The sequence below is a fragment of the Ascaphus truei genome, unplaced genomic scaffold (assembly GCF_040206685.1).
Source record: "Ascaphus truei isolate aAscTru1 unplaced genomic scaffold, aAscTru1.hap1 HAP1_SCAFFOLD_749, whole genome shotgun sequence".
Taxonomy (NCBI): Eukaryota; Metazoa; Chordata; class Amphibia; order Anura; family Ascaphidae; genus Ascaphus; species Ascaphus truei.
In genome coordinates this window covers 1-133,369 of record NW_027457084.1, presented here as the reverse complement: position 1 = coordinate 133,369, position 133,369 = coordinate 1, and the positions used below count along the sequence as shown (strand labels likewise).

The 133,369-nt window shown below is 46.7% G+C and overlaps 3 protein-coding genes and 19 non-coding genes across 27 annotated transcripts; 2 read left to right on the top strand and 20 right to left on the bottom strand.

Moving 5' to 3' along the window:
* Positions 1-3,104: 3,104 nt before the first annotated feature.
* Positions 3,105-5,860, bottom strand: TIGD5 (tigger transposable element derived 5). Its single transcript, XM_075584799.1, has one exon. It carries the CDS (start codon positions 5,236-5,238, stop codon positions 3,562-3,564), a length of 1,677 nt encoding a protein of 558 aa, XP_075440914.1. The 5' UTR covers positions 5,239-5,860; the 3' UTR covers positions 3,105-3,561.
* Positions 5,861-6,202: 342 nt separating this feature from the next.
* Positions 6,203-35,376, top strand: EEF1D (eukaryotic translation elongation factor 1 delta). Of its 5 annotated transcripts, XM_075584798.1 has the most exons (10): positions 12,473-12,556; positions 14,781-15,184; positions 15,245-16,030; positions 17,711-17,840; positions 20,380-20,451; positions 25,391-25,484; positions 26,157-26,251; positions 26,684-26,899; positions 27,277-27,471; positions 35,293-35,376. In XM_075584798.1, the coding sequence occupies exons 1-10, from the start codon at positions 12,488-12,490 to the stop codon at positions 35,329-35,331; spliced, it is 2,100 nt and encodes a 699-aa protein (XP_075440913.1). In that variant the 5' UTR covers positions 12,473-12,487; the 3' UTR covers positions 35,332-35,376. The 5 variants fall into 5 exon arrangements, with proteins under 5 accessions (XP_075440912.1, XP_075440913.1, XP_075440908.1 ...); XM_075584793.1 differs by lacking the exon at positions 12,473-12,556 and adding an exon at positions 24,565-24,642 and having other exon boundaries at positions 15,081-16,030; XM_075584794.1 differs by lacking the exons at positions 12,473-12,556; positions 20,380-20,451 and adding an exon at positions 24,565-24,642 and having other exon boundaries at positions 15,081-16,030.
* Positions 35,377-54,331: 18,955 nt separating this feature from the next.
* NAPRT (nicotinate phosphoribosyltransferase) lies at positions 54,332-99,909 on the top strand. 2 transcript variants are annotated; one of them, XM_075584791.1, is made up of 13 exons: positions 54,333-54,571; positions 69,289-69,416; positions 71,650-71,732; positions 72,062-72,192; positions 75,222-75,337; positions 75,548-75,744; positions 76,767-76,907; positions 77,558-77,642; positions 87,573-87,653; positions 89,594-89,696; positions 92,509-92,666; positions 93,120-93,233; positions 98,441-99,909. In XM_075584791.1, the coding sequence occupies exons 1-13, from the start codon at positions 54,379-54,381 to the stop codon at positions 98,504-98,506; spliced, it is 1,596 nt and encodes a 531-aa protein (XP_075440906.1). In that variant the 5' UTR covers positions 54,333-54,378; the 3' UTR covers positions 98,507-99,909. The 2 variants fall into 2 exon arrangements, with proteins under 2 accessions (XP_075440907.1, XP_075440906.1); XM_075584792.1 differs by lacking the exon at positions 87,573-87,653 and having other exon boundaries at positions 54,332-54,571.
* Positions 99,910-102,366: 2,457 nt separating this feature from the next.
* LOC142486132 (5S ribosomal RNA) lies at positions 102,367-102,485 on the bottom strand. Its single transcript, XR_012798811.1, has one exon. It is a non-coding gene; the product is annotated as a 5S ribosomal RNA (ribosomal RNA).
* A 1,707-nt stretch (positions 102,486-104,192) lies between these two features.
* LOC142486142 (5S ribosomal RNA) lies at positions 104,193-104,311 on the bottom strand. Its single transcript, XR_012798821.1, has one exon. It is a non-coding gene; the product is annotated as a 5S ribosomal RNA (ribosomal RNA).
* Positions 104,312-105,723: 1,412 nt separating this feature from the next.
* LOC142486131 (5S ribosomal RNA) lies at positions 105,724-105,842 on the bottom strand. Its single transcript, XR_012798810.1, has one exon. It is a non-coding gene; the product is annotated as a 5S ribosomal RNA (ribosomal RNA).
* A 1,455-nt stretch (positions 105,843-107,297) lies between these two features.
* LOC142486130 (5S ribosomal RNA) lies at positions 107,298-107,416 on the bottom strand. The gene has a single exon (XR_012798809.1). It is a non-coding gene; the product is annotated as a 5S ribosomal RNA (ribosomal RNA).
* Positions 107,417-109,153: 1,737 nt separating this feature from the next.
* On the bottom strand, positions 109,154-109,272 carry LOC142486128 (5S ribosomal RNA). Its single transcript, XR_012798808.1, has one exon. It is a non-coding gene; the product is annotated as a 5S ribosomal RNA (ribosomal RNA).
* A 1,722-nt stretch (positions 109,273-110,994) lies between these two features.
* On the bottom strand, positions 110,995-111,113 carry LOC142486141 (5S ribosomal RNA). Its single transcript, XR_012798820.1, has one exon. It is a non-coding gene; the product is annotated as a 5S ribosomal RNA (ribosomal RNA).
* Positions 111,114-112,555: 1,442 nt separating this feature from the next.
* Positions 112,556-112,674, bottom strand: LOC142486127 (5S ribosomal RNA). The gene has a single exon (XR_012798807.1). It is a non-coding gene; the product is annotated as a 5S ribosomal RNA (ribosomal RNA).
* Positions 112,675-114,381: 1,707 nt separating this feature from the next.
* Positions 114,382-114,500, bottom strand: LOC142486140 (5S ribosomal RNA). The gene has a single exon (XR_012798819.1). It is a non-coding gene; the product is annotated as a 5S ribosomal RNA (ribosomal RNA).
* Positions 114,501-115,942: 1,442 nt separating this feature from the next.
* Positions 115,943-116,061, bottom strand: LOC142486145 (5S ribosomal RNA). The gene has a single exon (XR_012798824.1). It is a non-coding gene; the product is annotated as a 5S ribosomal RNA (ribosomal RNA).
* Positions 116,062-117,753: 1,692 nt separating this feature from the next.
* On the bottom strand, positions 117,754-117,872 carry LOC142486139 (5S ribosomal RNA). Its single transcript, XR_012798818.1, has one exon. It is a non-coding gene; the product is annotated as a 5S ribosomal RNA (ribosomal RNA).
* A 1,442-nt stretch (positions 117,873-119,314) lies between these two features.
* LOC142486144 (5S ribosomal RNA) lies at positions 119,315-119,433 on the bottom strand. The gene has a single exon (XR_012798823.1). It is a non-coding gene; the product is annotated as a 5S ribosomal RNA (ribosomal RNA).
* Positions 119,434-121,125: 1,692 nt separating this feature from the next.
* LOC142486137 (5S ribosomal RNA) lies at positions 121,126-121,244 on the bottom strand. The gene has a single exon (XR_012798816.1). It is a non-coding gene; the product is annotated as a 5S ribosomal RNA (ribosomal RNA).
* A 1,442-nt stretch (positions 121,245-122,686) lies between these two features.
* On the bottom strand, positions 122,687-122,805 carry LOC142486143 (5S ribosomal RNA). Its single transcript, XR_012798822.1, has one exon. It is a non-coding gene; the product is annotated as a 5S ribosomal RNA (ribosomal RNA).
* Positions 122,806-124,512: 1,707 nt separating this feature from the next.
* LOC142486136 (5S ribosomal RNA) lies at positions 124,513-124,631 on the bottom strand. The gene has a single exon (XR_012798815.1). It is a non-coding gene; the product is annotated as a 5S ribosomal RNA (ribosomal RNA).
* Positions 124,632-126,073: 1,442 nt separating this feature from the next.
* LOC142486138 (5S ribosomal RNA) lies at positions 126,074-126,192 on the bottom strand. The gene has a single exon (XR_012798817.1). It is a non-coding gene; the product is annotated as a 5S ribosomal RNA (ribosomal RNA).
* Positions 126,193-127,884: 1,692 nt separating this feature from the next.
* On the bottom strand, positions 127,885-128,003 carry LOC142486135 (5S ribosomal RNA). The gene has a single exon (XR_012798814.1). It is a non-coding gene; the product is annotated as a 5S ribosomal RNA (ribosomal RNA).
* Positions 128,004-129,445: 1,442 nt separating this feature from the next.
* On the bottom strand, positions 129,446-129,564 carry LOC142486134 (5S ribosomal RNA). The gene has a single exon (XR_012798813.1). It is a non-coding gene; the product is annotated as a 5S ribosomal RNA (ribosomal RNA).
* A 1,442-nt stretch (positions 129,565-131,006) lies between these two features.
* LOC142486126 (5S ribosomal RNA) lies at positions 131,007-131,125 on the bottom strand. The gene has a single exon (XR_012798806.1). It is a non-coding gene; the product is annotated as a 5S ribosomal RNA (ribosomal RNA).
* A 1,707-nt stretch (positions 131,126-132,832) lies between these two features.
* LOC142486133 (5S ribosomal RNA) lies at positions 132,833-132,951 on the bottom strand. Its single transcript, XR_012798812.1, has one exon. It is a non-coding gene; the product is annotated as a 5S ribosomal RNA (ribosomal RNA).
* Between the last annotated feature and the right edge of the window lie 418 nt (positions 132,952-133,369).

Here is a 133,369-nt window from a genome sequence, read left to right as displayed (position 1 = left end):
GGGACCCACCCTGCACCCCGAGATTCTTACTGAAGAAGGTGCCACAGGCAGAGCATGGAGGTTGTGCTCCCCCGCATCTCAAGGGATTTAAACTTCGCAGCATCCTATTGGCCTATGTGACGTGATAGATTTAAACCTCCATTTTGTTTCCCCTCGAGTCAGTACTGGCATCTTCAACGGTAAGTACTTTGGGAAACAGGGGGGGTGACCGGAGCTGAAGTGAATGCAGTTCAGCTAAAGAACCCCATTAGAGAATAAATAAAACTAGTAAAAGGGAACCGACTGCCCCTTTACTTTCTATTAAAAAGGCCCAAAGCCTTTTCACATGGCAGCTGTTTATTCTCACGTGCTCACAGACAGCACAGAGCTGCTATCCATACACACTTCAAAGAGACTATCCTGAGCTTATCCAGTGATGTGAAAATGTGAGGGGTCCTAACAAATGTGATCGCTTCAATTTTCACAATTCAGTGAACATGTGAAAAACAAGGTGTAAACATACAGGGTAACCTGCACCTATAGGTAGAATTATAATGTTTCCCCGACCCCTATACATAGTGCATGGACAAAGCCGGGTCCCCCACCAGATACACACACACACACACACACACACACACACACACACACACACACACACACACACACACACACACACACACACACACACACACACACACACACACACACACACACACACACACACACACACACACACACACACACGTCTTTAGAAGTAATGGGGGTGGGGGGAGTCTCCCAGCTACAAAGCAACTAAACCACGAGAGGATGTAAACTCTCATTGAATAAATACCAGTAGGATATTTTGCCTTTGCGGTACCACTTTCACCCCGGTTTTGCAGCTGAGAGACATTGCTAGAGAGCTTCCCCCCGTAGTGTTATCTCGGAGTTAGCACGGTTTGCTGGTCGGTAGCAGAGATGTGAGAAACCTCTGCACCGGTTTGCACATTTTCGTTGCATGAACAAAATTTCCCCTCAAGGAACTTTGTCCCAGATTTACAAACGGTGCAAAGCTTTAGCACGCCTTTTGTAGCACTGGCAGTAGAGGCGGGCTAAAACTTTGCACCCTCCGTGGATCTGGGCCATTTTTCACACCACCAGTTCTTTACACTGGTAGAGGAGCCCGTGAAGGTGGCGGATGTTGGTAGAAGCATAAATTTGAACAAAAACGTAAAGTACAGTTTTTTTTTGTTTGTTTTTTACAACCTTCAAAAGAAAGTTTTAGGCTGTTTTTTTCACCGTTGCGTGAATTCCCCTGTAGTAAAAATTCACCCAAAAAAAACATTAGTGAAGCATACTCAGACTTCTCACCACTCCGGCAACAGCACTCTGATTGAGAGAAACAGGACAGGAACCGAAGCTGGGGCCGCTGCACAGCGCCAAAACAACGGCGATGACTCTACCAGCGTTAGAAACGGAAACACAGTGGCCCCATCGGTGCCAAAATGGCCAGCAATGCTTAGTATCGCTGGTCACCCCAGCACTGCAGTGGCTAAGGCTGCTCTTATAGTGCCGGCAACGCAACATCGCGTCAAAACAAATGCATTGAATCCGCCGCATGCGCTTATAGTAGTCTCTGTAGTCAGTAGAATTTGATTTTTACCGCGACAGTCTCACCATGTGACAGGCTATAACCAATCAGATAGCTTCTGATGCAGGGAGAGGGGGGGTGTGAGGTCACGGAGAGGGGGGGAGGTCAGGGAGAGGGGGGGGATGTGTGTGAGTGCAGAGAGAGGGGGGGATGTGTGTGAGTGCAGAGAGAGGGGGGGATGTGTGTGAGTGCAGAGAGAGTGGGGGGATGTGTGTGAGTGCAGAGAGGGGGGGGGGTGTGTGTGAGTGCCGAGAGAGGGGGGGGTGTGAGTGCAGAGAGAGGGGGGGGGGATGTGTGTGAGTGCCGAGAGAGGGGGGGGGTGTGAGTGCAGAGAGGGGGGGGGGGATGTGTGTGAATGCAGAGAGAGCGGGGGTATGTGTGTGAGTGCATAGAGAGGGGGGTGTGTGTGAGTGCAGAGAGAGGGGAGGTGTGTGTGAGTGCAGAAAGAGGGGGGATGTGTGTGTGTGAGTGCAGAAAGAGGGGGGATGTGTGTGTGTGTGTGTGTGTGTGTGTGTGTGTGTGTGTGTGCAGAAAGAGGGGGGATGTGTGTGTGTGTGTGTGTGTGTGCAGAAAGAGGGGGGATGTGTGTGTGTGAGTGCAGAAAGAGGGGGGGTGTGAGTGCAGAAAGAGGGTGTGTGTGTGTGTGTGAATGCAGGGAGAGGGGTGTGTCAGTGCAGGGAGAAGGGGATGTGTGTGTGAGTGCAGGGAGAGGGGGGTGTGTGAGTGCAGGGAGAGGGAGGTGTGTACAGGGAGAGGGGTGTGTGTGCAGGGAGAGGGGGGGGTGTGCAGGGAGAGGGAGGTGTGTGAGTGCAGGGAGAGGGTGTGTGTGCAGGGAGAGGGGGGTGTGTGCAGGGAGAGGGAGGTGTGTGAGTGCAGGGAGAGGGGGTTTGTGCAGGGAGAGGGGGTGTGAGTGCAGGGAGAGGGGGTGTGAGTGCAGGGAGAGGGGGTGTGAGTGCAGGGAGAGGGGTGTGTGAGAGCAGGGAGAGGGGGGGATGTGTGTGTGTGATTGTGTGTCTGTCAAGTGAAACACACTATATTAACAACTTTAAAATAGTAAATTATCCCGTTATTTAAAGTAAAAGTTAATTCAGCATACAAACAGAAATTACAACTCTCCGTTTCTGCCTTCCCCCTTGCTCTCGTCTCCACCCCTCTGCCTTCCCCCTTGCTTTTGTCTCCGCCCCTCTGCCTTCCCCCTTGCTCTCGTCTCCGCCCCTCTGCCTTCCCCCTTGCTCTCGTCTCCGCCCCTCTGCCTTCCCCCTTGCTCTCGTCTCCGCCCCTCTGCCTTCCCCCTTGCTCTCGTCTCCGCCCCTCTGCCTTCCCCCTTGCTCTCGTCTCCGCCCCTCTGCCTTCCCCCTTGCTCTCGTCTCCGCCCCTCTGCCTTCCCCCTTGCTCTCGTCTCCGCCCCTCTGCTTTCCCCCTTGCTCTCGTCTCCGCCCCTCTGCCTTCCCCCTTGCTCTCGTCTCCGCCCCTCTGCCTTCCCCCTTGCTCTCGTCTCCGCCCCCCTGCCTTCCCCCTTGCTCTTGTCTCCGCCCCTCTGCCTGCCTCTTGCCCGACGTCACTCCCCTTGTAGCCAGTGACGTCTCCAAAACTCAAATGACAACTTTCGCAACGGCTATGGAGACGGGTGATGTCATCCGTAGCCGGCACTATAAGCGCAGCCTAAGACATCTTCAAACATTGCCTGTTTAACAAAAAACTCCAGCTTGCAGCAGCCGATGGTTTGACCCACTGCATCCTTTCAGTTTCCGGCAACCAAAAAGTTGACTTTGCTTGAATGTTTTTACTCCCTCGCATGATCCATCTAAGTGCAACTGCAGCAGCATGGAGCGAAAAATGTATATGCTACTCCAGTCTAGTGCAGAATATACTGTGTCGTGACACTACCTATGCATGTGCTTGCAAATATATAATGCCAACTTCTCAGTGTAATTCCCTGGTAGCTCAGTCTGCTATTGCTTAGAGCTGGTTTCTAACTGTGCTTGTTTCAGTCGCTGAGCAGTGGTTATCAAAGAACGCAGTTGCACTATTTTTAATGGGCCGACCTCTTGCGGGTCTTGGGTCTCCAGCCAGCGTAAGGCTGTCTCCAGCCCTTGGACAGCCTCTGACGCAGACGGGATGGGGTCTGTGTTCCTCTCGTCTTCACTGGCCTCTTCTTCATCTTCTGGGCTGTCCCCGGGGACAATGAAAGTGGTGATGGAGTCTGCAGTTACATCGTCCCCTGAGGATTCCTCCATCACAGGGATGGAGTCATCCAAGTGCACCCACTCTGCAACATCCTCAGGGGCCATGCGCTTGTAGGCCAGGGCTGCGAGGTTGGTCAAGTCCAAGAAGACCTTGCTGTACTCCTCCCCGTCCATCTCCGCACTGCCGCTGGTCTCAAATGCGGCCCTGAGCCCAAAAAGCCAACACTTCTCAATGCTCCCGGCCTGTATCATGTTCCATGACTGGCCGGCAAGGTAGATCATGTCTTTGAGCATGAAGGACCTCACAAAGTCAGATGGGGAGCTGTCGCAGGACACCACTAGCTTCAGAAGCTCTCGTTTGTAAAGCTGCTTGAAGGAGGAGATTACCCCTTGGTCCATAGAAGGAATCTTGTTCCTGGTGTTTTTGGAAAGAAACAGTACTCTGATGTTGCCATCAGGGGTCTGTAGCTCCTCTTCCGGTGGTTTTGCAGGACATTGGTTGACCAACAGAACGGCCTTTTGTTGAAGATAGCACCTCCTCAGGTAACGCTTGACTCCCGGTACAAACTCCTCAAAAAACCACTCCCTCAGCAGCTCCGGTGTCATCCATGCGTTCTTGTAATACCTGTACGCTGCTGGGAACTTGTCCTGGTTGTGGTGGCGAAGGCTGGGCGGATCCTGCAATTTCCCAACCACCAGTGGCTTCAGCTTGTGGCTACCGGTGAGGTTGGCAGCCAACAGAATGGTGACCCGGTCCTTCACTTTCTTGTAGCCATTGGGCTGCTTGGCCAGCTTCATTTCGTTAGTCTGGTCTGGCAGCAGCTTCCAGTACAGTCCAGTAACATTGGCATTGTATATCTGCTCATCCCCGTAACCGCCGTCACTGGCCAGGGGTTTTGGCTGCTCCGGGTACATGATAACAGGGTCGATCTCCACTGGCCTCACCTCTGATTCACCATATATCCGCTGGCTGGATATGCCATGTCTCTTCTGCCAACGCCAGAACCAGCCGTGGCTCGCCTTGAAAGTGCACTCCACCCCGTAAATCTGCTTGGCGAACACCTCAGCCTGCGCCTGGATAATGGGTCCGGACAACGGGATGCCTTGTTGACGCAGGGTAATAAACCATGTATACACGGCCCTGTCTATCTCCTCTTCATTGGCCAGTCGCATCTTCTTCCGCTGTGTGCCCACATCACCGCCCAGCTGGTCAAGGAACCATCTTAGTTTCTGCTCGTCCTTAAGCCAGCCCCGCAGCGTCCCCCCCGGCACCCCAAAGTCCCTAGACACGCTGGCCTGCCTCTCCCCGTTCTTCACCCTCTCGATGGCTTCCAGCTTGTCCTTTATGGAGTACGCCTTGCGGAACGCCATCTTCACCATAGCGGGCGTGCACTCTGCGTCCCCCAGCGTCGTCGCCAGCACCTGCTCGCCCTGGCACGCCATGGCGCGCCAGGGCACACGGGTCACCAGCCTTTACAGAGTCCCCGTTGTCACGCGGTAGGTCGGACGTTTTCAGCATCCACCGGCCAGGTGTGCAAACCGGGTCAGCGAACGGGTTCAACGGAGTCTGTAAAAAAGGTGCCAGCTGGGCACCTCTTCCCGGCGTCACCCCCAGGGCTGTGTGTCTGTCTTGCACCAGCACCCAGCTCACCTTGGTGATGAAGGAAGCAGTTCGAGGTGGGCACCAGTGTCTTGGTAACACCCCTGTGCCTGGGGCAGGATACTGCCCGATGCCAGCCACTGCAATGCCACCCCAGGCAGGCCCCCCGGGCGTTGCAGCGCTATCACCGGGCGCTCTTTGCGGCTTATACCGCGGGGTGAAGGGGGGGGAGTGCCCGGCTCTCCAGCTGTGTTTATATTGTTCTGTGTCTCCCTTTTGTTTCCTGTCTTGAGTATAGGAACTCCCCCCCCCCTCTCCCCGCACCCAACTCCGAGCTGCCCAGGCAGGGAGGGGCCCGAGCAGCCAGCCCCGCGCCTGCGCACAACCGACAACCCTCCGACCGCGGTTGCCTGCACATGCGCACAACCGACAAACCCTCCGACCGAGGCTGCCCGCGCCTGCGCCCTACGCACCCGGCGTTGTAGGCGCCGTCGTGCGCATGCGCACGCATTCCCCCGCCGCCTCACTACCTTACTGCGCATGCGCCATGTTCCTCCCTCGCAGACACACCGTACTAGCGCTGTGGAACAAACCACTTTTTTTGTAAGGGGGTGACAGCGATTTAAAAAAAAGCACAAAAATCCCCCCCCCCCCCGAGACATTTTTAACGGAAGAGATATATTTACTAACGTTATATTGACACGGGAAGGGTGTTCGCCGTTTTGAAAGGCAAGCGCTACAGCGGCCGTACCCCCCTTCCCTTATTCCACAGTTGGTCCGCCCCGTACCTCGCGCCGCCTCTTGAGGTCCCGACACGTGGCTCCGCCTTCCCCTTCTCTCCCTCACGCGGCACTGATAGCAGCAGCACCTCCAGCCTCTCCGCGCGCGCCGCCTGCACGAGCCCCCTCCCGCCAACCTCTCCGCACGCGCCGCCTGCACGAGCCCCCTCAACCGCCGTACTGCGTGAGTACCGGGAGTCAGGGAGCGGGAGCAGGGCCTTTCATACCTGGCTGCAGGGTGTGCTGACCGGGAGGGGGAGTCCTGGCTGCAGGGTGTGCTGACCGGGAGAGAGGGGGGGTCCTGGCTGCAGGGTGTGCTGACCGGGAGGAGAGAGGGGGGGGGGTCCTGGCTCCAGGGTGTGCTGACCGGGAGAGAGGGGGGGTCCTGGCTGCAGGGTGTGCTGACCGGGAGGGGGGAGGAGAGAGGGGGAGTCCTGGCTGCAGGGTGTGCTCACCGGGAGGAGAGAGGGGGAGTCCTGGCTGCAGGGTGTGCTGACCAGGAGAGAGGGGGGGTCTTGGCTGCAGGGTGTGCTGACCGGGAGGGGGGAGCACTGCGCCGCAGGGGAAGGGGCGGGAAGGCCCTCTAGGACATGGCGGGGAGGGATAACCCTGCTCTCGGTTGGATGTGCAGCTTGGTGGTGAGGCGTTGTCTCTTCACTGGCCTCCGCCGTGTGAACGTGGTGGGCCCAGACGCTCGCAGCGCCAACTGCCGTGTGTGTGTGTCACTGCGTGTGTGTGTGTGTGTGTGTGTGTGTGTGTGTGTGTGTGTTACTGCGTGTGTGTGTGTGTGTGTTACTGCGTGTGTGTGTGTGTTACTGCGTGTGTGTGTGTGTGTGTGTCACTGCGTGTGTGTGTGTGTCACTGCGTGTGTGTGTGTGTCACTGCGTGTGTGTGTGTGTCACTGCGTGTGTGTGTGTGTCACTGCGTGTGTGTGTGTGTCACTGCGTGTGTGTGTGTGTGTCACTGCGTGTGTGTGTGTGTGTCACTGCCGTGTGTGTGTGTGTGTCACTGCCGTGTGTGTGTGTGTGTGTCACTGCCGTGTGTGTGTGTGTGTGTCACTGCCGTGTGTGTGTGTCACTGCCGTGTGTGTGTGTCACTGCCGTGTGTGTGGAGCCTGCTGTGCAAAGGGCAGGGGTTAATGAGGGTCTCCTAAGGGGGAAGGAGCCCCGGCCCCGTGTATGGCCCGCCCTTTATTCCTGAGACAGGTCTAGCAGTGCCACACTGGCCCGCCTCGCAATCAAAGGGTTAAGGGGTAGTGGTAACTCCCACCATCTCCTGATGTCCTTATTTATTTATCAAATGTTTTACCTGGAAGTAATACATTGAGTTACCTCTCGTTTTCACGTATTTCCTGGGCACAGAGATAGGCCTCGTCGAGGTGCACTGGTGCTCCAGCGCTGCGCCCTGCTCGGCCGGGCGATTCCTGGCCGGCTAGGTGCGCGCCTGTCTGGGGGCGCGGCCTCTACATCACGGAGCTGGTTCGACCTCATCGGTGCGAACCGCTCACGTAACGTGCTTGCCGGTAAATGCAAATTTACTTCTCCGCAAGCGGATGAGCGCCGAGTAGGCGCGCCCGCCCACAGGACACTCACATTGTTGCAACGTGTCCAATGTGTGCGCCCGCTCAGTGCCACCCTGGACGAGCCCTAAGACTGCGCTTATAGTGCCGGTGACGTCACGCTGCGGTTGCTGGAAAAATCAAATTGACTTGACTTCCAGCGATCGCTACCACGCCGTCACTTATACTATAAGCGCACGTGTCGCCGGCACTAAGCGCAGCCTTATGATGACAGATGCATGGTTGCAAATACATATTTTCAATAAGTGAACAGGGTTATACATTATATATAAAGGTATTACATTAGGTAAACAGGGTTATACATTAAATATGAAGACATTGCAGTTAAACATAAAATGAGTTGTAGGCGTGTGTAACAGTTACCTGCCCCAGGAGGTTTAGCTTCTGTCTGGAAGCCCCCAGCAGCCTGCTATTGGGGTACCCGGCTTTAAAGTGCATAGTAATGTGCTGCTCTGGCAGTGGAGGGGTTAATGCAGACTGCACAACTCTCCAAATCCTTTCCTTCATGTAATTAAGTGCTGGGTGACCCTATCCTACACGTGCTGAGAATTTGGGGTTTCAATGTCATTTCTTTTCTGCAATCACGATGGTTTGGGTTGGTTTTGCGAAGTGTCATTTGCTCATCGTATTTAAATCAGTCTGTTAAATGCGTTTACGTTCGTTTTACTTCCCTGGTGATCTTCCAAATGGAACTGTTCCTAATATTCTTCCAACTTGTTCAATGAGTTTTCATAACAAATCATTACATTGGTTACGATTTGTGTGCTGTCACTGTACAGGACTCTGCAGGTGTGACAATGTCTGCGCTCCCTACTTGTGTCGCTGCTGAGAATCCCCAGGACTTTACTAGCATGCTAAACTAGTGCGGATAAGCTTGTGGCCTCCGGACTTGCATATATTCCCCCAGACGCCTGCCATTAAATTTCAATCTGCGTAAAATAAGTTTTAGGGAGGCATGTTTGCACTAGTTTTTGGAAGTGTATTCATGTTCTGTAATATATTGTGATCATAAAAAAGAGGTTAAATTGCTGTTTTTATTACAGTATCAACCATGGGAGTCTTTAATGCTTTAGGGACAGCTAGTGACATACAGTTTAGAAGGTGGCTCCTTTGGGGGATCATTCTGCCCTGTGTTCTCGCCCCTTCCTCTTAATCTGTTTCGTGCCCCAATATCTAATGTTCAGAGACGGCGCAGGGAAGTGACTGTTTAAATAAAAATAAGGCATTTTAATTTTTTATTTAACGTGTGGTTTTAAATTAGATACTTTCTCTCAACTATCTTGATAAATGTTATACATCTCTGACTTTCATTTAGACCAGGGCTGCTCCATTCCAGTCCTCAATGCCCCCCCAACAAGTCAGGTTTTCATGATATCCTAGCTTCAGCACAACTGGTGCCTCGGAGCCACCAGTGCTGAAGCAGGGACTGATAAAGCCACCTGTGCTGAAAACATGACCTGTTGGGGGAGGGGGGTGGGGGGTGTTTGAGCACCCCTGCCTTAGACTGTTGTTGTGGAAGATGTTTAACCTAGCTCGGACTTTCTTGCTCCATTTCGATACTGCGGCTCTGTTTACTCATTTAGTGGCTGATCTAAAAGGGAAGCTGTTTGCAATCAGAAGCGCTCCATTACCGAACACTGTCATTTAGCTGCGTATAGGCTTTTAATGAGTCAGGAAAAAAGGCTCGACACTGACAGATTTCTCCATGGTGTTTTTTTGTTTTTTTAACATAATTTTATTATTTTTCACACATAAAAATAGGAGCGGGAGGGATACAAAAATAGAGGGGGGGAGAAACGACCATTTTGTATCCAATTTCTTATAAAGTCACATTACATATCATACAACATTTGGTAAACACCATATTTTACATTACATTCAGCCCTCCTATATCCTCCGAGAGGGCACCTCTATCCAGCATCCCAGGGCTCCCAAACTCTATCATACTTCCTAGAATTCTCCATGTTTTATTTACCTTCATGGCATGTTAAATTAGAAGGCTCCCTAGTAATGATGACCATGCTAAATTGGGAAGTTTCCTGATGAAATAAGCAACGTCCATCTTTACAGCATATTACGTAATGGAAGGTTGAAACATTGATGACCTTACCTGCGCTTATAGTGCTGGCTAGAGCGACGCGACGTCGCGTCAAAACAAATGCATTGCCTCTGTCGCGTGCGCTTATAGTAAGTGCGACGTAGCGACTGCTTGATCGCTGGAAGTCACATCAATTTGATTTTTTGTTGCCGGCACTATAAGCGTAGCATAATGCAGTTATTTAGAATTTATGCCGTGGTTTTGTATAGTTCGGTAGGCTCTTGCATAAGTATCAATGTAATACTGGACATTGCTTTCGGCTGCTTAAACAATCTACTGTAGATGACTTTTAAAGGTTTAACATCTTCTCTGCCATTGTGTATCACAGTGCAAAACAGTGTATGACTGGTCCCACTGACGGCTGGCTTGTTTTGTGTTTAACCCCTTCATTGCCAGCGGGGCCCTGGATTAACCGACGTATTACGCTTTTGATGTGTGGTTTGATTGTATACTTTCTCATTCAGCGCTGCTTGGGCCTTCACAAAGCTAATATTCTTAGTTAGGGGGGGTTGTACCACTGTTTTTATTAGTGTTTATCTTGCTGTATGTATTCTGAATATTGCTATCTGCCATCTGTCCTAACCTGCCTTTTCTCTTTAATGCTGACGTAGGAATTAAATACTCCAGTAGTGCATAGTGAGTATGCCCTTACAGTACATCCTAGTAATATTTCTGTCCACAACCATAAAGTCTGCATGAATGCATCTTTAGCTATTTTGCATGTCTGCTTCTAATTTTCTGCGTTGTCATTGGTTAATGTAGAACGGTGTAATAATTCTGTGCCCATGTTTCCTAATCTAATCCGAGGGTGACCCAGGCCTGACCTTGTGTGGGGGGTGTGAAAATCTGCTGACTATTTTATAATTGAATATTGTCAGCAACAATATGCTTGAGAATGCACTGGTGGAATCTATTGCAGAAAGGAAACTAATTACATTTGGTGCTGTTAAATGCCAGGGGGGGGGGGGGAAAGCACTGGCGAGTTACGTATGCAGCCGAAAATAGATGTCGATTACTTGGTACAAATAACTATGTCCCGTGGCATCACTTCAATTTCAGGCCACTGGGGCATATTTGCTTGACAAGACACCGTGCTTTTTAAGCTCTATAATTCTCATTTTGAGAACCTATTGTAGAGTTGAAGAATATTACCATGTTTTCTGTTGTCGGATACCTTGCCCTGAAAATTTCACCTGAATGGGAAAAGTAGAGATAATGGCCACAGAACATAATAATAATTATAATTCATAATAACATGAATGTCACTGGAGATCAGGCCTGTCACCCTCATCCTTCCATCCTTGTTTTTGTATGTCAAGAAATCAAATCCGTTTGCTGGACATGAACTCAGTGAAAGGATAAGTTAGGGCAGGCTGTGAGGATCTGTAGTTTTTTAGCAGGATGTTCTGGTGCTGCTGTTACTACCATTGGTATAACAGATTTGCTGAATATTGGATGTAAAGGGAGGAAATGAAAAACTCAACAGTTGGAATTTTGTTTTATTAAAAAGGTGAATAGGAACATTGGAAAACCCTTTGAACTAAAGAGTTTACAATGTAAGTGAAATGTTACGTATACGACAATGAGACAGGTTTGTAGTAGTATACTGTATGGTTTGTTTTTTTGTTTTTAGCTTAGAGCAAACATGTCTCTGTATTAAAGCAGCAAAACGTGTAACAAGAACGTTACCTTAGTAATGTAAGGATACATTGTCGCTGCTGAGTTACACTGACAAGCAGCCTTTGTTAGGCAAACAATCAGGATTTTTACAAATTTATAACGGCCCCAAACGACTGCCAGCTTAAGTTACATATACAAATAAGAGAGAGAAGGGGGTGGGGGTGTGTAGTATTGCTGCTTTAAAGCTGCAGTTCAGTGAATATCCTGCATGTGTGTTTTTTTTAATAAATCAGTTCTGTAGTAAGAAACAATACTTTTAGCATTTTCTGTTTTTAAAAAAACAAATTTGAGAGACCAATTTTCTTGTATTCTATGTTAACAGCCATTTGTTAAGGCACTGCCCCTTCATGTCCTGTCACAAGCCCTGGCACACCCCTTTGTCAGCCCTACCCTCCCTCTAGCACATGTCAGTGCAGGAGTGCTTATGAATATTCATGAGCTTCCACTGAGTGACAGAAGCAGAAGAAAAACATATGCCATCTCTAATTATGTCACCAAATTTCGCCTATCAATACATGGAAAACGAATTGACCTGCAGCTATACAGTTCTTTAGGTAATTAGAGATTGCCCACATGAAACTATTGAAGTAAAAAAATAAATTAAAAAAAAAAAGACTGAACTGCAGCTTTAAATACGTGTTCTTCATTTGTATTTTTTATTTGGGTGCTTTTTTCATACGCTTGTGCGCCATTCATTGCATGCACCCGAGTCACATCTTTAGACATTTATACCATGTGGTTAGATATGTCAAAAGGAAAAGCTTAAAATGGAAACTTTTTACTTTCTGCACTATATCCTACATATTCAGCGTAAGAAACTTGTCCAGTTGGGGTACCGGAGGTAAAAATCATATTTACTTTTTTTTTTAAAGACCTAAAAACTTATCAAAATTTGACTCGTTTAATCTGCCCTAGTTTTGTATTTTAATTTTATGGAGGATGTCAAGATCTTGAAAATGAAGAGATTCCACTTACCCCTTCATTTTGAGGGGACTGGTATATTCATTGTGCAACCCCTAACAAAGGTATTCATGTGTAATATGCATGTTTTCTAATGTCAATAATACAGTATAAAGCTCACAATAAGGTTCCCATTCTTAAAGCAGCACCCCCACTCCCAAATAAAGTATTTTCTTACCTTCTATAAACAAGGGGGTCCTAGGGCACTGAACCGTTACACTTAAACGTTTTGGGGACACTCTAATTACAAGATAGTAATATATATTGGCCAGTACTCCCAAGGAAAGAACATAACTGCGGGGTCACCCAATCAGAAGCAGCAATGTCCGCTTTCGATATCGCAGCTTTCTTTTGGTGGCCGCATGTGAGGTTGACCCCAGTGGCCATATTGGTTTTCCCAGAGAAGGATTCCCTTAAGGAATTTCACACACTGAATATGGAACCGGTGTGTCCCTGTAGCTTGGAGTATCCTGGTTCAGCGCTGGGGAACCCCTTGTTTCCAATGTGTGTATATATTATATGTATAGAGCAAGTCTATGCTTTAATTACTTGGCTGCCTGGGGATCCTGTAACCTGGCGTCTGGGCGGATTGCTTCAGTGCATTGCAGGCCCCTTTGGCAGTGGAGGGGTTAAACTATTATGCTCGCAGTTGCTTTCATGATTAATGTTAACCACCTTTTTATGCGATTTATTACATTGATTTGCACTTTGCTGCAGAGATCTGGAAACCTTATTTGCTGAAATCTTAACTTTTTCCCTACTAGAGCGTACAGCATTGCGCTGCAGTGCATTTGCTGAGACCTCTGGCATGGATGGGGTTAAAATGTTTACCTGAGAAGGCACCTGGATACAAAATGTTAAAGTATATATTGTAAATCAACACGGAGAAGATTGGCATTCAGTAACGTCCCACTATGTTTCTCACAGTATAACCTAAAGGTAATGGGAGTGTTTCTGTGCAGGAGCTGCAGCACTCCTTACATTTAGGGCTCTCCTGCTTTCTCTAATCGCATTGCTCGAACCTTAAACTCAGTGACCGCTACCGCCTGGGTTCTTTCCCATTTAATTACAGCACGAGAAATCGAAACTGCACAAACTTTAATATTAAAATAAAACCTTAGATTTAAAAAGGTCGGAAGTTATCCGGTGAAAAGTTTTTTAAATGCCTCGCCTCTTTCGCATGTCTACATTTGCAAACAAAATATAGCATCTCTTTAAATGTCTATGACCCCGAGACATTGGTGTTTGGCAACATAAATGTAAGATTTTAACCGTTCTGTGGTTTTGACTTCTGGTGGTTAACTCTGCAAGTGGGACAGCCGGTAACCAGTCCTGCACACAAACACATGAACGTCACGTCATTAGGAAGGAAGAACTTCTAAAGGGGAACTCCAGCCTTGCACGGTCCACATCTTATTCCTAAACAAGCTAGTATAGTGTGCTACCTTAGGATGTCATAATTAAAATCACTGCTACGTGTTTCTTGTGTATAACCAATGCCCTGCATGTCTCTGGGTATGTTGGATTTAATCGTATCTGCTACTTATGTTGATCTAATTGACTAATGACATCAAAATTAATTTGCCAACACAGCAATGTACCTGTGGCTTTGAGGACTGAAGAGTCGTCACCAAAAGACCTGATTGTTAAACCTTGAAAGCATTTGTGTACGAATTACAGGTTTTTCTTTTAAAACCTGTCAATCAGGTAAATTTTACTTTTTAAATGTGCTAGTGTCGTTACTTGACTTGACTTTCATCCCGAGACACCGCCCCTGTAAATTGCCAGCAGAAAGGTCTGACGAGAGACATGGGACTGAAGTTGATTGAAAGTGAAGAAAAAAACTGATTAAAATTGTCAGTTATTTGATTTTAAGGTAAAACGTTTTGAAATGGTTTACCATATCTAAAGGTGAAGCGAGCAGATTCCCCATGCTTTCCTTGGCCAGTCAGAAAAATAATACAAATTATGAAGCAGAAATGCAGAATAAGTGCTGCAATAAATGCAGAAGATAATTAGATGTAAACGTGAAATAAAAGGAGTTTACATACAGTGTGTTCCCATTACCTTTACGTTCACTAAGAGCATTCATTGTGGTTGTAAAAGACATGATTTAAATGCAATATGTAGCTTTTTTAAATTAAATCTAATGATTTATTCCCGGTAATTCTCATGAATTGGCCAAGACTGTCTTCTTGGGTAAAAATCCTCTTGCCTTAACTGATACTGTAATAACTGTTACAGCTTTGTTTTTCTTTTTGTGTTTAATTCTGCTGCCATCCTGTGAAGATGAGGACTAGGAAGCACCAGAGCCCAGTGGAGCCTACCTGGGTGGACAAACACACGTATGAGGCAGAGGGGCTCAATTATGAGGCACAGGCTGGGTTGGCCACAACTGCTGGAGGTTGTAAAGCGCAGGAAGCTGCAAACGGTGGGAACCAGTACAATGCTGGTGATAATTCTCTGAATGTCGACCAAAAGAAAATAAATGGTAAAAAGCAGAAGAGGCGGAGACGGTCACCTAAAACCAAAGGTCTGCTGCCAGAGGAGGACTGTGCACTGGCCGGGCTGCTGGCCGATAAGGTGTGGTTTGAGAAGTATGTGTATGACGATGCTGAATGCGCATACTATACAAAGCTGGCCACTGACCAGGCCAAGGCACTGGAGGCCAAACCTTTCGCTAATATGGAGAAGTTGAAGACGCAAGAAGTTTTTGTGGACTCCAGAAATGCTATGACAGGCCCAGCAATCAGAAACTGCTGCCATGGCAGTATGGTAGCTTGCCACCATGTAGATAACGGAATTTGGGTCAATAAATTAAACTTTGATGATGCTGAAGGCCAGTTTGTGATACGATTTGTGTCGCCACTTGCTTCACATTCTCTTGCACTTCCTCTTGTGCCACATAGAAGTGGAGCCACCAACTCCATGCAGAGAACACCCGATGAGGGGTATGGAAGTGCCACACCTACTCCAGCTACTCCAGCTGCTCACGATCTGGTGGCATTAGTTGGTGGGGGAGCTGCTCTGGCATCTGTTGTGTCAAGTTCAGCAGACCCGACGGTGAATGGAAAGCCTCACTTGGCAGGTCTGCAAGATCTGGTAGCAGAGGTGTGGCTAGAGAAACCCTTATACGACCAGGCAGAAAGATCCTTCTATGAGAACATTGCCATCAGTCAGTCTGCTGTAAAGACTGAGCCGCAGCAGCACTGGAACTATCAATGTGGGAAAAAGGGCAAGCGAGACAAGTGGAATCGCAAGTCTGTAGTAAAGCGGCCTCCTGCCAAAAAGAGAGAACTTCCCAGTATCCCCGAGGAAGCTGGCGGGCTGTTTTATTGCCCCGTGTATTTCCTTCATGGCGATAGCGAGAGTGCATGGCTTGATAAACCTACATATGATAAAGCAGAGACAAGATACTATGAAGCTCAAGCCACAACTATACAGCAGAACATTAAAACAGAGAATGATTTTAAGTTGTCAGTTACCCGGCTCCCCAGGCCAACAAAGTACAAGCATCATGCCAAGCCACGCCACCCTAAGTAGGGATTATATCTTTGGGAATACCAGCACTGGGTTAGCGGGAGAAGTCATTCTATTCACTCCAAGACATGTGGGTGTGTGTGGGTGGGAAATGAATTTTGTAAGCAGTCATGATTCGCAGAGTAGAATAGTTTGCGCGGTATCTTTTTATAGTGAACTTATTGCTTTATTACAACCAGTGTTTAACGAGCAAATTAACCTTTTCATGTATAAATGAAGTGGTGGTAGCAGTAGCTCGACTATGAATCTTTTGGCGTGATATTTTTCTTTGTGTAGCTGAATAGAGTTCAGGCACCTAACCACAGTTTGATGTACATTGACACCTTTATATAAACATCACCTCTTCCAAGTATGCCCTGGGTACCACTTCAATTAAGTAAAATTGCCCACAAATGTGCTATTCCGTAATCAATGTGTTCATTATCGTATGCACAGTTGTTACGAACTACTTGTGTATGATGAGGGGTTCCAAACTAATGAGTAACCTAAACTGGTCTTCCAACGAGCAAATTGCCCACCATTCATTAGATGTAGCCCGTGAAATCCTCTTAACGCAGTTCAATTTTACAGAAATCAAATCCATCCTTTGTTCCTAATTGCAGTTTCTTTTACAGTTAAGAACTCCATTGCTCACTACTTGTTCGGTTCTTGATAGAAACGCATAGCACTGGAGTTGGTATCTTTACAACTAGCACAGTGCGTCTTTGACTTAAAGCAGAGCTACTACTTCATGCAATTGTAAAATTGTCGTTCTGAGAAGTCTGTGCCAACAACGTGTTGACGTTTAGGAGTTCAAACTGCTTTAAAAAAAAATTTGTTTTAAAAGACTTTGTGAAAATTAATTGGATTAACTCAGTTTATAAAGTTGCTACATTTCAGCACTGGTTTGTTGGTTTAAACTGATTCCAGCAATTCTGCTTTACCTTCCGACCGCATGGCGGTTCTGTAATTACTCCCGGAAGGTCAGTGACTTGAACAGAATCAAGAGTAATGAACATGTAACATACAAACACGCACACATATTGACTAAAATTACTGGTTTGTGGCAGGGTGTCATTTCCGTGCAATAGGGAAACTTTTACAGGATTGAAGGGGATTCCCAAGGGGACAAACAGTCAAGGGTTAAAATGGTGCCAAGGTAATGTAGGGACTGTATAAAGACTGCTAATCTGTGTGAAATGGCTAAAGTGTAGCAGTCACCAAGTGATGGTGCCCACACCTCTGACAGACCATTCATACCAAGGTTAAGATTCACTTTTCTATCATTGAAATCCATGCAACTTTTACACTTTCTCTTTTTTTTTTTTATATATATATAATAATTAGAGATACTTTTTTTTTTTTTTTTTTTTTTTTTAAACTTTAATTTACTCTAAGCTGTCATTCAGGTTACATCCTAACCTGGAATCTAGAGATTTAAGTTGGTCACAAAGGCATTTCTGCCTAACCATTAATATATTGGGTTCACCTACTGAATTGACCGTAAGTCCCTGCAGTTAGAGGGTTATTTACTGAAGCCTCGTAGTATTTACAGCTTACGGCCCCTGACACAGTAAGTTTGAATGGCAGAGGGTCCTGCATTACAATGTGTTACTGGCCCTGAGGGGCTGAATAGACGGGTTCCACTAAAATGGCCGCTTCTGTTCAGTCATGACCTAACTGGTATTTTGTGTTTTTAGAAAAATGGCTGCTACCTTGATGGGCTCAGATAACATCTGGTTTGACAAATTCAAGTATGACGACGCGGAGAGGCAGTATTATGAACAGCTGAACATGTCCTCCACCCCAGCCGCACAGAACCAGCAACAGGTAAACCTCATCAAGCAGGGAGCTTTAAATTGTGGAAGCTATTAACCCCTCTGCCAGAGCTTCATGTAATGCGTTGAAAGCATCAGTGACTGCGACGGGTTTAACTAGACGGCGAAAAGATGGGGCAAGCGCATCCAGATTTGATTAAGACCAAATATTTCATTCGGCAATAGCGTCCAACTCTCACCATATCAAAATGTAACAGTAGCTCCAATGTACGATGGGGAAAGTGGTATAAAAATGATGATCCCCGCTGGCCGGCAAACAGGTTACCTACCGTCTGCGTCCACGTGAAAGCTGCTCCATTACGCTTCTCTTCAGGTTGTTGACGTCACCCCGTTATGAGACTTGAGCCAGGGCTGCACTGCAGAACGCGCATGCGCACAGAGTGAGAACGAGGCCCAGATGAGGAGACTCCCTGGCATTGTGTTCAGTGATCGGGCAGCGGTGATTAACCCTTTTATACCACATTCCACCTCGTACTTTGTAGATGCTAATGGTTACATTTTGCTATGGGAGAATTGTGCGCCATTATTGATTTTAATGTTTTCACTAAAATCTGTTGCACTTGTCCCCTCTTCTCTTTTGTGGGGATCCTTTGGAGGGATCTGGAACAGCTGAGCGACCCAGGCTCTAAGGCTAGGTCCCCAGTGGCCACGACGGCGTGTGCACTGCACACAAGGCACAGGCCTCTATGGGGCAGGCCCCAGTCGGCGCGCACAAGCCGCAATGCGCGACCGCCTTGGCCAAAAGACAAGATTTGACGCGGTGCCGATCATTGGCCACAGCGGCGGTACGTCCAATGAGGTCGAACCAGCCGCGTGACATCATGGCTGCGCCTGCCTCCCCCGGTCGGATCTCAAGCACTACTCTGAAAGCACCTCGAAAGTGGTGCACGCTCCGGCACGTGCTGCTGTGACCACTGGGGCAGTAGCCTTGGGATCATCTAGAAACTAGTGTACGGACTATTAATTTAAGGACCAATTAAATACTTATTTTATACCCAACAAAAATGTACGTCTAAATTCCCAGTGTGGGGTCTGAGTTTTGAGCACAGTTCTTTTTTGTGGGTTTAACTAGATCTGTGGACTTTTTTGTAATTCTACTGCTAAGATCTTTCTGCAGAGAGTTCAAAATGTGTCTAAACATTATAATCATTGCCAGCCTGTTCTCTTTACATTTCCATAAGATTACAAATGTAATGTTATCTTTACATTGCCTTGTTTGCCTATTCCTGTCCTCTTGCCTAAACCTGTAATTTTTACTAGTAAAGTTTTCCTGCAAATATGCACCCAGTTAATCCCCCGGGCTGAGTCTCTGCGGTGTCTGCTTATTCTGCATTTCTTTTATCTGGCTGCATCACTATAACGGCAGAACTGGTCCTTTGCTAATGCTTTGTATGTGTGCTCTGGGGAGCCCTCTAGTGCCGTAGCCGGTAAAAACACCGCGTTGGTGCGCATAAAGCTAGACCTGTATTTACAGCAAGATTGTCTGGTAAAAGGAAAGGAGCGTGAATCTGAAAGTATTGTTTTCTAAAGTTTCACTTGTCCGATTCAATTCCTTTCTAAAAAAAAAATTGTACTAATGGTAAAGGCTAGGCATGAAGCCCTTTTCCATTGTCCCAGATGGTTAAAGATGCTGTTCCACTTTTAAAAACACATTTGCATTTGTGTCCAGTCCCATGTAATTCTGCCGTCTCAAACAAACGCAGAATGCAGGAGCAGCGGCTGTGCAAAAACTTGGAGTTTCTTAATAGATGCTGCATACAGTATGCATCTCTAGCTGCTCTACCACTAATTCCCTGACCAGACTGCTTGAAATAGAACAAACACACATACCCTGGCGCATGAAATGGTATTTAGAGAACAGTGGTTCTTATTTATGACACCATTTCATGTGCTAGGGTATATGTTTCTTCTATTTCAATGTGTTTAATGCTACCTAAGCAGCAGAAATCACTCTAAATACACTGTGATCAAGTTTTACCTCTACCACTGTAGACCTATTCAGTTAGTGCCTTTTATTTCTATTCCACCTGACCAGACTGCTGTTTGCCCCATAAAAAGGGCAGTGAATGCTCAAATTATCAGTTTCTTAGAATTAAAAAAAAAAAAAGAAATGCAGAATTAAAAACAGGGCCAAATTGCATTGACTGCGTGTACCAAATCTCAGTACTGCTCTGCAAGCCTCTTCTGCCATATGTATTGCTTAAACTATATTTATCTCACTCATGCACGTCACATGTAGGAAGCTACTGGAGAATTTCAGACGGGGGGGGAGGGGGAGAGAGAAGGAACATCAATTCTTTATTTGGGACCATGACCCTGCACCTCCATCTTTGCTTCCCCAGATGGTGCGGGTCTTTCCAGGTTAAGATTACAGTTTGTAACTGGCAGCCTCACTGTACATTCTTAGATCTGTGGAAGTGACTCCCATCTCCCAGCGAGGTGTAGACCCGCTACATTTAAAGCAGATTCCTCCTTATTTCTTTCCTGGTAACGTGTAAATCTGTGTGTGGTTCTTTGTGCACCGCCTGCAGGAGGACGGAGCGAGCACAATCCTCCGAGACATTGCCAGAGCCAGGGAGAATATCCAGAAATCGCTGGCCGGAGTGAGTACCCGAGCGCTCTCACCAGCAGGTCCAGCTACCAAAATCCTTACCTGTCTATCACCCAGATCTGACACTGATTCCGTGTGGTGTGTGTGTGCGCGTGCGCTTTAGTGACGGGCAAGGCTTAATTGTGAGCAATGCTGGAGAAATGCATGATGGGGAAATATAAAATGTGTATTAACACCTCCTGCAGAGACCTGCTATTGCTATAATTTCTGCATTTGTAAATCTTAAACACATGTTGTGGGAACAAAGCTATTGACTGACCAGGATATATTCCTATTGGTCATTTTTAGAGAATTTCGCTTTCAGGTTCCATCAAACACAAGTTTGCGAGGCACATTCGCTCAGGCTCGGCTACTTCTGCGCAGTGAAGCACCTCAATGCAAAATAAACGCATACAGTCTAAAGGTGTTTTCTGCTGGAAGAATCTAGTGTATGTAATAAACATAGAGATGTGTATATACTACACCATTCATTCTTGGCCACAGTGAGAATGCTTTCATATTTTTAAAGCAGGCTACACTGTTTCTAAATGTTAGGTTTCTCGGACTAAAAATGTGTACCTGTTCTATAGGAGCTATACAAAAGTATACGATGTACCGTCCTATGTATTTTATTCTCTGTAGCTGGCCCTTTTTAATTTGGCGTAGCTGTAGAAGGCTGAAGTGCATGATCACTGTTCAAACAACTCCTACACCACCTCCTTGTGTTCTTTACTGTAATGCCTACATTACTCCTTGGGGATGACATTACATGCAAAGCCGTGCACACCTTTAACCACACATGGTGCAGAAGACGGACCTCTTCCTTCAAATGAAAGTACTGCTATTAACATTATAAGCGGTTGCCTCGTGTGCTGCAGAATTGCACCTTCCCTGTCACACAATCCGGACCCTTAAACGTACAAACTAATCTCTCGTAGAGGCTCCGTGGCGCGGGTCCTGCCTGCTTTCCACGGCTTCAACTACTAACCCAAAAGCTACTTAGTTTTTGTTGTGTTTTTTTTTTTGGATGCCTTTTTAAAATGTGATGGGCTTGTGGCTGTGTGCTTACATGAATGATTTGTCTTGCGTTGATGCCATTGCCTCTGCTTGTGGGATACGTTGTTACATGGATCCGTGTGTTTGTCTGCACTGTGCTCCCATCCCATGCCTTTTTCTAAATGCTTCAGATTTTCTCTCCTCCCTGTCACCACTCGGCCAAACCTGAAATCTGCTTCTTAGGTGACTTGCAAGCTGTGGTTTAAGTAGGTGAATTTGATATTTAGGTCTCAGCCAATGTGTTGCCCCCTCTGGCATTCATAATGAAACCACCAACCTGCAAGTCTTCTAGTAACCGCGTTCATTATTGACCCATGTGTCCCACCACCTGTTGCCAATTAAAGGTGCTCTTCCTCCTAGGTCCAAAATGAGCCAATGACTGTGATATATACAGAAGTAAATCCGGGGTCACCCCCACCCCACTGCAACCTGACATGTGGAAGGGATTCCCTCCAGTTGCTTCCCTTTGTGCGATATCACTGTTTGAGCCTGCCCCATCCATCGTCTCCTGCTTATTGGTCTAACTGTTCATTGGCAGCGAGCATTTAGATGGCCCTTTCAAAATATTTTTCCCTAAGCATTATTTGCTTAAAGAGTACTACTTTATCTTTTGTGGGGTTTCCAGGGGTGAATTACTTAAAATATCCATTTGCGGCTAAAAGTAAGTGAGTATCGGCGTGCAGGCCCCCAGCAGTGGGGCCAAACTGCAGGGCGAAGCACAGTATACAAAAATAATTCGGCATTCGAGAGGCTTGGGGGTGTGGATTCCTTGAAACTACCACGTTTGATGCCGTTTGTTGGTGGAACATGCCGCCATTACTGTACATTGTTTCAGGCCGCCTTGAGTCACCTAATTGACATGACGCCTGGAATAGCATAGTTCACAAATAAGTGTTAACGCATATAAATTGGCATCAGATGGCTGCCATTGTGGAGTGGTAAGAGATCACACCACACGTTTATTCCATAGGATAGTCACCGGATTTATTGGAAAGCCCTATGGCAGAAATTTGTTTAACCCCTTTGCTACAAATGCAATGTTATCTTTTTGAATGTGAACCCCTTTGATGCCTGAAAACCCTACAAATAAAACACAAACCATGAAGTTCATGTGTCCAAATATTAAACCCTTTTTAGCCCAAGTTACATAGTTACACAGTAGATGAGGTTGAAAAAAGACATAGGTCCATCAAGTTCAACCTATGCTAAATTTAGACAACAGATACTTTATCCTATATCTATACTTATTGATCCAGAGGAAAGCAAACAAAAAAACCCATTAAGGGTAAAAATTAATTCCTTCCTGACTCCAAGAATTGTTAATCAGATTACTCCCTGGATCAACATCCTTCTCATGTATACTTATTTGGTATATCCCTGTATACCTTTCCCATCTAAAAAGATGTCCAACCTTTTTTTGAACAAATCTATTGTATCTGCCATCACAGTCTCCATGGGTAATGAATTCCACATTTTAACTGCCCTTACTGTAAAGAACCCTTTCCTTTGTTGCTGGTGAAATTTCCTTTCCTCCAACCTTAAGGGATGCCCCCGAGTCCTTTGTACTGCCCGTGGGATGAATAGTTCTTTTGAAAGCTCCTTGTATTGTCCCTGAATATATTTGTATATAGTTATCATATCCCCTCTTAGACGCCTCTTTTCTAATCATGGGTTGTCATGGGTCATGCGTTGTCTGGTCATGGGTTGAGCATGGCTCGCTGGCCACTTGTGCTATTAGGGGGTTAATAGCGTATGTTTTAGTCTGTATTTTTAGCACATTCTAGGTTGGCTAATCTTATCTTGCCTAGTCGGTGATAACAGTTGGCAATATTTTTTGGCAGTACCCCAATCTCTCATCCCTGTATAACCCTGTCTGCTTGCATAAGAAAACCCTATGTGTATGGGAATACAAACCCCAGATTTAATAAGTTAATTGCCCGTCTGTTTCCCTGTCAAGCTGCAGTGGTCGGGAACTTCAGTCGGCCTACATATCTGTACTGTCGCTCGCTATAAGAGACAGACACAATCGGTCCTGTAAACACGCAAATAAATTCTCTTGGCTGCCGGAGGGTTTAGGATTTTTTCTTTCTATGGACCTTAGTGTTTAGAGCTTAGTGTTTGTTTAGACACTTGATTCTTCAGTGTCTGAATGGGACTTATTTTGTGTACTTTTATAGGGGTGGGGTTACCCCTGATTCCTTCCAAAAATGAAACGTCAAACAAATTGTTTTCATAGTGACAGCAAAAATTGCTTGCATGTGTTTGCCAAGAGAAACACCTGTATCCTTTATATCATTTAAGTACATTTTACATATCATAGGCACATCTCCAATCCCTCTTGGGAGGCCAAGCTGTGAGTTTTGGGGCTAACCATAAGGTTATTGTAATCAGTTTAAATTAATGAGCTGAGAAAAAGTGCCCATATGGAATTTAAAATACATTTATTCATATGCTAGAAGCCACCCATTCTTTAAATTAGCTTATTCTTTATTAGAGAATACCATTGTGTATATATACATACTACATATACACCCCACACACACCTCTCCCACCACACCCCCTCCATACACACACCAACCCACACACACCCACCCCCCCACACACACACACACGTCTTCCATAAGAAAGAATAATATATTTTAAAGACTATATGAATAAATGTATGTAAAATAAATGTTTGATACCACATGGTAAAGTTGGGTCTCTTACCGGTCAGGGTTTGATTTGTTGGTGTGGAAGACCTTTGATCTAAATACATATTGCAGCTTGTTTGGCTGTAATCGTGTTTGTAATAGATTATTTTATTCATGTTTCTTCAGCTGTGAAACACTAAAGCAGTGGTTTCAAGCCTTCTCCTGTAGGGGCTATTGGATCAGCGCAGGGCATGTTCTAGTTGTATTGTGAGCGTTGCTGAGTGCCCATTTACATGTTCTGTCCCCCTGCATGCTGTCTTGCTTTTGCTTGTACATTCTCTTCCCCGTCATGTCTTCCTCTGCATGTGTAATGTGCCTGCCCTGTGCCACCATGCTGAACTTCCATTAAACAAATACACATTTCTCCCCCTTTCTAGCTCAGGACAGTCCTGCATAGCCCTAAAGACGCTCAGCCTGGCCACCCCCAGAGCCAATCAGGGCCTTGTACTTGTACTGTAAGTTCATTCTAAAAACACATGCATATGTGTAGAATTGAATATGCGAAACTGCAAGTTGCTGATCCAAACAGCTTTGTGGTCCCTGATGCACAAGGTGGTAATGTGACTTGTGGATACTCACAAGATATGGACAATAAGATTTGAACTGGCTTCACCCATTTCAGAGACTGTGCTGTTAACGCCAAACCACGCTTTCTCCTGATAGGCAAGGAAACTGCAAAAGCATTCTGTCAACTATTATGCTGTTGGCCCTCAATAGCCCTTACTTTCCGCCTAAATGAGCAAATAAGTTTATTGTGAGTTATTTTCTGCTTCAAGTTCTTGAGATTCCAACTTCTGTCGCTTTACAATTGGAATCCTTAGGCTGTTCTTCACAGGCCCTGCAAACGGCAGATAAGTTGGGCTTCTCACTTTGTATCACCAGTAAGTCTGACCTCTGCTGTTTCACATACCATGCAACACAGAAATGCCTCTACTGCTCACCTCTCGCTGCTGCTAAGTGACTGGTCTCCCAGTGACCTAAGAAATAGGCTGCTTGCTCTTGCAATGACTGGGAAGAGAAAGCTAGCGCCTCTGTTCCCTTCGCTTGCTGGTTCTCTGGCTTATCTGCTACTTCTCTTGTTTTCCCTTTCCAGTGGGTGAGTGGAGCAGCTCCCAGCCCTTATTTTGTTAACTGGTACAGGGTGCGTGGTCTGCCTTTCTCCATCCTGCTTTTAAATCTCGCCATCTCCTTGACTTTTTACAGAGCGCGGCTGCTGCACCAGGTAACAGCGGAGAAAGTGACGAGCTCGTGTCTCGGGTCGCCAACTTAGAACTAGAGAACCAGACCCTCAATAATGGTACGTGAGCCGCAGGACCCATTGGAGCCATTCAGTGCTGGTACCGCTCGCTCCAGAGGTTTTGTTTTTTACCCTTATGCAATGCATGGCAAACCCTTTCAGTAGAGAAGAGGGGGTAGGCATCTAGTCCCACTGCTAGCACATTGGTCTCTGACTGGGGGCTCTTATTCATAGGACACCTCGTCCAATACTTGTAAGATGCATTTTAATATAGTTTTCTAATTGCAGGGAAAGTTCTATAATTAAAAATAGTGCTGCTTTCATTAGGGCCTAGTTAAGGGACCATAGCTAAATGAGGTAACGGTGCTGCTGTGACTACAAGGTTGCAGGGATTTGGGCTGAATTGTTCACCACTTCTATGAAAAGTTGCAATAAGTTCCCACTGAATGATTACCGTTTCCGTTTTAGAAACATGGTGAAGGAGGTGTTCATCAGAAGAATAAAAAAGGGAAATGTGTACATATTATTTTAACCATTGAAGTACAATTGAACTAAAAGGATATTACCGTTAGGCGGCACATTAGGGCACCACAAGCTCAGTGTTTTTCTTACTCCATTAGATTCTAATCTGACCATTTCTAGACATGGCGAAGTCTTTCTCTGCCTCTTAATCTGTCAGGCCTGCTCCTTCCCATTGCTTGTGCTGATCTGTTCTCCCCGTCTCTTTTCTAGTTGTGAAAGACCTTCAACTGGCCATCTCCAAGCTGGAGAGCCGACTAACCACAGTGGAGAAGTCTGCTACCTCAGCCCATGCACCCACCCCCAAGGTAGAGTCACTATTACACCTCTATCTCTCACTTGTCATCTGATGTCCTCAATCCTGCAGTAAGCAGCATCTTTACTGCCAGGCCAGATATGCAAAGCTTTATCTAGTGTCTTTATTGGGTAACCCTCCTCTAACTGTGACTGCAATGTCAGTTGTCATTTCAGGTGTGTAGCAACAAATTGCTGTATGTAATATGTTCATTTTGTGGGGAGGGTGGGGTACCAGTCTCATTGTGTTTTAGACCCATCTGGCAGCAAAGGGGTTGAAATGGCAACGGAGTGAAATTAAGGGGGCTTGGCGGTGAGGTCTCCCTACATCTACATTTTTAAATGTTTAGTCAGTTAACCAAAATTTGTTAATCTTCAAAAAAAAATCCTAATTGTGACTCCCTTATTTTTTGTCTGAACTGTTAATGACTCTCTCCCCTGTTTAGTCTGCCGCCCCTGTACCGAAAGTACAAGTCACCCCGGCCGCTGCTGCCCCTGATGAGGACGATGATGACGACATTGACTTGTTTGGCAGCGACGAGGAGGAGGAAGACTGTGAGGCCGCAAAGATAAGAGAGGAGAGAGTGCGTCAGTATGCAGAGAAGAAGTCCACGAAGCCGGGACTCATAGCCAAGTCCTCCATCCTGCTGGATGTGAAACCGGTAAGAGGAGACAGCTCAGCGACGGTTACCAGGCTCAGAATTACAGGTGTCAGTCTGTGAGACGGTAACAGGGATGCATCCCCCCCCCATCATAAAGTATTTTGGGAAACTGATTCAAAGCACCCGGTAAAAGGAAGAATCTCATGGTGTTTTTTTTGTTGCGCTAATGTATTTCATTTACCAGCCATCATTCCCACTACTGTGAGGAAAGCACCACGTTGTGTAGAAATGAATGCAGCCAGTGTGCAGCGTAACAAGGTGTAATGATACCTGATTGCGTGTCTCAGGAGCCATTCGACATTATAACTTGAACGGTGTTGAAAGCATTAACGTTTTGTAGTCCAACTGCTCGTATCAACATGTTCTGGTCTGCACAGTGGGACGACGAGACTGACATGGCGAAGCTGGAGGAGTGCGTGAGGACTGTTCAGATGGACGGCCTGCTGTGGGGCTCCTCCAAACTGCTACCCGTCGGTTACGGCATCAAGAAGCTGCAGATCCAGTGTGTGGTGGAGGATGACAAGGTTGGCACGGACATGCTGGAGGAGGAGATCACAAAATTTGAAGACTATGTAAGTGACTCTTGAATCTAAACGCTGAGCCTCCTGTGTCCAATGTGTGGTTACACCGATTTTTATATTTGAAGTCCTTTCCTTGTGTTGCGCTGACCATGTATGCAGCGATGTACATAGAACTTTACAGGCACAAAGTCCTTGCCTAGTAGAAATTAGAAAGGAAAGAAAAAAGCGGAGCACTGCCAGGGAATGAGAAAAAGGCTGGGGCAAAAATTGAAATAAAGATTATTTATTGGGCATAATGGCCAAAAAAACAAACACACAAGGTAATAAAAAACTCTGACGCGTTTCCCGCCGTGGAGGCGCTTTATCAAAGAGTACTGAGGTTCTCACAGTATCAGGATATATAGCAGTCTCTAAAGTGTACGCCCTAATCTTAAACCAATGAATCAGAAGATGGTCTAACTGATTATGCAAACAGCTGTGATTTTAAGCTGTTATAAAGATCTTATAGTATAAGATGTTAACATGACGCTAATCATTATATGAGACTGTGAGAACCCAAATGGTAACAACAAATAACAATGAATATAAAAACAAAAACAAGAGAAGAGAAAGACTAATAGTGAACATTATAGCAACAATGTATCAAGTGTATTATTATAATGAAAAAAATATATGTGCATAAAAATAAAAATAAATATAAATATGAAAATAATATATATATATAATCAAATAGTGCATTAACGCTATATGAACACTAATAAGATGTGATAATATAAGTGAATATTCAAACAACAATATAAACCATGTGTATACCTAATGTATAGACATAGGGATATATAAAATAAGTGCTTTATGAAATAAATTTTTCTAAAACGTTAAATCTATACATAATAAAATGTGGGAACATTGATGAATTAAATTAGTAAATAGAATTAGTCAAATCTTCAGATGTGAAATAAATAGATTAATACAGATAAATTAAAAAAATAGTGATAAAAAACACTAATAACAAAGTAGTGCATATATAGTATAATATAGTCACCTATATGTAGCTATGAGATGAATGATGAATACATGTATAAATTTGGATATATAGTAAGTATATTAATAAAATATATATAACCAATATAAATATCCACTCTATAGGTAACTTGTCTTATGAAATGAATAATATATCATACACTTAATACATATCAAACAGTGAGGACATATGTATGGATATATACAAATCAACAGTCTATTATATATAAATGACATAAAAGACATATTTGGATAAAGAGCATAGCGAGCAGAAATAGTACGTATTTGGGTATAAACAACAGATTTACAAAAAACGGTTTATAAAAAATGCTTCAATAGTAGAAATTACAATCTAATTTTGATGCCTGGTGCGCTGGGAGACACTGCCCAAGGTCACAGGGAGAGAACACTGGGATTGAACACCGCTGCTTCAGTCTGTATTATTGTTTTCAGTCTCTGCCTTTTACTCTGAGTCGTTCCTTCATCCCCAATACTTTTATATTAAAAATGGATTTGGTGTCTAAAACGTGTACATTTGTTGTAGGATGTGATACCCGTTTGGTGTGCAGAACTTTCCAAAGCTCGCAGGTTTCTGCAAGTGTTTGTGTATTCATGGTAACTGCATGCGAGAGCTCTGTCTGAACGTTCACTTTGTGTAGGTTCTCGGGGTTTTTTTACACACAATTGTGCTTTCTCCGGTTAATGAATCCCTGGTGTATTTAGAAGACCAAATCCTAATACCTGCTATATTGCATTCCTTTTTAACCAGCATCACCAAGTCCCAAGTTTGCTCTCATTTCCCAACAGGAAAGGCTTTGCCTGGACATCCTTGCAGAACTTTTCTCCTGCAGACTAAATTGTGTAATTGTGTGTCGTGTTTATGGTCGGGTACTTGTACAGCTCGCGGTTTATAGGAGAGGGAGTAATGAGGTCGTGAATCTCACTATATCAGGGTCTCTCTCTCTTCAGTCACTTGCTCCAAATTCAATCATGCATGCGCTAGCTCACTAAGAAAGACTCTGACACCAGGTTCAGCTTCAATCTCAGTACATGCGTTATCATGGGGGTAACACAGGAACTGCCGAGTTTTTGTATTACAATCTATTTATATCAAAGTAGGCTAACACTAGCCAATCATTCAATGCCACACCTATTATGCGGCAAAGCTTATCCAATTATTACATTAGTTAGTAGAAAAAAGGCACAATGGGGGCGGGGGTCTTGTCGGCTGATGCAAGTTTCACAGGAATGCCGTGTGTCCTTGCTTTCTGAAGTTATGTTTCGTTTTCTCTGTAATCAGTCGGCTTTAGGTCACTTTGCTACTTCCTTATTGCGTGGGCGTGGGCGAGAGTCTGTGCAAGCGGAATTTCACAGTCACCTCGGATAGAAAACAGTATTAGTAAAAAAACACAGCAAACAGATATAAAAATGGAGACGAGTGGTTTCTTCAGAATATAGAGATATGACACCCATATTCTATCCTTCACAGTCCCCCCTAGAAACCACGAGACAAACATAATCTTATAAAAGTATTAAAAAAACTAAACCAAAAAGGATATACTTTCCCTATGACTAATCTTAACCTTAGAAAAACTACCTGAGGGTGTTGGTCGGCTGTTCATGAGCTTCTCTCATCCCCGACAACTGCTTGCTCGCTAAACTCGAAGACCTACAGAACATACACAAGGAGTCCCTTCCCTACCGAAAAACAAACTAGGGTCTGGGAACTTGATTGGTCACCCCTGTCACTCCAGAGTACTATAATGGACTGGTCTTATGTTCTCTCGTTTTTGTAATGGCATATTTTCATAACATTGGCACATTGCTCTTGTTCTCAAGGTTTTTGGCTTAGCTGAACCGCTCAATATCAATTGGAACTTCAGAAGAAAAAATGTATTTTAAACTAACATTCATTCCAACTTTCATACAGACAATAGACAATATCAGGCACCTAAGATGGATGCTGACTCAAAATGGTTGCTTAGATCCCAGTGCTGTTATGTCAGACCCCCCTCCCTTACGTCATATTCTCACTTTGTCACTCCCTCCCTTTTTATTCTTAAAACATAGCTTTTGAGAATAAAGTTCATGATGATAGTCCAGGGATAACTCAGAGGACAAGGGTGTGTGCCCTTCACTGTCATAGTCTCGTAAGGCGCTGCGGCCAATATGTCTTTTGATGAATTGAATAACTGTGGTCGGCATCTTCTTTCTTCACGGTACTGCTGTTTTCTGGCATCTGTAAAGAGTGGCATCCGATTGGGGGAGGGGGTCGCACACCTGTGGATCATACCTTTGCAACACGTGACACCCACATATATGACAACATGTAACACTCCCAAACACATCAAAACATTCAAAAAAAATTTGCTCCAAGTGATCTAAGCCATTCACCTAACCCCAAGGGTGAAAATCTGTCACTTCCCTTTGTAACCCTCTTTTGAATCTCTTGTATTTCATCCAGTTCATGCTGCACATTGCTACACTGATCTGGAATAAAAACACAACATTGTCTTTAATCAAACACATACCCCTCCTTTTTAAGCTAAAACATAGTCTAAAGCAATTCTGTGTTGTAAGGCCATAAGCCTAATCTGAACCTGTTCTTGGATTTTCAGAATCATCACAACATTCTATTACTGAGAATTGAGGGGGTTTGGTATCTGTGGAAGCTAATGCATGATCCTCACCCTGCACGCATTGCATACATCAATCACTCAGAATATCAGAACAGACGATGTCTGCGATGGGTCAACATGGCTGACTTATGATCCTTTCCTTGTGGCTGACACACGCCCCTGGGTGACCCCCTCCTTTCGGTGGAGGTGCAACACACTTCTGGATCAAAGTTTTGCTGCACATGACACATACATAGAGAGTGAAGAGTACTGCCAAAACACATACAAGAGCTTTCACAAGCCACGCTTCCAGGAAACCAATCCTCCCATCAAGGCTCAATTCTACATACACCTTAAATTTCTAACTTAACACACTCTAAAGAATAAAAATATTGAGTCTCTGCAAAAATGAAATGTTCTGATAAAACCTGGCCTTAGCCTGGTGTCTTATTTTCCTCGTTGGTTAACGGTTAGAGTTTTGACTCGGCAAGACGTTAACTTGATGCGGCTGTGCTTTAGGTGACTCTGGTCTTTGGTGGAGCTGGAACATTTGGTGGAGCTGGAACGAGCTTTACTGTACTTTGGGTCCAGGAAAATGACTCTGCCGCTTTGACTTTGCTGTATTGGTGGTTACTTTAGGCCTTTTCACCTGAGATGAAAAGCATGCTTGCGCAGGGAATATGTGACTATTAACCCCATCTCGAGTAGGTGCACTTTCAACTTTGCCTAGAGAGACTCAAAAAATGTATTAGTTGCATACAACTTATTGTTTTATTACCAATAACATGGTCCTTAATTCGTTCCTTTGGACTGCTGATAGTCATAAGTCATCCCATATGTGTCTCATAGGGAGATAATTTATACCTAGGAATAAATTCTTGTATCAATGTGTTTACTCCTGTCTTAGCATCCACATATAGACAGAGGTATTCCCTATTAAGGTTCCTAATTCATTCCTCAAATTAAAACTAAGTAGCCACTGTGAACCTGACTTTGATACAATCTAAGTTCCTGAAACTTTAGGGCCTCATCCCTTGCTAACCACTTGTTTCCATAATTAATTCTATCCTGTCTGCAGGCCATATCCCTAAGACCTGGGAAACTACCAGAGTTTGTCCCAATCTTCAAAAGTGGGGACAAAAAACACTGTCTCAAACTACAGGCCAATATCCCTTTTCCCAATACTATCCACTGTTATGGAAAAATATTCCCTCCCAATTTAAGCCATTATTTTACCCATACAAATTTCCCTAGCCACTCCCTATCTGGCTTTTACCCCAAACACTCCACTGTAACGATTCTGTTAAAAAAATTGAAATGCCTTCTACATAATGCATACCTTATTCACTTATGTAACTGCTTTTGCAACGATGTATCCCCTGTATTTAACCCTATACACACGACACACCCACAAATGAGAGGTGCTCCCAAATTCACCACTTCCTGGTAAACCCATTCTAGATTACACAGCAATTTTGACAATAACCACTGCTTACGGAAAAATAAATGGTTAATTCGTTATAACATACATCACATATTCAGTTAATAGACAAATGATTTTGTATAAGACTTCACACTAATGTCTTGCTTTACATAATCTCTTTGCACAGTGCTGAGCACATGGTCAGCTTTATAATTTTAAAGACACTCTGCATATTCATCTGACTAAAGGAAAAATATTTTCTATAAGACTTGTTTCCGGGCAAAGAGCCATTTTGTTTCTGGGCGTTTCGCCAATTGACCCTGAAAAGATAAGATAAAGGTACACCACGCTTCTTCCTTAAAAATAATAATTATTGGATTGGAACTTTTGCTTAAAGTTTAAATACATGGAGCTTTATCCAGAGCCCTAAGAACTACATTTTTTATGACCTTTCAAAAATTAACCAACAGGCTTTTATATAGCTGAGGTTCATATAACTTCTTAACACACAAATAACGCCACACGCTCATGCTATTTCCCTACACTCAGTTTTTTTTAATGCTTTCTGTTTTGAACTTTTATAGTTTCACTGACTTCATTCACTACAAATTTATGCTATCTTGTTGCAATTCTGTCCTTTCTCAAGCTACACAAACCTATTTCTCTCCATTAATCAACACTCACAAGTCTAACCCTCACTAACTCTTCCTTCATCTCACCTCAGGACTTTTCTGACTATTTTGAGGATATGGAGGGGGAGGGTCAACTTTAGGGGTAGAAGGTGTAGTTTTGTCACTTTCGGGTACTTTCATATAATAGTAACTTTTCTTATCTTTCCCTCCACATTCTATTTCAGTGAAACCTTCCTTTTGAAGCTCAATAGCCACACTCAAAAATTTCTCAGCATTCTCCCACAATCCTCCATCTTTCAACATTCCTTTACATGCCTGGATTCTATCTTTCAACATTTTTGGTTGCAACCTTCCCGTAGAGGGTAAATCCAATATTTTAAACAACAATTTACATTTCTAGGAGACTCTTGTCTTCCAGCGTTCCCCGGGATTCAGTTATTATTTTAGACCATAGACTGGGTTGCAATCTCCCCGAGGACGGGACTCCAGCCAGTTTATACAGATTAGCAGCATGTTTGATATATTTCTTTCCTTCTCGAGTGCGGACTAAATCTAGTGCTGTCTGTGCCCCTGTGGGCAACACATGTTTTTTCTTAAATAAGTGCAACATCTCTGAATTCTCTGTTCGTCCCACCAATATATCGTGGCCGGTCCTGTGTCACCGTCTCGAGGGAACCACTATTAGGTTACCGCCCTCAGACGCTGGGTCCCTGACCCCAGACACCCGGTACCGGAGACAGAGTACTACTTCACCCGAGGGAACCACTATCAGGTTACCGCCCCCAGATCATCAGTGCCTGTCCTGTTCCCTCTGTACTGGGCTGACAGCCTGCACTTTCATTCAGGGATTTTGCAATTACTATTCAGAAAATCAATCAGACAACCCGCAATCTATCTCCCATTACCACCCACTCGGTCACCTAAATTCCCAACACTAATGCACTAATACACCTACATATACGAACTCCAGTCAGTCGACAAAAATCCCACTCCACTTCGGGCTCCCACTTGCGGCACTGACTAGCATATATAACATGTAAACATTCGTACAATTTAGCAACTTATAGGTGACCACAAGCAACTGAAGAGTATGATATTTTTAACAGTTCTAAACAGAGCGCGACTCTAAAGATCACACCGTTGTATCACATCAACGTGAGTGAAAGACCTAAACAGATTATACTACCTAGGCAGCAACCCACCGACTTGTCATAGGCAAGATAACACACAAATTGTATGCAAGAGCTTACCTTGACAATGAGGGTGATCAGTCCTCGGTTCGGTGTGTCACGGTCTCTGCAGCAAAATCAGCGACAGGTCAGTCTCTCGTGGTGAGCCGGAGTCACGCTCCCCCCCTTTCACGTTGGGCGCCAAATAATGAGGTCGTGAATCTCACTATATCAGGGTCTCTCTCTCTTCAGTCACTTGCTCCAAATTCAATCATGCATGCGCTAGCTCACTAAGAAAGACTCTGACACCAGGTTCAGCTTCAATCTCAGTACATGCGTTATCATGGGGGTAACACAGGAACTGCCGAGTTTTTGTATTACAATCTATTTATATCAAAGTAGGCTAACACTAGCCAATCATTCAATGCCACACCTATTATGCGGCAAAGCTTATCCAATTATTACATTAGTTAGTAGAAAAAAGGCACAATGGGGGCGGGGGTCTTGTCGGCTGATGCAAGTTTCACAGGAATGCCGTGTGTCCTTGCTTTCTGAAGTTATGTTTCGTTTTCTCTGTAATCAGTCGGCTTTAGGTCACTTTGCTACTTCCTTATTGCGTGGGCGTGGGCGAGAGTCTGTGCAAGCGGAATTTCACAGTCACCTCGGATAGAAAACAGTATTAGTAAAAAAACACAGCAAACAGATATAAAAATGGAGACGAGTGGTTTCTTCAGAATATAGAGATATGACACCCATATTCTATCCTTCACAGGAGTAGGCACAATCTTTCAGTTGGGAGCCCATTTTTCAATCCTTTGCAACTCCTTGCACTGCGCCTCCTTCTTTTCCTCCTTGCAGTGCATTGTAAGATGGTGACATGGCCTTACATATAGGATGTACAAGCAGTGCTTTGTCAGAATAATGTATTAGGAAGAATAATTTGTGTTGAAACGGGCGCTATTTCCTTGCCTCTCCGCTCACTAACATCCGTCTTGTGCTTTGTGTTTCAGGTGCAGAGCGTCGACATTGCTGCTTTCAACAAAATCTAAGTGAATGTGAAACCTGACATCTAATAAAGATCACAGTGCAGAATCTGTGCCGTTTGCGTTTGGTGTTTTTCTCATGGTTTGTGGAATATACATTAACACATTCCAAATTAAGTGTGACTCGCCTTTTCATTTATCACACCCCAGTCTGTAAACTTGTCAAGTATTTTTTTTTTTTTTTGGCTTACCTTTTCTGAGCATCCCCCTTTGCCATAGCACAGTTTAATAAGTAGATAATCCTTTCGTATTGATTTATTGGGGAGACAGAGTTTCTGATGTCTATAAGGGGTTTAATAGCTTTTGGTGGATATACCACTTGGCACATGCCATTAAAATGAGATTGGACACCAGTGAGGTATTTAATGCAATCATGGATTCTGGATACACAAACACAATTCCTGAAACAATAGAGTAGTCTGAACACCCTGCACGGGCCTGCAGGGTTAAGCAGTCAGTGCTACTATATTAGGAAACTCTTAGTTCACATGGAAATATTCTGTACTTAAGGGAATTTGTCCTTCGCCAATATGGCATCCAGGAAGTGGATCACTAAAAAGGAGTGTTTTTCAACCGGATGGATCCATGGAACATAAAGGTGCTTAGTGACATGAGGGGGTAAATTCTTCTACACAAGGCAACAAACGGTGAGCTATCTGACCACACTATTATCCCATGCTTGTTAGTCTACACAATTAACCGCTCTATACACTTTATTTACTGCAGCCTCTCACACCCCCCACACCCCCAAATCCCTCTGCAAACCTTGAACAGACCTTAGCATTACAAATGCAGCAGAACATTTTGCCAAGGAAAAGGCACACTTGCTGTTTACTCTGCACACACTTGGCTCACAACCGCTTCATGCAGCATTACCTACCTCTGTGATAATAGACCTGCTTGTTCTCCCAATTCTGTTCTTTCTTGTGGCCTCATGGAAATGTTACTCTATCCAATACCAACTCCTCCATCCTGGCCCACACCCAACATCACCATACACCCTGGACTACTGAAAAGCCTGGCACTATCTACTGAATGTTGGTGGAGAACTCTGTCAACCTGCTCACTCAAATGGCAAACACCACAAATTTACAACTTACAAACTACTCAAATTTCTATTTATACTGTCTCTTCAGCAGGTGATATTGAATGTAGCCCAGGCCCTCCCTTTTCAACTCTGTCCATGCCCCCTTCAAATTCCAAAAAGGTCTTTCTGTCGCCCATATAAATATCCAGAGCCTGCTGATCAAACTAGATGAATAAAGGGTATGGTGCCTTATGCATAAACACAAAGTCCTCATCACAGAGACATGACTAACTCCGAAAACCCTCTGCAACAATCGGCATTCAGGGATAATCCATTTCGAGGAAAGACAGGTCAAAGAGAGGAGGATGGGTGTTATTTTATATTAGACACCTTACAATTTACGCTCCTAAATTGCCCACCCTCTTTTGAAATCCTACTTGGCAAAATCTGCCTCCCCTTTTATAAGCCCGATCTTATTGCTGGCATTTACCGGACCCCTAAAGCCCCACTCCAATCCCTGGCTATCGCCCAGTTTATTGGCTCAATTTCCTCTCAGAATGAGAGGAGTGAGCAGCTAGTTTGTAAGGATTTCAACTATAATTGGCTCAGCCCTAAAAATAACAAAAATCCAGGCACAAGTCAAGTTACTTAACCTAACGCAACTAAATTCCCAACCCACTTGAACAAACCTGAAATCTCACAAACATTCCCTGCTAGACTGGATTCCCAGCAGAATCCTCTGGCATCCTACCTGACATTTTCAACGACCATGCAATAGTGTACTGTGTAAGGAAAAATCAAACCACAAAATCAAGCCCTAAAGTTCTCTAGAACATTTAGAAACTTTAACCCACTACAGTTTCTGGCTGATCTTACCAGCTGCCCTTGGTACAGAATCGATTTAATTCCCAACCCCAATTCTGCACTTAACTATTTGCAATCTGAGTTCTTACAACTCTGATACCCATGCTCCACTACCTAGAATAAGAGTACGGGGCCCCACCTTTCGTGGGTTACAACCGACCTTATAGCACTCTGCCATCTTAGGGGTGCCTTGTGGAAAAGCTACAAAGTAACTGGCACTACTAAGGATGTTAATTACAGATGCCTGCGGAACATGTGCACAAGGCAAACAAGGAATGCAAAAACACAATATTACTGACTATCTTCATTAGAATCCATCAAACCCAGCTAACTTCTGGAATGTTATCTACAATATATTCCAGCCTTCTAGCCATCAACAACCATGTAATATTAAGGAGCATATTACCCTGGCAAATCCCATTGACATTGTAAATGCATTAAATTAATACTGTGTGGTGTGTTACTAACTTCCTAGTGAAATGTACTACATACAAGAACCTCGTTCTGGGAGTACCTCTATAGCCCCACCCTCTCCCAACACTGCCCACAGTTTTCAATTTGTCCCAGTATCTGAAGAGGAGATTACACAAGCGCTCCTCAAATTAAAACTAAGCAGCCAATGTGGACCTGACTTACTGCAATCTAAGTTCCTACGACCTGGTGCCCCAACCATTGCCAAACCGCTTCCTTCTCTAATCAACTCTCATCTGCTGGCCGATTTCCCTAAGACCTGGAAAGCTGCCACAATTGTCCCAATCTTCAAAAGTGGGGACAAAAACACGGTCTCAAACTACAGGCCAATCTCTTCTCCCAATACTATCCAAAGTCATGGAAAAATGTGTCCACTCCCAATTAAGCGATTACAATACCAAGACAAATTTCCCTAGCCAATTCCAATCTGGCTTTCGCCCCAAACACTGCATGAAAAGTTTGCAATGAGAGCCAGTGGGGAATGGAACGGTGACAACTTACTGGTGCAATATTCCTAGATTTTGCAAAGGCTTTTGTCATGGAACAAGAATCACATCTGTTTCACCCCCTCCTTTCCTTTGTAGCTTCTGCTTGTCAGTTCCTCATTTCCAGCTGCATGTATTTTGCTCTGTGTACACACAGTGCCTGTGTGTTAGACACCGTGTTGCAATCCCTGTCTCTGCATTATGCCAGTGAGTTGCTACTGCAGCCTCTGAGATCCTTCTCAGAATGGGCTATTCTGCCCCCCCCCCTCTGTTTTGTTCACAGATGGTCTGTCCCAAGACTATTCCCTTTACCCACATTCCCCCTCACTTCCTTTTCCACCTTGGAGACCGTGAGTACAGCACCCATCTCTGTTACACCCCTATGGCAAGGCCAATTCTTTTCACCTGCCCTTAACTACAAAGCATCCACAGAGATACACCTTTCCAACACAAACATCTTATCCACAAATGCCGGTTTTTATTGCTGATTTCTAAATAAAGTGAAGAAAATATACAGGACTTGGTGTGCTATGGAAAGAGGGCTGAGTTGAAGCTATCTGTGTTTATTCATACCCTAGACATGATACGTGAACATAGTGACTCGGCCCTCACCTAATAGTATAAATGAAAAAACTTGGTGCATAGGGAAACGAAACTATAAACTACTTGAACTCTAGTGGCCACCAGGGGTCACTAAAAGCCCTATAACATTGCACTCAAAAGTTATAACATCCAATTAAAGACGTCATGATGTGATTTTAGTATACGAGATAGGACCAAAAGAGGGATCCAAAGACCCCAAGGCAACAGACTCAAAAACGTAATTAAAATCAAAAAAATAATAACATTTTATTTAAACCAATCAACAAACACACAAATAGGAAACATGTAGACAAGGGTATTAAAATCCCCATCTGAAGAGACGGCTAGTGAAAGGGTGAGCTGGTATCCACATATAGCCTATGCTCGTCGGGAAGGGTATCCCATAGGTGTGTAAGGTATAAAAGGTACACAGGGTGGATAGGATTGTATAAATAGATATACTAACAGGCTTCACATGCAGATAACGTTGCCTAGTTGGTGATTGTAGCCACCCAAGATAGCGCACATAAGGTACATAGAAAGGTTCCTTCTCCATAAATGTATTTTCCTCACTATATCAAAGGACCATATACATTCATCACTAGTGGATATCTGTACAAATACCCATATATCTTTTATGGCCATGGGAGGTGGTATACCTCAAAGGAGTGATCTCACAGAGTGGCCATATTACCTACAGGTCGCATTGGTATAACATTATTGGCATATGTACCTTAGTATCCGTCAGGGAGAGGAACCAAAATATATTTCTATGTCCAACGCTAAACTACCTTATCTTCGAGTCCCATACACACAGCCCGTCTCTTCCTGGTGTACGTCATGCGTCTGACGTCACCATGCCCCGACGTACGTTTCACGTGCTTCAGGCACGCTTCTTCAGGGGGAGGAGTCACATAACGTGATCGTGGATGTCGGGTTTTCAAGTCGGTTGCCAAGGAGCCGCGTAATTACCCAATGGTGGGTAAGTATCTGGTCGTGCCTGGGCGTATACAGACTGCGGCACATAGATATATACACTCCCTGTATATATAAGTCCTAAAGACTCTGTATATACAGTGTTTTTGGCAGAGAGAGTATCTGGAATGAAGTGGAAAAATAAATAATAAAAAATAAAGTATAATGTACAGAGACCTGCAGGATTTATAAAGGTCTATTGGACGAATTATACATCTGTCTATATCCAATGTGAAGTCCAAATAGCAAGAAGGGCACTTGCTTCATGCACACAGGTGCCAAGAACAACAATTGTATTTAGATGGATAAAGATCATAGAGACACTTGCCATTTGAATGACACCATAATCAACTACGTCCACAGATGGAAGAGGACACTTAAATCATACATGTGAAAAGGTAAGTACTCGCATTAAAGGAGTAAACCCCTATTGTGTTGAAATTATTTTCATAGTTCATTCTTAATAAGGAATACACGTCAGACGGGTAGGTAAATTCATAAATGCGGAGTCCACAGATGGAAGAGGACACTTGAATCATACACATGGACTGAATCAGATTTCTTCATATCTTGGGGGGTATGTATATAAACACGAGGAGAAACAGTTGTGTTTATATGGATTAAGATCATAGAGACACTTGCCATTTAAATAGCACCATAGTCAACTACGTCCACAGATGGAAGAGGACACTTGAATCATACATATGAACTTGGGTAAGTATATTCATTAAAGAAATTAACCCCTATTGTGTTGAAATTATTTACATATTTTATTTAAGATATACATCAAGCAGGTGGAGGAAAATACCTGAATCATGTATATAAACTAAAGGATTCGTACAGAACCATAATAACAATCATATCTATGTGGGTATGTATATCGTGATATAATAAATCTAAATATACGGACATGTGTACTAAGGTGATATAGTCGGTGCAGTAAAATAACTGATGTGATGGAGAGGTGTAATCTAAACCTAAAAAGTGTAATATAAGCACTACATGAATGGTGAAGTGTAAAAAAAAATAAGGATAAATAATGTAAATGTGTAGGATTGTGCTATACTGATGGTACTGCCCAAAAGGGTCAAAACGGAACCTCTAAGTATTTAACCTTAACAATCTACCTGGATCCCACTAACCCCAACAAAAAAAGTGTGTGCATATGAGGTGTGAAATATAATACAAAAACTGTGAGACACAAAAGTGTAGGATTGTACTAATCTAATTGGGACCGCCCATAAGGCCAATACGGTACCTCTAAAGATAAATAATAAATTGAAAGGGGTAACTAAATCAACATGTATCCTCATAGATGTCACAATGTAGTATAGTGTAATAAAATGATGAGTGAATCTATAGATAGGATGAAAGTAGAAACCCCTCATTCATCCCATGGGGAGATAGGGTATTTAGCACATGAATCCATCGACATTCACTTTGAAGGAGTTTCTGGTCCCAGTCCCCTTCGCGTGGTCCCCATGGTATATGTTCAATACCCGTGAAATTCAAGACTGAAGAGTCTCCTTGATGAAGACCTATAACGTGCCGGGCTACTGGTGTATCTGCTTCATTGCGTATAGACCCTAGATGTTCCTGAACTCTGACTTTCAATTGTCTATGAGTTTCTCCCACATATTGTTTACCACATTTACACAAAATAAGGTATATTACTCCAGTGGTTAGGCAATTAATAAAGCTTTTGATCTTAAAGTTCCCGGTGTACCTTTCATACCTTATACACCTATGGGATACCCTTCCCTACGAGCATACAGTAGGCTACAGTATATTTGGATACCAGCTCACCCTTTCACTAGCCGTCTCTTCAGCTGGGGATTTTAATACCCTCGTCTACATGTTTCCTATTTGTGTGTTTGTTGATTGGTTTAAATAAAATGTTATTATTTTTTTGATTTTAATTACGTTTTTGAGTCTGTTGCCTTGGGGTCTTTGGATCCCTCTTTTGGTCCTATCTCGTACACTAAATTCACATCATGACGTCTTTAATTGGATGTTATAACTTTTGAGTGCAATGTTATAGGGCTTTTAGTGACCCCTGGTGGCCACTAGTTCAAGTAGTTTATACCCTAGACATGACCCTGGGTCCAGAATAGCTTTGGATACTGTTGATCATGCGCTCATGCTATCCTGCTTAACAAACTCCAGGGCTCTGGAATAGGGAAGCATGCTTTAACCTGGTTTCATTCCTACATATCAGGTAGATCCCAACATGTCTATCTCAGGCACTAGCGCCAGCCCCTTTGATTTCACCTGTTGTGTCTTCCAAGGCTCTGTTCTGGGGCCCCCCTACCCTTCTCAGTGTTCATCAATGATCTTTCTACAGCTTGTAAGAGAGCCTGAATACACATGTATGCGGGTGACACAATCCTATATGCACACAGCCCTAACCTCTCCCACCTTGGACACATCCTTCAATCTGACTTTTTGAGACTTGAAAATTGGATTTCCCAAAACAAACGGTTTTTAAACACCGACAAGACTGTAACAATGGTATTTGGGACCAAGGCTAAATTGTTGAAGCTTCCAATGAAGGAGCTACAGATCAGAACCAACTGCGCTTATAGTGCTGGCGATGCGGATGTCACGCTGCGGTCGCTGGAAAAATCAAATTGAAGTGACTTCCAGCGATTGCGACCAAGCCAACGCGCCATAGATGCGACGTCGCTGTCGCCGGCACTATAAGCGCAGCCTTAGGCTAGGTCACCCCTAGCGCTGATTGGGCGGCGCTTGCGGAGGAGACTTGCATATATAGATATATGTAAGTCCCCGCTCACGCGGTGCACGCGGCGCTTGTGCACACGCTCAGCCGCGATCGGCGCTTAGCAAAACAAAAAATCTATGCTTACCCGCGCGCTGAACTACTCGCAATGTCCCCCCCACCCTCCTCTGCCCGTGCACATGCTCAGCCGCGATCGCGTCTGACGAAGCCAGAACAGTTCTACTGGGCGAAACGCGTTTTTGGACTTCAAGGAGAGCCGTATCAAACCGTCCCCACAGTGAAGGTGACGTCAGACGGGCGCGACGGAGCAGAGACGGCCTCCGCAAGCATTCCACGAGCAGTGGAAGAAAGCAGACTGAAGGGAGGCGGTGAGCGGTGCGGTGATCCATCTATTCACTATTGAAGTGATATATGCCTGTATTTTATCTGCACATTGTGAGTGCGCATTTTTATATTTTTTACATAAAGACAGTTTATCACACTGATCTGTACTATGTAGTCTTTCCATCTCTTCCTACATTCCTCTCCACCAACGCCTGTGCCAATGATGGGAACCCTTGTCAGCACCTATCCACTACACCCCAAGGGTAGCAGCCCTTCTTACAAGTGCCTTTAATTCATCTGTATCCTGTGAGTAGGCTGCACATACGAGCCAAGAATATATAGTGTCTTATCTCATCTACACTTACATCTGCACTTATATTGGTTGCTTTGTTTGTCTTTTTTTCCTTTTATGCTCCCCCTGGATTGTTTGAGAGATATCCATACACCTTGGAACCCGTGAAGACAGGTCCCACCAGGGGGTTTGAGCTGGGATATCAGACTTATATATATATATATATATATATATATATATATATATATATATATATATATATATATATTTATATATATTTTTTTTTTTAGTACACTTGTCACCATTTGGAATATTTTTTCATATACATTGTAACACAAATATTGTTTTATATGCACTTATAGTTGCTTGCGCCTTAATATTCACCTTCGCGTAATCACAATGTCTTTGTAACCATGTATCTGTCATTATAACACTGCGCCCAGGATATACGTGAAAACGAGAGGCAACTCTCAATGTATTACTTCCTGGTAAACCATTTTATAAATTAATAAATAAATATACACACGGTCACTACAGGAAGTTGCTTGCACTGATGCACTTGCTTGCCGCATCCTGTTGACAATCATCTTATCCCCTTTGGTGCCTGTAATGCATAAGGCACGTTCTATCGTGCCGGGTGCGTGCTGCGCGGATTTTTAGTTGGCTGACGTCAGTCAGCCTTTCTATAGAAGGAACAGAAAAAGAACAGCGCAAAAAAACCATTGTGTAGTATATTTAAATAATTTTATAAAAGGTGAAGGTGAGTATTGCACGTACATCAAAAAAAAGGGTTAATAGCAAGACATGTTAGGGACATGTTACCACTCGGCAGGCACAACGGGATACAGGCACCAGGAATTGGACGTCCTCCCTCAGAATGCTGGTATCTGGATGCAGAGTGTACAGCTTAGCGTTGGGGAACCTTCCCGCGCCTTCACGGAGCTCACAGCAGTTGTTTGCAGGGGTAGATCGCTGCGTCTCTTCCTGGTTAGTCCACGTTGGCGTGTGACGTAATCCGGCAGCGTCTCTCAGCCGGTCGCGTCTTTAGTGCGTCACTCCTTAGCGATATGTAATCGGGCGGTATACAGAGTCCCAGACAAGTCCAGCAATGAAACAAATGTCTCAATACAATGCCGCTATGGGGGTATATGTAAAGAATAAAGGAACGCGCCCTCTCCTACGCGTTTCGTACTTTCGTACTTCGTCAGGGACGTCCAATTCCTGGTGCCTGTATCCCGTTGTGCCTGCCGAGTGGTAACATGTCCCTAACATGTCTTGCTATTAACCCTTTTTTTTGATGTACGTGCAATACTCACCTTCACCTTTTATAAAATTATTTAAATATACTACACAATGGTTTTTTTGCGCTGTTCTTTTTCTGTTTCTATCTAGCTTGGTGTTTGAACCATTCCCACTGATTAGCAGCATAAAACTTCACCCATCAGGTTGTATTATCAATTTATTCATAAGTCACTATTTTTCAGCACAGACCACATTGAGCGCAAGTTTTTTCTGTTTTCACTTTAGTTTCTATAGAAGGGCAACGCACGGCAGGGAGGAGAGCCGGCAGACAGCGGCGAAGATGAGGAAATTCATATTTTCGCGCGTGTGCGTGCGTGTCTGCAGAAGTAAAAAAAAAAATATTAAAGTTTTTTTTCTTTAAAAAAATCTTATCTAGGACTTACTTTCACTCACACAACCCATGCACACACATATACTCACATACATATACATTACCTGCAGCTCCCAGCACTATATACAGGAAAAGCATGTGGCACGTGCACGCGCGTTTGCATAGGAACGCACGGCCGCATGCTGTATATTGTATTGTATGTCTTTATTTATATAGCGCCATTAATGTACATAGCGCTTCACAGCAGTAATACATGTGGTAATCAAATAAATAACAGATAATATAAATAACAGATTATGGGAATAAGTGCTTTAGACATAAAAGTAACATTAAGGAAGAGGAATCACTGACCCGAGGAGCTTACAGTCTAATTGGTAGGTAGGGAGAACGTACAGAGACAGTAGGAGGGAGTTCTGGTAAGTGCGTCTGCAGGGGGCCAAGCTTTATGTGCTATGTGTTCAGAATAGCCACAGTGCTATTCATATGCCTCTTTAAGCAAGTGCAAGCTGCAATGCATTGCAGGCTGTGGGTTGGATGTGGAGACAATGGATTTTGGCATACTGTGACGGGGAGGGGGTAACCAGGCTCAATAACAAAGGATTGCAAGCCGAAAACCGTTCCAGGACGTTTGGGACTAACTCCTGGTCAAGGGATTTCAGCACCTCCGGAAGAAAGACAGCGGTGGCGTCAGGAACTTCAGGCCGATTCGAGTTCCAGGACATTTCGGGCTGAGTCCCAGTCAACTAAAAACTTTGGTCCTTTTATTATTTCAACCAGGAAAAGATCATTCTTTTCCCCAGACTCCCAGTGAGTGTGTCTTTCTCGTGTATTTTGTGTTTGCCTGTTTAAGTGAATAAATGACAATTTATTTCATCAACTCGTTTTGCTCAGTGTTGTGATCCCGGTATAAAAGGTGTAAATGCCTGGTCTCCCGTGACACTTAGCAGTTATATTCTTTTGTTCAAGAGAAAATAAATATTCATATGAAAAAAAAAAAAAAAAAAAAAACATTATTCCAACCTAACGGGGAATAAGAGAGAAGACTTTGCTGGAATAGTGTGTGTGTGTGTGTGTGTGTGTGTGTGTGTGTGTGTGTGTGTGTGTGTGTGTGTGTGTGTGTGTGTGTGTGTGTGTGTGTGTGTGTGTGTGTGTGTTTTATTGGGTCCAAAGCGCACACATATTCTGCGAAAGGAAACGTTGGACATGTGTGTGCATTTTGGACCCAATAAACCACTTTTGTGATAATCTCTCGTGCTGTGCCGGTATATTGGATCTCTAGGGACCCTCAGACTATCACTATTTAACCCTTTACTGTGCACCACACTTGCCTCTGCTGCGGTTTTTTTCCCCAGCATGTGCTGCCATTCTTTATCTCTTGAACAAAAGAATACACCTGGTATGCAAAAATCCATTCCGTGTCCACATCCAACTCGCAGCTCGATACGTTGTAGGCCCCTCTGGCAGCAAAAGGGTTAAGATAAATAGTGTATAATCCTTCACACTAGTGGTTAGTTCCATTTTTGGAATAACATGGCAGCATCTTCCATAACTGCATCGTATAAACGTGACGTGGGGGAGAAGCGATCCCGGACCTGGAAATACTGGCACCGACAGACAACCACAGGGCCGCACTTATAACTATGAAGGGACAGTACAAGAGACTACCCCTGTGAGTGTAAAGGTGCCCGCAGCGGTTCTCTTAGTGAAGCCCTTTTATTGCTTGATGAATTAAGGTGTTACGCCATCGGAGGCTTTTTGTGCTTGAGTTTTGAACCAGATTAGATGTTGGTGGTGAGAAATGAATGCTAGTGATTTGGGAACACCGTTCTGGGGCTAGGAGGGTGAGATTTCCCTTTTCTTTGTAAAGACTTTATTTATAATCCACATTTTACATATACAAAACAACACAACTTAAACCATGTCAGGGTTTTTACACTTTTCACTCTGCAGTCAGCCATACTTAGACGTATTGTATAGTATCTAAGTTATACAGTAGCGTACCGGATATACAATAACACATTAACTGACTGCATTGATACTAATAAAAACAAACAAAAAAACATCAATCTGACATAAATAAAAAATGAAATAATTAGTCAAAGATAAAATAAGCTAGAAACAAGTCGTTCCCATAAATAGTAGTCCGGGTTATCATTATTATTTTTATTATCCTTATTATTATTATTCCCACTATGGCCAATGTGTCCACTTTCCGATCCCCCCACACTGTTCTATTAGCCGTAAACTCTGACCATGGAGCCCAAGGCGTTCACACTGTAACCTGGTGTCAGTGGTTATCTTTGATAATTGTTCCATTTTCATGTCCTCCCTTACTCTCGACTCCCACTGCCCCATACTGGGCGCCTCCAGCTTTTCCCAGTTGGCAGCGATGGCACATCTTGCTGCATTTAGCATATGTATGTAAGGGGGTCACCCCCGGTTCCCCTGATCTTCCTTTGCCCCCTGCCTTACCCCTGTGGCAGTGGGTTGCGCATGCGCAGATAGCCGGCTCTGGGAGGTTGCGCAGGCGCAGTTAAGCGTAGTGGCGGCCATTACAGCTTCGCACAGGCGCAGTAGAGATCGCGCACGCGGTCCCCATAGGAAAGAGGTCCTGAGTGGACTACATCTCCCAGCAGCCTCTGGGGAATGCCCTATGATCCCTGTCACCTTCAGCCAGCCAGCCACAGAGACTTGGGCCTCGTTCAGGGTGCAGGCTTCGGAGGGAGGGCGTGCTTGCGTGCGAGCTGCCGTGGGACACAATGTATTCAAATTGAATACTGGTTGTCAGGGTAGCAGCTGCCCTGTCTCCGAAGTACGGAGTTGACGCTGGCTACAGTTTCAATAAACAAACCAAGTCATTTTTTTGAAGCTGCAGCAGCGTCACTGGGACCTCGGCAGCCAATGAAATCATTCTTGAGAATGATTTCAAGACTGCAACTTGGATCCCTAACCTCAGGTCTGTAGCCCCGCCCCCTCCCCGCCTCCTCAACTCCTGAAAAAATCTGCTGGGGAGGATGAACACACATCGCCCAGCAGACTGCCGCCCGCCCTCGCGAACGCCCGCCCTCCAACTCCTGCCTCTGGCACCCTGAACGAGGCCTTGCAGATTCTCTGCAGCAGGGAATTGGTTACATTGTTGTGTGCAGAGTCAGGAAGCAGACTGTGAAGCACATGAGTCAGTCAGGCTAAGGATACAGAGGGGGAAAGAAGGGGGGCTGAGAGCTGCGAGCTTCTGCCCTAGGCCAGAAATCCCCAGGCTAGAGTTGAGGCCCTGACTCCCCGCTAGTGAGGGTGGGTGGTAAGAGGGACAGGCCCTTAGGTAAGGACCCTGTGCCCCTTCAGCTGTGTGCTAGGCAGGGACCTAGTGACAGACCCTGTGCAGTTCATTAGTGTATGGAGAGGGAGAGACACTGTGCAGTTCTTTGGTACAGGGACTCAGTATAGTGTATGCTGTGTTGCTGATCCAGAGACTGTCCTTACGGTGGGACGTCCGGCGGGACCCCATCCCACGCGGAGGTACAGATCAGCGTGGGACCAAGCGGTGCCGGTAGACCCTTTGCGAAGACACCCAGGTGTAGAGACACCTGGGCAGGTATTTACAACCTTCCACACGTGCACCAACTTTACCTTGCTCCTCACATGTGACAGGCCTGTTCACACACTTGGGTGGGCTTGGACTCTTTGGACACGGGGTTGGGAAGGGGGTGTAAGGGTATAGCCCAGTTAGGGGCTAAGAAGGTTATAGCCCAGTTAGGGCAAGGTTATAGCTGCCAGCTAGTGGCAGAGGGTGGTACATATATCTTGTTGTGGATTGCTGATATATGTGTTATGTTATATTCTGCATATAGTAAAGACATCCAGTCTATGTGTTCATTTGAAAGTGTCCTGCGAGGAACAACTCCCGCTCTGCTGGGAGCCATCGCAGGTGGAGGCGCTGCATCAAGGGGATACACCCCAGGCTCTCATTGGCGGAGGCTTAGGCCTCCTGTGAGCCTAACAGGTAAAGCACCACACCTGGTAACATATAGGATCCCCCTCACATACACTCTATGTGCGATTGGGTGGGGGAATACCCGTTACATGTATTAATAGAGACTTCCTAATTCTGGGCTCCTTGACCCCTTCTCTGTTTAGCAGTGTAATACTCGGGTCTTTTGGGATTCTAATCTTGGACATATTAAAAATCTGCTGTAATATCATATTCCAAACCTGCTCTATTATCTTACACTCCCACGAGATAGGAAGCACTGTTCCCACCTCCTCACAGCCTCCCCTGCACTTATTGGCAGTTCCTGGGTAGCATTCTTTCAGCTTTTGTGCTGTGTAATACCACCTGTACATTATTTTATATCCATTTTCTAGAATATTCGCTGATATCGAGGAGGAGCTGGGGAATTGCTGAGATTATATTGGCTCTGCTTCTGCTTTAACTGATTGGTTAACAGTCTCTCCATCTTATTACCTTTCTCATAATATTTATGTTTAAGCCAAATCAGCGACTTTTCTATTTTTTGAGTTGCTAACACGTTGCATTTTCCTCTAGCTGTTATTAGTGCCGTCAATATCTCCTTATCTGCGGCTCTCTTGTGTTTTGTTTCAAGGTGTTGGATTAATTTGCTTAATTTTGTCATTTCTCTTACTTTCTTCCTGAGGGAAGCTTGCTGAATAAACGCTCCCCTTCTAACACTTTTATGAGCTTCCCACAATATTGCTGGTGATATATTCCCGACATCCGAATGTAACAAGCACATTACATTACAGTAAAGTATATTTTCCTACTGAGGTATCTGTTTTGATATACCGCTAAGTCTGTGGGTATGGGGGACAGAATAAGAAAGATGTTGTATTTTATTCCTAGCTGCCTTATTCCCCATAGACTATCTTTTGGACTCTCAGAGTCCCCCCTCAATATACCTTATATACAGTTGGGGTACCCACAAACCCTATATTGGTTATGGGTCACCTTGGCACTAGCTGGGGTACCCACCTATAAAGTAGGGGTTCCCTCAGCTACAGGGATACCTATTCATCCCTGTGCCTCTTCCTCCTTTCTGGGCTGTGCTGAAGCAGGGTACCCTAGTGTGGGTCGCGCTTGCGTTTTCAAGGAGAGATATTGCCGGGACAATGTGCCTACATGTATCCGAGAATCAGGTACATTTATAGGGGAACCAACAACTCCGGACCCCAACTACCTAGGAACATTCTGCCAAAAGGTCCTCCACAAAACACCCCTTGAAACTCCCATCCTAGCAATCCTTGCTCGCTGGCACGCCCGGAAAGGGAAAAACACAAACAATACTTTTATTGCATACAAGACATTGGAATGATACAATGTTACTGGGCCCAAGAGCTAACTCTCTTGGACCCTTATACACGGAGCAGGGGTAACCAAAACGGGCTTAACCTTTTATTTGAGAGGTTGGTTACCCCCTCCCGTCACAGCGCTACCTCACACTTGGGTGGGAATTGCTGGGCCAGGACGCCAGGGGTATTTGGTGTGGTGTATTACTCATTACTGTGTACTGGTTCCTGTGAGGGGTTATCCTGCCAACGCTGGGATCCCTCATGGGTGGAGGCGCTGCACGCCAGGAGATGGAGCTCACCCCAGGCTCCCAGAAGCGGAGACTCAGGCCTCCTGTGAGCGTATAGGTACAGCAGCACGCGTAGCCCTAGGGAAAGGGGGCAACACCCCTATAGAGACAGAACATATTGTATATATTTAAATGGGCAGATTTTTTCCCCCCCTACTCCCTCCTTCCCTGTCTCCACCCCTACTCCCTCCTTCCCTGTCTCCACCCCTACTCTATTTGCCCTGATTTAAAGCTGCAGTTCAAGCAATATTTTTTTTAATAGATCAGTTCTGTATTAAGAGAAAATACTTGTAGCATTAAAAAAAAACACATCGTTTTAAAGACATTTTTAATGTATTCTAATGTAACAAGCATTTTTGTTCCTATAGCAACCATTTACAAAGTCACATCCCTTTCCCCTTCTGAAACAGCATCACCTTTTTGAGCCCCGCCCTCTCTTGCAGTGAACAAATTGTATCTAGTGCCTGCCTGGTCACATGATTGTCCTCACAGAACTTTTCCTGTCAGTGCAGCAGAAGAGGACCCAAGATGCATTTAGTGAACCCCTGAGCCGAATCTTCAGCAATCGATGACGGGAAAATGGATCGATCAGCAGCTTAGATAATAGTTACATAGTTACATAGTTACATAGTAGATGAGGTTCAAAAAAGACATAGGTCCATCAAGTTCAACCTATGCTAAATTTTGACAACAGATACTTTATCCTATACCTATACTTATTGATCCAGAGGAAGGCAAACAAAAAACCCCATTAAGGGGAAAAATTAATTCCTTCCTGACTCCAAGAATTGGCAATCGGATTAATCCCTGGATCAACATCCTTCCCATGTATACTTATTTGGTATATCCCTGTATACCTATCCCATCTAAAAAGATGTCCAACCTTTTTTTGAACAAATCTATTGTATCTGCCATCACAGTCTCCATGGGTAATGAATTCCACATTTTAACTGCCCTTACTGTAAAGAACCTTTTCCTTTGTTGCTGGTGAAATTTCCTTTCCTCCAACCTTAAGGGATGGCCCCGAGTCCTTTGTACTGCCCGTGGGATGAATAGTTATTTTGAAAGCTCCTTGTATTGTCCCCGAATATATTTATAAATAGTTATCATATACCCTCTTAGACGCCTCTTTTCTAATGTAAATAAATCTAATTTAGATTGTCCATCCCCTTTATTAATTTGGTGGCTCTTTGCACTCTCTCTAGTTCCATAATGTATTTTCTTAGGATTGGTGCCCAAAATTGTACTCCATATTCAAGGTGTGGTCTTACTAGTGCTTTGTAAAGGGGCATAATTATGTTTACTTCCCTTCCATCCATTGCCCGTTTGATGCAAGATAAGATCTTGTTTGCCTTTGCAGCTACTGCATGACATTGGGCACTATTGCTAAGCCTGCAGTCTACAAGCCCTCCTAAATCCTTCTCCATCAAGGATTCCCCCAATATATCTCCATTTAATTTGTAAGTCACCTTTTTATTCTTGCATCCCAAATGCATAACCTTACATTTATCTGTATTAAACCTCATTTGCCAGTTACCTGCCCACGTTTCCAGTCTCTCCAAGTCCTTCTGAAGAGAAATTACATCCTGCTCTGATTCTATTACCTTACACAATTTAGTATCATCAGCAAAGATGGAGACTTTGCTCTCGATCCCAACCTCAAGGTCATTAATAAACAAGTTAAAAAGCAGGGGTCCCAGTACCGATCCCTGAGGTACTCCACTCACGACTTTAGCCCAACCTAAAAAAGTTCAATTTTTGACAACCCTCTGTTGTCTGTCCTTTAACCAGTTTTCAATCCAGGTGCATATATTATTATTGAGTCAAATTTTCTTTATTTTGTACACCAACTTCTTGTGTGAAACCGTATCAAAAGCCTGTGCAAAATCTAAGTAGACCACATCAACTGCATTACCCTGGTCTAAATTCCTACTTACCTCCTCAAAGAAACAAATAAGGTTAGTTTGGCAAGATCTATCCTTCATAAATCCATGCTGACTATTACTAATAATTTTGTTTTCCATTAGGTATTCCTGAATATTATCCCGTATTAAACCTTCAAGTAGTTTCCCTACTATTGACGTCAGGCTTACAGCTCTGTAATTCCCCGGGTGTGATCTAGCTCCCTTTTTAAATATAGGCACCACATCTGCTTTATGCCAATCTTGTGGTACTGAGCCTGTGGAAATGGAGTCCTAGAATATTAAATATAATTGTTTTGCTATTACTGAGCTTAACTCCTTGAGAACTCTTGGATGTATGCCATCGGGGCCAGGTGCCTTATTTACTTTAATTTTTTCAAGTCGCTTATGAACTTCTTTCTGAGTTAACCAATTGTTCATTAATATGGAGGTTGTGGCTTCCTCCTGCGGCGCTACTATTTAACTTGATTCTTCCCTGGTAAACACAGAGGCAAAGAATTTGTTTAATACCTCAGCTTTTTCCTTATCTTCAATAATAATCTGCCTACCCATCTCACACTGAAAGGGTCCTATATTTTCTTTTCTCATTTTTTGTTATTAAGGTACTTAAAGAACTTTTTAGGGTTGACCTTACTTTCTATTGCAATCCTTTTTTCATTATCCATTTTTGCTAATTTGATTGCCCTTTTGCAATTTTTGTTACATTCCTTATAATTCTGATACGATGTCTCCGTCCCTTCTTACTTAAAGAATCTGAACGCCTTCCTCTTCTTGTCCATTTCCTCCCCTACCTGTTTATTTAGCCACATTGGTTTTGACTTATTTCTTTTATACTTATTACCCAAGGGTATACACAGATAAGTGTGCTTTTCTAACAATGTTTTAAAGACTGCCCATTTATCTTCTACATTTTTCCCTGCAAAAACATCATCCCATTGTATTACTACTAGATTAGACCTCAGTTTATTAAAATCTGCATTTCTAAAGTTTAAGGTCTTCTGTTGAACCCAAGTAATCTGTTTTTTGATAATTTATTTCAAATGAGACCATGTTATGATCACTGTTACCCAAATGTTCCAGGACTTGAATATTTGTTATTACTTCTACATTGTTTGATATGACCAAATCCAGTACTGCCCCTCTCCTGGTTGGTTCCTCAATAATTTGGGTCATATAATTGTCTTTAAGCACCCCCAAAAACCTGTTTCCTTTTGTTGTAACGCTAATCTCATTGCCCCAGTCTATGTCTGGATAATTAAAATCCCCCATTATGCAAACATGACCCAGTTTTGATGCCTTCTCCATTTGCAAAAGTATTTTAGCTTCCTCAATCTCACAGATATTTGGTGGTTTATAGCATATTCCCACAAACATTTTCTTAATACTTTTACCTCCACTGCTAATTTCTATCCACAAAGTCTCTACATTTTCATCATTCCCTTCATAGACATCATCCCTCATAATAGGTTTTAGATCCGGTTTAACATATAAACATACTCCACCTCCCCTTCTATTTGTTCGATCCTTCCGAAAAAGGGAATAACCCTCTAAATTAACTGTCCAGTCATGAGTTTCATCCCACCATGTTTCAGTAATGCCTATGATATCATACTGCTCCCTTGCAGCTATTAATTCAAGCTCCCCCATTTTATCTGTCAGGCTTCTTGCATTAGCAAGCATGCATTTCAGTTTTTTTTCAGCCTGTACTATTATCTTATCTGCTCCTTCCTTTCTGCTCTCACTTGGTTTAGTCTTTAGAAGTTTTCTAGTATTATCTCTATTTACTATGGGTATCTCACTGCTTGTCAAACACGCACTAGCCCCCATTCTACCTCCATACCACCTTGTATCCTCCTCTATTCCAGTTAGTTCATTATCTGTTTCATTTCCCTCCCTTGTCAGTGTGCAGATTGTATTGATGCACATATTGAATGGAAAAAAATAATAATTTTTAAAAAAAACGACAGCTTGAGCTGCAGCTTTAACAGAGCTCCGGGAATCCTGCTTCATGTTTTTAACTGCGCAAAGAAACTACAACACCCAGCAAGCCCTGCAGCACGGAGGGCGGGACTTCCGGTGCACCTGGCTCCTCTCATTGGCCGCAGTCTCCCCTGCTGACTTGTCGCAGCTCTGGGCTTGCTGTCAGTATGGAGTTGCCGCTGCTCACTGACCTGTACCAGTTCACCATGGCGTACGGGTACTGGCGCAGCGGGCGGCACCAGGAGCGGGCGGAGTTCGAGCTCTTCTTCCGGGATCCCCCGTTCCAGGGCGTGTTCACCCTGTTCTTTGGGCTGGGGCAGTGCCTGAGCTTCGTGCAGAACTTCCGATTCTCCCGGGAAGGTGAGCAGGGGGGCGGGGCCACGCGTCACGTGATCTACGGACACATGTCATGTCACTGTGTATGTATAGCTATGTGTATATATATCTCTGTATAGTACACGTGATCTCCGGACACATGTCATGTCACTGTGTATGTATAGCTATGTGTATATATATATATCTCTGTATAGTACACGTGATCTCCGGACACATGTCATGTCACTGTGTATGTATAGCTATGTGTGTGTATATATGTAACGGGTATTCCACCCCACCCAATCGCATATATAGTGTGGGTGAGTAGAACATGCGGTGTTACCGGTGTGGTGCGTATACCTGCAGGCTCACAGGAAGTCTGAGCCTCCGCTAGTGAGAGCCTGGGGTGAATCCTCTGGAACGTATCGTCTTTCAGCGCCTCCACCTATGTAGGATTCTAGGGAAGTGTAGAATGACCCTACATAGGAACCCACTCAGAAACCACACACACAGTGATTATATAACTAAGGACTTTACTAACATATAATAATAACCTGTGTCCCTCTCACGAGGAGACACTAACAGTGACGTCTCGCAGGACGATTCCCAAACACTAGGTGATCCCACCCAGTGTCCCAAGAACCCCACCCAATGTCCCGTACTCCTACAGAGATAGTCAATGGGTGACTGCGCAGTCACTAAGAACCTCTAGACCTGTTGGTGCACATGTGATGGTATAATACCTGCCGAGCACTCCGGTGCTCGGGTCAGCAACAATCTTCTCAAAGGGTCAGACGTGTGATGAATCCGTCTGATCCTCCACCCGAACTCCTTGCACGTGCGGACCGCTAGGGTGGTCCCACTCTGGAACCGTCTCTGTGGACCCCAACGTGGGTCCAACCGCTTCCACAGGAACAGCAGCAGCCGCTGTGTCCCTATCTATATAAGTGGTACTAACGTGACAGGAACCCCAACCTAGGGCCTGTCCCTGTAGTACAGCAACCTGTAGTGGCTTGGGGAACTCCTATGGCCTGCAGGGGGTAATGACCTGTCCCACTCCCCTAACTACCCAAGTCCCTTCAGCCTCACTACTTTCTAACTAGTCCCAGCGCCTACAGCAGCAAGCTGTAGCTCATTGGAGGCTGCAGCCAACGTGCTGCGCAACAAGGTGCCTGCCTGTCAGACCTCACAGCACTAACAGCCGTGACTCTGACAAGGCAGCACTCTATGCTAAGGGCAGCGTCCCTATCTTGGGCCTCCCTAAGCACTTACCCACCCAACTAGTGGGGAGTTGGAGCCTACCTGGGGTGTGGGCACCTATGTGGGGCAGGAGCTGCACTCGCTCCCCGCACCCTTCCTTCCCTCACAGCTCCCTGACTCCAACTCTCTGTAACCTTTCTTTCCCAGCTCCCACTAATGTAAGTGGCAGGGTCCCTAACCTGAGGGCTGCCCCTGGCAACACTCACCTTACTGGGGAGCTGAGCTATCTCGGACCAAGGGGGTGCTGGCCTAATACAGGGGAGTCCCTGACTCCTGTACCCTACCTCCTTCCCTGGGCTGCTCCGGTCTCTGACTGACTAGTGTGCTCTTTTGCCCGCGAAATGTATCCACTTGCTCTCCTGGCAGTCCTGCAGCCCTATTGGCTCCTGTGAGGCACCTGGTGCCTCCCTCGCTATGCTCCATGGGAGTTGTAGTCCCATAGAGCCTATCCTGGCATTGGGGCCGCGTGCGCACTGGCCCTGCGCATGCGCAAGTCTTTGGGGGCCGCCTCAACCTTTCCCTACTCTGTTCTGGCCCTCGCGCGACTCTCCCTGACTCTGGGGTTCCTCCCGCGCCTGTGCGATCACTGCGCATGCGCGAGTGGCTAGGCAATGGCGGCGCCCTCTTCGCCAGCCGCCGGGACCTTAGAGACGCGACCGCGGCCTTAGCGACGAGAGGCGCTGCTCCCTCCTCGGCCCCCACCCTCCGGAATGGCCGTCGGGTCTGCCGCTGGCCTCCGGCAGTACCCGACACCAGTCCTGGCCACGGAGGCTCCCTGGGAGGTCGCAGGGGGCAACAGGTGACCTGGCTACATATATATATATATCTCTGTATAGTACACGTGATCTCCGGACACATGTCATGTCACTGTGTATGTATAGCTATGTGTATATATATATATATCTCTGTATAGTACACGTGATCTCCGGACACATGTCATGTCACTGTGTATGTATAGCTATGTGTGTATATATATATATATCTCTGTATAGTACACGTGATCTCCGGACACATGTCATGTCACTGTGTATGTATAGCTATGTGTGTATATATATATATATATCTCTGTATAGTACACGTGATCTCCGGACACATGTCATGTCACTGTGTATGTATAGCTATGTGTGTATATATATATCTCTGTATAGTACACGTGATCTCCGGACACATGTCATGTCACTGTGTATGTATAGCTATGTGTGTATATATATATATATCTCTGTATAGTACACGTGATCTCCGGACACATGTCATGTCACTGTGTATGTATAGCTATGTGTGTATTTATATATATATCTTTGTATAGTACACGTGATCTCCGGACACATGTCATGTCACTGTGTATGTATAGCTATGTGTATATATATATATATCTCTGTATAGTACACGTGATCTCCGGACACATGTCATGTCACTGTGTATGTATAGCTATGTGTATATATATATCTCTGTATAGTACACGTGATCTCCGGACACATGTCATGTCACTGTGTATGTATAGCTATGTGTATATATATATCTCTGTATAGTACACGTGATCTCCGGACACATGTCATGTCACTGTGTATGTATAGCTATGTGTGTATATATATATATCTCTGTACAGTACACGTGACGTGATGATATAACACATAAAGGGAATAAGCGCCTCAGACATAACAATAGGAAAAGGGAGTCCCTGCGCTGAAGAGCTCACACTCTACTGCCGTGTAACGGGGCGCTGCGGAGCGACGTGCCTCTGCAGTGTAACGGGGCGCTGCGGAGCGATGCGCCTCTGCCGTGTAACGGAGCGCTGCGGAGCGATGTGCCTCTGCCGTGTAACGGGGCGCTGCGGAGCGATGTGCCTGTGCTGTGTAATGGGGCGCTGCGGAGCGATGTGCCTGTGCTGTGCAACGGGGCGCTGCGGAGCGATGTGCCTCTGCCGTGTAACAGGGCGCTGCGGATTGACGCGCCTCTGCCGTGTAACAGGGCGCTGCGGAGCGATGTGCCTCTGCCGTGTAAGGGGGCGCTGCGGAGCGATGTGCCTCTGCCGTGTAAGGGGGCGCTGCGGAGCGATGCGCCTCTGCTGTGTAACGGGGCGCTGCGGAGCGATGTGCCTCTGCCGTGTAACAGGGCGCTGCGGAGCGACGCGCCTCTGCCGTGTAACAGGGCGCTGCGGAGCGATGTGCCTCTGCCGTGTAAGGGGGCGCTGCGGAGCGATGTGCCTCTGCCGTGTAAGGGGGCGCTGCGGAGCGATGTGCCTCTGCTGTGTAACGGGGCGCTGCGGAGCGATGTGCCTCTGCCGTGTAACGGGGCGCTGCGGAGCAATGCGCCTCTGCCGTGTAACGGGGCGCTGCGGAGCGATGTGCCTCTGCCGTGTAACGGGGCACTGCGGAGCGATGTGCCTCTGCTGTGTAACGGGGCGCTGCGCCTCTGCAGTGTAAAGGGGCGCTGCGGAGCGATGCGCCTCTGCTTTGTAACGGGGCGCTGCGGAGCGATGTGCCTCTGCTGTGTAACGGGGCGCTGCGCCTCTGCAGTGTAAAGGGGCGCTGCGGAGCGATGCGCCTCTGCTGTGTAACGGGGCGCTGCGGAGCGATGCGTCTCTGCCGTGTAACGGGGCGCTGCAGAGCGATGTGCCTCTGCTGTGTAACGGGGCGCTGCGGAGCGATGCGCCTCTGCTGTGTAATGGGGCGCTGCGGAGCGATACGCCTCTGCTTTGTAATGGGGCGCTGCGGAGCGATACGCCTCTGCTTTGTAACGGGGCGCTGCGGAGCGATACGCCTCTCTGCCGTGTCATAGGGCACTGCGAAGCAATGCGCTTTTCCACAAAACGGGGTGCCGCGGAGCGATGTGTCTCTGCAGTGTAACGGGGCGCTGCGGAGCGATGTGCCTCTGCAGTGTAACGGGGTGCCGCGGAGCGATGTGCCTCGACGACGGAGAAATGACCCCCCCTCCTGCTTCCCTCCCTGCTCGCGCCCCCCCTTCTGCTTCCCCCCCTCCTGCTTCCCTCCCTGCTCGCGCCCCCCCTTCTGCTCCCCTCCCTGCTCGCGCCCCCCCTTCTGCTCCCCTCCCTGCTCGCGCCCCCCCTCCTGCTTCCCTCCCTGCTCGCGCCTCCCCTCCTGCTTCCCTCCCTGCTCGCGCCCCCCCTCCTGCTTCCCTCCCTGCTCGCGCCTCCCCTCCTGCTTCCCTCCCTGCTCGCGCCCCCCCTCCTGCTTCCCTCCCTGCTCGCGCCTCCCCTCCTGCTTCCCTCCCTGCTCGCGCCTCCCCTCCTGCTTCCCTCCCTGCTCGCGTACCCCTCCTGCTTCCCTCCCTGCTCACGCCCCCCACCACCCTTACCTTCTCTTCGGCTCCCGGCGTCAAATGGCGCCGCGGCGTCACGTGACGTCACATTGCCATGCCATGGTGACATCACATGACCTCGCAGCGCCATTTGACGCCATGGTGACGCGTCGCTGAAGAGAAGGTAAGTGAGTTACAGAGGCCTCACGCGATCCCCCGGCATAAATGCCTTGGGGGAAGAGCGCGTGGCCTCTGTAACCGCCCGCACCCCCCTGAACAATCTTGCGCCCCCAGTTTGTGCACCACTGCTCTATTCAACAGGTTATTATCTGCCTGGCAGTCTGCGGCTGTAATAACAAATGTGTACTCAATTCTCCACCTTTGTACCTAAAGCCTCAAACCTTTCTCACTGACTGCCCCGCACCTCTGGAATGTCCTGCCCCTCCATATCCGACTAGCACCCTCTCTATCCACCTTTACGACCCACCTTAAACCCCACATCTGTAACGAAGCATATGAGTAGCTCTGTGGCAGATACTATACACCTCATACACGGACCTTGGCCCCTTGCAGACGCACTTACCAGAACGCCCTCCTACTGTCTCCTGTACGTTCTTCCTACCTACCAATTAGATTGTAAGCTCTTCAGGGCAGGGACTCCTTTTCCTAATTGTAGGGCTGAAGTGCTTATTCCCATTATGTGTTATATTATTGTCACGTGTATTACTACTGTGAAGCGCTATGTGCATAAATGGCGCTATATAAATAAAGACATTGTCACCGGAGACCAGGTTATTTGCACCTTTTTACCGGGATCATTCCCCGAGCAAAACAAGGTAATGAAATATGTTGTAATTTATTCGGCATAAATTTTATTTTATTTATTTATTTACAAAATGTTTTACCAGGAAGTAATACAGTGAGAGTTACCTCTTGTTTTCAAGTATGTCTAATACATGGTTACAAATACAGTTACATAAATGAACAGGGTATACATTGTATACAAGACATTGCATGCACAGTTAGAGATAATATATATTATAGGCTTATGTAAATTCACTTACAGTAAAACACAAAATACAGACAAAAACACACACTTACTTTGGGACTGGGGTCGAAAACTAGACTGTCCTAGGTGCAGGGAACTCTATCGGAGAGTTTTACCCTGACCGGGACTTGGCCCGGAATCTCCTGGAACACAAACCGGCATAAATCCCAGCCGCGTCCGCTACGTTCTCTTCTGAGAACTTGGGCGCAAAAAGCTGGACTTAGTCTCTGGCGGGCAGGCTTTTCAGGCTCAAAATCGAAGCTGGTTGCTCTGCTATTCACACAAGAGCAACTTTGGAAAGCCCGCCTGCGTTATTACTACTGGAGACCTCAATCTAATTGGCTCACAGATTTTTATAGTATTTTCAGTTTCATTCCCAAAACTGAGCAGCCAATCAACGAGTGGGAACTTTCCCAAGCAGCCAATCAGAGCCAAGACGGCTAGAAAAGCCAGGTCAACGGGATATTCAAAATAGCCAAGAGACATGCGCAAGCCTGCCACCTCTCTCCCTGGCTATCAATGCCACCCGCTGGGCAGGCTCCACCAGGTCTGGCAGAGCAAGCAGAGCATCCCGGAGGACTGCCATTGATCTCCGGACCTGTTACTCCGCCTTTCCCCGCAGATCAAATGCTATTCACACCTCTGGGCTCCTCTGGCTGCTTTGAACTCCGATGTCCAGCAGACTTACCGGCGCCTATGGGTTAGCTCGGGCAGCTTGTTTGGACATTGGTTCCGAATGTGAAAAGCACATTACATTATATTAAAGTATATTTTAATACACTTCTAAGTCTCTGGGTACAGGGGACAGAACAGGAAAAATGTAGTAGTTATATTTCTATCTGCCTTATTCCCCACTCACTTTCCCTTGGACTCAGTTTGGACTCTGAGTCCCTCCCCAACCTTATATATGGTTGGGGCACCCACAAACCCTATACTGGTTGTGGGTCACCTTGTTACTAGCTGGGGTAACCCCCTTAACCTAGGGATCACCTCGGGTACAGGGATTTGTTTGATCCCTGTGTCTCATTCTCCTTTCTGAGCTGTGCTGAAGCAGGGTACCCTAGTGGTGAGCCGCGCTTGCGTTTTCGAAGGGACATTTACAGGGGAACCGACAACTCCGGACCCCAACCTTCTAGGCACATCCTGCCAAAAGGTCCTCCGCAAACCCCCCCTTGAAACTCCCACCCTAGCAATCCCTGCTCGCTGGCATGCCCGGAAAGGGAAAAACACAAAAAATGCTTTTATTACAAGACCGTTCATTGGAATGATACAATGTTACTGGGCCCAAGAGCTAACTCTCTAGATCAGGGATCACCAAAACGGGCTTGACCTTTATTCGAGAGCCTGGTTCCCCCCCTCCCGTCACACACATACATACAAATAAGTGGGACCGTTCCTTGGAACATGAAGGCGCCATTAGAAACAGCCTGGCCACACCGGTTACCAAGCGTTGAAATGTGTGGGCGTTGATCATGTTAGGGTGGCCCTGTGAGGAGGATGTCCCGTCACCTACAGCACACCTGTGAGCACGTTACCTGTATATAGGACAAGGGTTAATACACACCGCTGTCCAGCTGATCACATCTTCACCTCCCAGGGACCCTCACAGGAACAATATCTCCCCGCAATCTGTCACAATATACCATCTGTCGTGAGCAGCGCATGTGATTATATAACTTTTATATATATATATATATGTAACACAGTTCCTCCCCCCCCCCAATCGCAGATAGGGACCATGTGGGGAAATCTACATATGCCACTGGGAGCCTGGGGTGTATCCTGGAACGTACTGCTTACAGCGCCTCCACCTGTGCAGGGATTATAGTGGGTAGAATAACCCCTTACACAGGAACCACATACAGTAAGTACTTACACCAGGGTATGGATAAAACAGTTTACTATATGCAACTAGCACGTCACACATCACAATACATCAACAATGGCTACATTGCAGTGTCACCCTTTAACCTGGCCTCACTGGGCCTCAACCCCACCACCATCCACCCAAGTGTCTCAAAAGTCCCACATCCCCACCCAAGTGTGGAACAGCGCTGCCCACTAACTAGTCTCTATCTTGAGTGATGGTCTGCGTCCAGACACAATTGTCAGGGGCTCGCAGCACTGCAGCTGTGTCCCTGAACTTAACAAATAACTAAAGGGGCAGAGCACCTACCTAGGGCCAGTCCCTGTCGCAACCACAATCTGGGTTATGTCTCAGGGCCTACCTGGGGCCTGGGGGGGTAACCTGGCCTAGTATGCAGGGGCTACTGCTCCCTACACACACCCTTCCCCAACCTGCTCCCAGCTCTGACTCTCTCATGTGCTTCATGGTCTGCTTCCTGACGGCCTGACTCTGCACACAACAATGTATCCACATGCAGCATGAGAAATCTGTCATCGTGGCTGTCTGGCTGCATGTGATCTGGGTGAAAGGGCAGTCCCCAGAGGCTGCTGGGAGTTGTAGTCCACTCAGGACCTCTTTAGCATTGGGGCCGCGTGCGCGATCGTAACTATGCATTCGCAAGTCTGTAATGGCTGCCACAGGCTCTGCCCGCGCATGCACCGACTGGGGCTGTCCCTGCGCTACGGAGCGCCACCTCTGCCCATCTGCAAACTCATAATGGCCGCCGCAACTCTGCTGCACATGCGCGAACACTTTAAAGATGGCGACGCATGGATGTAGATGCCGCCTGGAGCCCCTGCAGCTCCCTGACACAGCGCAGGCCCCCCCCCCCCGCTAAGCGGAGGTAAGGGGGGCCCAGGGGGAACCCTGCTACATATATATGCAACCGGGGTTAATACACACGGCTAAACTAACCGACTCGCCTTCCTCCTGTGCAAGGTATTCTAAATGCGTTAATATTTACCTGTTACAATATATATCTGTATCTGCTGCCACCACCAAAGGTATTAAAAGATGTACAGAGCCTCTGGTCCCTGTTTATTAAAAAAAAAAGGTTTGAGCTTTAATATTCAAACATACAGTGTGTAGGTTACAGAAAAAAGATTATTACAAGAACATACAGTTATCATAAATGCAGACAATTTCATCCAAATAGTAAGGATAATAAACCAAGAATCTAACGTACGCTATCGTCTGACATTGATCAGATCTTTTCCCAAAGGGTCGTGAGTGGAACTTGAGATTTCACGGGATCCAGCATGGACGCTCCTCCCTTTGTTGAAATCTGGTTCATAATGAAAAAGTAGGAGTTTATATTCTACATTTCCTGCATTGAGAACAACATAAGCCCACCTTTCTGTGTTTCCCACCCACCCCTTCCATCAATCTCTACTGACAGTTTTACGACTTAATAACTTTGTTTCTATAATACTTAGGCCGCGCTTACAGTCCCGGCGACGCCACGTAGCGTCAAAACAAATGTATTGAATCCGTCGCCGGCTTGGTCACGATCGCTGGAATTCAATTATATTTGATTTTTTTCAGCGCCCGCAGCGTGACGTCAGCGTCTCAGTCACTGGGACTATAAGTGCGGCCTTAGACACACACCATCTTCCCAGTTCTGTCTGTGTACTTAATATACGCGCCTGGATATCAAATATGACCACCTAACGTCTAGAAACAGATATCGCAGATTATACATAGAAAACCATGGTATCATTTCACTGGCGTAATCAGTTACATAGTAGATGAGGTTAAAAAGAGACATAAGTCCATCAAGTTCAACCTATGCTGAATTTAGACGACAGATACTTTATCCTATCTCCGTATTTAGCCATGTCTGGTTTTGGCTACTAATCTGCCCTGCCTAGCATGTGAATCCTGGTATCAGTGCAGGCAGTGTTAGGCCCAATCCGGGGTTTCCCCTGCAGTGAGCAGCTCCCTTGAGTGACAGAAGAGGTGGGGGGGGGCAGGACAAGGCCTGTGTTCTGCCCAATCCCGGGCTCAGACCTTGGACACTCCCCCAGGGTACGTAAGGGGCTGTCCCAAACTGTCGAAGGAAGAGTGTGCGCAGGACTCAGTCCCTTTCCAGAGTGGATGGAAGGTGGCCAATGGTATCACGGTCAAGGGGGTGGCATTAAGGTATAGATGGGTAGTGTCCGAGGGAGGGGGATCTTGAGAGTCCGGTTTGCCAGAACCTCCGTTTGCGGAACTACCACAATGCTATTAGCAACTTTAGGCACAGGGAGCCACAGTGTACTCATATTGAACTGTCAGTGTACTGGAGGGGGTTTTGCCCAGCTTGGGGTACTTTCCCGCCTCAGAAGAAGTGCAGCGAGTGACCGGAACAGTGTCCCGCCAAAATAGCTGTTTCCCGCCAAAACGGGAGGACCGTGTGGAAAGTTTGCAAAGTTGCAAGCTTTTCTTTGCAAAAGTTGTGCAGGGCTCGGCGCGAAGCTAAGCCACGCCCTGCGCAGTGTGTGGCTCGGCGCGAAGCTAAGCCACGCCCTGCGCAGTGTGTGGCTCGGCGCGAAAGCAGGAGCCACGCCCTGCGCAGTGTGTGACTCGGCACGAAAGCATGCACCACGCCCTGCGCAGTGTGTGGCTCGGCGTGAAGCTAAGCCATGCCCTGCGCAGTGTGTGGCTCGGCGCGAAAGCAGGAGCCACGCCCTGCGCAGTGTGTGGCTCGGCACGAAAGCATGCGCCACGCCCTGCGCAGTGTGTGGCTCGGCACGAAAGCATGCGGCACGCCCTGCGCAGTGTGTGGCTCGGCACGAAAGCATGCGGCACGCCCTGCGCAGTGTGTGGCTCGGCGTGAAGCTAAGCCATGCCCTGCGCAGTGTGTGGCTCGGCGTGAAGCTAAGCCACGCCCTGCGCAGTGTGTGACTCGGCACGAAAGCATGCGCCACGCCCTGCGCAGTGTGTGGCTCGGTGCGAAGCTAAACCACGCCCTGCGCAGTGTGTGACTCGGCACGAAAGCATGCGCCGCGCCCTGCGCAGTGTGTGGCTCGGTGCGAAGCTAAGCCACGCCCTGCGAAGTGTGGCTCGGCACGAAAGCATGCGGCACGCCCTGCGCAGTGTGTGGCTCGGCACGAAAGCATGCGGCACGCCCTGCGCAGTGTGTGACTCGGCACGAAAGCATGCGGCACGCCCTGCGCAGTGTGTGGCTCGGCACGAAAGCATGCGGCACGCCCTGCGCAATGTGTGGCTCGGCACGAAAGCATGCTCCACGCCCTGCGCAATGTGTGGCTCGGCACGAAAGCATGCTCCACGCCCTGCGCAATGTGTGGCTCGGCATGAAAGCATGCGGCACGCCCTGCGCAGTGTGTGACTCGGCACGAAAGCATGCGGCACGCCCTGCGCAATGTGTGGCTCGGCACGAAAGCATGCTCCATGCCCTGCGCAATGTGTGGCTCGGCACGAAAGCATGCGGCACGCCCTGCGCAATGTGTGGCTCGGCACGAAAGCATGCGGCACGCCCTGCACAATGTGTGGCTCGGCACGAAAGCATGCTCCACGCCCTGCGCAGTGTGTGGCTCGGTGCGAAGATAAACTACGCCCTGCGAAGTGTGGCTCGGCACGAAAGCAGGAGCCACGCCCTGCGCAGTGTGTGGCTCGGCGCGAAAGCAGGAGCCACGCCATTCTTATTGTGCCAGTGCTCCTCATTCCACCAGAGGGAGGAGGCACTAACCAATCCTAAAATTCTCATCGCTGGGGGAGGAGCCTGGACTTTATTACCAACGTTGCACGAACAAGCTTTGCATTCCCATGTCGGGGTGCAAGGTATCCCAGTACAAACTGCCGGGAGGCTTCCTGGGGGTGGAAGTTAATGGGGAGAGTTATTTGAAATGCCCCTGCCCCTGTTGCGACTCCTCCGGCGGAGACGCCAGTTTGACAGCCAAGTGCCCGAGGTGTGGGACCCCATACCTAACCAGTGCTGGATTACATGCGGGGACCGGCTATTACTTCAGCTCATGTTCCCCTCCCCCCGTGTAACCAGCACTGGATTACATGCGGGCAGGCTGTTCCTTCAGCTCGCGTCCCCCCCCCCTGTGTAACCAGTGCTGGATTAAATGCGGGCAGGCTGTTCCTTCAGCTCGCGTCCCCCCCCCCCCATTCCCCTGTTCTCCTGTGTAACCAGTGCTGGATTACAGGCTGGGACGGGCTGTTCCTTCAGATCATGTCCCCCCCCCCCCGTTACCTTGTGTAACCAGTGCTGGATTACAGGCTGGGACGGGCTGTTCCTTCAGATCATGTCCCCCCCCCCGTTACCTTGTGTAACCAGTGCTGGATTACAGGTTGGGACGGGCTGTTCCTTCAGATCGCGTCTCTCCCCCCCCCCTGTGTAACCAGTGCTGGATTACATGCTGGGACGGGCTGTTCCTTCAGATCATGTCTCCCCCCCACCCCCCTGTGTAACCAGTGCTGGATTACAGGCTGGGACGGGCTGTTCCTTCAGATCATGTCCCCCCCCCTGTGTAACCAGTGCTGGATTACATGCTGGGACGGGCTGTTCCTTCAGATCATGTCTCCCCCCCACCCCCCTGTGTAACCAGTGCTGGATTACAGGCTGGGACGGGCTGTTCCTTCAGATCATGTCCCCCCCCCCTGTGTAACCAGTGCTGGATTACAGGCTGGGACGGGCTGTTCCTTCAGATCATGTTCCCCCCCCCCGTGTAACCAGTGCTGGATTACAGGCTGGGACGGGCTGTTCCTTCAGATCATGTTCCCCCCTGTTCCCCCGTGTAACCAGTGCTGGATTACAGGCTGGGACGGGCTGTTCCTTCAGCTCGCGTCTCTCCCCCCCCCCCCCCTGTGTAACCAGTGCTGGATTACAGGCTGGGACGGGCTGTTCCTTCAGCTCGCGTCTCTCCCCCCCCCCTGTGTAACCAGTGCTGGATTACAGGCTGGGACGGGCTGTTCCTTCAGATCATGTCCCCCCCCCCCCCCGTTACCTTGTGTAACCAGTGCTGGATTACAGGCTGGGACGGGCTGTTCCTTCAGATCATGTTCCCCCCCCCCGTGTATTGTGAAATAAGTGATATAAGGCGCAAACAACTATAAATAATAACAAATGTGAATAAATCTATGAAATGTGATGTATGATGATTAAAGTCCAACCACCCAGCTCAAACCTCACTGGTGGGACCTGTTTCACGGGTTCCAAAGATTCAAGTATTTTTCTCAAACATCCAGGGGGAGCATAAGGGGAAAGAAATACAAATTTAAGTGCAGACGTTTCTATAAAGTAGAATGATATTGTCTTGGCTCGTATAAATGTGTTACTCACAAGATGTATGAGTTAATCAGGCAATTGGCAAATTGGGTTGCCACCCATCTGTGATTTGGACCCCCCTTGTTAGCGATACCGTCAGCAGGATGATGTATATATAATAGAGAGAGAACTACATAGTGCGATCAAAAAGGTACAACTTTATAATTTAAAAAAACGGGTCAATAAAATGCGCACTTACAATGTGCCAGTAAAAATCATGCATGTATCTCACAAATGGAGAAAATAGAAGCTCCCCGAACTGCTCACCGCCTCCCTCGGGTGTTTGGCTGGCTTTCTCTCACGGATCTGTATGCCGGTTCAGAGCCTCCCTCACGGCGCCCGTCCAGGAAGATGACGTCACGGCTGCAGAGTTGGTCAGCTACGGGTCGCGTTTGAGTCCAAAATTGGTACACTCTACGCGTTTCGCCCAGCTTGCTGTAGCTGTTGTCGGCTTCGTCAGGAGTGTGCAGGCTGGGACGGGCTGTTCCTTCAGATCATGTTCCCCCCCCGTGTAACCAGTGCTGGATTACAGGCTGGGACGGGCTGTTCCTTCAGATCATGTTCCCCCCTGTTCCCCCGTGTAACCAGTGCTGGATTACAGGCTGGGACGGGCTGTTCCTTCAGCTCGCGTCTCTCCCCCCCCCCCCCTGTGTAACCAGTGCTGGATTACAGGCTGGGACGGGCTGTTCCTTCAGCTCGCGTCTCTCCCCCCCCCCCTGTGTAACCAGTGCTGGATTACAGGCTGGGACGGGCTGTTCCTTCAGATCATGTCCCCCCCCCCCCCGTTACCTTGTGTAACCAGTGCTGGATTACAGGCTGGGACGGGCTGTTCCTTCAGATCATGTTCCCCCCCCCGTGTAACCAGTGCTGGATTACATGCGGGCAGGCTGTTCCTTCAGCTCGCGTCCCCCCCCCCCATTCCCCTGTTCTCCTGTGTAACCAGTGCTGGATTACAGGCTGGGACGGGCTGTTCCTTCAGATCATGTCACCCCCCCCGTTACCTTGTGTAACCAGTGCTGGATTACAGGCTGGGACGGGCTGTTCCTTCAGATCATGTCCCCCCCCCCCGTTACCTTGTGTAACCAGTGCTGGATTACAGGCTGGGACGGGCTGTTCCTTCAGATCGCGTCTCTCCCCCCCCCCCTGTGTAACCAGTGCTGGATTACATGCTGGGACGGGCTGTTCCTTCAGATCATGTCTCCCCCCCACCCCCCTGTGTAACCAGTGCTGGATTACAGGCTGGGACGGGCTATTCCTTCAGATCATGTTCCCCCCCCCTGTGTAACCAGTGCTGGATTACAGGCTGGGACTGGCTGTTCCTTCAGATCGCGTCTCTCCCCCCCCCCCCCCCCTGTGTAACCAGTGCTGGATTACAGGCTGGGACGGGCTGTTCCTTCAGCTCGCGTCTCTCCCCCCCCCCCGTGTAACCAGTGCTGGATTACATGCTGGGACGGGCTGTTCCTTCAGCTCGCGTCTCTCCCCCCCTCCCCCCCCGTGTAACCAGTGCTGGATTACATGCTGGGACCGGCTGTTCCTTCAGATCATGCCCCCCCCCCCCCCCATGTAACCAGTGCTGGATTACATGCTGGGACCGGCTATGTAGGCCCTTGCTAAGAATAGAACGACAGTGTCATTTTCTTGCGAGCTGCTTTACTCACACTGTAATGAGTATAATTGCATGGACAGTGTACGCTGTGCATAGAATTCGTGCATCCAAAGTATTTCTCTGTAGTACTGGACCGTCTGTTTTTCGGTGGTCGGGAGACGGCGTGCTAAACGCCCTGTATGGCCGACTACAAAGTCAGCAGTGTTACCCCTGCTCTCCTCCTCCTGCAGAGAGAGGCTGGCACCCTGCATCTTGTCTTTGTGACCCCGTCTCTGTACTGTATGTCCGCCTCCCTGCCATGCCCAAGCGCTTGCTGTTGGTTAGGGGCAGTGATTTGTAGCCCCGCTCCGTTGATGACTTAACCCTTGTACGGTTTCTCACACCCCGACGTCTGCCTGTGTCTCCTCAGATATAAAGTACTTGGAGTCCGTCCTGCCCAGCAGCGTGGAGAAGGGTTTCTTTGAATACTTGCAGAACGTGGATGCATCGGGCGTCACCGTGTCGTCCTTTCCGGAGGGCTCCGTAGTGTTTGCCAGAGTAGGTTCAGTTTGTAACGACGGTTTCAGCCCAATCCTTACAGACGGTGGTAGTCAAAGTTGCCAGCTCATGGCATTGGCGGTTTAGGCGCTTGGCTACTTCGGCTGACATAGCTATGTAATGTTTACCAGCGGCCTCTCCCAAAGAGGAGGCATGTCCTGGCCCTTATCCTTCTTGTGTAATTCTGCACCAACTGCCCTGTATCTTCCACCAGTATTTGTCAGTGTGTGCACCATTATATAATACTATCCTTTGTTGTGTACGGTGGTGGCACAGAGATTTAATAATTACAGAAACAGAGTTGCATACAAATAAGTACAAACGTACAAAATGAGGGTGCTGCTCGTGAGAACTTACACTGTAGAGCAGGGGTACGCAAACTGGGGGGGCGCAAGGTTTTCCAAGGGGGGGGGGGGGGGCACGGCGGTTGCAGAGGCCCCACGCTCTTCCCCACGGCATTTAAATGAAATGAAGGCCTCTGCAACTTTCCTTGATGTGTGTGTCTACCTGTATCTGTGTGTCTACCTGTGTCTGTGTGTCTACCTGTGTCTGTGTGTCTACCAGTGTCTGTGTGTCTACCTGTGTCTGTGTGTCTACCTGTATCTGTGTGTCTACCAGTGTCTGTGTGTCTACCAGTGTCTGTGTGTCTACCTGTATCTGTGTGTCTACCAGTGTCTGTGTGTCTACCTGTGCCTGTGTGTCTACCTGTGCCTGTGTGTCTACCTGTGCCTGTGTGTCTACCTGTGTCTGTGTGTCTACCTGTGCCTGTGTGTCTACCTGTGCCTGTGTGTGTACCAGTGCCTGTGTGTTTACCTGTGCCTGTGTGTCTACCTGTGCTTGTGTGTCTACCTGTGCCTGTGTGTCTACCTGTGCCTGTGTGTCTACCTGTGCCTGTGTGTCTACCTGTGCGTCTACCTGTGCCTGTGTGTCTACCTGTGCCTGTGTGTCTACCTGTGCGTCTACCTGTGCCTGTGTGTCTACCTGTGTCTGTGTGTCTACCTGTGCCTGTGTGTCTACCTGTGCCTGTGTGTCTACCTGTGCCTGTGTGTCTACTTGTGTATGTGCTTGCATGCATGTGGCATTGTGCGTTATGGATGTACCAGTGTGAGCTTGTGCATGAAGAGTTTGGAGCAGCAAAATGAGACGGGAGACGGCGTGTCCGCATGGTCAGGGGCATATATAGGCCCAATCTGCCCTGGAGCACCTACGTGCAGATGTGTTTGTATTTGTATCCGGTGTCAAAAAGGAAAGTTCAGTTCTTCAAAGTAAAAATGTTCAGCACCTTGGGGAATTTCCTTGATCAAAGACACGCTTAAAGGGGGGGAAATGTTCCTTCAGTTGGGCTAAGACTTTTAAATAATACTTTTTCTTTTCTTTTTATAACTCATTTATAATTAAGTATAGAAAATGTAGGGGATAGTGCACAGATTGCCAAATAATATGAGGTCAAGTTAAAAAGGGGAATCAGGACAAGGCAAATTGGGATGCCCCTAAAGAATGGGGACTGGGGGAGGAGAGTGAACGAAACTGCGCTTAACTATCCCAGCCAATAAATGATCTCTTTGCAGTAACCTTTTTTTGCATTTTTGTTGCTGTGCTCGGCCCCCCCGCCCTTACAAATAATATGGGGTAACATAAAAATAATGTACCTAGAGCAGGGGTGCGCAAACTATGTGCGCTGCGCCCCCCCTGCCCGATCCCCTTTTGCTCACGCCCATCCCCCCCTACTATACTTCCCGGCGTGCGGAGGTCATGTGCCATCATGCCATGACCGCGCGGCGTTAAATTACGCCGCGTTGCCATGGCGACATGTCTTACAGCCGGCTGAATCAAGGTAAGTGGAGTGTTGCAGAAGCCTCGCGATCCCCCGGCATTAGATTAAATGCCGGGGAGAAGAGCACGGGGCCCCTATAACTGCCTATGCCCCCCCCCCCCCCCACACAAATCTCCCACCCCCCCTGTTGGGTGCGCCCCCCAGTTTGCGCACCGCTGACCTAGGGAATACATAAAGACATTGAATACTATAAAAGACACTGCAAGACTGGTATATGATTATGTTAAATTGTAGGAAGTACGGGTAACTGCAATTTTTCCCACTAGAACACACGGGTATATTCCAGGGTCCATGCACACGCATGCACACGCATGCACACGCATGCACACGTTTATACTATTTCTGTAGGCGATGCTTCTGATGATTATGATTGAAATCCGTGTATGTTGTCTCCTGCAGGAGCCTCTGTTGAAGGTTAGAGGTCCCCTGCTGGTGGTGCAACTTCTAGAGACCACACTGCTGTGTTTAGTGAACTATGCCAGGTGAGTTTGGGGCTGGGTTGCCACCCGGTGACCCCCTGTAACGCCTCGTGTTACCACTCTGCTTTTGTGCAGCTCTTTTTCTAAATCCAGGTGTATCATTTTGACTCGTGACTAGGGGAGAGAGAGAGGCGCCCCTGGGAATATGTAAGGGGCCATTATGGTTCTGTTATGCGGCCCAGATCCACAAAAGGGGTTAAGCTTTAGCACGCCTTTCCTTCCATTCATGTGACCGCTAAAGATCCACCCGGTTCTGTGGATCTGGGTCCGTGTGTGTTCTGGCTCCTTTGCCAAACCCGTTGTTTTTATTTTGTTGTTTCTCACGTTTGCAGCCTGGTCGGTACCAACGCTGCCCGGTTCCGACTGGCAGCCGGACCGGATAAAAAGCTGCTGGAGTTGGGTCTGAGAAGGGCACAGGGACCGGACGGGGGGCTCTCCGCTTCCAAATATTCCTACATGGGGGGTGAGTGTCGCTGCTAAAATAACTGAACGTGTTTCTTCTCCACTGCGGCGCTATGAAGAGAGCGCCCCCCTCGTTACGCGGGAGCAGACGCGGGGATTTAACCAGGGTCACACACACACACAGTGTGTAAACATGGTGAGCTGAGATTTCAGTGGAGCGGGGATTCCCTGTTCTCCTCCCCTCCCCCCCTCCCCCATTTTGTGTGGTCACTGCTCTTTCAACAAAAGTTTGCACAACCAGAGCCCCCCCCCCAGCCCTCCCCTCTCCTTATCATGGGGCGCTGATTCCTCTGTTCTGCTATGCAGCATCGACCTCGCAGGGGCGCTTGTGGCAGAAGAGCGCTCAAAAACCATTTCCTTTGCCGCACATCCAAAGTTACGTCATGCGTGGTGTTACCAGTGGCCCAGCGGGAAACCGAAAGGAACGCTGGGGACTTTAAATGTCACCGCCTCAGTGCACCAGTTCAGACTGACCCTTTGCTGGAGCACTGGGCTATGGGGCAGAATGGATGCTGGCACAAGCAAAGGGTCGCTGCCCAAATCATCTAAGTTGGCTAGCAGTTGGTGTTAGTCGCTTACAAAGAGCGCGCATACTGGCTGCTGGATTAAGTGTACAGGTGGATGCAGGGTCTCTGAACCAGAAGGGGAAACCTCTAACGCAGCCGTAGAGGCTGTGCATTAAAAGAAGAAATCTGCAAAGAACAATACGTTGTGCTCTTCTTGTGATAAGCCAGCGTTGGGACATTGGAACATTGTCTGAGGGCCACCGCATTAAGCTTTGATTATACGAGCTCTGGCTGGGTGTGCGCGCGATCTGGTGACGTCATAGTGGCGACGCGACCGAACGACATATGCACTGCAGGCAGGAGGCAGCCGGAGGAGACGGAGGCGTGGCCGTGAGCAGTTCGCCCTCATTGGCTGAACCGCTCGCGTGACGCGGCCGTCGCCTGAAGAAAACAAAATCCCAGTTCTGTTCTCTGGTCTGCCGCCCTGCAGGTCGTGTCTGTGCGCGCATCGCGCTTGGTAAGTAAACTTTCATTGTATTGTAGCAATTTGATACCGAGCAGCGCGTCGCCGCCGGCCACTTTGGGTATAATCACCGCCTTGGAGCCTACTGATCAAGTGGCAAGTTTTTTTTTTCCTGGTTCAAGCACAGCTGTGCACAAGGGCGGTGTTGGCAGTACTGCAAGATAACAAGCTGCCTTCAAGAGATCCAGGTTGCAGACTGGCCTAGACAAGAGACTCCTCCTCTCTGGCATCAAATCTGCAGCTTCAGCTGCACTCGCATGGGGAATGCTGGGAATTCAATGTGGAACGCATGGGTCCCTTAACGAAGCGATAAGTGTGACGCTCGAAACTGGAGATCCAGAGGAAGTCTTTCCTAGAGGATATATTATTAATGGAGTCTCCCAGAAAGGCAAGCTGTTTTCCTGTCCGTAAAGGGATAAAATATTTGATTTGAAGCCAAGTCGGCCTAACAGGAGAAGATGGCTTTAGTGCCCAGACATGATTTTATTTATTTTTTAGAAGATGAAGGCTTTTTCGGACCAGGAAGCAAAGATGTGGGAGATCCCACCCAAGAGGGATGCAGCTATTACAGGGACATAAAAATAAATAAAACCATTGCTTGTTGATGACTCAGTCTCTGGTAAGGATGCAATGGTAAGGCTCGAAGGTGTTGAGTCATTCCTGGTGACTGGGGCAACATGGAAAACTGCAGTAGCTATTGCATCCGTGTCCAAGGCAATGAAGATATGGGTCACGAAAATAGAGAAAGCTTGGGAGAAAAGTCAATAGCGTCAGTCTTGGGTGCATTGGCAGATATAAAGTTGGCAACAGATTTCACGTAAGACCACTGCAAGTGAACTTTCTAGACCAGTGGAATGGGAATCCAAAGGATCTTCAGGAAACAACATGTCCGTATTCAAGAACTTTTGAGAAGTTCAATGAAATCTACAACACAGGCGCTCCATACACGGGGTAATTTGGGTCCTGATCACCACCCATGTCAGAGGTTCCGACTAGAGTGAGTAACTTGAAGATTGATTAGAGCAAAGAAGTTGGCCATAATCCTGGAGCAATTGGCCTGCAATTGTTTTAGAGTTAAAGGTGGTGGGAAAAAGAGATCCATTCTTTTCATACGCACATAGAAGGCAAATAGGATCAAGCAATCAGACGGTAGTAAAGTACATGTCCATGAAGGAGGAACAAAGAGCAGAAGGTTGATGGTCTATTATGGTCTTAACAAGAGTCATCTGGAAGGGTAATAGAGCCATTCATATTCCAGCTAAACAGAATTTTGTGGCAGATTATTTTGGCCGCCAGGTCATTTGAGAAAAATAGAGGTTCGGTGGCCGGGCAGGAACAGACCTACTGGCCACAAGTCTCCCCAGGAAGGGGGAGTGTTTTTGCTCGCGCATTCCATCCATAAGCGATGTGGATCAATGCCGGTTTCCCATGGCATTTTTGATCCTCCTATATCTTCCGCCTGTTTTCCTTATTCCAAAACCGCTATTTTCAGTTCCGGGACCCACTGTTCCCATGATATCGTTACTGTCAACTGGGGGATCCCACGGAGGTGATCCACAGTACTCTGCGCTCTGGGCCCTCACCCTATTCCTGACATATCTGCAGGTTTATCCCCAGGACAAGAATTGATGTCTAGAAGACGCAATATGGCCACCAGAGTTATCCCCATTCCCGTGGCCAATCGAAAACTGCGAAATCAGAAGTTGCCGTTGCAGATGAGTTACCACGGCGGCCATATTGCATTTCAAGTGTTTTTGTTTTTTTACTGGTAATAAAACTTTTTGAACTGCAGAGATTTCAGAAATCTGCACTACATTTAGATAATCTATGAAATATAAATAAATTTGAGTGCATTGTTGCGGTAAGGCCCATTCAGATAACTCGTCTGTCAGAAGCTGTATGTTTAGAAAAGATCCTTCATTCTAATTTTCATCTCTCCCCATCGCTCCCCATCGCTTCCCCATCTCTCCCCATCTCTCCCCATCTCTCTCCATCTCCCAGGTTTTGACTGCACCAGTAATGTCCTGGCTGGGAAGCTCTTTGACATTCCAGTGACTGGGACTATTGCCCACTCGTACGTGGCGTCTTTCTCGGGTCCTGATGAAGTGCGGCCTCGGGTAAGTGTGTCTCCTTACTCCACGGGATCACTGCTCTGTACACATCATACTGAACAACATCGGAAAACTCTTCATGGAGGTTCGGTAGGAAGACTCTGGAGATCTCTTCAGCTTTCATTGACATTGGGGAGGACATAAGTAGGGAGAGCTGGCCGTGTGGTCATATACATGTCCAATGTGATCTCTGTGTTTCTGTTCATTTTGCGGCAGACCCTGAGGCCTGTGAAGGGGCAGGAAGGGGAGGTGGATTTTCTCTTGCTCTCTCAGACCTGTCTGGGAAAGGTGTGTGAGATCCTGAAGGTGCCCCAAGAAAACACGAATCCTGGGGAGCTGGCTGCTTTCGTATCCTACGCCATCGCCTTCCCTCTGAACTTCCTGGTGGTGGTAGACACTTATAGTGTGATGGGGTAAGAGGCCTGTGTGAGATGTGACCAGCCTTGTGAATGGTAGAGGATGGGAGGGGGAATAGAAGTTTGTGGGTTCTATTCTAGGCTTATCCGTTAACACTCCTTGTTACCCCAAACTCTACCCCTGTTCTTCAGGCAGCTATGTTACATTGTCAGCGTTTTCAGTGTAGGACGTATCGTGCCTGCATTATTTTACTGTGCCCGGGACTGTATTTACTAGTAGCTTTAAAGCTACAATCCGTCTTCATTTGCAAAAAATTCAATAAAAATGTAAAAACAACTTCATCTAATTCGCTTCCCCCAACGTGTTTCTTATACAACACTTTTTAGAGGCAGTTATCACAGAGATGTTTGCATACATAGTTGTATTATGTGATATGAAATGTGAGGTTTTACCTAAATTGATTGCTATCATTTGAGCCTTGTTCCCGTAGTATTAACTCCCCTAATATGAGCTTCCCTTACGCACACATACATACATATTGACGCATACATACACATTCACGCATGCATACATACACACATACATACATACAAACATACATGCGTGTGTATATATAGATATTATTTATTCATCATCATCATTGGACAAAGATGATACTCTACTAGATTCCAATTGGTGTCAAAAGTCCAAGACGCCGCCAAAAAGTAAGATGGGAGGATGAAATCAGAAAATGTGGTGGAACAACGTGGAGATGAGAGGTTTGTAACCGTAGTACCTGGAGGATCATTGGTGGAGGCCTTCATCCAGCAGTGGGGTGGTGAGGGCTGAAGATGGTCGATGATGATCTACATGAGTGAAAAACCATATCCATCCACCAGGCACAATGACATATCGTGCTCGGGGCAGAGTTCGCTATATATATATAATATCATACACTGTAGCTTTGCACTAACAACTAGTTTTTGTAGCCACTCAGAATGGAGTCTTCTTTACTAAACACGGATTGGAAGAAGTGATGTCACAGGTGATGGCTCTAACGACTTTCCATTTCAGTGACATCTCTCTCTGTTCTTGGCAGGAGCGGAGTCCCAAATTTCTGCGCAGTGGCCCTGGCTCTGCACCAGCTCGGGTACCAAGCGACGGGGCTGCGTCTGGACAGCGGAGACCTCTCCAAGCAGTCGATGGAGATCAGGAGGATATTCCGGGTCTGCGCATCACAGTGAGTTATCATCATGGCGAGTACAGTATGAGCATATCACCCCCCCCCACACACACTGACGCAGTCTTTCCCCCCTCCCCACTGACACTTTCTCCCCCTCCCCACTGGCACTCTCCCCCCCACCCCCCACACTGATGCTGTCTTTCCCCCCCTCCCACTGATACTCCCTCCCACTGATACTCCCTCCCTCCCACTGATACTCCCCCCCCTCCCACTGATACTCCCCCCCCTCCCACTGATACCCCCCCTCCCACTGACACTCCCCCCTCCCACTGACACTCCCCCTACCACTGACACTCCCCCTACCACTGACACTCCCCCCTCCCACTGACACTCCCCCCTCCCACTGACACTCTCACCGCTCCTCCCTGCTGACACAGCCCCCCCTCCTCCCCACTGACACTCCCCCCTCCCCTCACTGACACTCTCTTCCCCCCCTCACTGACACTCTCTTCCCCCCTCACTGACACTCTCTCCTCCACCCCCCACTGGCACACTCTCTCTCCCCCTCTACTGTCTGTCTCCCTCTCCTTTGCTCCTCTCCCCCTTATTCTTTTCCAGTTTTTAGGCTTCCTCATGGACACCCGACAGTGAGGGCAGGACAGCCCTGGGGCTCTAACCCCGCTCTCTTCCCCCTTATTCTTTTCCAGTTTTGAGGCCCCTTCCTTTGAGAATGTGTCTATTGCTGTCAGTAACAACATCAGTGAAAGGAGCCTGAAGCATCTGGCGCAGAAGGTAAACGCAGGAGGTTCAGGGTAACCTCAGGTCACAGGGTACATTTTGTCCTGACGCTAACCTTACTCCAATCATAGGCAATTCACTCTATTTCTCTTTTGCTTTTTATTATTAACTTTCTGTCTTTGTCTGTGCTTGTGTAGCCCTGGTAAGATTTTGGGCTATATTTCTATCCTCCTCCTGAGCAGTAATCCATGTAAAGGGCAGGTTTGCCAAGAGTTATCATGGGGTTTCCCCACCTCAAGCACTGGCCCTAAAATGGTGAAGGTAGGTCACTTGACCGTGTTTCCAATCAAGAGACACAGGGGTGGTGCCTGCTGAAACCATAAAGAGCAGTGTACTTCCTATTTAGTGTGTTCTAGAGGCTAGAGTTAGTGTGTGTGATTAGAGTGAGAAAGGAGCTAGCAGCCTGATGAGTAGGGCTGATAGCAGCCTGATGAGTAGGGCTGATAGACATAGATAGGTGGACCAAGTACCTCTCACCCTGCTTAGGGGGTGAGGGAAGAGCTAGCCCCTCTCTGGGTGCCCCTGAGGCCCAGAGTGGAGGCAGGGACATCCTAAGGGAGTACAGCTGGCTGGCTGTCTCATATGTGATACCTGTCTGCATGCTGTGAAGAGAGACAAATAAAGAGCTACTGCTAATTATAAGAGACTTGTGTGTGAGACTAGAATCTCTCATCCCTGGAAGGGGATTCTGCGGTAGGGATTCCACCCCGTATCCCTGGGGCCTACTACAGATGGAGGCGCTGCACCATTGAAGAAACCAGTCCTGTTGTCCCCCATGTCACCGCGGGAGACTCGGGCCCTCCTGTTGCCAGCAGGTAAGCACCACACACAGACATGTAGCCAGACCATGAGACACCCTAGGGTACCCGATATGAGGTTGGGGGGGAGGGTCGATGGGCTACAATTGGAGGCGCTGCTGAGATAATCAGGACAGGTTTTCAGCGAAGCAGAGCTGAAAGTAGTATGTACACTTTCAGAGCAAGTGCTGCAGAAAAAAGGGCATTTTTGGAGACTAGGGGTAGTCAGGAGAGACTGTTCTCTTGCAAAGTACACCCTAGGTGCCCTAAGAGGGTGATGTAAATGTGGGTACACTTGGCTATAGCTGTCCTAGTCGCCTTGAGGCAGATAGTGTAGGATTCCTGTGGGGGTAGCATGGTTAACTTGGGACAGGAACTTCAGCATAGGGTCTGCACTATGAGTGGCCAAAAAGTAGGTTGACGCCAAGTACTGCTGGAAGTCCCAATACACTAGCCAGTACCCAGAAAACACACCACAGAGTGCTTGTAATGAACCGTCAGCGAGTGCGGTGTACAAGGAGAGAGTTCTGCCTAGCCTGGGGTATGCCATGTGTTTTTATCACTGGTTAGAGCACTATTGAGAGTAGTGAGTGCATAGGAACGAGTTGCACTTCAGACACTGAGCATAGCACTGTCGTGGGCTTAGAGGGCTCACTAAAGATGGCGGCGATAGATACATGTGCTCTGCGGGGCATGGAGGAGGTTAAAATGGCGACTGTGGTGCCATTCACTGCAACGCGTGTTGCAGCCGATCCAAAATGGCGACTCCCGCCAAGCCTAGATCGCGCCTGTGCTGCGTGCAAGCAGGCTGTGCGAGAGATGTGGAGAGAAATGTGCAACTTTGGCGCCAAAACCAGAACCCCAGCTAAAAGAAGGGAGCGGCGCCAAAACTGTAGCCGCGCCCACCTGTGCAGTGACTGGCCAAAGAACGAGCCCATGTCACCCCGACTCTACCATCCACCAGAGGGAGGGGGCATGCCGAGAACCAATCACAACGGTCCTCCCAAGCGGAAGGAGGGACAGGAAGTGAGACTGAGGAACCTCACTCTTGCTTGACTGACGACAGAGAACGAGCTACTTGTCGAACAAGCAAGCTGATTGAACCAACCCCTGCGCAAAAGATGGCTGACTTAAGCATGAATACTTATCAGCTTCCAGGAGGCTTCCTGGTTGTCGAGGTTGATGGCCGCGAGTATCTGCGGTGCCTGTGCATTCAATGCAGGTTACCTGGACCGGCCCCAAGTACTACAGCACTGTGCCAACAGTGTGGCATTTTCTACCTCTGGCCTACCAAGCCATACCCTACTATTGTGACGCCGCGAGATGCCTCTACAGCGACGCTGATAGAAGTGGAGGAGGAGGATGCGAAGGCTGCCCTGATCCCATATATCACCCCTGCGGTATGGATCCAGGCCCAGCTACTAAGAAGTTCCCCGACGGAGAGGAGAGCAACCGCAGTGGAGGTACCGGAGCGGGCCCGTTTCACACCCTATACCCACTGGCGGTGCAGCACGGACCAGATGTGGGTCCCCAGCAGAGGTGCCATTGCCGTCCTCGTCGGACGATGAGAGAGCCTGTCATCGGTGGTGATGCGCCGGCCGGCGGACCACCCCAGCGGTGAAAGACAGAGTCCACTTTCCGAAGAGACGGAGCAGATGAGTCCGGAGACCCCCCCGATGGCGAGCGCTGGTGCAGTCTGAACCGCGTAGAAGTCCCACGGCCGTGGCGACTCCCAGTGTGGCGGAGATGGGACCCGAGACGGCTCCGGAGGAACCGCAGAGCATCGCAAGACAGCGGAGCGGTAAGATGACTCCACCACCCCCTTACTTCCGCCAGGTGAAGGAGGAACCTGTGGAAAGAGAGAGGCTGGAGGCCTACCTGCCCGTCCGCGATTCTGACGGTCCACCACCGCCCCTTATGGTGAGTGACGCACTTCCAGTGCGGGACCAAGAGGCGGATGGAGACTCCGCGACAACCCATGATGACGTCACTTCAGGGTCGACATGGAGCAGAGGCCCGGAAGCCTTAATCGCCTCGTTGAAGAGAGCCGGTCTAGAGGAGAAGTTTGAGAAGTTCAAGGCACAAGTGGCTAAGCGAGGAGCCAGGCACGCTCCAGCCAGAGACAGCAAGAGAGCACCTACCGGTCGTTGCACCGCCCGACTAAGAGACACTGTGATGGACTATGGCGATCCTATGGTCACCTCCAATAGCGCCATTGCCCCGGCCACTGTCCCTGCCCCGTCACGTTCTATGCCACCGGGTCCTAGTGGTAGTAAGCCGATTAAGACGCCCAAGTTTTCTACTGATTGGCGGGATTGGGTCTCGAGTGATGAGGGTTCTGATGGGGAGATACCACTGTCGTGTGTTATACCTGTACCTAACCCCACTGTGTTTAACCCTGTACCTAGAGGTAGGGCTCGAGGGTTCCAGTCGTCTGCTAAAGCTAAAGCGGGTCCTGTAAGTCCTAAGGCACCCAAAATGAATCCCACAATATACACAAATGTCATCAGAGGGAGGCGTAAAGGCTCGCACTCTACTGAGAGACATCTGGTGTGTCCTCAAGAGCTGATTCAGAGGAATGTATGAGTGTGTCATCCTCATATGAGCACCGAGACAAATGGTGGGCACCGTTATTCACTGGTTATGATGAAGGGATGAACCGTACAAGGTTTGTGCTAATAAAGAATGATATAGTAGATCACTGGTGGGATGTAGACACCTACTCCAGGCAGGAGGTTGCTGAAGAACTAGACAATAGATGGAGAGAAATTATGCAGAAAGTAATAACACCCAAAGGTCTTATATGATGACATTGCGCCTGAGGAGCCAAGTACTGGGTACTGCCAGGAAAGGCTGGGAACCGAAAACTTACTAAATTAAGCCGAGCAGATAGAGCCATAGTGGCGAGATACCGACAGTCTCATGGGTATGAGTTCCCATATGTACCAGAGCCAAGAATGCAGGAGATTGAGGATCAGAGAGACACCTGGCTTAGAGATACTGCCATTGAATGCCTACGTATTAAGTGTGGTCACTCTGCTTATCTGAAGGAAGACAAGATATGTTCCTTAATGAGAGTTTGGAGTACAGGCAGGAACATATTCATGCACAAGAAAGGCCGGAGAATGGGCCTATTCAACCCTTCTTTGTTAATATTGTGGATCATAATGGACGGGACATAATGAAGCATGACCCTCGCCATTATTACTGAATTAAGGGTTCTCCATGTTGGGAGTTTTCCGCTGTTATGTCACCATCTGGGTGTTACAGTCTGTGATGCAATATATTCATTTCATTGTTGTATTTTCACAGGTTGTTCACCTGCAGGATGGCCCAGCAAATTAGGTCCAAGTGGGGACCATTGGATTCCACCTGAGGGAGAGTGTAGCCCTGGTAAGATTTGGGCTAAGATTTTGAGCAGTAATCCCTGTTAAGGGCAGGTTTGCCAGGAGTTATCATGGGTTTTCTCCACCTCAAGCACTGGCCCTGAAATGGTGAAGGTAGGTCACCTGACCGTGTGTCCAATCAAGAGACACAGGGGTGGTGCCTGCTGAAACCATAAAGAGCAGTGCACTTCCTATTTAGTGTGTTCTAGAGGCTAGAGTTAGAGTGTGTGATTAGAGTGAGAAAGGAGCTATAAGCCTGATTAGTAGGGCTGATAGACATAGATAGGTGGACCAAGTACCTCTCACCCTGCTTAGGGAGTGAGGGAAGAGCTAGCCCCACTCTGGGTGCCCCCGAGGCCCAGAGTGGAGGCAGGGACATCCTAAGGGAGTACAGCTGGCTGGCTGTCTCATATGTGATACCTGTCTGTATGCTGTGAAGAGAGACAAATAAAGAGCTGCTGCTAATTATAAGAGACTTGTGTGTGAGACTAGAATCCCAGGGAGGGGATTCTGCGGTAGGGATTCCACCCCGTGTCCCTGGGGCCTACTACAGATGGAGGCGCTGCACCATTGAAGGAGAACGAAGGCATCCACCCCAGAAACCTGTCCTGTTGTCCCCCATGTCACCGCGGGAGACTCAGGCCCTCCTGTTGCCAGCAGGTACGCACCACACACAGACATGTAGCCAGACCATGAGACATCCTAGGGTACCCGATATGAGGTTGGGGGGGGGGGGAAGTCGATGGGCTACACTTGTATTATTTGTTAACTTATCTACAAATTGTATGTACCATTTTGGCGATTATCAGACACACCAGTGCTCAGCCTCTGAATAAGAGAGGCCCGGGGGTTCACCGAGGTTCTCTGTTCTATACCCAACTGGAGTGGTCTGAGTAAAGTAATGCACGGGTATGTCATCTTTTTGTATGATTTTATACTTAAAGGAAGCATCTAACACTGATATTTCTTTATTTTGTACATTTTGGATGTCTGAAAAACTCAATAAATAAAAAATTGTAAAAATAAATAAATAATCCCCAGCCTTATTAACATGCTCCTCCCCTAGCACAGAAGATTCCTCTTTATTGAGGTGCAATCCGTCCATACCATAATGGTAGCACCTCTCAGAAAAGGACTCACGGTGCACTAAAAACCCCAGACCCTCCTTCCTACACCACTTCCTTAGCCATGCATCAACATCCCTAAGTTCCAACTGTCTCCCTCCGGTAGCGCATGGCACTAGTAGTATTTCAGAAACTACTATCTTGTAGGTCCTTGCCTTAAGCTTGCGGCCTAGATCCCTGAAATTATTTTTTAGGACCCTCCATCTTTCTCTAACTTTTTCATTGGTGCCAACATGTACCAAGACCTCCAGTTCAGTCCCAGCCCCTCCTAACAATCTGTTGACCTGATACAGAATGTTTGCAGAAACCGAGCCCCCGGGACACGGCAAACTGTTCGGTTCATGCGGTCACGGCAACAAATTGACCTCTCTACCCTCCTAATAATGGAGTTCCCTACCACCACAACCTTTCATGTTCTCCTTGTATCCTGAGTCCCCTCTGTGCTGGAGGAACTATCCCCCTGATTGCTAGAAGAATCGGTCTCCCCCAGCCTTGCCATTCCTGCCTTGATACCCCCAATATCTTCACTCAATCTGGCAAATCCATTGGGATGGGTCAGCTCAGAACTGGCCTGCCTCTTTCTCTTCCTCCTTGCTTTCCCTTTGAACTGTTGCCCAGCTACCTACCTGCTCCTCACTCACAGCTAACCCCTGTGCCCCACTAGAACCAGCCAGGGCCTGCTAAGTGAGCACTAAACTCCATTCAAGATTGTTGACCACCTGCTCACACAGAGGTATGTGCCCTGGAACAGCTGCTCCAATTGCACATACATGTGGCAAGATGTGCATTGATTGGCATTCTCAGTCCTGCTCATTGTTGCAACTATGGAGTATAAAGTGCTAATCAGTTACTGTACTTTAATATCCTTCGTTTCCCACCTTTCTTGTTTCCCAACTCCTTGTTCTAACTCCTCACTTCATACACAGCTGCACTTCAAACACAGCTGCAATTCCATTCACACAGGTTAGCCCTCCCTGAAAAAGGTTTGAGCAAAAGTTCCTTAGGTACAAGTTGGAGTGTTAGGAGTATTATACGTGGCTGATGCTTCATTGACTCAACATTAGGTTGTGGTCAGTTTCCTGAAGGCAATAAATAGAATAAAACAAGCATTTAGATTCCGGATACCCATGGTGCTAACAATGGTGATAAATCTGCCATGTGACCCTCTGGAGAGCTGTCCACAAGACTTGCAAAGTTGCAATAATTTCCACCAGACATATTGAGGAACTGCAATGTCTGTTTTGTAAAGAGGCTTATCTGCTATAGTTTTAGGATAACGCAGTACTAAGGACATCACACTGTTGGGCGTCCACTTGGACCAAGAGACTCTTTTGCCCGAATCCAAAAAATGAAAAGTAGCTAACACTTTATAACCTGGATCTCCTGAGGGTACCTAAATGTCATCCTCGACGTACTGGACAATTCAGGCAGACAGATCTTTTGTTTATCCTATTTTGTGGTCGAAGAAAGAGAGGATTTTCAATCAATAGCTACAATTTCAAGATGGATTACAAAATACATTAGAAAAAGCTTAACAACCAACAAGTACGTTCCAGTGGGACATTCCACGAGGGCAGCAGCCTCTTCCTGGGCAGAATGGGGCCATGTCTCTCATAAAGGGCATCTGCAAAGCAGCAATGTAGTGGTCACTGTGACGAGCAAGGGTAACCAGGCTATATAATAAAGGTTGAGCCCTCTGGTTACCCTTGGGCCCCATGGGTCCCTGCCAGCTACTTAGCTCTATAAGCCAGGGGCCAGGTACCATCACATGCACAAATTAAAGTGTCCCCTGCTTTTCCTCTTTCCATGTTCCCTTTGTTCCAGACTCATGAAACTTTGTGTGTAAGTTTTAGGTGGGACATTTGGGTAAGAATGCAATTATTTTGTTTGCAGGAGTTCGGAGGCAGGAGCTACCGGGAGTACCTTAATTCTACCCGACGAGCAGACATGATTTACCGGTACGCGGGTAGAATTACACCATGGCTGTCCAGTGTCCCCCAGACTCCTGGTTTTCGAGCTCGGATATCTGTCCTACTTCCCTTACAGTCATGAGTCTCCCCAAAGTCCCTCATGTATTACAATATGTTTTACGTGCTTTATACATGTAATATAAGGCTCTATGTAGTCGACCATGGCATCTGCTTAAGGTGCCAGCAAGTCTGCATAGAGTCCGCAGTTCAAAGGAGAGACGGGATGTTGAAAGTGCTAAGTGGCCAGGGCAGGGCGGAGTACTGGGTCCGGAGAACGGAGACCCCCTGCGGGGAGGCGACTCTGGTCTGCCAGACTTAGTGGAGCCTGCCCAGTAGGTGGCAATGGGTTGGCCGTGGGAAGCGGCGGAATGTCGGTGTGTTTCCCGTTGGTTGATTCATATGTCCCACACACAGGGCATCCTGAGCCGGCTTGACACGCACCATTCCCTGGTCAGCCTCAGAACGAGCCCCTGCTTCTATTGGCTGGTGGGAGAGAAGTCCCACGCTCTGATTGGTCGCTCATCCTACCTCCATGCTAAGGATAGCTTAGCGGAGTGTATGTAAGGAGGAGACCGACTCAGAGAACCAGACCATCCAGACCATCTGGTGACCTGTGTCGATGAAGCTAAGGAGGGCTTTTCAAAGTTGCTCTGTTGTGAATAACAGAGCAGCTGGCTTCGTTCTGAAGCTAGGAAAATTTGCCTCACAGAGACTAAGTCCCGTCTTTTGCGCACAAGTTCTGAGAATCGAAAATAGCGGGCGCGGCTGGGAGCTGAAGCTGAAAAGAGGACCAGGAGAACTGGGTGTATATCCCGGTCAGGGTAAGCTCACCCAAACGGGCGCCCTGTACCTAGGAAAGCCTAGATCTATCCCCCAGACCCCAGTAAGTGTATTTTTAACTGTTCCTTGTGGAATTCTTCTTGTTGTACGTGGGTTTACCAAAATAAATTGCAATGTGTTTTTACCATCTTGTTTTGCCTAATGTCTGATCCTGGTAATATAGAAATGGTGTTAAAAGTTCCTGGTCCCGTGAAAGTCACCACACACTTTCATAAACATTGATGTACACGCGTCTGCAGATTCCTCGTCTGTCAAAGTCCTGCAAGCGGCAGTGATATCGCGGCACGGAGTGTCTGCACTTTCCATGCCTCTTTTATGGTTCACACTATGTTAATTCCCGTAGCATGTCCTACCACGGGAAGACTCCCAAGATAAAGGACTGTTCCTTTTGCTGCTCTCTTTTTCCTGTAGGTTTCTATAGCAGTACATGATTCCCCCGCTATAAGTAATATTCCTTTTGTGGTCTCTGAATAAATGTCATTGCATGCAGTCTTTGTTTCTCTATCAATTTCTCTATGTAAGGGAAATATTAGGACCAGAGGAGGGATGAGTTCCAGGGCAGATATCTTCTCTACCCATGCAATGTGGCTGGTCCCTACCTATATGAATAAGTAGCGTCTTCCATAGCATAGCGCAGTGTTTTATAACCAGGGTTCCCCGGGCGTCCCTAAAGGGTTCCCTGCAATTTTCAGGTCATTTGAAAATGTTACCAACTACAGAAGAATTTACAATGTATCTGATCTCAGACGCGCTATTAGAGAGGGTTGGGGTTCCTTACAATGCATCTGATCTCAGACGCGCTATTAGAGAGGGTTGGGGTTCCTTACAATGCATCTGATCTCAGACGCGCTATTAGAGAGGGTTGGGGTTCTGCAGAATTTCACAATAGAATTATAAGGTTCCGTTATCCAAAAATAAGCCTGGGAGCCACAGGACAGCGTGGGAGCCACAGGACAGCGTGGGAGCCACAGGACAGCCTGGGAGCCACGGACACCGTGGGCTGCCACGGACACCTACAGGAAAGGAAAATAGCGCGTGTTCATTTCCTTTTTATCATGAAATCTGCAAGTGGTTTTCATTTTAGGAGAAATATTTTTTTAAAAAGCAACAAAAACTTGCAGGGACTCTGGGAAACGAGCAGAGCTGTGCAAATATCGTGCAAATTGGTTTAGAACGGTATCCGTGACCATTGCAACCTCGACGTGACTGCAGACTAAATCCTTAATAGGAATAATTAAAGCATGCGTTGTGAAACCTACGTTAACGGTACAGAGCGCGCCGCACAGCTGAACAGCGTCAGTAACCACAGAAGTGTTTGTCTATCAGGCTGCGTGTTGGATTTGATCCGCATTTTCTCTTATCTCCCCCCCCCTTCTCTTCCCTCCCCCCTTCTCTTCCCTCCCCCCCCCCTTCTCTTCCCTCCCCCCCTTCTCTTCCCTCCCCCCCCTTCTCTTCCCTCCCCCCCTTCTCTTCCCTCCCCCCACCTTCTCTTCCCTCCCCCCTTCTCTTCCCTCCCCCCCTTCTCTTCCCTCCCCCCTTCTTTTCCCTCCCCCCCCTTCTCTTCCCTCCCCCTTCTCTTCCCTCCCCCCCTTCTCTTCCCTCCCCCCCCTTCTCTTCCCTCCCCCCCTTCTCTTCCCTCCCCCCCTCCCTTCTCTTCCCTCCCCCCCTTCTCTTCCCTCCCCCCCCTTCTCTTCCCTCCCCCCCTTCTCTTCCCTCCCCCCTCCCTTCTCTTCCTTCTCTTCCTTCTCTTCCCTCCCCTTCTCTTCCCCTTCTCTTCCCTCCCCCCCCCTTCTCTTCCCTCTGGCAGGAGAATGAAATTAACGTGGTTGGAGTCGGCACCCACCTGGTGACCTGCCCCCTCCAGCCCTCGCTGGGCTGTGTCTATAAGGTGAGCGTCTCTTCCCACGTCCTTCTGATAAGAGACCAGGGGGAAGGACTCGGGGAGCCGCTGTCCAGATTTGGGACCACGTTATAGGGGGCGCTAGGACATGATTGAATGAAGCCAATGTTTGGGTTCCCTTATAAACGTAGACATTGAAAATATTATTCCGCATGATGCAGTCAGTCTGTGTTTTCAACGTTCTTCGCCTCTAGTTTAGATGTTATTTTTGTATGTGTATCTCTTACTTGTACATCACCATCCATGTACATAGGGCTTTACTGCAGTAATACACATGACAAAATATTGTGTCCCCAAGAGCTTACAATCTAAGTGGTAAGTAGGGAGAGCTTGGGGACTTTAGGGGGTGTTATGGTAGGTGTGTCTGGTAAATGCATATGAGGTGTATTATAGTATCAGCCAAGGAAGCTATTCAAACGTTTCCTTAAAGAGGCATGTTTTAAGATAGGCCCTAAAGGTGGATAGAGAGGGTGCTTTTTGGATATTGAGGGGAAGGGTATTCCAGAGACGTGGGGCAGTCGGTGAGAGAGGTTTTAGGCGGGAGAGGGCTTTAGGTACAAAAGGAGCAGAACGCTAGAGCCGTGCAGGCGTGTAGCGAGAAATTAGAGCTGAGATGTAAGAAGGGGCAGGGTATACACCCCAAAAAGAATGAACTAGCACTCACCCTGTCTAACACAATTCTGCTAGAGGTGCTAGGATCCTGCATCCACAGCGCACGAAGCATACAACTATACAACAACCAAACTGCATCAGCACGCAAAAATAATAACGAAGGACTTCCGTTCTCCTTTTGGTCTCAACAAGTTTCTTCTTTAATGTATCTAAAAAAACAGCAATACAGAAACAAGCAGCACTCCCAGAGAAAGGAAATGTTAGCCGGCGCCTACAGTTACATGCGCACAACAGAGCAACGTTTCCAGGCCCCCTGACCCCCTCCCGTGGATTACTGCGACTTGGAACCCATGTGGTAGCCACCGCCACAGACGTATCAGAGTCTCTGATCCACTGCTATAGCAATTTAGCACATGACATTTTACTATAACCAGTATAATACAACTGGCTTCCTGATATCCCAGTATATTTGATATGGGCACTGGGACACTCGCGTCCTCCGGCAAGCACTGGCAGCCTTTAACACGGGCTCCTTTATCTTAGAGTCCATAACTGAATCTACCTACTGCCTCGCAGGGACTCGTTAGCACTGGACGCTATTCAGTGCAGGGGCTGGCGCTGCTTGTCTGTGTGCATTGATTAACGCTATTGATACAATAGTGTTTTTTTGTGTGTGGGTTTTCTCCCACGAACTTCCGTTTACTGCCGTTTTTCATGCGCTGCACAGGTTGTAATATTATGTTTTCTATGCGATATATCGATAAAATTAGTTCTATATTTAGTGGCGGTTGATTCTTTCCTATCAATTCCCCGATCGCGCCGCTCCAGCACGTTAATTAAATAGAGCTGAGCAGGGACCATGTCTGTGTTTGCATGGGAAATGATAGCTGCTTAAAGCCCTCAAACCGCGTACATCACCTATGGACCAAGGCTTGAAGTCTGTTTGAAGTTATCAGTCATAATTGCATTATCTTTCTGTATGATCCCCCTGTTTGTATGGTATTATGTCACTGTGCAGTAAGAGGGATACTCTTTGGGGCCATATTTACTAAACAGCCCAATCCACAAAACAATTTCCGGCTTTGCTTATTAATAGGGCCCATTTAAGTTAATGGGCTAAAAGGTGTCTATTGGTTTGGAAGGTTGTCTTATGGTGTAGCACTACTTAGTGAGTATGTCCTTTTTTATAGCCCATGCATCTACATGGCCTGTGAGATGTCTTTGGGCGCCGGATGGTGTCTCGTGACGTGGTGTTGCCCGGCCCAGTAAAAACGTCTTTGAGTGGCACTCTGATTCCTGCGTTTCCTTTCTCGCAGCTGGTCCAGGTGAATGACAGCCCTCGAATGAAGCTGAGCGAAGATCCGGAGAAAACCACCATTCCCGGCAGCAAGGCGGTGTACCGGCTTTACGACAGTGCTGGTGAGTAGAGGCAGATGTACGTGTTGGGTGCTACCAGTTTGGTATGTGTCTCTGCGTGAACGCTATGTCCTTATTACCATCCTGTGTGCTAATCCCGGTCAGTCATTGAGTGGGTAGGGAACCAGTGATACCCCGTCAGCAATGGACATGCATTAGCTTGTAGAATATAATACCGGGCACAATGGAATAACCACAAAATGCCGGTGATGGGAAAGTGGAGACTAAAGTAGTTTGGGGGAAATTTCAGGGCCAACATTTTTTTAAATCAAAATACTGACAATTGTCAGAATGGAAAGTGATTGTGAAGAGCTTTGCATAGGTCTGCAATGAGACCGGGGATGACAAAGCATTCATGTTTCATATTCACTAAAGGTGCTAAGCTACTGTAAGCACCTCCTAACATTTTAATGGGAATTGTGTTGTGCTAAAGCCTAGCGCCATTTAGTGAATATAGGCCTATACATCAATACATGTATTAATAATAGTGTTTTAACGCACTAACCCGTTTTGTGCTCCCAGCTGCATTTTATTATACGAAGATTTTCTTGCTCTAGTTTTTATATACAACTTTTTTTTTAGTTTTTTATACAAAATAAAAATGATGCTTTAGTGCCTAGAACCCATAGAATAAAAGCAGGGGAAGTCTAGATCAGCAATCTCATTGCATACAGAATAGTTTACAAACGGTTGGGTTTACAAACTATGGGTAATTAAATATTAATTAATTAAGCGTAACACCCCTATCCCACCTGGCTGCCACAGATGGGGTGTACATGAATAACAGTGTCTCTGATGTTACTCCTATGCAGGGAACTCCCGTGGAGTCCCTCTCCCCATGGATAGTAAAGCTGGAACCTGGCCTGACTCCCAGGGTTCTGAGCCCCCCTGGGGGTAGGACATCCCCAACACAACTCCTTGTGAACTGAAGGACCTACATATTAATGCCAAGGGGGTGGCCACCCCCCCTTGCCCCAGTAACTGGGAAGATCTGGCTGTAGCAAAGCCACTCATCCAGTCATGTGATCCAACTGCTCACAAGTGGACATGTGACTAGAACTGTAACATAAAAGTAACAACATAACATAACTGGGGATGTGATCTCCCCTGCCAAGCATGGCAACTAGTTAACCCTGGCACTGCCTGCAGCTTTACCAGGGCTGACATGCAGGGCAAGGGGAAAGAATCTAGCAGGGTGCTACATAAGGATACTTCTACTTGTCTGATCTGTGTAAACATGATTCCAACTACCTATATTTACGTATTGAACATGCCATTGCCATTACACACTGTCTAACGAAGAATGGTACTATGGATTATGTCACTAAAAGATATTTAATGTGAACAAAAGATAATGCAGAGACAGCAGTAACATAATGCAACAACAATGATAATGGGGTAAATACAATAGAGAAAATGGACAGGGGGGGAAGAAAAAGTAACAAATAAGTACACCAGGGGTAGGTTCACAAGGAGGGCAACGTAACGTTTCGGGGGGATACCCCTTTCTCAAGCCCATTCCCTCAGGTCTGGAATGACCATGACGTACTTCCCTTTATCCCTACTGCCCCAATGTCTAATGAAGAGCTCAGAACAAAAGTCAGTGTACTGCTATAAACTAGCAAGGTAAGTCCTGGCTACACCAATAGTAATGAGCAAAAAATGAATGAAGATCGGACCTTCAGGTGACACGACCATTTCTCTCTCTGAAATCAGCTCTCCTGCTTCAGTGCACACCACAGCACACCACTGAAGCAGGAGAGCTGATTTCAGAGAGAGAAATGGTCGTGTCACCAGAAGGTCCGATCTTCATTCATTTTTTGCTCATTACTATTGGTGTAGCCAGGACTTACCTTGCTAGTTTATAGCAGTACACTGACTTTTGTTCCGAGTTCTTCATTAGACATTGGGGCAGTAGGGATAAAGAACCTCATGGTCATTCCAGACCTGAGGGAACGGGCTTGAGAAAGGGGTATCCCCCAAAACGTTACGTTGCCCCCCTTGTGAACCTACCCCATGTGTACTTATTTGTTACTGTTTCTCCCCCCCCCCGTCCCTTTTCCCTATTGTATTTACCCCATTATCATTGTTGTTGCATTATGTTAATGCTACGTTGCATCACTCTCTGCATTATCTTTTGTTCACATTAAATATCTTTCAGTGACATAATCCATAGTACCATTCTTCGTTAGACAGTGTGTGCTGGGACTTTTTTTGTGGTAGTATTGGTTAGGGGGTTTGGGTCCCCCTAGTCCCGTTGGCACCCTGCAATTTAATTTATATATTCTACAGAGTGCGGTCTACTCTATATATATATTATGCCATTGCCTTTAGTTCACTTTGGTCCTAGGAAGGACAGACCGTTAACATGCCCCTTTATGGCTGTTCTGTATCTGCATAAGGAGCCGACTAAACAGTGTCACTATAAAAAGGGACGACGGGAAGGCCTAATGGGCTGTATGGGGCTTCTGTCTGTGTCAACATGTCACTCGGTGTCAACACGGACTTTGTCACTCGGACGTTTCATGGACAGACTCATGTGCCATATATCTCTTGTGCCATTAATGATGTTACTGGAGTTAGGAGGGCAGACTCAATGGTAAAGTTTGTCTCTGTGTCACCTTGAGATTGAGGATGAGTCCACGGCCATATATCTCTTCTGTTTATAACATGTTACCCTGCAATGGGAGGGACAGGCTCGATGGGCCATGCCAATGTTTCCTCGTGTCCTTTGCCATGCTGTGATGAGAAGATGGGTCACCGCTCTTTCCTGTCACTATGTCACGAGAGGACTTTGCCTTGTTCCCTACATCAGGTCACCCAATCCTGGACCTCATGGCGCTGGCGGAGGAGCCACCTCCAGAGGTCGGAAAGGAAGTCGAATTCCACGAGTTGGGGAATACTACAGAAACGAAGATGGTGACACCGATCCACGCCGAACTCCAGCACCACATCTACATTAAAGATGGACAGGTCCCTTACTATACTCACTACTATGTTATTCCTATTACACTCACCGCACAATTAACCATAACGCTGACTATCGGAATCTCGCCAGCTAATAGCAAAGCAAAAAGTACATTATTTTAGCACATGTCCAACTGCCAATATCAGTCCCATGGCTGGACCGGCCTGTTAGTACGTGAAACATAACATTTGCGCTCAAACACCAGCGTTCCATGACTATGGTGGCTGAGAGAGTTCAAACGTGGCCCATTATTCACTGCATACCTGGACCACCGAAGACACCCTACACCTTCTGGCACCACGGGCGTTGGCCAAACTCCGGCAGCATAGAAAACTGACTAGAAGGAGCAGCGCTATTTTAGCTGATGAGGTGGTGTTTGTCCAGGTGTTTGTAGGTTCAGTACCTGCCTGTGCCACCTATAAAATATGTAAGTATGCATTATCATTTTGTGTTTGCAGCTACAGAGTGACCAAACCCTTCCACATATCCAGGAAATCCGATCGTACGCCCAGCGGTCTCTAAACATGCTCAGCCAGGGGCACAAACAGTTGGAAGACCCACAGCCATACAGGGTAAGGGACTTCATATCCAATTTTTAGGATACATTCATACACAGGATACATAGGATACGCTGTTTATACACACTATAAACATGTATATTCTGTATATATTTATTGATTGATTTGTTGATATGAGGAATAGTTGTGTGCTATTTATTTAGTGTTTGGGTGATGGTGAGTCTCAGAGTATTAACTTTACATGTATTATATAAATATATACCAGTATTTTTGTACTTGATATTGATATGGTGTATGCAGGATAAGCACTTTTTACATTTGTTTGATGTTTTGCTGTTGGTTATAAGGGTTTTGTCATTAGCATAAATAGTATTTTCGAAATGGCTGAATTTTTACTCTTCCCCCAAAAAGTGATGTCCAGTATTACACCCCATAAAGCAACGTCCTGCTTCTCCCAGCCCCCCGACCACACTTTCCTGTGGTCTGCATGGGTCCTACATTGCGAATATTCCCTGAGCGAGGAGAAATAGTATTGATCGTAAAGATTGTGACAATGTCATTGTCTTACGTTAACCCATCTAACTGTACTAAAAGCAAAGCTGTGGCTGCTTTTGGTTTCTCTGGATACAATTCACAAAACTCTCTTCTCTGGAGTCTTTGGGGAGGTGTTTGTCAATGAGCTGTGTTCTTTACCCTTCTCCCACCCTGACCTGATCACAGTAAAGGTTAGTGGAGGAGAGGGGCTGTGCCTGGGCAAACTCTTGTTGAACACACCGTGACATCAGACAGAAGGGAGCAGCTGGAGGGAATCGCCCCCCCCCTCCCACGTCTCAGCTCAGCGTGTTTACTAATTCACTTTATACAACCATTTAAAAATACTCATAGGTGTGAGATTTGGATAAAAAAGGCATCGATCACCCAGATGACCCTGATATTAGTTCACTTTGTTCCTAGTAGGGACAGAACCAGGCTTGTTGACCTTTTTAAATGTAACGGTCAGACCCCCATCCAATCTCATATTGGAACCTGTGGGTGTAATCTGCTCTCAATTACGTGTATGTGTGTTGTGGTGCACCTGCTGGCAACAGGACTCCTGAGTCTCCCGCTGGTTGGTAATGGGGAATATCAACATGACAGGCGTCTGAGGTAGTGTGCTGAGTCCTACTCACATTTGGTACAGCGCCTCCACCCCATCAGGATCCCTACGGCAGCAGGGAGGAGTATCTGATGAGGAACTCCTAGGTGCATCTTCTTGTGGAATAACTCCAGACTCGCACAGGAAGGGTATCTTGAACCAGGGCATCTTTAATTGCATGTTACTTGGCAGACTGCCCATCATAGCGGCCGACACTTAGCCGCACATTTCGATGAGGTACTCCATGCAGAAGGTTCCTCCTCTCTCTTAATTGAGTTGCTCTTCCACCTCTCCCCTAAGGGAGATCACCGGCTGTGCCAGGTCCCTGGACACAGTGTGTAATAGATTGTCACGTGCCACTCTGACCAGCAGAGCTAGACCGTGACATCACACCTCTTACTCTCTTGGACTTTAGGCAGTGCTGTGTAATATATAGACTCCAGAAAGACCCACCTCTGTGTCACTAACAGTGGACACAAAGCATGCTGTCACTTCCGTTGCTACATATGACACTTCACCAGGGTTTGACGGCAAACCTCCATGATAGTTACTGGCAACCCTGCCTTCTTACCAGGATTACTGCCAGCATGAGAGAGATCTGTACACCAATTTTACACATGGCTACATAAAGATTACTGTATTAACCTTTTTGCTGTTGAGTTAATTCGAGGAAGCTGTTCCGGGCTCATTGGCAGCCTCCTGTTTAAAAATAATAATAATAATAATTATCTTCATTGAATTTTATTAGAACAGCAAAATAACCCAACATTGTAACAAACAACAAATCACATCCACACATACTGTGTAGAAATGTAAAAAAATAAAAGATGTAACTAGAAGTAATTAATAGGGAAAAATAACACATTGAATAAGAAGTAGGACAAGCTTCAATTTGTTTTCATGTTGAGATTTTAAGATAAATTAATTGTTTCTATTGTGTTATTGTTTAGATGAGACAGTTTATTTAACTTTGCCCAGTTGCATGAAGAGGTGATAATTAAGTAATAATCCCTGAAGAACAGGGCATTACAGGCCAATAATGCCCTGGCTGGAAGAGTTGAAGGCCCGAGGCGAAGCCGAGGTAACCCAGCTAGGGCATTATTGGCCAGTAACGCCCAGTTCTTAAGGGAATATTACTATTATAGGCTAAATGTAGGCTTATTTTTAATTTATTTACATTTTTCATAAAAAAGATACATTTTTGTAGTCATATTGATTTTTATCAGCATGATTGTCTACATTCTTATGCATTTACTGCAAGTTTATTAAAAAGGGAAATTGTACATACACACAGACCCCTCTATATACACACACACACATACTGCAGCTCCCCCTCTATACAGTACACACAAACCCACTCTGCAACCCCCCCTCTATATACACCTCTATATACACAAACACACTGTGCAGTCCCCCCTACACAGTGTGCAGCCCCCCTCCTCTACACCCACAAAACACACTGCAGCCCTCCTCCACCCTCTACACTCACAAAACACACACAACACACACAGCAGCCCCTCTCTACACCCACAAACACACAAACACACTACAGCCCCCTGTAAACCCACAAAACTGCACACAAACACACACACACACACACCAAGACACACTCTGCAACCCTCCTCCACCATCTACTCCCACTGACACACACACACACACACACACACACTGCACCACCCTCTACACCCACAAAACACACTGCAGACACACACCAACAAAACAGACTGCTACCCCCTCTACATCCACAAAACACACACCAGCAGTCCCCCTCTACACCCACTGCGGCCCCCTGTAAACACACACACACACACAACACTCTGCAGCCCTGCCCCACCCACAAAACACACACTGCAGCTCCCCCCTCTGCATCTACAAACACACACTTCAGCCCTCCCTCTGCACCTACAAAACACACACTCTCTCTCCCTCCCCTCAATATGACACTCTCTCCCCCTCCTCTCAATATGACACTCTCACCCTCCCCTCAATATGACACACTCTCCCCCTCCCCTCAATATGACACTCTCCCCCTCCCCTCAATATAACACTCTCTCCCCCTCCCCTCAATATGACACTCTCTCTCCTCAATATGACACTCTCTCCCTCTCTTCAATATGACACTCTCCCCCTCCCCTAAATGACACTCTTTCCCCCTCTCCTCAATATGACACTCTCCCCCCCTGCAACTCACATCATACACCCCCTGCACCTCACATCACTTTCCCCCCCCCTGCACCTCACATGTCAGCAGCCCCCCCTCACATGTCAGCAGCCCACCCCCCTCACATGTCAGCAGTCCACCCCCCTCACATGTCAGCAGTCCACCCCCCTCACATGTCAGCAGCCCACCCCCCCTCACATGTCAGCAGCCCACCCCCCCTCACATGTCAGCAGCCCACCCCCCCTCACATGTCAGCAGCCCACTCCCCCTCACATGTCAGCAGCCCACCCCCCACCTCTGCACCAGCCCGTTTTTCACACACCCCCACCTCTGCACCAGCCCGTTTTTCACACCCACCCCCCACCAGCCCGTTTTTCTCTCACACAGACACACACACACACACACACACACACACACACACACACACACACACACACACACACACACACACACACACACACACACACACACACACACACACACACACACACACACACACACACACACACACACACACACACACACACACACACACACACACACACACACACACACCTCTTGTAGATCAGCACATCCTCTCTCCCCGGAACTAAGCCCCGTCCCCAGCCTGCTCTGACCTCCCCGGAATCCTGCATCCTCCTCATGCTGCTTCTGCCCCCGCGCACTGCAAAACCCGGGGGCGCGGGGGTTAGGGGGGAGCGCTGGAGGAGGGGAGGGGGATGAATCGCCGCCATTTTTTTAAACTTTTAAAAAAAATTTTTTATTTTTTATTTATTTCATTAATTAACTGGCGCGCGGCCGGAGTCACCGCGGGCCACACAGAGAGTCACCGCGGCCCGTATGTTGTGCAGCCCTGCTCTACACTCACAAAACACACACACAACACACACAGCAGCCCCTCTCTACATCCACAAACACACAAACACACTACAGCCCCTGTAAACCCACAAAACTGCACACAAACACACACCAAGACACACTCTGCAACCCTCCTCCGCCATCTACTCCCACTGACACACACACACACACACACACACACTGCACCACCCTCTACACCCACAAAACACACTGCAGACACACACCAACAAAACAGACTGCTACCCCCTCTACATCCACAAAACACACACCAGCAGTCCCCCTCTACACCCACTGCGGCCCCCTGTAAACACACACACACACACACACACACACAACACTCTGCAGCCCTGCCCCACCCACAAAACACACACTGTAGCTCCCCCCTCTGCATCTACAAACACACACTGCAGCCCTCCCTCTGTACCTACAAAACACACACTGCAGCCCCCCTTTGCACCCACGAAACACACACACAGCAGACACACAAACCAACAAAACAGACTCTGCTGGCCCCTCTACACCGACAAAGCACACACCAACAGAAGACACACACACACACACACACCAATAAAACACTCTGCTGGCCCCCTTTACACCCACAAAATACACAACAGACACACACACCTTTCCCCTCACTCTCCTGTGCGGAGCTCTCTGCAGGCAGGGTTGGGGAGGAGTCAGTGCCTTGCTGCTGCCTCCTGACCAATTACCTCCCCTGTCTGAGAGCTGATCTCACTCTGTGTGTATGAGACCTGAAAGCTGATTGGCTGAAAAACTTGGCAGGGTGCCAATAATTGCTATTACTGATTAGTTTAAATTCTAAGCATTAAACTAATCAGAGAGCAGGGATTTTAATAATGCCCGGAATTTACCATCTTTAGCCTATAATCTCCTTTAATGAAGGTGCATAGGCAGACATCAATATACCAAGTATCCTTGATGGTCATTTTTAATCCCCAAAGGTACCAGGATATTGGTATACATCGGTAGACATATCTACTGAACTAGATCCCAGTCCTGCGGTTTTATAAATATGGAAGACCAGCTCTAACAAGGTCCTAGGTTTTGCATTGACTCTGGATATTCCCCTCTGTTGTTTGCTTCTAGGTCGCTGTGACTGAGAAGCTGCATAGTCTACTAACCAACCTCAGAAGAACAAGTCTCCTGCAGTGACGTTCTCCCCATCCTGCAGACCCTCAGCTGTCAAGGAGTTTGTGTCCTGCTCACAGTGCCGTATCTTCCTGGAAGTACCTGTTCTTTCCCTCCGTGTCCCGGTCACACTGCCGTGTCTTCCTGGAAGTATTCGTTCTTTCCGTCCGTGTCCCACTCACACTGCCGTGTCTTCCTGGAAGTATCTGTTCTTTCTCCCGTGTCCCGCTCACACTGCCGTGTCTTCCTGGAAGTATCCGTTCTTTCTGTCCGTGTCTCGCTCCCACTGCCGTGTCTTCCTGGAAGTATCTGTTCTTTCCCTCCGTGTCCCGCTCACACTGCCATGTCTTCCTGGAAGTTTCCGTTCTTTCTGTCCGTGTCTCGCTCCCACTGCCGTGTCTTCCTGGAAGTATCCGTTCTTTCTGTCCGTGTCTCGCTCACACTGCCGTGTCTTCCTGGAAGTATCCTTTCTTCTCTTTGATCTTCTATGTGCGGGAAGGTCTGAGCCAGGAGGGGGTGTCCTGCACCTGAACCCCGGAATCCACAGTACTGTTATTAAAGAAAGTGGTTGTGCGTGTTCTAAGTCAGCCTAGCAGCTTTCTGTTATGGGGGGAGTGGGAATATTGCCTACTGGTCTGGAAAACACCCATCTGGCAGCTGAGGGGTTAAGCTTCCATAAATGCCTCCAGTTGGGGTGGAAATGGGGACTGCTCCCATGAGCAAGAATATATATATATTATATTATTTTAAAGTACATTTCTTTATTGAAAATGTTTCCGCATATATAGATTTCACACAGGAAACATATATAACATATACAGTATAATAATAATAAATACAATCAAAATGATATTACTCTCCCGCTCCTAACCTTTCCCGCCTCCCCAAAAGCTACAGCCGCTCAACTCAACGCTTTATTGCAAACCGCGCCGTGTATCCTACAGGTCTAATATCTCCGCGCTGTACTGAAGAAGTGAGCCTTAAATGCCCATTGCGTTAAAATAAATTGCGAAACTTGATTCTCCCCGTTTGGGAATGAATCCGGTATTTCACCAGCCGCGGCGAGGAATGCCAAAGTATGCACTAGTTTTATTATTGGGGGACATCTTTCCTGTAGCGCTTGACGAGTTGCGAAGAGGACACATGACTTTAAATGTAATCAGCCGGAAACTCCTCAAAGCGCGACGCGGGGTATCACATCGGTACCGCCGGTAACGGGTAATTGCCATTGACTTGAATAGGGGCAAATTGGTGATTCCCGGAAAATTTTCTTTTTCAGTAGGGCTTAATGTAATACGTAATGTAAAATATAGGGGTTATATAGGGGCTGTAAGGTCAGGGTTGCATTAGCCATTTAACTCTTTGAGTGCCAAGGGTATCTGTCCTGCGAGACAATAAACAATTTTGCAATAAAATTTTCGAACTGATTTCTGTGTCCATTTTGTGGTGTATTCTAGTGAACTTTGTGTCATTTGTCTCAGAATAAGATATTTTATTTGGTACATATTTTGTCACATGATTGTAGCTTTTCGAATTAGTGTGCAAATAATATATTCTTTTGTATCCAACTTTGCAGTACAGTATAGAACACAGATATCACGTATTTCATCTGAGAAACATAGAATTTAACAGCAGAAGAAACCAGGCCCGACCCTGCTTAGCTTCCGAGATCAGACAAGATCGGGCGCATTCAGGGTGGTGTGGCCTTAGGCAAACACAGACCTCACTTTGTGTCCTGTTATACGTATGCTGCTGTTGTGGTGTCACTGCCTGGTTCCTCCCACATGCTGCTTTCTCACATGCTGCTTTCTCACATGCTGCTTTTTCACATGCTGCTTTTTCACATGCTGCTTTTTCACATGCTGCTTTTTCACATGCTGCTTTTTCACATGCTGCTTAGCCTTCATTCATTTGTGCAGTGTAGCAATTGCATGTCCTCTACACTTTCATGTCAATTTGCTTTGGACTATTTGGATGAAGAAGAACATTATATGAGCAATCTTTTTTCATGTGTTGGCCGTTGTTGGGAAGCTACTTCTTCTTTCTTTTCTTTTTTTCTTCATACGAAGGATGCCCTCTTGAACGCAGGAGCAAAACATTTGAGAGAAGCAGCCTCTTTTGTAGGTCCCACACACGCACACTGCTTAGCTTTGTCAAACAGGAGGCCAGTGCAGAAGCTCTTGAAGCAGCCAGGACACAGGTGATGGCTGCGGGGGAGCTGCTTTCCTCCTCAGGCCCACAGGTTTTCCTGTTTTGTGTCTCAGGCAAGTAATGATGGCACATGATCTATTGACTTGAGTTGGACTAATGTCCATTGTTGTTGTGAATTTTCCCAGGCAAATAGTGAAATGTTACAATGTCCATTGTTGTTGGGAATTTTCCCAGGCAAATAGTGAAATGTTCCATTGCCCCTTTGGGCACACTTGACGTCAGCGGCCTTAACGAAACATGGAGGAAATAAGTGAGCCCGTGCTGTGTTCTCTGCTGCTGCTTTTTTTGGTGACTAGGCTTTTGGGCCTAAACATGCAGAGGAGCCAGGGAAGGCATGCAAGGCCTTGAAGCTACGGAAGAGGCCCTGCAGCTGGGCTTTGCTATGGAGGATGGCTGTGCAATGCGTAGCAGGCCCCTAGTGAGTGCAGGAGCAGAAAAAGTGTTCAAGCAGCGTGTGAGAAACATGAAGTGTTCTTTGTCTGGCAAAGGCAAGTGCAAGATACTGCTTGTAAGGATTGCTTTGCAATGCCTGGCAGGCCCAGCAGGAACTTTGGCAGCAAAGGTTATGAAGCCAAAGTGACACGTGCGTTTGCCTTCAAATACTTTGTGGGCAAGCTAGCCGTCTATCTGAACAAGCTCCTCACCCCTAGCACATGCAACACTTATCATGGGACTTAACATGGGACTCCAAAACACTGTTGATGGCCCCAAGGTTGAACAAAGTATCCGGCCGCTTCTCCTTCTCTTACCGTGCACCCCAAAACTGGAACAATCTACAGGAGACTCTCATCCGCCACCATCAGCAGTCTAAGGGCCTCATGCAGAGAGCAGCGAATTTTAGAATTGGAGAGGGGGAAAAATTTTAGCTTTTTTGGAGAGTTTTTTTCTCCATATGCAGAAAGGGCAGAAAACTGCATTTACAAGCCTTTCTGCATATGGAGAGTTTCAACCAGCGCTATAAGCGCTGTTGAAACTAGTGGGGAAAAAATCGGGGTTTTTTTTTTTTTCCTCTCCACCGGCCGCGGAGCGCCAGCTGCTTGGTGGAGAGGAAAAATGTTGAAAATCAACAGCCACTAGATGGCGCTCGCGGCTCTCTGCATACGGCAGAAAAAAAAACTGGAGAGATTAGAAAATCTCCAGCCGCGCGGCGAATTTCAAGGGAAAAAAAAAAAATGGCGCTTTTTTCAAATCTCGCCATTTTCGGCTGTTTTTAGCGCGATTTTCGCCGGAAAATGGCGAGATTGCTATTAGCGCTGTTCTCTGCATGAGGCCCTAAGTTCTTTGAAAAGTAAAGCTGCTGTCTCCCATTTGAATGTAGTCTGTAAGTGTTCCATCCGCCTCTAACATATACTGTACTATGTGTTACTGTGCATGCAATGTCTTGTATACAATGTATAACCTTGCTGACTTCATGTAACAATGTATTTGTAAGCATGTATTTGTAAGCATGATAACTTTGTGGCCAGGACATGGTTTGAAATGAGAGGTAGCTCTGAATATATTACTACTTCGTGGTAAAACATTTGCTAGCGAAATCAATGTAGTGAAGAAAGGAAGGATGAAAAGTTGTTTTGCTGCCGCCGAGTTTGTTGCTGTTGTGAATGTGCAAGAAAAAAATGAGCATTGAGAAGATTGCCTCCTCCTGTTAAGTGTTGATAGCAATGAAAAGCAAAAGCCTACAGCACCTGGTATTCCCAGGCGGTCTCCCATCCAAGTACTAACCAGGCCCGACCCTGCTTAGCTTCCGAGATCAGACAAGATCGGGCGCATTCAGGGTGGTGTGGCCGTAGGCAAAGACAGTGCTCACTTTGTGTCCTGTTATACGCATGCTGCTCTTGTGGTGTCACTGCCTGGTTCCTCCCACATGCTGCTTTTTCACATGCTGCTTTTTCACATGCTGCTTTTTCACATGCTGCTTTTTCACATGCTGCTTTTTCACATGCTGCTTTTTCACATGCTGCTTTTTCACATGCTGCTTAGCCTTCATTCATTTGTGCAGTGTAGCAATTGCATGTCCTCTACACTTTCATGTCAATTTGCTTTGGACTATTTGGATGAAGAAGAACATTATATGAGCAATCTTTTTTCATGTGTTGGCCGTTGTTGGGAAGCTACTTCTTCTTTCTTTTCTTTTTTTCTTCATACGAAGGATGCCCTCTTGAACGCAGGAGCAAAACATTTGAGAGAAGCAGCCTCTTTTGTAGGTCCCACACACGCACACTGCTTAGCTTTGTCAAACAGGAGGCCAGTGCAGAAGCTCTTGAAGCAGCCAGGACACAGGTGATGGCTGCGGGGGAGCTGCTTTCCTCCTCAGGCCCACAGGTTTTCCTGTTTTGTGTCTCAGGCAAGTAATGATGGCACATGATCTATTGACTTGAGTTGGACTAATGTCCATTGTTGTTGTGAATTTTCCCAGGCAAATAGTGAAATGTTACAATGTCCATTGTTGTTGGGAATTTTCCCAGGCAAATAGTGAAATGTTCCATTGCCCCTTTGGGCACACTTGACGTCAGCGGCCTTAACGAAACATGGAGGAAATAAGTGAGCCCGTGCTGTGTTCTCTGCTGCTGCTTTTTTTGGTGACTAGGCTTTTGGGCCTAAACATGCAGAGGAGCCAGGGAAGGCATGCAAGGCCTTGAAGCTACGGAAGAGGCCCTGCAGCTGGGCTTTGCTATGGAGGATGGCTGTGCAATGCGTAGCAGGCCCCTAGTGAGTGCAGGAGCAGAAAAAGTGTTCAAGCAGCGTGTGAGAAACATGAAGTGTTCTTTGTCTGGCAAAGGCAAGTGCAAGATACTGCTTGTAAGGATTGCTTTGCAATGCCTGGCAGGCCCAGCAGGAACTTTGGCAGCAAAGGTTATGAAGCCAAAGTGACACGTGCGTTTGCCTTCAAATACTTTGTGGGCAAGCTAGCCGTCTATCTGAACAAGCTCCTCACCCCTAGCACATGCAACACTTATCATGGGACTTAACATGGGACTCCAAAACACTGTTGATGGCCCCAAGGTTGAACAAAGTATCCGGCCGCTTCTCCTTCTCTTACCGTGCACCCCAAAACTGGAACAATCTACAGGAGACTCTCATCCGCCACCATCAGCAGTCTAAGTTCTTTGAAAAGTAAAGCTGCTGTCTCCCATTTGAATGTAGTCTGTAAGTGTTCCATCCGCCTCTAACATATACTGTACTATGTGTTACTGTGCATGCAATGTCTTGTATACAATGTATAACCTTGCTGACTTCATGTAACAATGTATTTGTAAGCATGTATTTGTAAGCATGATAACTTTGTGGCCAGGACATGGTTTGAAATGAGAGGTAGCTCTGAATGTATTACTACTTCCTGGTAAAACATTTGCTAGCGAAATCAATGTAGTGAAGAAAGGAAGGATGAAAAGTTGTTTTGCTGCCGCCGAGTTTGTTGCTGTTGTGAATGTGCAAGAAAAAAATGAGCATTGAGAAGATTGCCCCCTCCTGTTAAGTGTTGATAGCAATGAAAAGCAAAAGCCTACAGCACCTGGTATTCCCAGGCGGTCTCCCATCCAAGTACTAACCAGGCCTGACCCTGCTTAGCGTCCGAGATCAGACGAGATCAGGCGCATTCAGGGTGGTGTGGCCGTAGGCAAAGACAGTGCTCACTTTGTGTCCTGTTATATACGCATGCTGCTCTTGTGGTGTCACTGCCTGGTTCCTCCCACATGCTGCTTTTTCACATGCTGCTTTTTCACATGCTGCTTTTTCACATGCTGCTTTTTCACATGCTGCTTTTTCACATGCTGCCTTTTCACATGCTGCTTAGCCTTCATTCATTTGTGCAGTGTAGCAATTGCATGTCCTCTACACTTTCATGTCAATTTGCTTTGGACTATTTGGATGAAGAAGAACATTATATGAGCAATCTTTTTTCATGTGTTGGCCGTTGTTGGGAAGCTACTTCTTCTTTCTTTTCTTTTTTTCTTCATACGAAGGATGCCCTCTTGAACGCAGGAGCAAAACATTTGAGAGAAGCAGCCTCTTTTGTAGGTCCCACACACGCACACTGCTTAGCTTTGTCAAACAGGAGGCCAGTGCAGAAGCTTTTGAAGCAGCCAGGACACAGGTGATGGCTGCGGGGGAGCTGCTTTCCTCCTCAGGCCCACAGGTTTTCCTGTTTTGTGTCTCAGGCAAGTAATGATGGCACATGATCTATTGACTTGAGTTGGACTAATGTCCATTGTTGTTGTGAATTTTGCGTAGCAGGCCCCTAGTGAGTGCAGGAGCAGAAAAAGTGTTCAAGCAGCGTGTGAGAAACATGAAGTGTTCTTTGTCTGGCAAAGGCAAGTGCAAGATACTGCTTGTAAGGATTGCTTTGCAATGCCTGGCAGGCCCAGCAGGAACTTTGGCAGCAAAGGTTATGAAGCCAAAGTGACACGTGCGTTTGCCTTCAAATACTTTGTGGGCAAGCTAGCCGTCTATCTGAACAAGCTCCTCACCCCTAGCACATGCAACACTTATCATGGGACTTAACATGTGACTCCAAAACACTGTTGATGGCCCCAAGGTTGAACAAAGTATCCGGCCGCTTCTCCTTCTCTTACCGTGCACCCCAAAACTGGAACAATCTACAGGAGACTCTCATCCGCCACCATCAGCAGTCTAAGTTCTTTGAAAAGTAAAGCTGCTGTCTCCCATTTGAATGTAGTCTGTAAGTGTTCCATCCGCCTCTAACATATACTGTACTATGTGTTACTGTGCATGCAATGTCTTGTATACAATGTATAACCTTGCTGACTTCATGTAACAATGTATTTGTAAGCATGTATTTGTAAGCATGATAACTTTGTGGCCAGGACATGGTTTGAAATGAGAGGTAGCTCTGAATGTATTACTACTTCCTGGTAAAACATTTGCTAGCGAAATCAATCTAGTGAAGAAAGGAAGGATGAAAAGTTGTTTTGCTGCCGCCGAGTTTGTTGCTGTTGTGAATGTGCAAGAAAAAAATGAGCATTGAGAAGATTGCCCCCTCCTGTTAAGTGTTGATAGCAATGAAAAGCAAAAGCCTACAGCACCTGGTATTCCCAGGCGGTCTCCCATCCAAGTACTAACCAGGCCCGACCCTGCTTAGCTTCCGAGATCAGACGAGATCGGGCGCATTCAGGGTGGTGTGGCCGTAGGCAAAGACAGTGCTCACTTTGTGTCCTGTTATACGCATGCTGCTCTTGTGGTGTCACTGCCTGGTTCCTCCCACATGCTGCTTTTTCACATGCTGCTTTTTCACATGCTGCTTTTTCACATGCTGCTTTTTCACATGCTGCTTTTTCACATGCTGCTTTTTCACATGCTGCTTTTTCACATGCTGCCTTTTCACATGCTGCTTTTTCACATGCTGCTTAGCCTTCATTCATTTGTGCAGTGTAGCAATTGCATGTCCTCTACACATTCATGTCAATTTGCTTTGGACTATTTGGATGAAGAAGAACATTATATGAGCAATCTTTTTTCATGTGTTGGCCGTTGTTGGGAAGCTACTTCTTCTTTCTTTTCTTTTTTTCTTCATACGAAGGATGCCCTCTTGAACGCAGGAGCAAAACATTTGAGAGAAGCAGCCTCTTTTGTAGGTCCCACACACGCACACTGCTTAGCTTTGTCAAACAGGAGGCCAGTGCAGAAGCTTTTGAAGCAGCCAGGACACAGGTGATGGCTGCGGGGGAGCTGCTTTCCTCCTCAGGCCCACAGGTTTTCCTGTTTTGTGTCTCAGGCAAGTAATGATGGCACATGATCTATTGACTTGAGTTGGACTAATGTCCATTGTTGTTGTGAATTTTGCGTAGCAGGCCCCTAGTGAGTGCAGGAGCAGAAAAAGTGTTCAAGCAGCGTGTGAGAAACATGAAGTGTTCTTTGTCTGGCAAAGGCAAGTGCAAGATACTGCTTGTAAGGATTGCTTTGCAATGCCTGGCAGGCCCAGCAGGAACTTTGGCAGCAAAGGTTATGAAGCCAAAGTGACACGTGCGTTTGCCTTCAAATACTTTGTGGGCAAGCTAGCCGTCTATCTGAACAAGCTCCTCACCCCTAGCACATGCAACACTTATCATGGGACTTAACATGTGACTCCAAAACACTGTTGATGGCCCCAAGGTTGAACAAAGTATCCGGCCGCTTCTCCTTCTCTTACCGTGCACCCCAAAACTGGAACAATCTACAGGAGACTCTCATCCGCCACCATCAGCAGTCTAAGTTCTTTGAAAAGTAAAGCTGCTGTCTCCCATTTGAATGTAGTCTGTAAGTGTTCCATCCGCCTCTAACATATACTGTACTATGTGTTACTGTGCATGCAATGTCTTGTATACAATGTATAACCTTGCTGACTTCATGTAACAATGTATTTGTAAGCATGTATTTGTAAGCATGATAACTTTGTGGCCAGGACATGGTTTGAAATGAGAGGTAGCTCTGAATGTATTACTACTTCCTGGTAAAACATTTGCTAGCGAAATCAATCTAGTGAAGAAAGGAAGGATGAAAAGTTGTTTTGCTGCCGCCGAGTTTGTTGCTGTTGTGAATGTGCAAGAAAAAAATGAGCATTGAGAAGATTGCCCCCTCCTGTTAAGTGTTGATAGCAATGAAAAGCAAAAGCCTACAGCACCTGGTATTCCCAGGCGGTCTCCCATCCAAGTACTAACCAGGCCCGACCCTGCTTAGCTTCCGAGATCAGACGAGATCGGGCGCATTCAGGGTGGTGTGGCCGTAGGCAAAGACAGTGCTCACTTTGTGTCCTGTTATACGCATGCTGCTCTTGTGGTGTCACTGCCTGGTTCCTCCCACATGCTGCTTTTTCACATGCTGCTTTTTCACATGCTGCTTTTTCACATGCTGCTTTTTCACATGCTGCTTTTTCACATGCTGCTTTTTCACATGCTGCTTTTTCACATGCTGCTTTTTCACATGCTGCTTTTTCACATGCTGCTTAGCCTTCATTCATTTGTGCAGTGTAGCAATTGCATGTCCTCTACACTTTCATGTCAATTTGCTTTGGACTATTTGGATGAAGAAGAACATTATATGAGCAATCTTTTTTCATGTGTTGGCCGTTGTTGGGAAGCTACTTCTTCTTTCTTTTCTTTTTTTCTTCATACGAGGGATGCCCTCTTGAACGCAGGAGCAAAACATTTGAGAGAAGCAGCCTCTTTTGTAGGTCCCACACACGCACACTGCTTAGCTTTGTCAAACAGGAGGCCAGTGCAGAAGCTCTTGAAGCAGCCAGGACACAGGTGATGGCTGCGGGGGAGCTGCTTTCCTCCTCAGGCCCACAGGTTTTCCTGTTTTGTGTCTCAGGCAAGTAATGATGGCACATGATCTATTGACTTGAGTTGGACTAATGTCCATTGTTGTTGTGAATTTTCCCAGGCAAATAGTGAAATGTTACAATGTCCATTGTTGTTGTGAATTTTCCCAGGCAAATAGTGAAATGTTCCATTGCCCCTTTGTGCACACTTGACGTCAGCGGCCTTAACGAAACATGGAGGAAATAAGTGAGCCCGTGCTGTGTTCTCTGCTGCTGCTTTTTTTTGTGAGTAGGCTTTTGGGCCTAAACATGCAGAGGAGCCAGGGAAGGCATGCAAGGCCTTGAAGCTACGGAAGAGGCCCTGCAGCTGGGCTTTGCTATGGAGGATGGCTGTGCAATGCGTAGCAGGCCCCTAGTGAGTGCAGGAGCAGAAAAAGTGTTCAAGCAGCGTGTGAGAAACATGAAGTGTTCTTTGTCTGGCAAAGGCAAGTGCAAGATACTGCTTGTAAGGATTGCTTTGCAATGCCTGGCAGGCCCAGCAGGAAGTTTGGCAGCAAAGGTTATGAAGCCAAAGTGACACGTGCGTTTGCCTTCAAATACTTTGTGGGCAAGCTAGCCGTCTATCTGAACAAGCTCCTCACCCCTAGCACATGCAACACTTATCATGGGACTTAACATGTGACTCCAAAACACTGTTGATGGCCCCAAGGTTGAACAAAGTATCCGGCCGCTTCTCCTTCTCTTACCGTGCACCCCAAAACTGGAACAATCTACAGGAGACTCTCATCCGCCACCATCAGCAGTCTAAGTTCTTTGAAAAGTAAAGCTGCTGTCTCCCATTTGAATGTAGTCTGTAAGTGTTCCATCCGCCTCTAACATATACTGTACTATGTGTTACTGTGCATGCAATGTCTTGTATACAATGTATAACCTTGCTGACTTCATGTAACAATGTATTTGTAAGCATGTATTTGTAAGCATGATAACTTTGTGGCCAGGACATGGTTTGAAATGAGAGGTAGCTCTGAATGTATTACTACTTCCTGGTAAAACATTTGCTAGCGAAATCAATCTAGTGAAGAAAGGAAGGATGAAAAGTTGTTTTGCTGCCGCCGAGTTTGTTGCTGTTGTGAATGTGCAAGAAAAAAATGAGCATTGAGAAGATTGCCCCCTCCTGTTAAGTGTTGATAGCAATGAAAAGCAAAAGCCTACAGCACCTGGTATTCCCAGGCGGTCTCCCATCCAAGTACTAACCAGGCCCGACCCTGCTTAGCTTCCGAGATCAGACGAGATCGGGCGCATTCAGGGTGGTGTGGCCGTAGGCAAAGACAGTGCTCACTTTGTGTCCTGTTATACGCATGCTGCTCTTGTGGTGTCACTGCCTGGTTCCTCCCACATGCTGCTTTTTCACATGCTGCTTTTTCACATGCTGCTTTTTCACATGCTGCTTTTTCACATGCTGCTTTTTCACATGCTGCTTTTTCACATGCTGCTTTTTCACATGCTGCTTTTTCACATGCTGCTTAGCCTTCATTCATTTGTGCAGTGTAGCAATTGCATGTCCTCTACACTTTCATGTCAATTTGCTTTGGACTATTTGGATGAAGAAGAACATTATATGAGCAATCTTTTTTCATGTGTTGGCCGTTGTTGGGAAGCTACTTCTTCTTTCTTTTCTTTTTTTCTTCATACGAGGGATGCCCTCTTGAACGCAGGAGCAAAACATTTGAGAGAAGCAGCCTCTTTTGTAGGTCCCACACACGCACACTGCTTAGCTTTGTCAAACAGGAGGCCAGTGCAGAAGCTCTTGAAGCAGCCAGGACACAGGTGATGGCTGCGGGGGAGCTGCTTTCCTCCTCAGGCCCACAGGTTTTCCTGTTTTGTGTCTCAGGCAAGTAATGATGGCACATGATCTATTGACTTGAGTTGGACTAATGTCCATTGTTGTTGTGAATTTTCCCAGGCAAATAGTGAAATGTTACAATGTCCATTGTTGTTGGGAATTTTCCCAGGCAAATAGTGAAATGTTCCATTGCCCCTTTGGGCACACTTGACGTCAGCGGCCTTAACGAAACATGGAGGAAATAAGTGAGCCCGTGCTGTGTTCTCTGCTGCTGCTTTTTTTGGTGACTAGGCTTTTGGGCCTAAACATGCAGAGGAGCCAGGGAAGGCATGCAAGGCCTTGAAGCTACGGAAGAGGCCCTGCAGCTGGGCTTTGCTATGGAGGATGGCTGTGCAATGCGTAGCAGGCCCCTAGTGAGTGCAGGAGCAGAAAAAGTGTTCAAGCAGCGTGTGAGAAACATGAAGTGTTCTTTGTCTGGCAAAGGCAAGTGCAAGATACTGCTTGTAAGGATTGCTTTGCAATGCCTGGCAGGCCCAGCAGGAAGTTTGGCAGCAAAGGTTATGAAGCCAAAGTGACACGTGCGTTTGCCTTCAAATACTTTGTGGGCAAGCTAGCCGTCTATCTGAACAAGCTCCTCACCCCTAGCACATGCAACACTTATCATGGGACTTAACATGTGACTCCAAAACACTGTTGATGGCCCCAAGGTTGAACAAAGTATCCGGCCGCTTCTCCTTCTCTTACCGTGCACCCCAAAACTGGAACAATCTACAGGAGACTCTCATCCGCCACCATCAGCAGTCTAAGTTCTTTGAAAAGTAAAGCTGCTGTCTCCCATTTGAATGTAGTCTGTAAGTGTTCCATCCGCCTCTAACATATACTGTACTATGTGTTACTGTGCATGCAATGTCTTGTATACAATGTATAACCTTGCTGACTTCATGTAACAATGTATTTGTAAGCATGTATTTGTAAGCATGATAACTTTGTGGCCAGGACATGGTTTGAAATGAGAGGTAGCTCTGAATGTATTACTACTTCCTGGTAAAACATTTGCTAGCGAAATCAATCTAGTGAAGAAAGGAAGGATGAAAAGTTGTTTTGCTGCCGCCGAGTTTGTTGCTGTTGTGAATGTGCAAGAAAAAAATGAGCATTGAGAAGATTGCCCCCTCCTGTTAAGTGTTGATAGCAATGAAAAGCAAAAGCCTACAGCACCTGGTATTCCCAGGCGGTCTCCCATCCAAGTACTAACCAGGCCTGACCCTGCTTAGCGTCCGAGATCAGACGAGATCAGGCGCATTCAGGGTGGTGTGGCCGTAGGCAAAGACAGTGCTCACTTTGTGTCCTGTTATATACGCATGCTGCTCTTGTGGTGTCACTGCCTGGTTCCTCCCACATGCTGCTTTTTCACATGCTGCTTTTTCACATGCTGCTTTTTCACATGCTGCTTTTTCACATGCTGCTTTTTCACATGCTGCTTTTTCACATGCTGCCTTTTCACATGCTGCTTTTTCACATGCTGCTTAGCCTTCATTCATTTGTGCAGTGTAGCAATTGCATGTCCTCTACACTTTCATGTCAATTTGCTTTGGACTATTTGGATGAAGAAGAACATTATATGAGCAATCTTTTTTCATGTGTTGGCCGTTGTTGGGAAGCTACTTCTTCTTTCTTTTCTTTTTTTCTTCATACGAAGGATGCCCTCTTGAACGCAGGAGCAAAACATTTGAGAGAAGCAGCCTCTTTTGTAGGTCCCACACACGCACACTGCTTAGCTTTGTCAAACAGGAGGCCAGTGCAGAAGCTTTTGAAGCAGCCAGGACACAGGTGATGGCTGCGGGGGAGCTGCTTTCCTCCTCAGGCCCACAGGTTTTCCTGTTTTGTGTCTCAGGCAAGTAATGATGGCACATGATCTATTGACTTGAGTTGGACTAATGTCCATTGTTGTTGTGAATTTTGCGTAGCAGGCCCCTAGTGAGTGCAGGAGCAGAAAAAGTGTTCAAGCAGCGTGTGAGAAACATGAAGTGTTCTTTGTCTGGCAAAGGCAAGTGCAAGATACTGCTTGTAAGGATTGCTTTGCAATGCCTGGCAGGCCCAGCAGGAACTTTGGCAGCAAAGGTTATGAAGCCAAAGTGACACGTGCGTTTGCCTTCAAATACTTTGTGGGCAAGCTAGCCGTCTATCTGAACAAGCTCCTCACCCCTAGCACATGCAACACTTATCATGGGACTTAACATGTGACTCCAAAACACTGTTGATGGCCCCAAGGTTGAACAAAGTATCCGGCCGCTTCTCCTTCTCTTACCGTGCACCCCAAAACTGGAACAATCTACAGGAGACTCTCATCCGCCACCATCAGCAGTCTAAGTTCTTTGAAAAGTAAAGCTGCTGTCTCCCATTTGAATGTAGTCTGTAAGTGTTCCATCCGCCTCTAACATATACTGTACTATGTGTTACTGTGCATGCAATGTCTTGTATACAATGTATAACCTTGCTGACTTCATGTAACAATGTATTTGTAAGCATGTATTTGTAAGCATGATAACTTTGTGGCCAGGACATGGTTTGAAATGAGAGGTAGCTCTGAATGTATTACTACTTCCTGGTAAAACATTTGCTAGCGAAATCAATCTAGTGAAGAAAGGAAGGATGAAAAGTTGTTTTGCTGCCGCCGAGTTTGTTGCTGTTGTGAATGTGCAAGAAAAAAATGAGCATTGAGAAGATTGCCCCCTCCTGTTAAGTGTTGATAGCAATGAAAAGCAAAAGCCTACAGCACCTGGTATTCCCAGGCGGTCTCCCATCCAAGTACTAACCAGGCCCGACCCTGCTTAGCTTCCGAGATCAGACGAGATCGGGCGCATTCAGGGTGGTGTGGCCGTAGGCAAAGACAGTGCTCACTTTGTGTCCTGTTATACGCATGCTGCTCTTGTGGTGTCACTGCCTGGTTCCTCCCACATGCTGCTTTTTCACATGCTGCTTTTTCACATGCTGCTTTTTCACATGCTGCTTTTTCACATGCTGCTTTTTCACATGCTGCTTTTTCACATGCTGCTTTTTCACATGCTGCTTAGCCTTCATTCATTTGTGCAGTGTAGCAATTGCATGTCCTCTACACTTTCATGTCAATTTGCTTTGGACTATTTGGATGAAGAAGAACATTATATGAGCAATCTTTTTTCATGTGTTGGCCGTTGTTGGGAAGCTACTTCTTCTTTCTTTTCTTTTTTTCTTCATACGAGGGATGCCCTCTTGAACGCAGGAGCAAAACATTTGAGAGAAGCAGCCTCTTTTGTAGGTCCCACACACGCACACTGCTTAGCTTTGTCAAACAGGAGGCCAGTGCAGAAGCTCTTGAAGCAGCCAGGACACAGGTGATGGCTGCGGGGGAGCTGCTTTCCTCCTCAGGCCCACAGGTTTTCCTGTTTTGTGTCTCAGGCAAGTAATGATGGCACATGATCTATTGACTTGAGTTGGACTAATGTCCATTGTTGTTGTGAATTTTCCCAGGCAAATAGTGAAATGTTACAATGTCCATTGTTGTTGTGAATTTTCCCAGGCAAATAGTGAAATGTTCCATTGCCCCTTTGTGCACACTTGACGTCAGCGGCCTTAACGAAACATGGAGGAAATAAGTGAGCCCGTGCTGTGTTCTCTGCTGCTGCTTTTTTTTGTGAGTAGGCTTTTGGGCCTAAACATGCAGAGGAGCCAGGGAAGGCATGCAAGGCCTTGAAGCTACGGAAGAGGCCCTGCAGCTGGGCTTTGCTATGGAGGATGGCTGTGCAATGCGTAGCAGGCCCCTAGTGAGTGCAGGAGCAGAAAAAGTGTTCAAGCAGCGTGTGAGAAACATGAAGTGTTCTTTGTCTGGCAAAGGCAAGTGCAAGATACTGCTTGTAAGGATTGCTTTGCAATGCCTGGCAGGCCCAGCAGGAACTTTGGCAGCAAAGGTTATGAAGCCAAAGTGACACGTGCGTTTGCCTTCAAATACTTTGTGGGCAAGCTAGCCGTCTATCTGAACAAGCTCCTCACCCCTAGCACATGCAACACTTATCATGGGACTTAACATGTGACTCCAAAACACTGTTGATGGCCCCAAGGTTGAACAAAGTATCCGGCCGCTTCTCCTTCTCTTACCGTGCACCCCAAAACTGGAACAATCTACAGGAGACTCTCACCCGCCACCATCAGCAGTCTAAGTTCTTTGAAAAGTAAAGCTGCTGTCTCCCATTTGAATGTAGTCTGTAAGTGTTCCATCCGCCTCTAACATATACTGTACTATGTGTTACTGTGCATGCAATGTCTTGTATACAATGTATAACCTTGCTGACTTCATGTAACAATGTATTTGTAAGCATGTATTTGTAAGCATGATAACTTTGTGGCCAGGACATGGTTTGAAATGAGAGGTAGCTCTGAATGTATTACTACTTCCTGGTAAAACATTTGCTAGCGAAATCAATCTAGTGAAGAAAGGAAGGATGAAAAGTTGTTTTGCTGCCGCCGAGTTTGTTGCTGTTGTGAATGTGCAAGAAAAAAATGAGCATTGAGAAGATTGCCCCCTCCTGTTAAGTGTTGATAGCAATGAAAAGCAAAAGCCTACAGCACCTGGTATTCCCAGGCGGTCTCCCATCCAAGTACTAACCAGGCCTGACCCTGCTTAGCGTCCGAGATCAGACGAGATCAGGCGCATTCAGGGTGGTGTGGCCGTAGGCAAAGACAGTGCTCACTTTGTGTCCTGTTATATACGCATGCTGCTCTTGTGGTGTCACTGCCTGGTTCCTCCCACATGCTGCTTTTTCACATGCTGCTTTTTCACATGCTGCTTTTTCACATGCTGCTTTTTCACATGCTGCTTTTTCACATGCTGCTTTTTCACATGCTGCCTTTTCACATGCTGCTTTTTCACATGCTGCTTAGCCTTCATTCATTTGTGCAGTGTAGCAATTGCATGTCCTCTACACTTTCATGTCAATTTGCTTTGGACTATTTGGATGAAGAAGAACATTATATGAGCAATCTTTTTTCATGTGTTGGCCGTTGTTGGGAAGCTACTTCTTCTTTCTTTTCTTTTTTTCTTCATACGAAGGATGCCCTCTTGAACGCAGGAGCAAAACATTTGAGAGAAGCAGCCTCTTTTGTAGGTCCCACACACGCACACTGCTTAGCTTTGTCAAACAGGAGGCCAGTGCAGAAGCTTTTGAAGCAGCCAGGACACAGGTGATGGCTGCGGGGGAGCTGCTTTCCTCCTCAGGCCCACAGGTTTTCCTGTTTTGTGTCTCAGGCAAGTAATGATGGCACATGATCTATTGACTTGAGTTGGACTAATGTCCATTGTTGTTGTGAATTTTGCGTAGCAGGCCCCTAGTGAGTGCAGGAGCAGAAAAAGTGTTCAAGCAGCGTGTGAGAAACATGAAGTGTTCTTTGTCTGGCAAAGGCAAGTGCAAGATACTGCTTGTAAGGATTGCTTTGCAATGCCTGGCAGGCCCAGCAGGAACTTTGGCAGCAAAGGTTATGAAGCCAAAGTGACACGTGCGTTTGCCTTCAAATACTTTGTGGGCAAGCTAGCCGTCTATCTGAACAAGCTCCTCACCCCTAGCACATGCAACACTTATCATGGGACTTAACATGTGACTCCAAAACACTGTTGATGGCCCCAAGGTTGAACAAAGTATCCGGCCGCTTCTCCTTCTCTTACCGTGCACCCCAAAACTGGAACAATCTACAGGAGACTCTCATCCGCCACCATCAGCAGTCTAAGTTCTTTGAAAAGTAAAGCTGCTGTCTCCCATTTGAATGTAGTCTGTAAGTGTTCCATCCGCCTCTAACATATACTGTACTATGTGTTACTGTGCATGCAATGTCTTGTATACAATGTATAACCTTGCTGACTTCATGTAACAATGTATTTGTAAGCATGTATTTGTAAGCATGATAACTTTGTGGCCAGGACATGGTTTGAAATGAGAGGTAGCTCTGAATGTATTACTACTTCCTGGTAAAACATTTGCTAGCGAAATCAATCTAGTGAAGAAAGGAAGGATGAAAAGTTGTTTTGCTGCCGCCGAGTTTGTTGCTGTTGTGAATGTGCAAGAAAAAAATGAGCATTGAGAAGATTGCCCCCTCCTGTTAAGTGTTGATAGCAATGAAAAGCAAAAGCCTACAGCACCTGGTATTCCCAGGCGGTCTCCCATCCAAGTACTAACCAGGCCCGACCCTGCTTAGCTTCCGAGATCAGACGAGATCGGGCGCATTCAGGGTGGTGTGGCCGTAGGCAAAGACAGTGCTCACTTTGTGTCCTGTTATACGCATGCTGCTCTTGTGGTGTCACTGCCTGGTTCCTCCCACATGCTGCTTTTTCACATGCTGCTTTTTCACATGCTGCTTTTTCACATGCTGCTTTTTCACATGCTGCTTTTTCACATGCTGCTTTTTCACATGCTGCTTAGCCTTCATTCATTTGTGCAGTGTAGCAATTGCATGTCCTCTACACTTTCATGTCAATTTGCTTTGGACTATTTGGATGAAGAAGAACATTATATGAGCAATCTTTTTTCATGTGTTGGCCGTTGTTGGGAAGCTACTTCTTCTTTCTTTTCTTTTTTTCTTCATACGAGGGATGCCCTCTTGAACGCAGGAGCAAAACATTTGAGAGAAGCAGCCTCTTTTGTAGGTCCCACACACGCACACTGCTTAGCTTTGTCAAACAGGAGGCCAGTGCAGAAGCTCTTGAAGCAGCCAGGACACAGGTGATGGCTGCGGGGGAGCTGCTTTCCTCCTCAGGCCCACAGGTTTTCCTGTTTTGTGTCTCAGGCAAGTAATGATGGCACATGATCTATTGACTTGAGTTGGACTAATGTCCATTGTTGTTGTGAATTTTCCCAGGCAAATAGTGAAATGTTACAATGTCCATTGTTGTTGTGAATTTTCCCAGGCAAATAGTGAAATGTTCCATTGCCCCTTTGTGCACACTTGACGTCAGCGGCCTTAACGAAACATGGAGGAAATAAGTGAGCCCGTGCTGTGTTCTCTGCTGCTGCTTTTTTTTGTGAGTAGGCTTTTGGGCCTAAACATGCAGAGGAGCCAGGGAAGGCATGCAAGGCCTTGAAGCTACGGAAGAGGCCCTGCAGCTGGGCTTTGCTATGGAGGATGGCTGTGCAATGCGTAGCAGGCCCCTAGTGAGTGCAGGAGCAGAAAAAGTGTTCAAGCAGCGTGTGAGAAACATGAAGTGTTCTTTGTCTGGCAAAGGCAAGTGCAAGATACTGCTTGTAAGGATTGCTTTGCAATGCCTGGCAGGCCCAGCAGGAAGTTTGGCAGCAAAGGTTATGAAGCCAAAGTGACACGTGCGTTTGCCTTCAAATACTTTGTGGGCAAGCTAGCCGTCTATCTGAACAAGCTCCTCACCCCTAGCACATGCAACACTTATCATGGGACTTAACATGTGACTCCAAAACACTGTTGATGGCCCCAAGGTTGAACAAAGTATCCGGCCGCTTCTCCTTCTCTTACCGTGCACCCCAAAACTGGAACAATCTACAGGAGACTCTCACCCGCCACCATCAGCAGTCTAAGTTCTTTGAAAAGTAAAGCTGCTGTCTCCCATTTGAATGTAGTCTGTAAGTGTTCCATCCGCCTCTAACATATACTGTACTATGTGTTACTGTGCATGCAATGTCTTGTATACAATGTATAACCTTGCTGACTTCATGTAACAATGTATTTGTAAGCATGTATTTGTAAGCATGATAACTTTGTGGCCAGGACATGGTTTGAAATGAGAGGTAGCTCTGAATGTATTACTACTTCCTGGTAAAACATTTGCTAGCGAAATCAATCTAGTGAAGAAAGGAAGGATGAAAAGTTGTTTTGCTGCCGCCGAGTTTGTTGCTGTTGTGAATGTGCAAGAAAAAAATGAGCATTGAGAAGATTGCCCCCTCCTGTTAAGTGTTGATAGCAATGAAAAGCAAAAGCCTACAGCACCTGGTATTCCCAGGCGGTCTCCCATCCAAGTACTAACCAGGCCTGACCCTGCTTAGCGTCCGAGATCAGACGAGATCAGGCGCATTCAGGGTGGTGTGGCCGTAGGCAAAGACAGTGCTCACTTTGTGTCCTGTTATATACGCATGCTGCTCTTGTGGTGTCACTGCCTGGTTCCTCCCACATGCTGCTTTTTCACATGCTGCTTTTTCACATGCTGCTTTTTCACATGCTGCTTTTTCACATGCTGCTTTTTCACATGCTGCTTTTTCACATGCTGCCTTTTCACATGCTGCTTTTTCACATGCTGCTTAGCCTTCATTCATTTGTGCAGTGTAGCAATTGCATGTCCTCTACACTTTCATGTCAATTTGCTTTGGACTATTTGGATGAAGAAGAACATTATATGAGCAATCTTTTTTCATGTGTTGGCCGTTGTTGGGAAGCTACTTCTTCTTTCTTTTCTTTTTTTCTTCATACGAAGGATGCCCTCTTGAACGCAGGAGCAAAACATTTGAGAGAAGCAGCCTCTTTTGTAGGTCCCACACACGCACACTGCTTAGCTTTGTCAAACAGGAGGCCAGTGCAGAAGCTTTTGAAGCAGCCAGGACACAGGTGATGGCTGCGGGGGAGCTGCTTTCCTCCTCAGGCCCACAGGTTTTCCTGTTTTGTGTCTCAGGCAAGTAATGATGGCACATGATCTATTGACTTGAGTTGGACTAATGTCCATTGTTGTTGTGAATTTTGCGTAGCAGGCCCCTAGTGAGTGCAGGAGCAGAAAAAGTGTTCAAGCAGCGTGTGAGAAACATGAAGTGTTCTTTGTCTGGCAAAGGCAAGTGCAAGATACTGCTTGTAAGGATTGCTTTGCAATGCCTGGCAGGCCCAGCAGGAACTTTGGCAGCAAAGGTTATGAAGCCAAAGTGACACGTGCGTTTGCCTTCAAATACTTTGTGGGCAAGCTAGCCGTCTATCTGAACAAGCTCCTCACCCCTAGCACATGCAACACTTATCATGGGACTTAACATGTGACTCCAAAACACTGTTGATGGCCCCAAGGTTGAACAAAGTATCCGGCCGCTTCTCCTTCTCTTACCGTGCACCCCAAAACTGGAACAATCTACAGGAGACTCTCATCCGCCACCATCAGCAGTCTAAGTTCTTTGAAAAGTAAAGCTGCTGTCTCCCATTTGAATGTAGTCTGTAAGTGTTCCATCCGCCTCTAACATATACTGTACTATGTGTTACTGTGCATGCAATGTCTTGTATACAATGTATAACCTTGCTGACTTCATGTAACAATGTATTTGTAAGCATGTATTTGTAAGCATGATAACTTTGTGGCCAGGACATGGTTTGAAATGAGAGGTAGCTCTGAATGTATTACTACTTCCTGGTAAAACATTTGCTAGCGAAATCAATCTAGTGAAGAAAGGAAGGATGAAAAGTTGTTTTGCTGCCGCCGAGTTTGTTGCTGTTGTGAATGTGCAAGAAAAAAATGAGCATTGAGAAGATTGCCCCCTCCTGTTAAGTGTTGATAGCAATGAAAAGCAAAAGCCTACAGCACCTGGTATTCCCAGGCGGTCTCCCATCCAAGTACTAACCAGGCCCGACCCTGCTTAGCTTCCGAGATCAGACGAGATCGGGCGCATTCAGGGTGGTGTGGCCGTAGGCAAAGACAGTGCTCACTTTGTGTCCTGTTATACGCATGCTGCTCTTGTGGTGTCACTGCCTGGTTCCTCCCACATGCTGCTTTTTCACATGCTGCTTTTTCACATGCTGCTTTTTCACATGCTGCTTTTTCACATGCTGCTTTTTCACATGCTGCTTTTTCACATGCTGCTTAGCCTTCATTCATTTGTGCAGTGTAGCAATTGCATGTCCTCTACACTTTCATGTCAATTTGCTTTGGACTATTTGGATGAAGAAGAACATTATATGAGCAATCTTTTTTCATGTGTTGGCCGTTGTTGGGAAGCTACTTCTTCTTTCTTTTCTTTTTTTCTTCATACGAGGGATGCCCTCTTGAACGCAGGAGCAAAACATTTGAGAGAAGCAGCCTCTTTTGTAGGTCCCACACACGCACACTGCTTAGCTTTGTCAAACAGGAGGCCAGTGCAGAAGCTCTTGAAGCAGCCAGGACACAGGTGATGGCTGCGGGGGAGCTGCTTTCCTCCTCAGGCCCACAGGTTTTCCTGTTTTGTGTCTCAGGCAAGTAATGATGGCACATGATCTATTGACTTGAGTTGGACTAATGTCCATTGTTGTTGTGAATTTTCCCAGGCAAATAGTGAAATGTTACAATGTCCATTGTTGTTGTGAATTTTCCCAGGCAAATAGTGAAATGTTCCATTGCCCCTTTGTGCACACTTGACGTCAGCGGCCTTAACGAAACATGGAGGAAATAAGTGAGCCCGTGCTGTGTTCTCTGCTGCTGCTTTTTTTTGTGAGTAGGCTTTTGGGCCTAAACATGCAGAGGAGCCAGGGAAGGCATGCAAGGCCTTGAAGCTACGGAAGAGGCCCTGCAGCTGGGCTTTGCTATGGAGGATGGCTGTGCAATGCGTAGCAGGCCCCTAGTGAGTGCAGGAGCAGAAAAAGTGTTCAAGCAGCGTGTGAGAAACATGAAGTGTTCTTTGTCTGGCAAAGGCAAGTGCAAGATACTGCTTGTAAGGATTGCTTTGCAATGCCTGGCAGGCCCAGCAGGAAGTTTGGCAGCAAAGGTTATGAAGCCAAAGTGACACGTGCGTTTGCCTTCAAATACTTTGTGGGCAAGCTAGCCGTCTATCTGAACAAGCTCCTCACCCCTAGCACATGCAACACTTATCATGGGACTTAACATGTGACTCCAAAACACTGTTGATGGCCCCAAGGTTGAACAAAGTATCCGGCCGCTTCTCCTTCTCTTACCGTGCACCCCAAAACTGGAACAATCTACAGGAGACTCTCACCCGCCACCATCAGCAGTCTAAGTTCTTTGAAAAGTAAAGCTGCTGTCTCCCATTTGAATGTAGTCTGTAAGTGTTCCATCCGCCTCTAACATATACTGTACTATGTGTTACTGTGCATGCAATGTCTTGTATACAATGTATAACCTTGCTGACTTCATGTAACAATGTATTTGTAAGCATGTATTTGTAAGCATGATAACTTTGTGGCCAGGACATGGTTTGAAATGAGAGGTAGCTCTGAATGTATTACTACTTCCTGGTAAAACATTTGCTAGCGAAATCAATCTAGTGAAGAAAGGAAGGATGAAAAGTTGTTTTGCTGCCGCCGAGTTTGTTGCTGTTGTGAATGTGCAAGAAAAAAATGAGCATTGAGAAGATTGCCCCCTCCTGTTAAGTGTTGATAGCAATGAAAAGCAAAAGCCTACAGCACCTGGTATTCCCAGGCGGTCTCCCATCCAAGTACTAACCAGGCCTGACCCTGCTTAGCGTCCGAGATCAGACGAGATCAGGCGCATTCAGGGTGGTGTGGCCGTAGGCAAAGACAGTGCTCACTTTGTGTCCTGTTATATACGCATGCTGCTCTTGTGGTGTCACTGCCTGGTTCCTCCCACATGCTGCTTTTTCACATGCTGCTTTTTCACATGCTGCTTTTTCACATGCTGCTTTTTCACATGCTGCTTTTTCACATGCTGCTTTTTCACATGCTGCCTTTTCACATGCTGCTTTTTCACATGCTGCTTAGCCTTCATTCATTTGTGCAGTGTAGCAATTGCATGTCCTCTACACTTTCATGTCAATTTGCTTTGGACTATTTGGATGAAGAAGAACATTATATGAGCAATCTTTTTTCATGTGTTGGCCGTTGTTGGGAAGCTACTTCTTCTTTCTTTTCTTTTTTTCTTCATACGAAGGATGCCCTCTTGAACGCAGGAGCAAAACATTTGAGAGAAGCAGCCTCTTTTGTAGGTCCCACACACGCACACTGCTTAGCTTTGTCAAACAGGAGGCCAGTGCAGAAGCTTTTGAAGCAGCCAGGACACAGGTGATGGCTGCGGGGGAGCTGCTTTCCTCCTCAGGCCCACAGGTTTTCCTGTTTTGTGTCTCAGGCAAGTAATGATGGCACATGATCTATTGACTTGAGTTGGACTAATGTCCATTGTTGTTGTGAATTTTGCGTAGCAGGCCCCTAGTGAGTGCAGGAGCAGAAAAAGTGTTCAAGCAGCGTGTGAGAAACATGAAGTGTTCTTTGTCTGGCAAAGGCAAGTGCAAGATACTGCTTGTAAGGATTGCTTTGCAATGCCTGGCAGGCCCAGCAGGAACTTTGGCAGCAAAGGTTATGAAGCCAAAGTGACACGTGCGTTTGCCTTCAAATACTTTGTGGGCAAGCTAGCCGTCTATCTGAACAAGCTCCTCACCCCTAGCACATGCAACACTTATCATGGAACTTAACATGTGACTCCAAAACACTGTTGATGGCCCCAAGGTTGAACAAAGTATCCGGCCGCTTCTCCTTCTCTTACCGTGCACCCCAAAACTGGAACAATCTACAGGAGACTCTCATCCGCCACCATCAGCAGTCTAAGTTCTTTGAAAAGTAAAGCTGCTGTCTCCCATTTGAATGTAGTCTGTAAGTGTTCCATCCGCCTCTAACATATACTGTACTATGTGTTACTGTGCATGCAATGTCTTGTATACAATGTATAACCTTGCTGACTTCATGTAACAATGTATTTGTAAGCATGTATTTGTAAGCATGATAACTTTGTGGCCAGGACATGGTTTGAAATGAGAGGTAGCTCTGAATGTATTACTACTTCCTGGTAAAACATTTGCTAGCGAAATCAATCTAGTGAAGAAAGGAAGGATGAAAAGTTGTTTTGCTGCCGCCGAGTTTGTTGCTGTTGTGAATGTGCAAGAAAAAAATGAGCATTGAGAAGATTGCCCCCTCCTGTTAAGTGTTGATAGCAATGAAAAGCAAAAGCCTACAGCACCTGGTATTCCCAGGCGGTCTCCCATCCAAGTACTAACCAGGCCCGACCCTGCTTAGCTTCCGAGATCAGACGAGATCGGGCGCATTCAGGGTGGTGTGGCCGTAGGCAAAGACAGTGCTCACTTTGTGTCCTGTTATACGCATGCTGCTCTTGTGGTGTCACTGCCTGGTTCCTCCCACATGCTGCTTTTTCACATGCTGCTTTTTCACATGCTGCTTTTTCACATGCTGCTTTTTCACATGCTGCTTTTTCACATGCTGCTTTTTCACATGCTGCTTTTTCACATGCTGCTTAGCCTTCATTCATTTGTGCAGTGTAGCAATTGCATGTCCTCTACACTTTCATGTCAATTTGCTTTGGACTATTTGGATGAAGAAGAACATTATATGAGCAATCTTTTTTCATGTGTTGGCCGTTGTTGGGAAGCTACTTCTTCTTTCTTTTCTTTTTTTCTTCATACGAGGGATGCCCTCTTGAACGCAGGAGCAAAACATTTGAGAGAAGCAGCCTCTTTTGTAGGTCCCACACACGCACACTGCTTAGCTTTGTCAAACAGGAGGCCAGTGCAGAAGCTCTTGAAGCAGCCAGGACACAGGTGATGGCTGCGGGGGAGCTGCTTTCCTCCTCAGGCCCACAGGTTTTCCTGTTTTGTGTCTCAGGCAAGTAATGATGGCACATGATCTATTGACTTGAGTTGGACTAATGTCCATTGTTGTTGTGAATTTTCCCAGGCAAATAGTGAAATGTTACAATGTCCATTGTTGTTGTGAATTTTCCCAGGCAAATAGTGAAATGTTCCATTGCCCCTTTGTGCACACTTGACGTCAGCGGCCTTAACGAAACATGGAGGAAATAAGTGAGCCCGTGCTGTGTTCTCTGCTGCTGCTTTTTTTTGTGAGTAGGCTTTTGGGCCTAAACATGCAGAGGAGCCAGGGAAGGCATGCAAGGCCTTGAAGCTACGGAAGAGGCCCTGCAGCTGGGCTTTGCTATGGAGGATGGCTGTGCAATGCGTAGCAGGCCCCTAGTGAGTGCAGGAGCAGAAAAAGTGTTCAAGCAGCGTGTGAGAAACATGAAGTGTTCTTTGTCTGGCAAAGGCAAGTGCAAGATACTGCTTGTAAGGATTGCTTTGCAATGCCTGGCAGGCCCAGCAGGAACTTTGGCAGCAAAGGTTATGAAGCCAAAGTGACACGTGCGTTTGCCTTCAAATACTTTGTGGGCAAGCTAGCCGTCTATCTGAACAAGCTCCTCACCCCTAGCACATGCAACACTTATCATGGGACTTAACATGTGACTCCAAAACACTGTTGATGGCCCCAAGGTTGAACAAAGTATCCGGCCGCTTCTCCTTCTCTTACCGTGCACCCCAAAACTGGAACAATCTACAGGAGACTCTCACCCGCCACCATCAGCAGTCTAAGTTCTTTGAAAAGTAAAGCTGCTGTCTCCCATTTGAATGTAGTCTGTAAGTGTTCCATCCGCCTCTAACATATACTGTACTATGTGTTACTGTGCATGCAATGTCTTGTATACAATGTATAACCTTGCTGACTTCATGTAACAATGTATTTGTAAGCATGTATTTGTAAGCATGATAACTTTGTGGCCAGGACATGGTTTGAAATGAGAGGTAGCTCTGAATGTATTACTACTTCCTGGTAAAACATTTGCTAGCGAAATCAATCTAGTGAAGAAAGGAAGGATGAAAAGTTGTTTTGCTGCCGCCGAGTTTGTTGCTGTTGTGAATGTGCAAGAAAAAAATGAGCATTGAGAAGATTGCCCCCTCCTGTTAAGTGTTGATAGCAATGAAAAGCAAAAGCCTACAGCACCTGGTATTCCCAGGCGGTCTCCCATCCAAGTACTAACCAGGCCTGACCCTGCTTAGCGTCCGAGATCAGACGAGATCAGGCGCATTCAGGGTGGTGTGGCCGTAGGCAAAGACAGTGCTCACTTTGTGTCCTGTTATATACGCATGCTGCTCTTGTGGTGTCACTGCCTGGTTCCTCCCACATGCTGCTTTTTCACATGCTGCTTTTTCACATGCTGCTTTTTCACATGCTGCTTTTTCACATGCTGCTTTTTCACATGCTGCTTTTTCACATGCTGCCTTTTCACATGCTGCTTTTTCACATGCTGCTTAGCCTTCATTCATTTGTGCAGTGTAGCAATTGCATGTCCTCTACACTTTCATGTCAATTTGCTTTGGACTATTTGGATGAAGAAGAACATTATATGAGCAATCTTTTTTCATGTGTTGGCCGTTGTTGGGAAGCTACTTCTTCTTTCTTTTCTTTTTTTCTTCATACGAAGGATGCCCTCTTGAACGCAGGAGCAAAACATTTGAGAGAAGCAGCCTCTTTTGTAGGTCCCACACACGCACACTGCTTAGCTTTGTCAAACAGGAGGCCAGTGCAGAAGCTTTTGAAGCAGCCAGGACACAGGTGATGGCTGCGGGGGAGCTGCTTTCCTCCTCAGGCCCACAGGTTTTCCTGTTTTGTGTCTCAGGCAAGTAATGATGGCACATGATCTATTGACTTGAGTTGGACTAATGTCCATTGTTGTTGTGAATTTTGCGTAGCAGGCCCCTAGTGAGTGCAGGAGCAGAAAAAGTGTTCAAGCAGCGTGTGAGAAACATGAAGTGTTCTTTGTCTGGCAAAGGCAAGTGCAAGATACTGCTTGTAAGGATTGCTTTGCAATGCCTGGCAGGCCCAGCAGGAACTTTGGCAGCAAAGGTTATGAAGCCAAAGTGACACGTGCGTTTGCCTTCAAATACTTTGTGGGCAAGCTAGCCGTCTATCTGAACAAGCTCCTCACCCCTAGCACATGCAACACTTATCATGGGACTTAACATGTGACTCCAAAACACTGTTGATGGCCCCAAGGTTGAACAAAGTATCCGGCCGCTTCTCCTTCTCTTACCGTGCACCCCAAAACTGGAACAATCTACAGGAGACTCTCATCCGCCACCATCAGCAGTCTAAGTTCTTTGAAAAGTAAAGCTGCTGTCTCCCATTTGAATGTAGTCTGTAAGTGTTCCATCCGCCTCTAACATATACTGTACTATGTGTTACTGTGCATGCAATGTCTTGTATACAATGTATAACCTTGCTGACTTCATGTAACAATGTATTTGTAAGCATGTATTTGTAAGCATGATAACTTTGTGGCCAGGACATGGTTTGAAATGAGAGGTAGCTCTGAATGTATTACTACTTCCTGGTAAAACATTTGCTAGCGAAATCAATCTAGTGAAGAAAGGAAGGATGAAAAGTTGTTTTGCTGCCGCCGAGTTTGTTGCTGTTGTGAATGTGCAAGAAAAAAATGAGCATTGAGAAGATTGCCCCCTCCTGTTAAGTGTTGATAGCAATGAAAAGCAAAAGCCTACAGCACCTGGTATTCCCAGGCGGTCTCCCATCCAAGTACTAACCAGGCCCGACCCTGCTTAGCTTCCGAGATCAGACGAGATCGGGCGCATTCAGGGTGGTGTGGCCGTAGGCAAAGACAGTGCTCACTTTGTGTCCTGTTATACGCATGCTGCTCTTGTGGTGTCACTGCCTGGTTCCTCCCACATGCTGCTTTTTCACATGCTGCTTTTTCACATGCTGCTTTTTCACATGCTGCTTTTTCACATGCTGCTTTTTCACATGCTGCTTTTTCACATGCTGCTTAGCCTTCATTCATTTGTGCAGTGTAGCAATTGCATGTCCTCTACACTTTCATGTCAATTTGCTTTGGACTATTTGGATGAAGAAGAACATTATATGAGCAATCTTTTTTCATGTGTTGGCCGTTGTTGGGAAGCTACTTCTTCTTTCTTTTCTTTTTTTCTTCATACGAGGGATGCCCTCTTGAACGCAGGAGCAAAACATTTGAGAGAAGCAGCCTCTTTTGTAGGTCCCACACACGCACACTGCTTAGCTTTGTCAAACAGGAGGCCAGTGCAGAAGCTCTTGAAGCAGCCAGGACACAGGTGATGGCTGCGGGGGAGCTGCTTTCCTCCTCAGGCCCACAGGTTTTCCTGTTTTGTGTCTCAGGCAAGTAATGATGGCACATGATCTATTGACTTGAGTTGGACTAATGTCCATTGTTGTTGTGAATTTTCCCAGGCAAATAGTGAAATGTTACAATGTCCATTGTTGTTGTGAATTTTCCCAGGCAAATAGTGAAATGTTCCATTGCCCCTTTGTGCACACTTGACGTCAGCGGCCTTAACGAAACATGGAGGAAATAAGTGAGCCCGTGCTGTGTTCTCTGCTGCTGCTTTTTTTTGTGAGTAGGCTTTTGGGCCTAAACATGCAGAGGAGCCAGGGAAGGCATGCAAGGCCTTGAAGCTACGGAAGAGGCCCTGCAGCTGGGCTTTGCTATGGAGGATGGCTGTGCAATGCGTAGCAGGCCCCTAGTGAGTGCAGGAGCAGAAAAAGTGTTCAAGCAGCGTGTGAGAAACATGAAGTGTTCTTTGTCTGGCAAAGGCAAGTGCAAGATACTGCTTGTAAGGATTGCTTTGCAATGCCTGGCAGGCCCAGCAGGAACTTTGGCAGCAAAGGTTATGAAGCCAAAGTGACACGTGCGTTTGCCTTCAAATACTTTGTGGGCAAGCTAGCCGTCTATCTGAACAAGCTCCTCACCCCTAGCACATGCAACACTTATCATGGGACTTAACATGTGACTCCAAAACACTGTTGATGGCCCCAAGGTTGAACAAAGTATCCGGCCGCTTCTCCTTCTCTTACCGTGCACCCCAAAACTGGAACAATCTACAGGAGACTCTCACCCGCCACCATCAGCAGTCTAAGTTCTTTGAAAAGTAAAGCTGCTGTCTCCCATTTGAATGTAGTCTGTAAGTGTTCCATCCGCCTCTAACATATACTGTACTATGTGTTACTGTGCATGCAATGTCTTGTATACAATGTATAACCTTGCTGACTTCATGTAACAATGTATTTGTAAGCATGTATTTGTAAGCATGATAACTTTGTGGCCAGGACATGGTTTGAAATGAGAGGTAGCTCTGAATGTATTACTACTTCCTGGTAAAACATTTGCTAGCGAAATCAATCTAGTGAAGAAAGGAAGGATGAAAAGTTGTTTTGCTGCCGCCGAGTTTGTTGCTGTTGTGAATGTGCAAGAAAAAAATGAGCATTGAGAAGATTGCCCCCTCCTGTTAAGTGTTGATAGCAATGAAAAGCAAAAGCCTACAGCACCTGGTATTCCCAGGCGGTCTCCCATCCAAGTACTAACCAGGCCTGACCCTGCTTAGCGTCCGAGATCAGACGAGATCAGGCGCATTCAGGGTGGTGTGGCCGTAGGCAAAGACAGTGCTCACTTTGTGTCCTGTTATATACGCATGCTGCTCTTGTGGTGTCACTGCCTGGTTCCTCCCACATGCTGCTTTTTCACATGCTGCTTTTTCACATGCTGCTTTTTCACATGCTGCTTTTTCACATGCTGCTTTTTCACATGCTGCTTTTTCACATGCTGCCTTTTCACATGCTGCTTTTTCACATGCTGCTTAGCCTTCATTCATTTGTGCAGTGTAGCAATTGCATGTCCTCTACACTTTCATGTCAATTTGCTTTGGACTATTTGGATGAAGAAGAACATTATATGAGCAATCTTTTTTCATGTGTTGGCCGTTGTTGGGAAGCTACTTCTTCTTTCTTTTCTTTTTTTCTTCATACGAAGGATGCCCTCTTGAACGCAGGAGCAAAACATTTGAGAGAAGCAGCCTCTTTTGTAGGTCCCACACACGCACACTGCTTAGCTTTGTCAAACAGGAGGCCAGTGCAGAAGCTTTTGAAGCAGCCAGGACACAGGTGATGGCTGCGGGGGAGCTGCTTTCCTCCTCAGGCCCACAGGTTTTCCTGTTTTGTGTCTCAGGCAAGTAATGATGGCACATGATCTATTGACTTGAGTTGGACTAATGTCCATTGTTGTTGTGAATTTTGCGTAGCAGGCCCCTAGTGAGTGCAGGAGCAGAAAAAGTGTTCAAGCAGCGTGTGAGAAACATGAAGTGTTCTTTGTCTGGCAAAGGCAAGTGCAAGATACTGCTTGTAAGGATTGCTTTGCAATGCCTGGCAGGCCCAGCAGGAACTTTGGCAGCAAAGGTTATGAAGCCAAAGTGACACGTGCGTTTGCCTTCAAATACTTTGTGGGCAAGCTAGCCGTCTATCTGAACAAGCTCCTCACCCCTAGCACATGCAACACTTATCATGGGACTTAACATGTGACTCCAAAACACTGTTGATGGCCCCAAGGTTGAACAAAGTATCCGGCCGCTTCTCCTTCTCTTACCGTGCACCCCAAAACTGGAACAATCTACAGGAGACTCTCATCCGCCACCATCAGCAGTCTAAGTTCTTTGAAAAGTAAAGCTGCTGTCTCCCATTTGAATGTAGTCTGTAAGTGTTCCATCCGCCTCTAACATATACTGTACTATGTGTTACTGTGCATGCAATGTCTTGTATACAATGTATAACCTTGCTGACTTCATGTAACAATGTATTTGTAAGCATGTATTTGTAAGCATGATAACTTTGTGGCCAGGACATGGTTTGAAATGAGAGGTAGCTCTGAATGTATTACTACTTCCTGGTAAAACATTTGCTAGCGAAATCAATCTAGTGAAGAAAGGAAGGATGAAAAGTTGTTTTGCTGCCGCCGAGTTTGTTGCTGTTGTGAATGTGCAAGAAAAAAATGAGCATTGAGAAGATTGCCCCCTCCTGTTAAGTGTTGATAGCAATGAAAAGCAAAAGCCTACAGCACCTGGTATTCCCAGGCGGTCTCCCATCCAAGTACTAACCAGGCCTGACCCTGCTTAGCGTCCGAGATCAGACGAGATCAGGCGCATTCAGGGTGGTGTGGCCGTAGGCAAAGACAGTGCTCACTTTGTGTCCTGTTATATACGCATGCTGCTCTTGTGGTGTCACTGCCTGGTTCCTCCCACATGCTGCTTTTTCACATGCTGCTTTTTCACATGCTGCTTTTTCACATGCTGCTTTTTCACATGCTGCTTTTTCACATGCTGCTTTTTCACATGCTGCCTTTTCACATGCTGCTTTTTCACATGCTGCTTAGCCTTCATTCATTTGTGCAGTGTAGCAATTGCATGTCCTCTACACTTTCATGTCAATTTGCTTTGGACTATTTGGATGAAGAAGAACATTATATGAGCAATCTTTTTTCATGTGTTGGCCGTTGTTGGGAAGCTACTTCTTCTTTCTTTTCTTTTTTTCTTCATACGAAGGATGCCCTCTTGAACGCAGGAGCAAAACATTTGAGAGAAGCAGCCTCTTTTGTAGGTCCCACACACGCACACTGCTTAGCTTTGTCAAACAGGAGGCCAGTGCAGAAGCTTTTGAAGCAGCCAGGACACAGGTGATGGCTGCGGGGGAGCTGCTTTCCTCCTCAGGCCCACAGGTTTTCCTGTTTTGTGTCTCAGGCAAGTAATGATGGCACATGATCTATTGACTTGAGTTGGACTAATGTCCATTGTTGTTGTGAATTTTGCGTAGCAGGCCCCTAGTGAGTGCAGGAGCAGAAAAAGTGTTCAAGCAGCGTGTGAGAAACATGAAGTGTTCTTTGTCTGGCAAAGGCAAGTGCAAGATACTGCTTGTAAGGATTGCTTTGCAATGCCTGGCAGGCCCAGCAGGAACTTTGGCAGCAAAGGTTATGAAGCCAAAGTGACACGTGCGTTTGCCTTCAAATACTTTGTGGGCAAGCTAGCCGTCTATCTGAACAAGCTCCTCACCCCTAGCACATGCAACACTTATCATGGGACTTAACATGTGACTCCAAAACACTGTTGATGGCCCCAAGGTTGAACAAAGTATCCGGCCGCTTCTCCTTCTCTTACCGTGCACCCCAAAACTGGAACAATCTACAGGAGACTCTCATCCGCCACCATCAGCAGTCTAAGTTCTTTGAAAAGTAAAGCTGCTGTCTCCCATTTGAATGTAGTCTGTAAGTGTTCCATCCGCCTCTAACATATACTGTACTATGTGTTACTGTGCATGCAATGTCTTGTATACAATGTATAACCTTGCTGACTTCATGTAACAATGTATTTGTAAGCATGTATTTGTAAGCATGATAACTTTGTGGCCAGGACATGGTTTGAAATGAGAGGTAGCTCTGAATGTATTACTACTTCCTGGTAAAACATTTGCTAGCGAAATCAATCTAGTGAAGAAAGGAAGGATGAAAAGTTGTTTTGCTGCCGCCGAGTTTGTTGCTGTTGTGAATGTGCAAGAAAAAAATGAGCATTGAGAAGATTGCCCCCTCCTGTTAAGTGTTGATAGCAATGAAAAGCAAAAGCCTACAGCACCTGGTATTCCCAGGCGGTCTCCCATCCAAGTACTAACCAGGCCCGACCCTGCTTAGCTTCCGAGATCAGACGAGATCGGGCGCATTCAGGGTGGTGTGGCCGTAGGCAAAGACAGTGCTCACTTTGTGTCCTGTTATACGCATGCTGCTCTTGTGGTGTCACTGCCTGGTTCCTCCCACATGCTGCTTTTTCACATGCTGCTTTTTCACATGCTGCTTTTTCACATGCTGCTTTTTCACATGCTGCTTTTTCACATGCTGCTTTTTCACATGCTGCTTTTTCACATGCTGCTTAGCCTTCATTCATTTGTGCAGTGTAGCAATTGCATGTCCTCTACACTTTCATGTCAATTTGCTTTGGACTATTTGGATGAAGAAGAACATTATATGAGCAATCTTTTTTCATGTGTTGGCCGTTGTTGGGAAGCTACTTCTTCTTTCTTTTCTTTTTTTCTTCATACGAGGGATGCCCTCTTGAACGCAGGAGCAAAACATTTGAGAGAAGCAGCCTCTTTTGTAGGTCCCACACACGCACACTGCTTAGCTTTGTCAAACAGGAGGCCAGTGCAGAAGCTCTTGAAGCAGCCAGGACACAGGTGATGGCTGCGGGGGAGCTGCTTTCCTCCTCAGGCCCACAGGTTTTCCTGTTTTGTGTCTCAGGCAAGTAATGATGGCACATGATCTATTGACTTGAGTTGGACTAATGTCCATTGTTGTTGTGAATTTTCCCAGGCAAATAGTGAAATGTTACAATGTCCATTGTTGTTGTGAATTTTCCCAGGCAAATAGTGAAATGTTCCATTGCCCCTTTGTGCACACTTGACGTCAGCGGCCTTAACGAAACATGGAGGAAATAAGTGAGCCCGTGCTGTGTTCTCTGCTGCTGCTTTTTTTTGTGAGTAGGCTTTTGGGCCTAAACATGCAGAGGAGCCAGGGAAGGCATGCAAGGCCTTGAAGCTACGGAAGAGGCCCTGCAGCTGGGCTTTGCTATGGAGGATGGCTGTGCAATGCGTAGCAGGCCCCTAGTGAGTGCAGGAGCAGAAAAAGTGTTCAAGCAGCGTGTGAGAAACATGAAGTGTTCTTTGTCTGGCAAAGGCAAGTGCAAGATACTGCTTGTAAGGATTGCTTTGCAATGCCTGGCAGGCCCAGCAGGAACTTTGGCAGCAAAGGTTATGAAGCCAAAGTGACACGTGCGTTTGCCTTCAAATACTTTGTGGGCAAGCTAGCCGTCTATCTGAACAAGCTCCTCACCCCTAGCACATGCAACACTTATCATGGGACTTAACATGTGACTCCAAAACACTGTTGATGGCCCCAAGGTTGAACAAAGTATCCGGCCGCTTCTCCTTCTCTTACCGTGCACCCCAAAACTGGAACAATCTACAGGAGACTCTCACCCGCCACCATCAGCAGTCTAAGTTCTTTGAAAAGTAAAGCTGCTGTCTCCCATTTGAATGTAGTCTGTAAGTGTTCCATCCGCCTCTAACATATACTGTACTATGTGTTACTGTGCATGCAATGTCTTGTATACAATGTATAACCTTGCTGACTTCATGTAACAATGTATTTGTAAGCATGTATTTGTAAGCATGATAACTTTGTGGCCAGGACATGGTTTGAAATGAGAGGTAGCTCTGAATGTATTACTACTTCCTGGTAAAACATTTGCTAGCGAAATCAATCTAGTGAAGAAAGGAAGGATGAAAAGTTGTTTTGCTGCCGCCGAGTTTGTTGCTGTTGTGAATGTGCAAGAAAAAAATGAGCATTGAGAAGATTGCCCCCTCCTGTTAAGTGTTGATAGCAATGAAAAGCAAAAGCCTACAGCACCTGGTATTCCCAGGCGGTCTCCCATCCAAGTACTAACCAGGCCTGACCCTGCTTAGCGTCCGAGATCAGACGAGATCAGGCGCATTCAGGGTGGTGTGGCCGTAGGCAAAGACAGTGCTCACTTTGTGTCCTGTTATATACGCATGCTGCTCTTGTGGTGTCACTGCCTGGTTCCTCCCACATGCTGCTTTTTCACATGCTGCTTTTTCACATGCTGCTTTTTCACATGCTGCTTTTTCACATGCTGCTTTTTCACATGCTGCTTTTTCACATGCTGCCTTTTCACATGCTGCTTTTTCACATGCTGCTTAGCCTTCATTCATTTGTGCAGTGTAGCAATTGCATGTCCTCTACACTTTCATGTCAATTTGCTTTGGACTATTTGGATGAAGAAGAACATTATATGAGCAATCTTTTTTCATGTGTTGGCCGTTGTTGGGAAGCTACTTCTTCTTTCTTTTCTTTTTTTCTTCATACGAAGGATGCCCTCTTGAACGCAGGAGCAAAACATTTGAGAGAAGCAGA

Excerpts from the sequence above, each read along its gene's own strand:
- TIGD5 (XM_075584799.1), bottom strand. The coding sequence starts at position 5,238 with ATGGCGTGCCAGGGCGAGCAGGTGCTGGCGACGACGCTGGGGGACGCA.
- EEF1D (XM_075584798.1), top strand. The coding sequence starts at position 12,488 with ATGAAGAGATTCCACTTACCCCTTCATTTTGAGGGGACTGGTATATTC. Across the intron at positions 20,452-25,390 it reads TCCAGAAATCGCTGGCCGGA|AGCGCGGCTGCTGCACCAGG; the intron begins GTGAGTACCCGA and ends GACTTTTTACAG. Across the intron at positions 25,485-26,156 it reads GAACCAGACCCTCAATAATG|TTGTGAAAGACCTTCAACTG; the intron begins GTACGTGAGCCG and ends TCTCTTTTCTAG.
- NAPRT (XM_075584791.1), top strand. The coding sequence starts at position 54,379 with ATGGAGTTGCCGCTGCTCACTGACCTGTACCAGTTCACCATGGCGTAC. Across the intron at positions 54,572-69,288 it reads CTTCCGATTCTCCCGGGAAG|ATATAAAGTACTTGGAGTCC; the intron begins GTGAGCAGGGGG and ends GTGTCTCCTCAG. Across the intron at positions 75,338-75,547 it reads CTGATGAAGTGCGGCCTCGG|ACCCTGAGGCCTGTGAAGGG; the intron begins GTAAGTGTGTCT and ends ATTTTGCGGCAG.